At 36.0% G+C, this 121,902-nt stretch overlaps 11 protein-coding genes across 15 annotated transcripts; 8 read left to right on the top strand and 3 right to left on the bottom strand.

The window, feature by feature from the left end:
* The first annotated feature begins 6,650 nt into the window (after nt 1-6,650).
* On the top strand, nt 6,651-7,983 carry LOC133331897 (cyclic AMP response element-binding protein A-like). The gene is made up of 3 exons (XM_061540288.1): nt 6,651-6,875; nt 7,530-7,808; nt 7,949-7,983. The coding sequence occupies exons 1-3, from the start codon at nt 6,695-6,697 to the stop codon at nt 7,981-7,983; spliced, it is 495 nt and encodes a 164-aa protein (XP_061396272.1). The 5' UTR covers nt 6,651-6,694.
* On the top strand, nt 7,951-9,258 carry LOC133331846 (cyclic AMP response element-binding protein A-like). Its single transcript, XM_061540229.1, has 4 exons — nt 7,951-8,242; nt 8,312-8,773; nt 8,840-8,983; nt 9,055-9,258. The coding sequence occupies exons 1-4, from the start codon at nt 7,997-7,999 to the stop codon at nt 9,247-9,249; spliced, it is 1,047 nt and encodes a 348-aa protein (XP_061396213.1). The 5' UTR covers nt 7,951-7,996; the 3' UTR covers nt 9,250-9,258.
* A 5,625-nt stretch (nt 9,259-14,883) lies between these two features.
* On the top strand, nt 14,884-17,237 carry LOC133331862 (BAG family molecular chaperone regulator 2). 3 transcript variants are annotated; one of them, XM_061540249.1, is made up of 4 exons: nt 14,884-15,011; nt 16,107-16,127; nt 16,214-16,356; nt 16,857-17,237. In XM_061540249.1, the coding sequence occupies exons 1-4, from the start codon at nt 14,998-15,000 to the stop codon at nt 17,231-17,233; spliced, it is 555 nt and encodes a 184-aa protein (XP_061396233.1). In that variant the 5' UTR covers nt 14,884-14,997; the 3' UTR covers nt 17,234-17,237. The 3 variants fall into 3 exon arrangements, with proteins under 3 accessions (XP_061396233.1, XP_061396231.1, XP_061396232.1); XM_061540247.1 differs by lacking the exon at nt 14,884-15,011 and adding an exon at nt 15,342-15,627; XM_061540248.1 differs by lacking the exons at nt 14,884-15,011; nt 16,107-16,127 and adding an exon at nt 15,342-15,627.
* A 427-nt stretch (nt 17,238-17,664) lies between these two features.
* LOC133331896 (uncharacterized) lies at nt 17,665-19,051 on the bottom strand. Its single transcript, XM_061540287.1, has 2 exons — nt 18,635-19,051; nt 17,665-18,288 (listed from the first exon to the last, which is right to left on the bottom strand). The coding sequence occupies exons 1-2, from the start codon at nt 19,049-19,051 to the stop codon at nt 17,665-17,667; spliced, it is 1,041 nt and encodes a 346-aa protein (XP_061396271.1).
* Nucleotides 19,052-19,791: 740 nt separating this feature from the next.
* On the top strand, nt 19,792-20,235 carry LOC133331895 (protein midgut expression 1). The gene is made up of 2 exons (XM_061540286.1): nt 19,792-19,958; nt 20,034-20,235. Exons 1-2 carry the CDS (start codon nt 19,906-19,908, stop codon nt 20,233-20,235), a joined length of 255 nt encoding a protein of 84 aa, XP_061396270.1. The 5' UTR covers nt 19,792-19,905.
* A 5,738-nt stretch (nt 20,236-25,973) lies between these two features.
* Nucleotides 25,974-27,296, top strand: LOC133331850 (peptide methionine sulfoxide reductase). Of its 2 annotated transcripts, none has more exons than XM_061540233.1 (4): nt 25,974-26,089; nt 26,159-26,340; nt 26,497-26,757; nt 26,816-27,296. In XM_061540233.1, the coding sequence occupies exons 1-4, from the start codon at nt 25,997-25,999 to the stop codon at nt 27,048-27,050; spliced, it is 771 nt and encodes a 256-aa protein (XP_061396217.1). In that variant the 5' UTR covers nt 25,974-25,996; the 3' UTR covers nt 27,051-27,296. The 2 variants fall into 2 exon arrangements, with proteins under 2 accessions (XP_061396217.1, XP_061396216.1); XM_061540232.1 differs by having other exon boundaries at nt 26,159-26,352.
* A 345-nt stretch (nt 27,297-27,641) lies between these two features.
* On the bottom strand, nt 27,642-28,440 carry LOC133331894 (gonadal protein gdl). The gene is made up of 2 exons (XM_061540285.1): nt 28,316-28,440; nt 27,642-28,080 (listed from the first exon to the last, which is right to left on the bottom strand). Exons 1-2 carry the CDS (start codon nt 28,438-28,440, stop codon nt 27,642-27,644), a joined length of 564 nt encoding a protein of 187 aa, XP_061396269.1.
* Nucleotides 28,441-29,337: 897 nt separating this feature from the next.
* LOC133331856 (uncharacterized) lies at nt 29,338-30,934 on the top strand. Its single transcript, XM_061540240.1, has 5 exons — nt 29,338-29,421; nt 29,734-29,818; nt 30,394-30,503; nt 30,570-30,662; nt 30,721-30,934. The coding sequence occupies exons 1-5, from the start codon at nt 29,370-29,372 to the stop codon at nt 30,876-30,878; spliced, it is 498 nt and encodes a 165-aa protein (XP_061396224.1). The 5' UTR covers nt 29,338-29,369; the 3' UTR covers nt 30,879-30,934.
* Nucleotides 30,935-34,039: 3,105 nt separating this feature from the next.
* LOC133331893 (cyclic AMP response element-binding protein A-like) lies at nt 34,040-54,593 on the bottom strand. The gene is made up of 5 exons (XM_061540284.1): nt 54,522-54,593; nt 36,594-36,807; nt 35,227-35,939; nt 34,696-35,157; nt 34,040-34,174 (listed from the first exon to the last, which is right to left on the bottom strand). Exons 1-5 carry the CDS (start codon nt 54,576-54,578, stop codon nt 34,040-34,042), a joined length of 1,581 nt encoding a protein of 526 aa, XP_061396268.1. The 5' UTR covers nt 54,579-54,593.
* Nucleotides 54,594-66,530: 11,937 nt separating this feature from the next.
* LOC133331892 (trichohyalin) lies at nt 66,531-69,387 on the top strand. Its single transcript, XM_061540283.1, has 2 exons — nt 66,531-69,250; nt 69,324-69,387. Exons 1-2 carry the CDS (start codon nt 66,531-66,533, stop codon nt 69,385-69,387), a joined length of 2,784 nt encoding a protein of 927 aa, XP_061396267.1.
* Nucleotides 69,388-89,200: 19,813 nt separating this feature from the next.
* LOC133331854 (uncharacterized) lies at nt 89,201-100,787 on the top strand. Of its 2 annotated transcripts, none has more exons than XM_061540238.1 (3): nt 89,201-90,527; nt 100,361-100,528; nt 100,657-100,787. In XM_061540238.1, the coding sequence occupies exons 1-3, from the start codon at nt 89,225-89,227 to the stop codon at nt 100,776-100,778; spliced, it is 1,593 nt and encodes a 530-aa protein (XP_061396222.1). In that variant the 5' UTR covers nt 89,201-89,224; the 3' UTR covers nt 100,779-100,787. The 2 variants fall into 2 exon arrangements, with proteins under 2 accessions (XP_061396222.1, XP_061396221.1); XM_061540237.1 differs by having other exon boundaries at nt 100,298-100,528.
* Nucleotides 100,788-121,902: the final 21,115 nt, after the last annotated feature.

Here is a 121,902-nt window from a genome sequence, read left to right as displayed (position 1 = left end):
CGCAGGATACAATGGGAGTTTGGTGCACTATTTACCTAACATCGGACAAAATATATATGGGAGCTATATCAAAATCTGAACCTAATTCCACGAATCTTAACACTCATCGTTTTAGATTTAATTCAGTACGCTATGCCAAAATTCGTGCAAAACGAAGGATATATAGGGACGTTGGTGCACCATTTACATATAATCGGACGAAAATATATATGGGAGCTATATCTAAATCTGAACCGATTTTCCCGAAACTCACCACTTATCATTCTATACTCAATTCAGAACGCTATGCCTATTTTCGTGCAAATCGAATTATATATAGGGACTTTGATGCACCATTTACATAAAATCGGACGAAAATATATATGGGAGCCATATCTAAATCTGAATCGGACGAAAATATATATGGAAGATATATCTAAATCTAAAACGAATCGTTCTATATTCATTACGCTATGCCAAATTTTGTGCAAATCGATATATATAGGGACTTTGGTGCACTATTTACCTAAAATCGGACGAAAATATATATGGGAGCGATATCTCAATCTGAACCGATTTTCCCGAACACAACTCTTCTAGACTTAATTCAGTACGCTATGCCAAATTTCGTGCAAATCGAATTATATAGGATATGCATTTACATAAAATCGGACGAAAATATATATGGGAGCTATATCTAAATCTGAACCGATTTTCATGAAATTCAACACAACTCTTAGACTTAATTCAGTACGCTATGCAAAATTTCGTGCAAAACGAAGGATATATAGGGACTTTGGTGCACAATTTACCTAAAATCGGACGAAAATATATATGGGAGCTATATTTAAATCTGAACCGATTTTCACGAATCTTTACACTCATCGTTCTAGACTTAATTCAGTACGTTATGCCAAATTTCGTCCAAATCGAAAGTTATATAGGGACTTTGGTGCACCATTTACACAAAATCGGACGGAAAGATATATGGGAGCTATAACGAAATCTGAGGCGGGTTTTCCCGAAACTTACCACTCATCATTCTATACTAAATTCAGTGCGCTATGCCAAATTTCGTACAAATCGCAGGATACAATGGGAGTTTGGTGCACTATTTACCTAACATCGGACGAAAATATATATGGGAGCTATATCAAAATCTGAACCTAATTCCACGAATCTTAACACTCATCGTTTTAGATTTAATTCAGTACGCTATGCCAAAATTCGTGCAAAACGAAGGATATATAGGGACGTTGGTGCACCATTTACATATAATCGGACGAAAAAATATATGGGAGCTATATCTAAATCTGAACCGATTTTCCCGAAACTCACCACTTATCATTCTATACTCAATTCAGAACGCTATGCCTATTTTCGTGCAAATCGAATTATATATAGGGACTTTGATGCACCATTTACATAAAATCGGACGAAAATATATATGGGAGCCATATCTAAATCTGAACCGATTTTCACGAAATTCAACACAACTCGTTCTAGACTTAATTCAGTACGCTATGCAAAATCGTGTGCAAATCGAAATATAATATAGGGACTTTGGTGCACTATTTACCTAAAATCGGACGAAAATATATATGGAAGATATATCTAAATCTGAACCGATTTTCACGAAATTTAACACAAATCGTTCTAGACTTAATTCAGTACGCTATGCCAAATTTTGTGCAAATCGAAGGATATATACGGACTTTGGTGCACTATTTACCTAAAATCGGACAAAAATATATATGGGAGCTATATCTAAATCTGAACCGATTTTTCCCAATTTCAATATGGTTCGTCTTTGGACCAAATAAATAAGCGGGAGTTTGGTGCACTATTTACCTAACATCGGACGAAAATATATATGGGAGCTATATCAAAATCTGAACCTAATTCCACGAATCTTAACACTCATCGTTTTAGATTTAATTCAGTACGCTATGCCAAATTTCGTGCAAAACGAATGATATATAGGGACTTTGGTGCACCATTTACATATATATGGGAGCTATATGAAATCTGAACCTAATTCCAAGAATCTTAACACTAATCATTTTAGATTTAATTCAGTACGCTATGCCAAATTTCGTGCAAAACGAATGATATATAGGGACTTTGGTGCATCATTTACATAAAATCGGACGAAAATATATATGGGAGCTATATCTAAATCTGAACCGATTTTCCCGAAACTCACCACTTATCATTCTATACTCAATTCAGAACGCTATGCCAAATTTCGTGCAAATCGAATTATATAGGGACTTTGATGCACCATTTACATAAAATCGGACGAAAATATATATGGGAGCTATATCTAAATCTGAACCGATTTTCATGAAATTCAACACAACTCGTTCTAGACTTAATTCAGTACGCTATGCAAAATTGTGTGCAAATCGAAGGATATATAGGGACTTTGGTGCACTATTTACCTAAAATCGGACGATAATATATATGGGAGCTGTAACTAAATCTGAACCGATTTTTTCCAATTTCAATAGGGTTCGTCTTTGGACCAAATAAATAAGCTGTGCCAATTTTCATCCAGTTCGAATCAATAATACTACCTGTACTTTGTTTACAATTTAACATGGACAGACAGACGGACGGGCGGACATGCATAAATCGGCTTAAAAAGTGATTCTATGCATATTCTCAAAAGGAACTATGTGTCTTTCTCATTTCCTTTTGCTTGTTACAAACATATGCACAAAGACATAATACCCTATACCACAGTGTGGTGAAGGGTATAAAAACAATAAAAGGTTCATTAAAAATTGGTTCAAAATGGAAACAACATAAAAAGCAAGTTTGTTATTTGACGATTGTGAAGTAAATGAATGAAGTGTGGATATATTGGTTTTACCTCTTGATAATGCTACACACATACAAGTTGTTTTCGGTATTTAGGACCATTAAACCGGATCACGATTTGCTATAACAAACATTTTCAATTACGTGTAAATGTACGCAATGACAGGACAGCTTTTTCAGAGAAGCCCTCAAAAAATTCATATCAATATGCGTTCAAAAAACGATACCAAGTAATGAATTCTATAATATTACGTGTCAGATTGAATAGATCGCCTCGTTGATTACTATTCACAAGGGAAATATATCTAAAGATTTTCCGTTTCCAATGTCCATATCTGTCATATAGGTCATATTTTTCACTTTTCGTTTTGTATCGACCATTGGCCAAATAAATACATTTTGTTTTCAGCAAATATATCCGCTGGTCTGAGTATTCCATATTGCGTAAGCCGGTCTAATGTAAGCGACGCAAATAATAAGAAAACCAAAAACGAGCAGTTAACTTTCTTCTTAAAAACGACAAAAGTAGTGCGTCAGATTTAAAAATAAACGACTTTCTGCCGTCGACGACCACGACGACGAAAGAATCCAAAAACAGACTAGAACCAGAATTAGTGTCAGCAGCATAATCAGTGTGTCTGTCTGTCTGTTCGGGAACAATACGTCTTTGATGGTCATTAATGTGAGTTAGCAATTCTCGAGGCGATGAGTTGTTGTTTGGTTTACGCTTAACAGAATTCAACACAGAATGTGTGATCGGCATACGTACGCTTCTGTTTGGCTCGGTTTTCGAAATATCACTGTGGACAACCTGGTTCTGGGTACCTTTCTCTCCATTTTATTTTTTTTTTTCATACTCTTAAAAGTCTCGTCGACTGGCGAGTGTGTGTGCAACCCGAATAACTGTGTATCGTCCGTGTACACACCTTCATTCTTTTCAGTACCCCCCTATAATGAACGACCCTATTTTAAATTTTATGCTGCTTTCTGAGCTTTCGTTCTTTGGTATGATTGTTGTTGTGGTTCGATGTTATTGTTGTTTTAACTTCTTACAAGAATTGCTAATTCTTAACAATATTTCAACACGGAGAAAGGTTGTTGAACTGGTAGTGTGTTCAGTCACGCTTCGTTGCTATCAAACCATAAGAAATGCTCGTCCACCAGGCTGGCTTAATACACTTAAAGAAATAATTAGGTAAAAATGAAAGTAAAGAATATAAAAATGAGGAGCTTATTTACAGATGTTGTTCTATTAACTCGGAATATAGGATTGGGTCTAAACATTCGCATTTGTTCGCTCGCTACGATTGGAAGTGTGCACTTCCTGTTGTGTATATTGTCTACGAGCATTGACATTTATTACGCCTGTCAGAATGTCGATCTTTGGACATCGTAACACACATCAATAATGACAAGATGTTAGGAAAGTAGTTAGGCAGATTGTTGTTTGGCTACTTGCTAGCCTTTGCTTGACTAGTTGCTCAATGAACAAGTTCTTCTTTCTTGGCCATGGTCGTGCCGTACAGGCCATTGTAGATAAACAAACGCCGAAAGAGCCGTTTGCTGCGATTGTTCATGTGTGAAGTTTCGACCACATGAAAATACACAAGTCTCGCTTTGAAATGCCAGAAACATTACGCATTTCTTTTTCGCCATTCATTTATTTATGATCTGGTATGCACGAGTGTTTGCGTGTGTGTGATAATGTCGCTGAATACAAACAAAACTATTTACAGTTATTTATTTTGTTGGTCAAGTGTTTGTATTTGTTAACATTAGGTTAGAATTGTTTGTACCATGCTTCGTGACTTGGGAGCGCATACACACGAGAGATACTTGCAAGTGTATGTATGCATAAAGAGTGAGAGAAAAAATGTGATCGGTGCTGTCAGGGATAGAATCTATTATGAATGATATTTTTATCCAGCTATGCACTAACACGTACGCTAGAGTGTTCATATATATACGTGAGTGCTGCTGTTCACGAAATTAGATAGTATAGAGGAGCGTGAAGATCGAATGAACAGAGCTACAATTTGTACAGTTCTCGGTAATGACTTCAAATCGAACAAAATTCTAATGAACTGCAAAATAAATACAATATTACGAAGCTATATACATTTACAGTCACGATCTGCCTATCAGCAAAACAAAATGTCATTGTTTTTTAAACAAATTATTGTAATTATAGATATAAACAAGTTCATCGCAAACTCCGCACACAAAGTGACTTGAAATCTATTTAATGGTCGTTGCGTTGTTTTGCCTTTTTGTCCGAAAAACATCGAAAGTGAAAGAAAAGTGGTTAACTTCATGAGCATCTCATAGCTCTATCTAAAATGTTCCACTGAGTGGAAGGCTTTTTCCATATCTTTCCACTGAATCCGATCAGTACTGCTTCGGAACGTGATATATTAACAGTTATATTAATAGATTAAAAAAATGTATTAATAAATGTACATATTTACTTTAAATTGATAATTTTAATCTGTGTAGAGCTGATTGTGATAGCCACAATCGGTGACATATAGTTCGGACCCAATTATCACCCATGCCATTGTCAGACGGTGCTTATGCAACCCCAATTTACTACATTTATTTTTATCATAGACGAAAACGACCAACATCACTATATAATAGGACATATACTTTTTTAGGACAACCGATTTTTGCGGCCGTGTCGTGTGCCTTCTCTATCTTTGGTTAAACATTAGGGTGGGTGTGTTATAAACGTGTTACAAAATATCAAAAATATTCATTTTCTTTCTACAAATCCAATTTTGTTTACATTTAATGTGACCGTGATTTATTTTTAAGACAATTTGGCAAGTGAACACCATACACCCGAATATATCAATTTACTTTCCAAATCAAAAGTTTCAAAATTTCCCAAAAGATAATTCAATCACACAGAAAATGAAAATAAGAACCACTTCAAGTGTTATCGTATCAAACTAAAGAATAGAAAAGTCACCAAAACAAAAAAGAATATTTAATAATAATAATAATCAGTAAATCAATACGTACATACAAAACGATATCTGTGGCATTGCATTTATGTATGTACGTGAAAAAAATATCAACAGCAAATTCGACTATAAATTATAAATATAGTAATTGTATTCAATTCGTTAGCACCAAATATTGTTAAAAAAAAATTTGATATACTTGAACTTTCACTGCAACTCATTGCCCATTAAGATCTTCACAATGGTCAGATCACATCATGTATGAATATTTGCGATCAAAAGCCGCCCACGGCCAATGTCAAGGACTCCGCAAGGTTCTAGTTGAAATCTTGAAGGCGAAGTAGAGTTGTATAGAATATCTTCGTTGTTAATATTGTGACTATGTTGACGACACCGACACATTAACTCAGCATTTCCATCGGAAGGTGTAAAATGATGGTGGTACTTACTGCATTGAATGAAACCCCGGCCAATTATGAAGATAAGATATGAAGAAACCGACATACCTATTACTGTGTAGTCAGTCTATGTGTATGTTTCTAAACACCAGGCATTGCGGCTAAAAAAAAACTCCTACACACTTAACATTGAATAGAGATAGACAGATGTACACAGAAAATCATTTTCTTATATCAATGTCTGATTTAAATGGAAACATTTTGAGAAATATTGGATTCGGAAAAGTCCGCAATGTTGTTCAGAGTCTTTTAATAATTAATTTGTACTTACATAAACATTTCATATTTTAAATTTCTGTCTTTGTAGAATAAATATATTCACAAATGTACACGCATATATGTATACCTATAAATGCATGTACATAAATGTGTATGTTTGAAAATACATATTCGTTTTTTTGATCCAATGCATTCTGTTATCAATTCTAGACGGACTCTCTGAAGTTGTCCACGGACAGTGACATGAACGATTGGTTTCTGGAGCGCGACGTTAAAGATGCCGCTGTCATACTTAACGACAAATTAATTTCCGATGCCCTTCTAAATGGAACGATACCGATCAAATCTGAACATTCCTACAGCCTTAACAGCGATGGCGACTCTCTACCCGATTCGCCCCACAGTCTCCACACAAAAATGGATGGTAAGTTTATAGCGGTCATAGTGGCCAACATTTAACAACAGTACCAATATGTGTTTCCCCATTCACACTCCAAATAATGGATAAAGCGAACAGTAGCTGGTACATGAAACATATAATATTTGTACCCCTTCCATTCCACCTGAGGCTAGCACAACGGCTTTCGCATTGTTGCTGACTCTTCTTCCACCGTTTAATTGTTTTGTGGTTCATTTATTAAAATTTGTTTTTATTCAAAATACTCAGTTGCGATTGTTTGGAACAATGCTGGAAACAGAAGTTGTTAACAGCTAGGTAAATACGGCATGAATTCAATATTAACACAAGTGCGGCCAAAATAGAATGACGCGTGTTTGAATTCAAAAACAAAACAACAAAAACACAAAATATATTGAGAAACGACAACAGTGTATCACAATCTCAATGTGGGAACCCAAACAATGAATTTATCGCATTCTAGGTATACATAGATGCCTGGCCCAAATTAAACAAAGTAATTGATTTGTTATGTTTTGTCGCTGAGACCTTGATTAGTATTCCATTTGATGCCTTTTTAATTTAATCGTTCGTCATAAGCAGCATTTTATCTAGCCCTAAGCTGACCCTTTTCATCCATGTTTCATAACTGACCCCTACATATTGTATTTTTCATCGCAGATATGGAAGATGAATGCTACCCGGCCATTTCATTGAAAACAGCCACATCGAACGTCAGGGGTGTAAGCAGCACGGCAACTATTGATCCAAAATGCTTAAACATTTCATCCAGCTCCTCAATGATCACTGGTAATAATATGGAAACTGGTTCATTAACCTTAAATGCCGTGGTTTCTGCAGGTTCAACATCTAGCGCAAACATATGCAGTCAGTCAAATCCCATACTGACCACCAGCAGCTGCAACACAAGCCATATATCGAGCATGTACAGTAATATATGTAAGATTTCTGCTAGCACACCCATTACACTCAGCCTGCGAAACCTTGAAAGCGCCCAGAATCTGAACAATTCAATGAATGCCGCCATCTCCTCGGATAATCACAAATTAATGGTCAAACAACCCGCCACACCTTTACAGACAAAACAACAACAACAATATCTACCTCAAGATGAGCTAAATGCAGTCATGGATAATGATTGTGTATCCAGTACATCATCGCGGGATGGAAGTCAGTCACCAGATATATGCTCCGACATTGAGATCGATGAATCCTGCATTAAAAACGAGCCCATGTCTCCCGACTCCAGTTGTCCTGGTAGTCCGGAGGCGAGTGACATAGCCAACTGTAGCAATACGAATGGCGGCACCTTAAGTCTAACCATGGCCAATATGGCTGCCTTCACAAATTCAGATCTCGTTTTTGAGCACAAGGTGGGTTTGTTGGCATCACAATGACCATACGAACAGTAAATGATAATGTCATTTTTATTCTATTTTCAGGATGGTTGTTTGCAACTTACGCCGTCTTCCCAAAACTTGCTCAAGACACAGCAAATTGTCATCAGTCCCTCACAAAATGTTATAATACCTAAATTTACCATAAAATCTGAGGGGACAGCATCCAGCAGCGGTACTTTCATTACGTCTCCCTCGATTGCCAAGTCATATGGTCTGCCCTTGACCCCACCGTCGTCCCTCTCCAGTGATGGTTCGGAGGGTAATCTCACACCTGAACACATGCTTTCACCTCAGTCACCCACCTCATCAGCTACAGCGAAGATAGCGGCTTCGGTTAGTCAACCGACAAGTGGCATTTTAACTGTTACGTCTATACGACGAAATACCAATAGCTCTGCCTCGTCCACTACCTCCAATTCCAGTTCCAATGTAAGCATGGGTCGACACACAAGTGGAGGTACTACCCGCCAACCAATACACACACCACTGATAAGCTCGCAACCGGTAAGATTGCCCCGACTCAATTGTCAGCTTCAGCTATTCTTACATTCACCTCTTCATATTTTGCAGAAGGGTTCTACAGGAACTCTCTTGTTAACCGAAGAGGAAAAGCGTACCTTGTTGGCGGAAGGCTATCCAATACCACAGAAGCTACCACTAACCAAAGCCGAAGAAAAGTCTCTGAAGAAAATTCGACGTAAAATAAAAAATAAGGTGGGTTCACTCACAATCGTCTCCTTTCAAGGATAATTGTTAAACTAAATTCTATTCTTGTATGCTTACAGATCTCCGCTCAGGAGAGCAGGCGCAAAAAGAAGGAATATATGGACCAGTTAGAACGTAAAGTAGAGATTTTAGTAAACGAAAACTCCGACTACAAAAAGCGTGTCAAATCCCTGGAAGATTCGAATGCCGGCCTTCTTAATCAATTGCACAAACTGCAGGCTATTGTAAACAAGCATAACCTCAAAAAGTCTTAAAGACTTCCATCCAAAAGCGTTAACTAGGAATCCCAAGAAATGTTAACAAAACATGGCAACCCCTTTGCATGCCCCATCTAACCTTTAGAGCAGCTATGCTCTAACGACATTCCTACATTTTATTTTTATGAACGAAAAACACCAGCTAAGCGTTCGACTGCTGAAAGTCCTCTGTAATTTATTATTTTATCCCTTTTTATCCATATGGATTTAATTTATTTTAGCTTGTTGAATGATCCCTATGATGAGTGTTAAAGATTAGTTTAACTGCCTCGCTATATGCCAATTACCATGTCTAGAAAATAAGTCCAGATAACATGTCGTGCACCCAGGAAGACGACGATGGGTTTAACTTTGTGAAGTCTTGAAAGAGAATTGACGTTATGTTTTAATAATGTTCTTCTTAGTTTAATTTTGTATTTACATGGGAAGGGAATGAATAATTTCAGTTGCGTTATTGTCAGAGAAATGTCATGGGAAATTAATGAAAACAAAAAGAGTATGTCATTAAAACAGCCACGCTCACCCATATACGCTATCGCAACTGAGCGTCGATGGTTAAGAACGCATTATTTTTTCTCTTTTCGTCCGTCGTTTTTAATGATGAAATCTCAGTTGCGCTCGCACACACTTATTCTCAATTTTGTTGTGAACAACACTGCATTTGTTTAAAATTCCATTCCATTGGTTTAAAAATAAAAAAGACTTACTCATGCAATTTATTTGTGCAAGACATACTTTTTATTATTCGGTGAACTTATAATTCCCTTCCTATTTACATTCCCCCTGCAAATCTATTTATGCAAATTATCATAGTGAAACAAGAAGTCTTGTCCGAGCCAATATAATTTTATTTTGTACATAACTCTGAAGCCTTTTACTTAATAATGTTATTTTCTTAGTGCAGAACAGTTCATATATATTGCTATGAATTCGACTTGAGACTGTTTACAAATTGTAAAGCCTTGGCCAATGCGCCTCGCCATCTTACAAGATCGCAATACTTTTTGATTGGGCGAGTTGGAGTTTCTAGAGATATGACTCGAAGAGTTAACATGCCTATGAGGCTTAAAAGCTTTATTATTTTTTGTTGATAGGAAATTGTAATATAAATATTGGGATGTTTTTGTTTGTGTCTGCATTGGCGTCTTTGCAGTTGTTTTTATGTCTCAAATGATCGCCCAGCCCCACACACACACATTAGCTTTAAGTGAACTATGCTATCCTAATGAATGTTGTCTTTTACGTTTTATACCAGATATTTATAAATGATTTATTTTCGTCTTTACTATTTAAGCGTACATTTAAATACTACCTATAAGTCGTGACATGTTGATTTAGATAACCTAAGAATTTATTACATTTAATTGCAAAGAATCGAAAAAATGTTTTAGTCAAATTATAGTTGCTTTTTTTAATCGGCAACGATGATATTGTATTGTTCCGTTTAGCATTGGTAGTGTAGGGTGTGTGAGCCAATCGCTGTTCCCTTTATCGGTGGACACTTTCATTGGTGTCCAATGGTTGTATGCCGGCAATGTGCATTTGTTTTTAGTTTCAGCTTAGCCGAAGTCATTGTTTTAAGTCATGTTTTGTTTTTGAATTTAGAAGAATTTATATTAAATTTTTAATGTTTGTACTGCTTTAGCAAATTTAATTAGTTAGGTCCAGTCATTGTGCATAATCACTGGGCCGACCAACCCTCTCACTCTTCCGTCTTATTTGTGTAATATGGTCAGACCACATCCTAAATAAATTAGTAATACTAATATTTTAGTTAGAAAATACGTTTGATATTTGTTTTTCCACTTAAATTATTTGTGTGTTTATAAAACCCTACGTGCAATTTTAGATGAAATTTATCTTGATCTATATACCTATTCAAAAATCAGCAACAACGTTTGCAACTACACGTATTTTTCTTGTTTTTTACAAAACGAGGCGCAATATTTTTTATAAAAATTTTTAATATTATTTTAATGTAGAAAGGCATGCGTATATTTATGTATGTACACAAACACGTATATTTATTTTTATCTATGATCACCATGTTACATATATACGATAATAATACATTTTTTTTAAATATATTTACAAAAAAATGTATAGTAAATATAATGGATTTTTGATCTGCGAAGAGCATACATAATAAATAAATAGAAATCATATAAATGAAGAACGCCTAAAGATATATATACAACAATAAGTATAAAATAAAGTGCAATTGAAATAATTCCATATTTTACAGCAAACTCGCTTAATTTGTTTCTTTTCATGTTCCCTATAAGTATTATTGAAATTTGCTATTGTCGCTAAAAAATGAATGTTTTGGTGCAGACATTGTTCCTTAACGTGAAAGAAATGATGTATGCACAACCACAGGTAGGGAAAAACAAATATGTAACGACGTTGTTAAGTTCAGTCCTACCGGTCATTGTATTATACTCTCCACCATGTAAACATTGAAAATATCTTTAAGAACTCGGGATCTTTATATGGAGACAATGCCATTGTTATTTATACTCTTAGAAATTTAATAACAGAATTTAGAGCCACTAAGGTAAGTAAAGACCTCTGTATTTATATATTTACAACCATTGACCGATATTGAACATTCTCTAGGGAAAAGTATTTGCTTCACAAAAACCGGGAATGCCAAATTAAAGCCTATTCGGGTTATGCGTCTAAAATCTTAAAAATACTGAAAATTGGGCGGTACCGATAAATGAGAGCCATACCAAAGCATAGTCCTATAATTATAGTCGAAACGTCTGATAAGAACTATCGAGGGTTTGCAAGTACCTAGAATAGGTGCCGAAACCAGGAAAAATCCCATCAAGAATAGAATAAATCCCAATAGAAGGAGACGTTCGCAGCAGGAATGGGCTGAATATATAACACAATAAACCACTTGGGGTGTATTGAAAAAGGTTATGTCGCATAATATATAATATGTTTGGACAAATTAACCAACTAACAATTTCTGCACATTGGGTCAAAAGAGAGTTGCGTCAAGATTCATTGCTATAAAATAATAAATATAATTGGTCTGTTCCAGAACGTTAGAGAATTCACAATTTTTTAATACGATTAGAAGTTTACCTTTATGATATCGAAGAAATGGTAAAAATGAGTAGACTGTTGCAGTACGCAAACAGACCAAATATTAGTGAAGAGTCTCCCAGTTACAAATAACTAAGGTAAGTAAATACCTCTGTATTAATATATTTACAACCACTGACCAATATTGAACATTCTCTAGGGAAAAGTATTTGCTTCACAAAAACCGGGAATGCCAAATTACAGCCTATTCGGGTTGTAAATGCGTCTAAAATCTTAAAAATATTAGTGAAGAGTCTCCCAGTTACAAATAACAAATAAGTAATTTTTGAATGACTCCTAGCGAATCTCATCGAATAAAGGACATTTTAAAGAAAATAGTTTTTAAAGAACTTAATAGAGAAAATATGTTTTTGACAGGTCGATTACAGGTTAATCTATAATTTTCATTGAACAATTCCGATCGGATGGTGATGTCAGTAGTTATGATATTATTGAAATATCGAATAAAAATTTACTCAATATCGACCGTAATATGTTGCCCCCAGATTTATAAAAGAACATTTTTACTGCTCTTCGCGGTAATGTCGGTGACATCATGATATAAAGGCATCATGATGGTGATAGCAGTAGTTATGATATTATCGAAATGTCGGACAAAAACTTACTCAATATCGACCTTCATATGTTGCTCCAGATTTAAAAAAGAACATTTTTACGGCTCTTCGCGGTAATGTCGGTGACATCATTTTGGTGATGGCAGTAGGTATGATATTATCGAAATGTCGAATAAAAACTTACTCAATATCGACCGCCAATTCCGATCGGATGGCAGTAGTTATGATATTATCGAAATGTCGAATAAAAACTTACTCAATATCGACCGTCATATGTTGCCCCCAGATTTATAAATAAATATAAATATAACAAATATTTCCCTAGTTATTTTTATACTGTCGTCAACAGAATCTTTCACGACAAATTTGGCGTATTATAACGACATTCATAATACCGATTTCTCGTATAAATACGACAGTGCCAAATTTTCAACACAACTGCGCCAACCGTAATTGAGGTGAATATATTTAAAAAATGTATAGTAAACCCAATGGATTTTTCATATGCATATGCATACATAATAAGTAAATAGAAATAATATAAATGAAGAACGCCTAAAAATATATATACATAATAAAGTGCAATTGAAATAATTCCATATTTTACAGCAAACTCGATTAATTGTTTTCTTCTCGTGTTCCGTTTAATTATTATTGAAATTTGCTATTGTCGGTAAAAAAATTAATGTGTTGGCGCAGACATTGTTCCTTATCGAGAAAGAAATGATGTATGTACAGCCACAGGTAGGGAAAATCAAACAAATAACGACGTGGTTAAGTTCGGTCCCGCCGAATAAAAAAATTAGTAGATTCTTGCACTACAGGAACAATGATCGCAATACGCGTTTTTTCTTATTGCGTTTAAGGGCTAACCAGTTGAACATTTTTTGTTATCGCGCTAACGCATGCAAAAAGTTAAAATATATTTAACTTCGAAGCGCAACGCACATTAACATCAAGCGTTGGTGTTATCGCTCCCTTGTAATTCTTTTATTTTCGATAACAATTAACGCTATGTATGGCCCAACGGATCCATTCTGCGTATGCCTGAAGATCTCTCTACAATTGTTACCTAAAAAAAAGACGCACCTTTGGTCTGTTCCGATACTGCAAGAATCTACTACTTTTTACTATGTAACAAATGTTCTTTTATGATATCGACAAAAAAATAAAATAGTAGATTCTTGCAGTACGGGAACAGACCCCTAATGTTTACTTTGACGAGACTTTTGAAAAAATGGCAGATTATATCGATAGTATTAACTTTAATCGAATTGTTAATGTCGATACATGTCCACAAAATAAATAAATCGCCTCAAAAATATCGAGAGAATGACATACCTACGAGAGCCGTAGAGAGTATATGAAAAATTTTCGTTTGTCGACAAATTAAGGAACATATTACCGCTAAATAGCTATAAAAAGTATACATAGTACATTTTTCCAACAAATTTACCGTAGAAATTGTTGAGAGCTTGTTACAAATTTCCAATATTTCATCTTGACAAAAGCCAAAGGCCAGTTTCGGCAAAAGAATAACAAAACATCTTTTAACAACATGTATGTATGTATTTGTGTATTCTGCAATTCTGTCTCGTCCCACAGTGACGTCTCTGTGTGAGGTGCTTTGTTTATGTTCAAGAGCCATTATTTCGAGAAAGTGCGTGCATAGTTATTCATTCTAGAAGGAACAAAACATTGCCCTGTGTGCTGAATATATTTCGACAGTTCTAAGTTTGAAACACTGGCTTTACTGCAAACTGAACATAAAAATTAAAGCAATCTTTTGTAGTTCTGAAGGAAATTGAGGCTCCTTGAAATGTTCTAGATTAGCCATGAAATGTTTGATAACATTTTCAGTAAGTTAAAACGTCGTCGTTTGGACGAAAATGTCGGTGCCAATCCACAACAAGGTGGTACGGGAACAGGTGCTGGCAGCTTTGGAGCAAATGTCACAACAAATTTCAATAATATTTGGGATCATTTGTTCGGAGATAATGATGCATCCTCTGCCACTAATAATGCTCAGAACATAAACAATAGCAGTAGCGGCGCAGCAGACGACACAAGCATGGCCGTCGATAGGTAACAGCGAACACTTATATTAACATATTGTCTCTGATCTTTTCAGTGTAGGAAACAAAAGTATTATTGACAGTGAGCAAAGAGTTTCGGAAACGATAGGTGAATCAAACACTCATACGGACAATTTAAATTTTACGTGGTATCGGTGAGAAATATATTCATTTAATCGGATCTCTGCACAAAACGTACAACTGGGCATTTGGACTAAAGGCCGCCTACTCAGCTTTGGTTTGTCGTAGAAAACAGTAACGTGAAACAGCAACAGTACGCTACCGCTGAGGACAGAAGCAAGAAGTGTGTTAAACATATTTTCCATACATTTTGAAACCTTTCATTCGGTGCTCTAAAGAAGAAATCGACCAATGGAAATTGACCCAACTCCTGTTCCACCACCTCAGGAGTATTGCGATAATCCTTCCGTGCCTTATCAGTCAGAGTCATCGATGAACTTTGACTATTTGCACGGCTTGCACGGAGACACGGCCATGGACGCCAGCAATAGCGGTTCATCGTCTTCAGCCCATGTAGAATCACCACGCCATTTTGCTGGAATTGGCAACTCCTCCTCAAACAATTATGGTGGTGGCCATGTCGACTACAGCAAAGCAATTGACAGGTGGTTACTTTAAATGTATTATCCCAAAGTTTTTCAATATAGCAGCAGCAACAGAAAGAGTAATTCAGTTGCCTTGCGTTTGTTTTTGTTCCATATGAAAAAAGCCGAAACAAGTTTTTTGTGTGTAACATTTTTTAAGTTACTACTAAGCAATATGAATATGTCGCGAATCATTAGCAACACCCACGACATTATACCATATTTGTAGAACACATTTTATTTGTTTCCATTTTTAGATTGATTTTTCAAAGGTCTCATTCCAAGGAACAGTCTTGAAGCTGCACACAAAAATTAATTATGAATTTTTTTGGAAATATTAAACATGTTTTCGAATTTAATCATTTAACCTAATTGGAATACGCATCAAATAACTCATTACGTTGTTTTTTTCTTTTTTATGTTATGATGCCTACAAAAATATACCTACTATCCACTGCAATATAAAATATATGCACAAACGAAACGTATTTGTGTGGCAGACCTTTCAATTTAAATGAAAGGTAAATCAAATGTATACACCACTATTCAAATAATAAGTACCAACATAATTTCAAGCCATTAACGTGTTACTCTTTTATCTTTCTAGATTTGTCACTGTATTGGACCAGCTGGATTCTCGAGTGGAGAAGTTTCGCAAGGATGCTTTGGGTCTACAAGAAAAACGCGACTTCTTGCTCATGTCTATAGATCTTATTAAAAGCAATGACCTAATGCAAAATCTCACGGAATGTAAGTTTGAACATATCGTGTATAGATATATAACAAATAACATTTTGTAATACGTATTATGTCAAATGGAGGAAATTATGTAGTAATTATTTATCAAACTATTTCAAAATGTATCATTTTATTTAATTTATTAATTCACTTCAACAAAATAGGCTATACTATAAATTTCCTCTTCGCTGATCACTATGGTCATAACTTTGCTATTTTTGTCGTTAAAATCAGTCGAAATTGTCAGTTTTACTAGAGAAAAGTTTGTATTTATATCGAAGTTGTTGTGAAAAGACATCTTCATAGTAAATGCGGACATATGAAGGTTCGACATTTGTCATCACTCCAGAAACAGTAACAGATTAGATTTTGTGTTAGTTATGGGTATTTGTCCACAACCAACGATTGCTTTCGCGTTAATCGAATGTATTGGGACATCCTTCTAAAGTGTGTTGATGGTTCTGAACATTTTTTAATTTCTATTCGGTATTTCGTACTATTTTTCTTTACAGCGGAGCGTGAAGAAATCGGATGTTACATTCAACGCGTCAACGCTCGTCTTTCCACAGTTGAACTAAATGTTCGTACAGTACGCGACCAGTCTCAGGAGGATTCCCTTAGTCAGATTAATGCCCTAATCGATATGATGATAACATTAGGTGATCCAGCCTTATCACGTCAAAAGTGCCAGATGTATTTGAATGCTTGTTGCAGTGCCAGCGAGACCGGAAACATGTCATCGTACGCTGCAACAGACATGGATGCCGGTCCTGTCGACAAAAAGTTTGAAAGTGTACTGCTAGGATGTACTTTAGATGACCAGAAAAATATTAAGAAACGTTTGCAGGCATTAATGGGTTATCTCAACAAACAGATCGTTCACCATTGAAAATTTCTGATTCTGCGTCAGTCATAATTTTTATTATAGTTTCTTACTTTTTTACAATATATGTAATATGCCATAGAAACGTAAAGCCCATATATAGAATTGTTTTAATATGATATTGTCATTTGGTATTCGTGAACCAAAAACAGCATGAAAATACGTTGAGCCTATGGAAAATTATGTGTGCTTTCTATAGCCTGTAAGATCTTAATTTATAGTTTAAAACTTCATTTTTAGTTAATGTATTTAATAAATTTTTGTTAACATACTTCTATTTATTTATATTCTCTGAACTAACATGGATTGTATTTGAAATACGACATTAATAAATAAATGGATATGACATCAAGGAACTTATGTTGGTATCATTCAATAACCGGATATGCATTGATGATTGGGACGCAGCCACCGATCAGACAGAAGCCATACAGAACTTATGTTGGTATCATTGAATAACCCGATATGCATTGATCATGGGGACGCAGCCACCGATCAGACAATAGCCATACAGAGTCCTCGCTGCCGAAGAAAATCTGTTGGATATTTTTGGACGTCATGTAAATGATTTCACTGTTTTCGGCGGTGATGTCATGTGTGTGTTCGCAACGAACAACAGCCCCAAATTTCGAAACTACATAAAACAACACCCCATTAGAGTCCATCATTAGGCCACGAGTGGGTCCCAATAAAGAGCCCATTAAAATCATTTCTATAGCGTCACAATTTGCCTGTGTAGAATTGTGAAATATATTTGGCCCCCTATACAACTTTCCATCCTCGTCTGATAGCCACATTTCACCACGATTACCGAATGTTAAGTCTCGCGGTTTGATTGGTAAAAAATCATTTATCGTTGAGTACTTCTTGCTTGAGAGTAGAACATTGTGCCATTTTTGCTCCAGAATGTCGTAAGTCAGTAGGCGAGAATCATAGGAAACAATGAAGTAAATAAACTTTTCACTGTCACATGGTGAAACGCGAGGACCCAGACCTATGTCCAGTATTTTGGAACTGTCAACGTCTGTTCTCAAAAATTGACTGCAGTCTATACGCGAAACCTGTAAAAAATTTCAATAATCGAATAATGAATCAATTAGCAGAACTAGTTTGTGTGTCGCTTAGGGTTATGACTTTTCTCTCAAAAATGATTTCCAGTAGTAGGAATGAATTAACTTTAAGCAATTAATGACTATTTAGTATTATTCCATTTAATTATTTAAAACCGCCAAGTTAAATGCACCTTGATTATCCGATAACTTATAAATACAGTGAGACATTAGAAATGTATGATAATTTTTCAAGTAACAGTTACTAAGTAACTTATTTTCAACAACATCCAGTAAAAACCTAAAGCATAGGGATACTAGATTGTAAAAAATCATAACCCTTGTATTTCTACGTTACCTCAATATTGTTACGAATCAAATCGAAAACCAACAGTTTTGGATTGCATCTATGCCTATCAGTGCTACTATTTCCAGGCCAACCAATATCCATTACCCACAGACGAGATAAAGAATCCACCTGTGACCATACTGCCTGTTGTATTCGTCCACACTCTGAATGAACACCGTTGGCATGAGCCTGCTGATTCGGGTACAGAATGGGCTTCAGAGATGGCAGATATTTGTCAGGCCATTGTGTTTCAACAAGGGTTGGAAATTTCTCATTTTTCACCGATATGCTAAGAAAAACACGATCAAAGTGGGTTGACAAATGCAAAATGCGATACGTTTCATTTAAGCCGCACTGAGCCAACAACCATGACTTGCAAAAACAAAAAATAGAGCAGAAGCACAAAGCCCCAAATAGTGAGACCATTGTGTTATGAAGACGATTAAGAACTGTTTTCATTGCAAACTACACATATACGTGTACGTACGAATATGGGTTTCAACCGAAATAGTAATATTTTATTTTGATGATCATGCCAAATTAATATACGTAAAGAAGAGACAACACAAAGGTGAAGATTTTCTTTCGCCCGTATATGCAATGAAGCGCTGACGTGGTGCATTTCTTTAACAATGATCAATGAAGCTAAATAGGACATGTTGTCTAAATAATGGTGTAGGGAATATATGTTCGAATACGTCCGTTGTTTTACGTTGGTTCCTAAGTTACTAAAGAATAACACTTTAAAAGCACTCAATTTCTTAGCACATATTTGTGAGTTTTTGCGAAAATGTGCAATCAATATATACATACATAATCTTTTAGCGTTGGGAAAATATATCGGCACAAACATTTTCTAGGTTGTAAAGATTCATTAGAGTATTTTCATTTGCAGCAGTAGAGGAGAATACATTTGGATTATGTATTTTATTCATTGGTAACGTTATTTTATTGAATTCTCAACTCTCTTTGCCAAATATAAACAACGCCGTTCATTGCGAACTAAATACGATAAGAGCCAAGTTGGTGTTGGTATACCGACCAATCTACAATTTAACGTTTTTCGCCCTTCCCGCCACCCATTTTCATAGGTGATTTCCCCCCATCTGGCCCACTTCCAATCCGAAGCAGTTGACAAACTTTTATCAGTATTGGTTACAATTTCAATACTGATAATGAGGATTAAAAGGCCACAAGTGTTTTGACAGTCAGTTGTATTTTAATTGGAGACGGGAAAAGAAGTAACTCAAGAAACAGTAATCAATCAGAAACTTTGAAAAATGTGTAAAGCTTGTTGGGAAATAATCAAATGCCCTGGAAAGGTTATATGCTGGTAAGAATGCAAAAACTGAAATTTCGACAAAATTAATGCGGGTACTGATCCTTTTGGTTTTCCTATAATTTCCAGCTGCTGCGAGTGTGCATGTAACATGTTGATGGGTTTCATTTGTTCCGGAATTGTTCTGCTAGTTGTCATCGGCCTTATTGTTTACTTTACCGTGTTCTACCACAAGGATAGCGGAAGTTCGGACGAGGCTAAGCAAATGACAGAAAAACTTATCCAACAAACACCCCAGAACTTCAGAGATTTCTTCAAGCCGCTAAATTAACATACCCTAGTTAATAATGAAAAAATGTACATACGCATATTTATAATTGAGTATGCGTTTTGCGCACATATTTACGTTTAATGGTTAGTAAAATTCGAGAAGTGTTATGAGTAATTGTTGTATGGATGATAAATAATATTTTGAGGCATGAAATAATCTAATCGCTGTGTACTTCCCAAACCAAAATAATATCTGTTACCTTATCGGCGAACCTGATTGTTTTCAATAACAATAAACTATTCTTGGAATCACAACGAAAACTGTTTTTTTTATAGGACCTGTATGAAACGATGCACTTAGACCAGCAGTCAGGTAGCTCACTTCGATGCATATTCTGATAAGTAAGCAGCTGCTACTCCGTAAGGAACCGTAGCAGCAGCAGGATGTGCACATACAAGTATATATTTGTGTAGATGCATACATACCGCATACATATACATGTGCATGCGTACATATTGTTTAATTTTGTGAACAACCCCATCAGGAAAAAAAAACAATGTTGTTGATCTTGAGTTTCCCAAAATATGAGAGGATCACTCTTAGGTGTTTTCTCTTTCACACTCGTTAAAACTTAGATCAACCAAACATAAGAATGCAGGCAATTACTCAGTTTATATACTAGCCAGTAACCAAAGCGAAGGTAGGTAGAGAGTAGATGGCAATTCTAAGGGAGCAAAATTGTCAGTTGATATTCATTGTTTGACAAGCTAAGATCTTCGCATCCGCGTCTGTAATCCGTAATCACTTAATTACTCATTAAACAAAGAATGTCTGTGTGTGAACATCTGGAGGCCAGTGGATTTTACCACACTGCATTGGATTCTTTAATGGATAGTTTATTTATAAGTTCAACACCAAATCTGGAACCTCAACGCCATTGCCATTCCCGAATTAAAAACCCACAAATCAACCTTACCTCAAATGACGATCAACACTTTTTTTCATTATGCTGTTCAACGAAACAGAATACAGGCACGGCATCGAACGAAAATTCCATATCAAAAAAACAACCTTCTTCGCAAACACCAAAAGAATCAACTCCCAAGCGGGCTGTAATAAGTGCAAGAAAGCAAAAATTATTCGATGAGCCTGAAAATCAATCTGAAGAATTCCGACCCAAAACTAGAACTACTAGCTGTGGAAGGGAAGTGTCGCCACAAACAAAGCTTCTACGCAAGGCTGTGATGCGAATGGAATGCCTACAACGACGACAAGAAAGGATCGAACTCAGCAAAAAACCAGTACGCACCTCCTTACGCGTTTAGGAATCGTCGTGATTTCATTAAGTAGCATGAATTCCATCAAACTAATGTAAATCTTGCCGTGTGCAATCATTTCGAGTGCTCTATTATAAATACGATTCGATTTGCTTTATTAGGTGAATAATATAAATTAAATTATGATTGTGCTTTACTAATTTTAAGTCCTCTTAGTATTAGTCTAACAAAGAAACTTCGCAACAATATGCCTTGATTGAAATAAAGTACGAACAAAAATATTGATAATTTAAAAGTGTATAATTTGAAATTCTTATTCGGATATAAGGAGGTACGGTATAATAACAGTCAAGGGAACATACGCAAGCACTCAATTTATTTATGTATGATATGTACATCCAAACATGTATGTTCATACGCCTGTCAACTTTGCTATATAAAATTGTTAATTTTGGATGTATATATTTTCCAAAATTGTAGGCAATTCATTGACTGGCAACCCTTATAATTTTGGATCTTGTCGACGCTAAACGGCACCAAATTAAGCTTTTGCCAGATATTAGGTATGTTCGTTTACCCAATCATTGGCAACACATTTCAACTTGATGTGCACACAAAGCGTTAAAATGAAGTACACTTGACTGTTCCTTGGAGAAAATGTTTCTATTTTTTATATTTTTACAACTTTCAGCGTAACACTTTACATTATTCCATGAATAACTAATACACATAATTTATTAGCATTATATTTTTCTTTCGGATTTCACGACAAAACTTTAGTTGAAGCATACATTTTGCAGATCATTTACTTTGGAATCACTTTCTGAGCCGATTCACACAATTTCTTGGAGGAATTAAACTTAGAAGAACTAAAAAAGAAATGTATGTAGTTGAGTGGTACAACACACACAGGTTCTGGATCTCCCTTCTCCTCCCTAAAATAGGAAAACAAAATAACATTCTGAGTTTACGAAAATTATAAACGTTGAGAACTTCGACCAATGAATTCATACCCTTCTTCCAAACCCCTCCACCATTAACCTTGTATTCAGACATTTTGTATGAAGATCTGCTACTCATCTTTTCATTATTTAAAGAAGAACAAATTAAAGAAGATAAAACATCATAGTGCAGTAACGAAGCAACATAGAATATATGAATTAGGGTACAACATAGAAAAGAATTGGCATCTTAAGGAAATAGAGTTCAATAGCTTTCCCCACAAGGACAATTCCGATTAGACGAAAAATCTATGGTGATAATTCGCCTCTTATACAATCGAAATGAAACATGTGACTACAAATAGAAATATTTATCTTGAAAATGGGAAATGTACCTATAATTCGACTTCTTAATAAAATTGCCGAAGAATAAAGTGGCTTGTGTGGTTACAGTCAGTGTTTTTACCTCATTTTTATAATGTATTATAGGGTTAACAACAAATAACCCATTATCTCACAAGCAAAGTATTTTTTGAATGAATACATACTTTAATTTAAAGATAACATATTTGCAATATTCGTCTTTCTAAGCGTAATAGATTTTGGGAATATGTTGACTAGGGCAACTCACGTAGTAGATAAATGCGAACGATAATATTATAAATAGACCGTCTGCGATTTTATTGGAATATCAAATTCAAAATAGATAACTGTTCCAACAATTTGCCCTATCGAAATGCATGCCATGTTCCCTTCGTGTACTCTGTGAAGCAGTTTTCTTCAATGAGTTTATTCCAGCGTAAATTTCATCAGCCATTATCTCTTCTACGACAATTTGTTTTTAATTTTTGCAGTTTTGTCAAATCATTGATTCTAGTTACCTAAACAATAATTTGCGCAAATATCCCAATGATTGGGCTCAATTTAATACATCAATGTCATAGATTCCCGCCTCAAAACACTGATAAACGCAATAAGAATCCAACTATAGCACAACGACTAAATTTTGAACGCCATTTTTGCTGATCAACGGGATTTTTTACTCAATTAGTGGGGTCACATACATATATATATTTACGCTACATACTATATAATAGATCTGTTATATGAGGCTTTACTATTAGGATCCATTAAATATAATCAAAGAGGAAATACAACATCGCTCGGGGCATTGTCACCTTTGTTACGATTCGCACAGATCTGAATACCTACCAATGAAAACACACATTCGTATACACACATAAATACTCATTCAACTTTGAAAAAAAAAAACAAGACGAAATACTTAATATTTGCTGTGTACAACAAATGTGTGTAGCGTCCACAGCTGATCATATCTATCGTATTCATGGTCCACTCGCTCGCCATAACAACAATCCGTGTTTACATACAATTTCGTATAACAAATTTTTTTTAAAAAAAATTGTAGCTCCGAAGGCACTTTTCGGAATCGGTCGAAAGTTGGCATACCATTAGAGGATATCCTATTCTCGATGTATACAAAATTTGGAGGGAATATCCCCTATAGATTCTGAGAATTTCGGCATTTTCTGCCTGTCCCTCAATTCTAAACCGATTTTTGTAATTCAAACGAAATCCGATTCTGTGCACCTCGAGCAATCGATTGGTCAAGATGTCACCTGAAACCGACGTCATTTTCATATAGAATTATTTTTGACAAAAATCTTTTAAATTTGCATTGTTTATAAACAATCAAATTGAAAACATTAACAAAACCAAGCGTTCCGAATTGTTAATTGAGAAGAGCCGTATCAGCACATGCTGGTTAAGCAACTTTCTCTCTCACTAAATTATCTCTTTCTCGCCTTAAACAGATCGACACAAACAAACTAACATGCATACATATTTGAAATACACAACAATTGCAGATACAAAGCTTTTGTTCTCTCAACGAACCTCTAAGTATTTAATTTTGACAGTGTCATTGATAATGCTTGGAAATAGTTTCAGTGGGAAAGAAACGAAAACTACGAATATCCTACAGAAATATATATATATCGATACTTATGGATATATAGGTGTATTGTTCGTAGCGCATTCGATTTTCCTAATCACTATTTAAATTTAGAGGAATATCATTAAACTATACAATGATAAGATTTGCAAAAACTATATTGTATGCACGGACTGACATATATACCCGTATGTTTGTATGCACATCAGGACGTATTGAACATATTAGCAAATATTAAAAAGTAGTATAAAAGTTCCAATCGTTTACGCACTTATTGTACCTAGAGAATACTTTTTCGTCACACTTTTTTCAATAGGGTATCATTTCTTTCCCTAAAATAACTCATCCAGATTTTAACTATTACATATTGTGAAATTATTATTTTTATTGTAATCAGACTGTTTGACAATCAGAACGGCGAACTGTTAGTAAGACCTGCACAAGAAAAACAAATCTTCGATACGACCTATTCTAGCAACAACGTAATCTTGTCTGCTCCACTAGAGGTCTTCCTCTCTCAATCGACGCTTAAGTTGATTAAGAGCACTTACATTATAATCGAAACACTAGACGGCGAGTATAAATGCCGGTGATTAAGAAATTTGTCCAACAGTTTAATTGAAAACTTAAAGCTGAACAGATTAAAGTTCTTTGAGTGAATTTTGTGTGAAAATGTCGATCGCTATTAATCCAGAAGACATCAACGCACCAACCCTTAAGGATGTGGTAAGAACACATACAAAAATCCTATCCAATATAATTCCGCACTAAATTAGTAAATGAAATTCCAATACTAGTCAATTGCCACTTCCTGTTGTCTGAAGGCCATTTGGAAAAGTTTACTAACCCCTATTCCCAACTAATATTCAAACTTAAACAGTCAACATGTTCTACGCAGACTTGCTGGCAACAAGCGGCCAACAGCCAGAAAGCTTTTATTTTACCTAACAGCACTTTATTCAATTAAGTGTTGTGGGGGAATCAGCATATGCCAGTTTGTGGCCGATGGTCCCTCTATTCGCAAGTGTTCTTTGATGAAATAAGTTTGTCATTTTCAAGTTAAGACTACCTAGTGTCAAATTAACTAATTAGAAAATGCTCCGAAATCTACTAAGTATTATTCGGTTCGATGGTAAACAGTTTAAGGTACAAATGTTATTACAAATATTTGCTAATATAGAATATAGATACTGAAAATATTCCATTACTTCTCGTTTCGAATATTTTTTGATTTGGCCCTAAATCAAATCGAAATAAAAAACAGGAATACTTCAAAGAAACGTCTATCGAAAGTGACCTTGGCCTTTAAGATGCATGTGTGAACAAGTAAGAGATTCTACGCTGCAGTCACTCTCTGTAATAAAAGAGATTGTTATTTCTCTGTGTAAATGCAAACACGTGTTTCCCGGCTGGTTTGTTTGCTGGCTCTTCGACAGCCATTGTCGATGTGTGTTTCTTGTTTGATTTGTATGTATGTAGGTAGGCATACGTGCATTGAACCTGGTTTACCAATAATCAAAATGTTGTAATGACACTGCAATCACAGTATAGTTATTCAGTATTTAAAGAGCTGTCGTCACAGGCTGTCAATTCTCTCAGACAAAATGAGATTTATTCTGTTCCTGACTATGGTTGTTTACGTTATTAACCGTTCGAATGGCATTTTCAACGAATTTAAGAACTGCAATACAAGTTCTTTGAGTGGTGTTATAAAATTATTTGTAATTTATTGTCGTTTTAATGGACAAAACAAGAAGTGAGTTAATCGATGCTTATTATTAATATTCCAGAGTATTGTGCGCAATGAACAAAAAGAGTTAAACCTCAGCCCGGTACATTCCCTTGGTGTGCCATTCAAAACGGCCACATTTGGCATGGGATGTTTTTGGGGCGCAGAATCGTTATATGGAGCCACAAGAGGAGTATTGCGCACAACTGTAGGCTATGCCGGCGGCACCAAGGAAGGACCAACGTACCGTAATTTGTAAGTTTATGTGAAAGAACAAATTGTAATTAATCTTCGTTTTTCCTCCCCTTCCTCATTTCCCGCTCTGATCTGTTGCTTTCTCAACCTATTCTGCTTTACTAACAACCTTTCAATGCATTGTAACACGATATCATTATTTAGGGGTGACCATACTGAAGTTTTGGAAATTGACTACGACCCAAACGTCATTTCCTTCAAAGATCTCCTTCATTTATTCTGGAACAACCACGAATACGGCCTAACCACCCCCATTAAAAGACAATATATGTCACTGATCTTATACCACGACGAAGAGCAGAAGACAATTGCTGAACAATCTAAACAGGAAGAACAGATTAAACGGGCTCCAGAGGTTATAACTACGGAAATTCGGGCTAAAACCAATTTCTATCCTGCTGAAGAGTAGGTTTTGATACTAATATTTTAAATAGGTTGTATTGCATAACATTTTCTTTTGCAGTTATCACCAGAAATATCGCCTGCAAGGTCATCGTGATTTATGTGACACTCTAAATTTAAATTCAAAACTTTTACAAACCTCCTATGTTGCTACTAAACTCAACGGTTATTTGGCAGGCGTGGGCGGCTTTGAACAATTCAAATCAGAAGTGGATTCCATGGGGCTGACGCCGACCCAAAAGGAATACTGCAATTACTATGTGGAAAAGAACGAAGGCCAAGGACTCTATTGCTGACAGAATGCCTGCCGGAACGGTACTTGTGGGAAGCTAGATATTAAGTTAAGAAAGTATACGTCCTAAAATTGTATTACAGGCTCCAAACCCTACCTATATATAAGCTTCAATGTAAAGTGAATGTAGATTAGATATAAGTTCAAGATCATACCATGTATTTTCTTTTGTTCTCCAATTATATTTTGTGATTATAGTATTATTATGATTAATACTGTATATTGTGTATGCTATTAAAGGTATATAAAACCCCGAGACAAATATGGTTTTACATCAATTTATGGTTATTAGATACACACGCTGGGACTAAATGGTTTATTGCTTAATTGACAATGCATTATACGATCTGAATTGGAATGTTCTCTATCAGTGACCATAAAATTGTCGGGTACAAATAAAACAAACATTCACTTGTAATGAAAGAGAATACTTTCGACCAAGTTCAAATAAACCTGAGACAATAATGTGAGCGGATATCGGCTTTGCGAATTGTCTGTATAACAATATAATGTAATAACTAATTCAAACATCTTGAAGTGAACCTAATTCCCATCTCCCAATAATAAAAACAAAGCGTTTATATTTGTGTATAAATCATTTATTTGGCTCAAATTTGATTCTTGATAAACGCAGTATAAAATCTAATAGGAACATTTGAATTTTGATTTCTTTTGGATTATCGGTCACGTAAAATCCGGCTACACCAGCCTTGTGAAGCGTCAATTGTTGATCTTTAACTTTTTGATCTAGTAAGGCAATCAGCTTCATATCGGTCTCCTTCATTTTTTTCGTGTGTTTTATTTTCATCAATTGGAGAATGTGTTGAAGTTCCTCTTGGTCACTGATTTTCGATATCCATTCCTGAACTTCGATTTCGTATTCATTTTGAACTTGTTCTCGTAATTGGTACAAATGTTTCTCAGTCACGTGTTGTATCTCCATTAATCCTTTTACGATTTCAAATATGGTATCGTTTAGCAGCGAGTTGGCCAATTCCGTGAGTAATTCATATGAAATCCTCGATTGATATATTCTGTAAAAAATAAAAAAGTCATATATTAAAACCAGCAAACAGTTGATGCCTAACTTTTATTATGTGATTCAGTACCAATGGTACATTGGCGAAAAGATTAAGACATACAAATAAAACCACAAGTATTCAATGTCTATGCAAAATGCAATTTAACCAAATTTATTCTACAATTCTTTCTAGCGACATTCCCTGCCATCGACATGTTTCATTGTCATTCCTTACTTCACTTGCTTACTCTGGCAATTGGTTCTGCATTGACTTCAATTTGTCCACAAGGAAATATAATTTTCTTTGCAGAAATTCTGGCGAGAGTTCATCAGGAATCGTTTCCGCACCACCCGATGATGCTATGCTTTCCATTTCGCTGTTTTCCTAGTCCAAAATGTTGTGTACAAGCTGTTTGCCTTTTCTTTGCTCGTTCAATTTGATTCACCAAATGAAATGTATTGGATCACGCTATCCACGGTAAAATGATTACTCGTCACTCTAATCTCTCTAATAAGAAGAGCATTTGTGTTATGCCACGGCAAATGGAGTAATTGTTCATGGTAGTATTGCGCCAAAAGAATTCTCTTCATTTTGCTTTGTTTACTAGTTCAATTTGATTCACCGAATGAACTGTATGGATCACACTATCCACTATAAAATGATTACACGTCGCGCCATTCATTATATAATGCAATTTACTTGTGCCATACCTCGGCAGATGGCATGATTGTACTTGTATCGTGCTAAAAGAATTCACCACACAACTCAGACAGTTAAATTGCATAATGACTGCAACACAAGTGTATAAAGCACAAATACGAATTAATAATTTGTAAAATATATTCCAACATAAATACTAACAAATGCATTGTTCCATTAAGTGAATTTTATATACATTTATTCCATCTCAAGTGCTATAATACACAATTAAAATCGCTTTTATAATAGGTCGTCTAATGTCAAAACAAGGCGGCATGCTGATAGTAAACAAACAGCTGACGCATTTTCTTCTATCTTTAGAATAACAGGGTGAAAATTTTCTCGAAGAACGAACAGCTGATGGAAATTTTTTGCTTCTTCTCATTAGTCAATTTTCCTTGAAACGATTGCACGTTACTTTTATTACAAATCTATTTTGATCGTGAAAAGACTTGCATCTTTACGTGTAAGAGTGTTTACTGTTTAACTAATATTCTTAATAATTTATTCCACTTGTATAAATCGCTTCGAATATATCAAATATAAACAAACAAAAACACAACACACACATAAACTACCATCCAAGTTCCTATAGCTAGAAAATGTATACAATCTCCAAAGGTCCCAGCAAAATTGTGGCCAAAACTCGTAGAGGTACGTGCATTACTCTTTTCCTGCCAAATCAAATTCAGACACCAATGCTTGTAATTTCATTTCGCTTCATAACATTGATTCGGCCCTTTTTCAATTGTTATGTCACACATCAAAATCTGAGTGCGAAACATCTCAAATTGTTATTCAAACATGACAACTGCAAGAGTATGCAGAGAGTGTAAGAGAACCGACCGATACTAAATAAGCCGGTTTGTTTACAATACAATTCAACGCTTCCTCTAAAACTTTCACCCCCCATTCCTAAATTCCAAATAATTCACTTACATATATTTTCTTACGATTTCTTCCCAGGAATATCACAAAACTTTGAAAAATTCGAAACCATTAAAGAGAGTGGACGACGCAACAATGATGCCACCAGTCCAGACAATTTAAGGTACGTAACCTGAATCCACTTCTTCCCACTTCCCACAAACAACATTGCAGCCGACGATTTCCACAGACAAAAACATTTCTTCCTAATTACCTAATCAAACAAATGACGCCTTCGACATTCATGCTGCTACACTGAAAATCAAATCATTCGATACTGATGACCACGTGCTTATGTCCAAATCTTCAACTTCTTCACCACAAAAACTATTTTCCCAATTTCCTTTTCCCACACAACAGTCGAGTGCAGTGTATGTGTGTCTGTGTTGTCAGTGTCGATCTCTATACACACTCGTCATTTCCCTTCATTCACCATCATACTATTTACTATATATGCTCCGCCACATCAACCTTCCTCTCTAATACCTCTATGTTTTTCTTCCACTCTAACAAACAGATAACAAATCGTTTTTTCTTTTCTAATCGAATGCCCTTCAAATCTTCCTGCCAATCAATCATTTTCTTCAATAATCACTAAACCAATTTCTTTTCTATTTCAAATTCCATTCTCATGCCAACAAACGCCGCCTACCTTGACACGATTCCTTACTAATCACTTCTCTTTTCTTTTTATTCCAGTGTACCAAAGCCTGTATTTCAAACAAACAAACTTTACACCCATCCAAAAACTGTGGAGGACGAAGTATTGACACCACATCACGAGGAGATCATCAAATATATAAATGACTGTAAGTACGTCTTCAAATTCATATTCAAAATTGATATTCATCTCCTCTTTTCTTCCTCTTCTTCAGCATGGAACATTGTAGTCGCACAAAACCCTTATGACAGATCTCCCAAAAATACAAACCCACTTCCAACTGATGCTAACAACAACAATACTACTGGTACCTTACATCATTCACTTTTTTTAAATATTAAAATAATTTCTTCTACTCCATTTAGCTGCTTCACTTATTAAATCATCTACAACTCCATCCCAAACTGCTTCCTCACTGTATTGTGTTGAACCTCCGAGTCCTGTTCTAAGTGACTTCAAACCATTCGATCTGGAATCATGGTGGGGTCGTCGTTTGTTCAATAACATCACCAAAAGCCTTTGAATTGTGTGATATTTCTCTTTCATTTATAATTATAAGTTCTAAATTTAATTTTATTTATAAGAGAGACAGAGGCCCCGCTACAATTCTTTTAAATCTAATTATTTCCTACTAAAATATTAATCTGCCTAATTGACTAATAATCTATTCTTCTCTAAAATCATTATCTCTCTATTTTTCTACTTATCTATCTTCTTACCTTCTCTCTGTAATTCATTTCACAAATATAATACTAATCAAATTTTCCAATATAATACTAATACACCACAACCCCTATATACCTCTTCATTTTTATTTCCTGCATATCACATCTAACTACACTTCGAAGAGGGCTCATGTCTAAATATAATTATAGTCAAACTATTGTAAAAAATCAACAAAATAAAACAACTAAAAACCTCCAATTCTTTCACGCCATCTTTTTTGATTTATCAACATTACACATATACCCTACAGAGACAAACTATTCTAAATCAACCAAAAACAAAATTAACCACCAAAACTCCAATTTCTAAAATTACATTTTCTATATTACTTCACGCGCAATCGACAACAACTTTTCAATATTCTTTGCTCTTCAAAATCCCATACATACCTCCACTCTTCAACGACGTACCCGTCGTCTAAATCGCTAGTCCGCATTATTCCCTACTTTCTCCACTTTGGCCACGGCGACGAGTCAGTGTACGTGAAGTCCGTGTCAACTTACTCTGTGTGTTTCGACAGATGTGACATGCTCAACCACCAGCGATGATGTACTGTTTCTTGCACCGCCTCTATATATACGTGAAGGCCATGGAATGCAAATTGATTAGACGTCAACATATTCTCCGCTAACATTCCGCCGTGTGAATTTATGGAACGCCACTGCATTCTTCAAAAACGACGTTTGCCTATGGATGCTAAAGATTGCGATAAGTAAATGTTATGAATAGTTAACTGTATTGAAAGCCTTCTGATGACTTACTGTTCTGAGCGTCTGGCTATGTGCCAAAAATTCTAATGCTCGTGTACCGCGCCGCCGTACCATTGGCCAGGTTGCTGTATGAAAACACTTTGTATTACTGCAAGGCGTCATCGCTCTACTGTCCCTTCTGCCGCCTTGTGTTGTGTGCTTGGGAAAGCTTCTGCTGTATTACTCTTGGTGAAAGGTTGCGTCGGCTTGCTGATGTGTGACGGCTCACTCGCTGATATCTCCCATCAATTTCAAAGAACTTTGTCATTTTTAACAGCAATTCTTCAACAATATGAATACACACCTTCGCGGCAAATTTGAGAATGCTCATACAAAAAGAAATGAAAAATGCCATATGACATTTTGATTCCTAGAACCAACATATTTTCACGTTGGCCACACTTCTTTCTTTGATTCGATGCGATTTATTGTCTAACATCAAAATATCAAACATTTTCTACTACCGACCGTACAACATTTCACATTCCACAAAATGATAAACATCATTTCAATTTATTTCTTTCATACAATGCGATTTATTGTCCAACATCGAAATGTCAAACATATTGTACTGCCGATCGTACAACATTTCACTTTATGAACAGTTAGGTGTAATGACGCCGTCAATAGCAAAAATGTTTATTTTCGATCTAACAATCCACTTGATTATCTGTCATTTTTTCTAAAAAGAAGAAGCAAAAACCAACGCCAAAAAAAAAACACAACAATACGCGCCAATGACAAAGGTCGATTTTCGATCTAAGAATCCACTTGATTATTTCGTCATTTTCTCAACAAAAAACGAAGAAGAAGCAAACACCAATGCCAAAAACACAACTATACGCGCCAATGAGCGCAACATACAAATTCTAAAGAACTCAACTGCGCTTTGGCTCAAAATTACTCTTCGGACTCTGAATGCAGCTGCGACGACGAGAAGGAGTTTACGTCCACAAAGCCACTGAGCGAAGAAACACCCCCAGCGAATGTTGATTTTCCCGTGCCCACCGAAAATCTTAAGAATATTATTGACAAGACACCAGTGTATATTCTAAGAAAATGGCCGCCATTTCGAAGAGACTCTGCGAAGTAAATCAACCAAACGCTTCACATTTTTGTTGCCTGACAATGAATATTCACCATACTATATGTATAAAATAACGCCCGACGTAAACGCTGCTTCTAAGGAAACAAAACAACGCAAAGCCAACCAACTTGCAGAAGCGTTGATGAACAAAAAGGGACTGATGCGCGACAAAGGCTCGAACAGTAAGTAGTACACATACATTATCAAGTACTCATGACTACCTTACCCGCCAACTTCAATTATATTTCAGATCCCGTATGCTTTTCTATAAAACCTAAACAACATGTACCAAACACCACTCGTCAGCCTCCGGATTTACCGCATTATACAACTGAAGACGAACAAAACCTAAATACCCAGACTACTACCGCACCAAATATACCTCCAAATAGCAAACCCAACCGACACGTCCCTCTACACGTACAAAAACCTATCTTTCAACTGGAATCTCACCTAATACCACATAATCTACAATTACCTGCATCTGCGTTAGCCTTTCGAACTTCTAGTATTTTACCCGTGAATAATTTACTTCCCATTACAACAACTCCTGCAATCAATCACCCCATTGAAGTCGACAATTCCTTCTGCAACACTGCTGGTGTCATCAAATGTATCGTGTCAGCGTAGTGTGTGAATCGAAATATGATTTGGTCAACTAGGCAGCCAGCGATGGTTTAGTGTTGCACCGCCTGTATATAGCTGAGGTGATGGTGAAGGTAGTGGAGTGGAATGGAAGGGTTGTGTTGTGTTGCTGTTGTCAATAGTTGAGTGTGTTACAAGTAAAGGAAGGACGGAAGGAACAACTTGTGTACGACCGTATGGGTGTTGATGAAATTGTGTGACGGCACACTGTTGTGTAGTACTTAATGTGATCGAAGCATGTGAAGGGCTACCGTCGAGAAAGGTTGCGTCGCGTCGCGTCGGCTTACTGATCTGTGAAGGCTTGCGGTTGGGAAACCTTGCACCGGGTTACTGTTGCCGAAGACTTGCTACGGCTTGCTGTTCCGTAAAGCTTGGCTACGCATACTGCTATGCAACGGCTTACTGTTCCGGAAAGGCTGCGACGGCTTACTGTTCCGGAAAGCTTCCGTCGGCTTACTGTTCCGGAAAGGCGTCGGCTTACTGTTCCAGCTTGCGACGGCTTACTGTTTCCCGACGGCTTACTGTTCCGGAAAGCTTGCGACGGCTTACTGTGTGGGTGCGGCTTACTGTTCCGGAAAGCTTGGGACGGCTTACTATTCCGGAAAGCTTGGGCTGCCATACTGAAATGGGACGGCTTACTGTTCGAAAAGCTTGGGAAAGCAGGTAAAATTCTACCTGAGGACCTTTTTTTTTTTTTTTTTTTTTTTTTTTTTTTTTTTTTTTTTTTGCTCCTCAAAATTTTTATTGCTGCATTCGATTCTAAACGCTATGAAACGTGTAAAAAACAAGGTCTTTTTTCTCTCAGACCACCGGAAGTGGGTGATATCCCCCCATCAATTTCAATGAACTTTGTCATCATCAACGAAGAATTTTTCAACCAAGAAGAAAAAAATTTCTGACATATTGAAAATGAAAAAAAAATTTTAACAAACTGAAAATGAAAAAAAAAATTCCTACGAATGGAAAATGAAAAAAAATTTTAGTGACAAATGGAAAATGAAAGAAAATTTAGTGACGAATGGAAAATGAAAAAAAAATTAGTGACAAGTTGAAACTGAAATCAATGTATACTGAATATGAAGAGGTGAATGTAAGAATAGCTGAAGCTGACAATTGAGTCGGGGCAATCTTACCGGTTGCGAGCTTATCAGTGGTGTGTGTATTGGTTGGCGGGTAGTACCTCCACTTGTGTGTCGACCCATGCTTACATTGGAACTGGAATTGGAGGTAGTGGACGAGGCAGAGCTATTGGTATTTCGTCGTATAGACGTAACAGTTAAAATGCCACTTGTCGGTTGACTAACCGAAGCCGCTATCTTCGCTGTAGCTGATGAGGTGGGTGACTGAGGTGAAAGCATGTGTTCAGGTGTGAGATTACCCTCCGAACCATCACTGGAGAGGGACGACGGTGGGGTCAAGGGCAGACCATATGACTTGGCAATCGAGGGAGACGTAATGAAAGTACCGCTGCTGGATGCTGTCCCCTCAGATTTTATGGTAAATTTAGGTATTATAACATTTTGTGAGGGACTGATGACAATTTGCTGTGTCTTGAGCAAGTTTTGGGAAGACGGCGTAAGTTGCAAACAACCATCCTGAAAATAGAATAAAAATGACATTATCATTTACTGTTCGTATGGTCATTGTGATGCCAACAAACCCACCTTGTGCTCAAAAACGAGATCTGAATTTGTGAAGGCAGCCATATTGGCCATGGTTAGACTTAAGGTGCCGCCATTCGTATTGCTACAGTTGGCTATGTCACTCGCCTCCGGACTACCAGGACAACTGGAGTCGGGAGACATGGGCTCGTTTTTAATGCAGGATTCATCGATCTCAATGTCGGAGCATATATCTGGTGACTGACTTCCATCCCGCGATGATGTACTGGATGCACAATCATTATCCATGACTGCATTTAGCTCATCTTGAGGTAGATATTGTTGTTGTTGTTTTGTCTGTAAAGGTGTGGCGGGTTGTTTGACCATTAATTTGTGATTATCCGAGGAGATGGCGGCATTCATTGAATTGTTCAGATTCTGGGCGCTTTCAAGGTTTCGCAGGCTGAGTGTAATGGGTGTGCTAGCAGAAATCTTACATATATTACTGTACATGCTCGATATATGGCTTGTGTTGCAGCTGCTGGTGGTCAGTATGGGATTTGACTGACTGCATATGTTTGCGCTAGATGTTGAACCTGCAGAAACCACGGCATTTAAGGTTAATGAACCAGTTTCCATATTATTACCAGTGATCATTGAGGAGCTGGATGAAATGTTTAAGCATTTTGGATCAATAGTTGCCGTGCTGCTTACACCCCTGACGTTCGATGTGGCTGTTTTCAATGAAATGGCCGGGTAGCATTCATCTTCCATATCTGCGATGAAAAATACAATATGTAGGGGTCAGTTATGAAACATGGATGAAAAGGGTCAGCTTAGGGCTAGATAAAATGCTGCTTATGACGAACGATTAAATTAAAAAGGCATCAAATGGAATACTAATCAAGGTCTCAGCGACAAAACATAACAAATCAATTACTTTGTTTAATTTGGGCCAGGCATCTATGTATACCTAGAATGCGATAAATTCATTGTTTGGGTTCCCACATTGAGATTGTGATACACTGTTGTCGTTTCCCAATATATTTTGTATTTTTGTTGTTTTGTTTTTGAATTCAAACACGCGTCATTCTATTTTGGCCGCACTTGTGTTAATATTGAATTCATGCCGTATTTACCTAGCTGTTAACAACTTCTGTTTCCAGCATTGTTCCAAACAATCGCAACTGAGTATTTTGAATAAAAACAAATTTTAATAAATGAACCACAAAACAATTAAACGGTGGAAGAAGAGTCAGCAACAATGCGAAAGCCGTTGTGCTAGCCTCAGGTGGAATGGAAGGGGTACAAATATTATATGTTTCATGTACCAGCTACTGTTCGCTTTATCCATTATTTGGAGTGTGAATGGGGAAACACATATTGGTACTGTTGTTAAATGTTGGCCACTATGACCGCTATAAACTTACCATCCATTTTTGTGTGCAGACTGTGGGGCGAATCGGGTAGAGAGTCGCCATCGCTGTTAAGGCTGTAGGAATGTTCAGATTTGATCGGTATCGTTCCATTTAGAAGGGCATCGGAAATTAATTTGTCGTTAAGTATGACAGCGGCATCTTTAACGTCGCGCTCCAGAAACCAATCGTTCATGTCACTGTCCGTGGACAACTTCAGAGAGTCCGTCTAGAATTGATAACAGAATGCATTGGATCAAAAAAACGAATATGTATTTTCAAACATACACATTTATGTACATGCATTTATAGGTATACATATATGCGTGTACATTTGTGAATATATTTATTCTACAAAGACAGAAATTTAAAATATGAAATGTTTATGTAAGTACAAATTAATTATTAAAAGACTCTGAACAACATTGCGGACTTTTCCGAATCCAATATTTCTCAAAATGTTTCCATTTAAATCAGACATTGATATAAGAAAATGATTTTCTGTGTACATCTGTCTATCTCTATTCAATGTTAAGTGTGTAGGAGTTTTTTTTTAGCCGCAATGCCTGGTGTTTAGAAACATACACATAGACTGACTACACAGTAATAGGTATGTCGGTTTCTTCATATCTTATCTTCATAATTGGCCGGGGTTTCATTCAATGCAGTAAGTACCACCATCATTTTACACCTTCCGATGGAAATGCTGAGTTAATGTGTCGGTGTCGTCAACATAGTCACAATATTAACAACGAGTATATCAAATTTTTTTTTAACAATATTTGGTGCTAACGAATTGAATACAATTACTATATTTATAATTTATAGTCGAATTTGCTGTTGATATTTTTTTCACGTACATACATAAATGCAATGCCACAGATATCGTTTTGTATGTACGTATTGATTTACTGATTATTATTATTATTAAATATTCTTTTTTGTTTTGGTGACTTTTCTATTCTTTAGTTTGATACGATAACACTTGAAGTGGTTCTTATTTTCATTTTCTGTGTGATTGAATTATCTTTTGGGAAATTTTGAAACTTTTGATTTGGAAAGTAAATTGATATATTCGGGTGTATGGTGTTCACTTGCCAAATTGTCTTAAAAATAAATCACGGTCACATTAAATGTAAACAAAATTGGATTTGTAGAAAGAAAATGAATATTTTTGATATTTTGTAACACGTTTATAACACACCCACCCTAATGTTTAACCAAAGATAGAGAAGGCACACGACACGGCCGCAAAAATCGGTTGTCCTAAAAAAGTATATGTCCTATTATATAGTGAGTGTTGGTCGTTTTCGTCTATGATAAAAATAAATGTAGTAAATTGGGGTTGCATAAGCACCGTCTGACAATGGCATGGGTGATAATTGGGTCCGAACTATATGTCACCGATTGTGGCTATCACAATCAGCTCTACACAGATTAAAATTATCAATTTAAAGTAAATATGTACATTTATTAATACATTTTTTTAATCTATTAATATAACTGTTAATATATCACGTTCCGAAGCAGTACTGATCGGATTCAGTGGAAAGATATGGAAAAAGCCTTCCACTCAGTGGAACATTTTAGATAGAGCTATGAGATGCTCATGAAGTTAACCACTTTTCTTTCACTTTCGATGTTTTTCGGACAAAAAGGCAAAACAACGCAACGACCATTAAATAGATTTCAAGTCACTTTGTGTGCGGAGTTTGCGATGAACTTGTTTATATCTATAATTACAATAATTTGTTTAAAAAACAATGACATTTTGTTTTGCTGATAGGCAGATCGTGACTGTAAATGTATATAGCTTCGTAATATTGTATTTATTTTGCAGTTCATTAGAATTTTGTTCGATTTGAAGTCATTACCGAGAACTGTACAAATTGTAGCTCTGTTCATTCGATCTTCACGCTCCTCTATACTATCTAATTTCGTGAACAGCAGCACTCACGTATATATATGAACACTCTAGCGTACGTGTTAGTGCATAGCTGGATAAAAATATCATTCATAATAGATTCTATCCCTGACAGCACCGATCACATTTTTTCTCTCACTCTTTATGCATACATACACTTGCAAGTATCTCTCGTGTGTATGCGCTCCCAAGTCACGAAGCATGGTACAAACAATTCTAACCTAATGTTAACAAATACAAACACTTGACCAACAAAATAAATAACTGTAAATAGTTTTGTTTGTATTCAGCGACATTATCACACACACGCAAACACTCGTGCATACCAGATCATAAATAAATGAATGGCGAAAAAGAAATGCGTAATGTTTCTGGCATTTCAAAGCGAGACTTGTGTATTTTCATGTGGTCGAAACTTCACACATGAACAATCGCAGCAAACGGCTCTTTCGGCGTTTGTTTATCTACAATGGCCTGTACGGCACGACCATGGCCAAGAAAGAAGAACTTGTTCATTGAGCAACTAGTCAAGCAAAGGCTAGCAAGTAGCCAAACAACAATCTGCCTAACTACTTTCCTAACATCTTGTCATTATTGATGTGTGTTACGATGTCCAAAGATCGACATTCTGACAGGCGTAATAAATGTCAATGCTCGTAGACAATATACACAACAGGAAGTGCACACTTCCAATCGTAGCGAGCGAACAAATGCGAATGTTTAGACCCAATCCTATATTCCGAGTTAATAGAACAACATCTGTAAATAAGCTCCTCATTTTTATATTCTTTACTTTCATTTTTACCTAATTATTTCTTTAAGTGTATTAAGCCAGCCTGGTGGACGAGCATTTCTTATGGTTTGATAGCAACGAAGCGTGACTGAACACACTACCAGTTCAACAACCTTTCTCCGTGTTGAAATATTGTTAAGAATTAGCAATTCTTGTAAGAAGTTAAAACAACAATAACATCGAACCACAACAACAATCATACCAAAGAACGAAAGCTCAGAAAGCAGCATAAAATTTAAAATAGGGTCGTTCATTATAGGGGGGTACTGAAAAGAATGAAGGTGTGTACACGGACGATACACAGTTATTCGGGTTGCACACACACTCGCCAGTCGACGAGACTTTTAAGAGTATGAAAAAAAAATAAAATGGAGAGAAAGGTACCCAGAACCAGGTTGTCCACAGTGATATTTCGAAAACCGAGCCAAACAGAAGCGTACGTATGCCGATCACACATTCTGTGTTGAATTCTGTTAAGCGTAAACCAAACAACAACTCATCGCCTCGAGAATTGCTAACTCACATTAATGACCATCAAAGACGTATTGTTCCCGAACAGACAGACAGACACACTGATTATGCTGCTGACACTAATTCTGGTTCTAGTCTGTTTTTGGATTCTTTCGTCGTCGTGGTCGTCGACGGCAGAAAGTCGTTTATTTTTAAATCTGACGCACTACTTTTGTCGTTTTTAAGAAGAAAGTTAACTGCTCGTTTTTGGTTTTCTTATTATTTGCGTCGCTTACATTAGACCGGCTTACGCAATATGGAATACTCAGACCAGCGGATATATTTGCTGAAAACAAAATGTATTTATTTGGCCAATGGTCGATACAAAACGAAAAGTGAAAAATATGACCTATATGACAGATATGGACATTGGAAACGGAAAATCTTTAGATATATTTCCCTTGTGAATAGTAATCAACGAGGCGATCTATTCAATCTGACACGTAATATTATAGAATTCATTACTTGGTATCGTTTTTTGAACGCATATTGATATGAATTTTTTGAGGGCTTCTCTGAAAAAGCTGTCCTGTCATTGCGTACATTTACACGTAATTGAAAATGTTTGTTATAGCAAATCGTGATCCGGTTTAATGGTCCTAAATACCGAAAACAACTTGTATGTGTGTAGCATTATCAAGAGGTAAAACCAATATATCCACACTTCATTCATTTACTTCACAATCGTCAAATAACAAACTTGCTTTTTATGTTGTTTCCATTTTGAACCAATTTTTAATGAACCTTTTATTGTTTTTATACCCTTCACCACACTGTGGTACAGGGTATTATGTCTTTGTGCATATGTTTGTAACAAGCAAAGGGAAATGAGATAGACACATAGTTCCTTTTGAGAATATGCATAGAATGACTTTTTAAGCCGATTTATGCATGTCCGCCCGTCCGTCTGTCTGTCCATGTTAAATTGTAAACAAAGTACAGGTAGTATTATTGATTCGAACTGGATGAAAATTGGCACAGCTTATTTATTTGGTCCAAAGACGAACCCTATTGAAATTGGAAAAAAATCGGTTCAGATTTAGTTACAGCTCCCATATATATTATCGTCCGATTTTAGGTAAATAGTGCACCAAAGTCCCTATATATCCTTCGATTTGCACACAATTTTGCATAGCGTACTGAATTAAGTCTAGAACGAGTTGTGTTTAATTTCATGAAAATCGGTTCAGATTTAGATATAGCTCCCATATATATTTTCGTCCGATTTTATGTAAATGGTGCATCAAAGTCCCTATATAATTCGATTTGCACGAAATTTGGCATAGCGTTCTGAATTGAGTATAGAATGATAAGTGGTGAGTTTCGGGAAAATCGGTTCAGATTTAGATATAGCTCCCATATATATTTTCGTCCGATTTTATGTAAATGGTGCACCAAAGTCCCTATATATCATTCGTTTTGCACGAAATTTGGCATAGCGTACTGAATTAAATCTAAAACGATGAGTGTTAAGATTCGTGGAATTAGGTTCAGATTTTGATATAGCTCCCATATATATTTTCGTCCGATGTTAGGTAAATAGTGCACCAAACTCCCGCTTATTTATTTGGTCCAAAGACGAACCATATTGAAATTGGGAAAATTTGGTTCAGATTTAGATATAGCTCCCATATATATTTTTGTCCGATTTTAGGTAAATAGTGCACCAAAGTCCCTATATATCCTTCGATTTGCATAAAATTTGGCATAGCGTACTGAATTAAGTCTAGAACGATTTGTGTTAAATTTCGTGAAAATCGGTTCAGATTTAGATATATCTTCCATATATATTTTCGTCCGATTTTAGGTAAATAGTGCACCAAAGTCCCTATATTATATTTCGATTTGCACACGATTTTGCATATCGTACTGAATTAAGTCTAGAACGAGTTGTGTTGAATTTCGTGAAAATCGGTTCAGATTTAGATATGGCTCCCATATATATTTTCGTCCGATTTTATGTAAATGGTGCATCAAAGTCCCTATATATAATTCGATTTGCACGAAAATAGGCATAGCGTTCTGAATTAAGTATAGAATGATAAGTGGTGAGTTTCGGGAAAATCGGTTCAGATTTAGATATAGCTCCCATATATTTTTTCGTCCGATTATATGTAAATGGTGCACCAACGTCCCTATATATCCTTCGTTTTGCACGAATTTTGGCATAGCGTACTGAATTAAATCTAAAACGATGAGTGTTAAGATTCGTGGAATTAGGTTCAGATTTTGATATAGCTCCCATATATATTTTCGTCCGATGTTAGGTAAATAGTGCACCAAACTCCCATTGTATCCTGCGATTTGTACGAAATTTGGCATAGCGCACTGAATTTAGTATAGAATGATGAGTGGTAAGTTTCGGGAAAACCCGGCTCAGATTTCGTTATAGCTCCCATATATCTTTCCGTCCGATTTTGTGTAAATGGTGCACCAAAGTCCCTATATAACTTTCGATTTGGACGAAATTTGGCATAACGTACTGAATTAAGTCTAGAACGATGAGTGTAAAGATTCGTGAAAATCGGTTCAGATTTAAATATAGCTCCCATATATATTTTCGTCCGATTTTAGGTAAATTGTGCACCAAAGTCCCTATATATCCTTCGTTTTGCACGAAATTTTGCATAGCGTACTGAATTAAGTCTAAGAGTTGTGTTGAATTTCATGAAAATCGGTTCAGATTTAGATATAGCTCCCATATATATTTTCGTCCGATTTTATGTAAATGGTGCATCAAAGTCCCTATATAATTCGATTTGCACGAAATTTGGCATAGCGTTCTGAATTGAGTATAGAATGATAAGTGGTGAGTTTCGGGAAAATCGGTTCAGATTTAGATATAGCTCCCATATATATTTTCGTCCGATTTTAGGTAAATAGTGCACCAAAGTCCCTATATATCCTTCGATTTGCACAAAATTTGGCATAGCGTAATGAATTAAGTCTAGAACGATTTGTGTTAAATTTCGTGAAAATCGGTTCAGATTTAGATATATCTTCCATATATATTTTCGTCCGATTTTAGGTAAATAGTGCACCAAAGTCCCTATATTATATTTCGATTTGCACACGATTTTGCATAGCGTACTGAATTAAGTCTAGAACGAGTTGTGTTGAATTTCGTGAAAATCGGTTCAGATTTAGATATGGCTCCCATATATATTTTCGTCCGATTTTATGTAAATGGTGCATCAAAGTCCCTATATATAATTCGATTTGCACGAAAATAGGCATAGCGTTCTGAATTGAGTATAGAATGATAAGTGGTGAGTTTCGGGAAAATCGGTTCAGATTTAGATATAGCTCCCATATATATTTTCGTCCGATTATATGTAAATGGTGCACCAACGTCCCTATATATCCTTCGTTTTGCACGAATTTTGGCATAGCGTACTGAATTAAATCTAAAACGATGAGTGTTAAGATTCGTGGAATTAGGTTCAGATTTTGATATAGCTCCCATATATATTTTCGTCCGATGTTAGGTTAATAGTGCACCAAACTCCCATTGTATCCTGCGATTTGTACGAAATTTGGCATAGCGCACTGAATTTAGTATAGAATGATGAGTGGTAAGTTTCGGGAAAACCCGGCTCAGATTTCGTTATAGCTCCCATATATCTTTCCGTCCGATTTTGTGTAAATGGTGCACCAAAGTCCCTATATAACTTTCGATTTGGACGAAATTTGGCATAACGTACTGAATTAAGTCTAGAACGATGAGTGTAAAGATTCGTGAAAATCGGTTCAGATTTAAATATAGCTCCCATATATATTTTCGTCCGATTTTAGGTAAATTGTGCACCAAAGTCCCTATATATCCTTCGTTTTGCACGAAATTTTGCATAGCGTACTGAATTAAGTCTAAGAGTTGTGTTGAATTTCATGAAAATCGGTTCAGATTTAGATATAGCTCCCATATATATTTTCGTCCGATTTTATGTAAATGGTGCATCAAAGTCCCTATATAATTCGATTTGCACGAAATTTGGCATAGCGTTCTGAATTGAGTATAGAATGATAAGTGGTGAGTTTCGGGAAAATCGGTTCAGATTTAGATATAGCTCCCATATATATTTTCGTCCGATTTTAGGTAAATAGTGCACCAAAGTCCCTATATTTCCTTCGATTTGCACAAAATTTGGCATAGCGTAATGAATTAAGTCTAGAACGATTTGTGTTAAATTTCGTGAAAATCGGTTCAGATTTAGATATATCTTCCATATATATTTTCGTCCGATTTTAGGTAAATAGTGCACCAAAGTCCCTATATTATATTTCGATTTGCACACGATTTTGCATAGCGTACTGAATTAAGTCTAGAACGAGTTGTGTTGAATTTCGTGAAAATCGGTTCAGATTTAGATATGGCTCCCATATATATTTTCGTCCGATTTTATGTAAATGGTGCATCAAAGTCCCTATATATAATTCGATTTGCACGAAAATAGGCATAGCGTTCTGAATTGAGTATAGAATGATAAGTGGTGAGTTTCGGGAAAATCGGTTCAGATTTAGATATAGCTCCCATATATATTTTCGTCCGATTATATGTAAATGGTGCACCAACGTCCCTATATATCCTTCGTTTTGCACGAATTTTGGCATAGCGTACTGAATTAAATCTAAAACGATGAGTGTTAAGATTCGTGGAATTAGGTTCAGATTTTGATATAGCTCCCATATATATTTTCGTCCGATGTTAGGTAAATAGTGCACCAAACTCCCATTGTATCCTGCGATTTGTACGAAATTTGGCATAGCGCACTGAATTTAGTATAGAATGATGAGTGGTAAGTTTCGGGAAAACCCGGCTCAGATTTTGTTATAGCTCCCATATATCTTTCCGTCCGATTTTGTGTAAACGGTGCACCAAAGTCCCTATATAACTTTCGATTTGGACGAAATTTGGTATAACGTACTGAATTAAGTCTAGAACGATGAGTGTAAAGATTCGTGAAAATCGGTTCAGATTTGGATATGGCTCCCATATATATTTTCGTCCGATTTTATGTAAATGGTGCACCAACGTTTCTATATATCCTTAGAAATTTGGCATAGCGTACTGAATTAAATCTAGAAATATGTGCGTTAAATTTATTGAAAATCGGTTCAGATTTAAATATAGCTCCCATATGTTTTCGTCCGATTTTAGGTAAATAGTGCACCAAAGTCCCTATATAACATTCGATTAGGACGAAATTTGGCATAACGTACTGAATTAAGTTTAGGACGATGAGTGTTAAGATTCGTGAAAATCGGTTCAGATTTGGATATGGCTCCCATATATATTTTCGTCCGATTTTATGTAAATGGTGCAGCAAAGTCCCTTTATATTCTTCGATTGGCACGAAATTTGGCACAGCGTACTGAATTGAGTCTAGAATGATTAGTGGTAAGTTTCGGGAAAATCGGTTTCGATTTAGATATAGCTCACATATATATTTTCGTCCAATTTGATGTAAATGGTGCGCCAAAGTCCCTATATAACTTTCGATTTGCACGAAATTTGGCATAGCGTGCCGAATAAAGTTTAGAACGATGAGTGTTAAGATTCGTGGAATTAGGTTCAGATTTTGATATAGCTCCCATATATATTTTCGTCCGATTTTAGGTAAATAGTGCATCAAAGTCCCGTTATTTCCTGCGATTTGCACGAAATTTGGCATAGCGCACTGAATTGAGTATAGAATAATGAGCGGTAAGTTTCTGGAAAAACCGGTTCAAATTTCGATATTGCTCCCGTATATATTTTCGTCCGATTTTATGCAAATGGTGCGCCAAAGTCCCTATATAATTTTCGATTTGCACGAAAGTTGGCATAGCGTACTGAATAAAGTTTAGAACGATGAGTGTTAAATTTCGTAAAAATCGGTTCAGATTTAGATATAGCTCCCATATATATTTTCGTCCGATTTTATGTAAATGGTGCAACAAAGTGCCTATATATCCTTCGATTTGCACGAAATTTGGCATAGCGTACTGAATAAAGTTTAGAAGGATGTGTGTTAAATTTCGTAAATATCGGTTCAGATTTAGATAAAGCTTTCATATATATTTTCGTCCCATTTAATGTAAATTTTTCACGCAGCCATGGCTTTCATATGTATTTCGAACGGGTGTCTGATTGAGTATGTTCCTTCGAGGGAACATTGATATGTAATTGTAAGGATACATATGTACAATATCACCAAAGTGGTGAAGGGCATCATATAGTCGGCCCAGTCCGACTTTACTACTTTCCTTACTTTGATTTTTGCAAGAAGCCCAATAAAAGCCCTTGAGAAAGTATTGTCGAAATATGGCATGGAGTTTAAGGTGAGAGTCCCTTTTATACATCATTTGATGAACATGTTTATGCGAAATTAAGCTTTAGGCTTTGCGTACCTTTCACATTTCGAAGTCGCCTGGCCGAATCCCTTCTTGTTTCTCTCGGACAGCCGAACGACCATTGCCGGCAGTCATACTATTCAAGTTGTTCAGCCACTGCTTGGTATGCATTGCTGAGAGACAGGCGAAAAACCCTGTCACTTTTTACACAATTCAATTTGTATGTAGTCGGTACGCTTGAGCTGCCATAACATTTGTGTCGTTTTCTTGCTTAACGAACTTGATGATGTATTTCTTGAGTAAAGTCTCAGACGGTAGAGGGAGCAAGCCAACGTTATTGGTAGTGATGGTGGTGCTTTGACTGTCAGTGGTTGTTGTGAAGTGAAAGGTGTTCGCTCCCACAATTCAAAGTTCAGAGTGTTGCTTCATATTACCTACCACAGACGATCAATTCAATCCGGCCAAATAATGGTAGAGCATAGCGTTTTTACGATTCAGCAACAGTGGTAACAATATAACAGCAGAGGCAAACAATCAAGCTCACTCCAACATTTTAACAATTGGAAACAGCAGCCAACCACATCAATTGCATGCTTCGTTGTCGGTTGGAGCTGCTGACGCCGACGCTAGTGCTGCAACGAACAACAACAGTTCCAGGGACAGACAGACAGATCGTTCGCCTGTGTACTGTCTGTTGTCGTTGTTGTATAAAAAGAAAGTTGTTATTAAATAAACGAAAGGAATTGTTGCCAAGTTGAGTACCAATTGTCAGTTTTTTTCTGCCGTTGCTACAATTACAAATCTCCCCACCGTCACTCTCTTTGGGGGGTGTTAGGTTGGACCTTTTCAATCTCTGTCTCTCTCTCCCTCTCCCTCTTCCTTACTCACTCTTTAGATTGAAGGCTTCTATTGTTGTTTGTTGTAGTGGCAACAGCTACAATTGATAACAACATACAATGAAATGTTGTTAAAAAAGTAAAGCTTACATTTATTGAAGTTGAATACCAATACCCCCATCACCACCGCCAACAACAAAAACAACTGCCTGCCCTCACAAATAGTCCCACATTTTTTCAAGTGGTAACTCATGGTCGACTACAGTGGGGTAAACAAACGAAGTACGGTGTGATCAAATGCACATTTGCAAAAAAGCTGTTTCTACTCATTCTTGTAACGATACGTCACCACCTGAATCAGTCGAACCCAGGAGATCTTATACGTGCGTCAAGAAATTTGGACTGAATTGGCGGAAATAAAGTTATGCATTTTTGGTGTTGATTTGTTTTCTCTGGTCTTTCATTGTGCCTCATTATGTCTGTGTTACCGACAGCCACCCCCGACAATAGTTAATGGTTAATCTCAGTGCGAGAACTACCCACGCACGGGTAGGATATATTTGTTGCATCTATCTTGACGTCTGGTTCGTACGTCACGAGTGAACAGTAATATTGTCATCGTACTTTCTTTGTCCCCTCCTCCCATGCTTTTGCCATGAACAATGACGTGAACGAGTTTTGGGCTATTCTTATTTTGTTAGGCTAAAAATAGCACAACACCACTCCGCTCCACATGCCGTTCATATTTGTGTTGTGTTTTCCTGTTCCATTTGCAAATGCCAATCTTTATGAAAGTATGTACATATACACTTATGCACTGTGTACGTATTTGCTGGATGGGTACGTGTAGGCGTTGTTTTCGCTTTATCGCCTTGCTACAACGACGCCAACAATTTCCAGCCAGCCAACCATAACAAAGTAAGCTACAGGAAGCCTTCTTATCCAAATGAAAGATTGGTGAACTGAGAGCGGTGACATACACCCACGATCTATGCTGGGACGAGGGTTTGTTGGAGGAATGGCGAATAGTCCCACTTAGAGCTCTGTCCTGTTGATGTGCGAATTCAATCATTGCCCTCGCCAAACCAACGAGTCCACCACACCTCTATGTTAGACAAATGCCTGTTCATAGTTTGCCAAGAGGGCGAGCGGCGATTCAATGTGCAACGGAGCTTAGTCTGCTTAAGCTTAGTTTGGTTTTGACTTCTTGGATCTGATGCTGCAACGGAGCTTAGTCTGCTTAAGCTTAGTTTGGTTTTGACTTCTTGGATCTGATGCTGTCTACTTGCTGGTGCAAGTTGCCTATTGCTGCTTTGTTGCTAGCTTGTTTCTTCCATGTTTTCGATTATCATCTCTCTATGTCTCTATGTATGTGTGTGCGCGAATGAATGACTACTTGGTAAGCTTCGATGAGTAGTTTGGCATGTTTTTGGTGGTGCTGGTGGTGGTGTGCACACGGACAAACGGTTTGGCAAACTATTTTACCTTGTAACCATTAAGGTTTTCTTCAGAAAATCTATTGAATGTTGCTAATGTTGAATGCCGTTGTTTCTTTTCGAATCCATTCGTTTCTTGTTTTTTTTTCTATACGTTTGGAGATGTGAATAAAAATATGATAGTCATATATGCATGCCTAGATAGGTGGTTTTTGGTTTTCAGCTTGTTATACACAACCGTTGCCGCACAGCACAACAACAGATACGCAGCTTCAGAGACACTTGACGACGTCGACGATACAATTTGTTAGGGATTTAGCTAAAACTGACGGATTTTAGGTGACTGGCTGGCATTGCAGTCACGCCAAGAGACCGAACTGTTAATATTGTTTAGACTTTAGTGTTGTTGTCTTTTGGCCGTTGACGTCGAGCAGCACGACAGAGGCCGGGGAGGAGGCTATTTTTCTTGAATTGGACATTCATATTGACGTCAGTTAGCAACCGCTTGTTAAAGAAACGCAGAAACTGGTATTTGCACATTGAAACACACAGCCACATGCACTCGAAATCGCAACAAACTTGTTTAGCTGCCATTGGTGATTGTAGCGGTTAAGAATGTGCTCCGAAACCGGCAAATGTGGTTAAACTAGCAACAAGTACGAAGTGAACCAAAGCATGAGGTATTTATATGCCATTTCAGCAATTCACAGCCAATCACCCGCGACGCAGTTACCGCTATTGCCAGGGATGGTAAAATGCATTTGAACGGATCCGGTTTTTATTAAGCGAATTAGTCAAGACTTTTGTGTCCTCTATTTTTTATGTGTCAATGCTAGTTGTTATGCAAATTCAATGACATGTCATCCTGAACGTATAATTGCTATTCTCTATGCACACATTGCGCATACGCTGGAGTTTGCGGATCTCGAAAGGAAATCTGTAATTTGATAGGGAAATAATATCGGGCAAATGTTGCGATATATCCTAAAAAATAGGATTCTATGAAAAGCATTGAGTGAACTTCTTGTTTTTATTCTATTCATGAGGAAGGTGTCGTTAATACAGCTGTCAAATATATGCGAACTGCCATTGTTTGAAGTCAGAGCAGCAGTGGACACTTTCAGTTCTATTTTGAACATAAGCAGCTCCCAGCACTGGTGTCTAGGGGTGTTTCGTCGTTTTGTACGTACATCATATGGAAAATAAAGAGTATCTTTGTTCTAAGCCAGCGCTCTCTGTTCGATAGCTTAAGAGCTGATTGTCATCAATTGGCTATGGCGTGTTTGACACTATTATTGTTGTTTCCACATACCTCAGAGCGTCCAATGGGCTGTGCGCAGCTCGTAATGCGCACCACGTGGGTGCCTGCTAAAAACGTACTGTTGCTTGTTTGTTATTTTTTTCTCCTAGCATGTAATGACGAACTCATATTTTCACATTTCCTTGATAACAGATGTGACACAAATCCATGGCACATTCTTGCCACCCCCACCCAATAACTTTCACTCTTGCAGCAACAGCTTCACAGGAACAGACACGAAACCTGGTTAGCTAACATATGTTTGCAATTTTTTCACGTTTTCCTTTGACAAAACGCGTACGAATTCACTTTTATTTCAAGTCTGCCCTGATGGCATTGATATTCGAGTGAGAGTCAAATTAGCATGGCCAATTTGGTACATATGTCTGTGTGGACGTCCGTCCATGCATGTGATTGCCTAAAAGAGCGAATTGATTGCATTTTATAAATCTGGCGGTGTGCTGCTGTTCTTCCTTAGAAACAACTTGTAGTCGTCATTTCGATCGCTAAATATATCGAAACATCCACTCTAGTGACTCGGTTTAGTTCGATTTAAATCAAAAGTAATTGGTCATCCAATGCCGATGGCATTTTAAATGCCAGAGTTAAATGTTGTTGGTATCTATTCATTGGTTCGCTGAAAGCCACCAAAGTGAAATGAAATGATTCAGATAGAGTTGTTGGTGGTTCGCATGAGAGCTAATGAATGCGACCATAAACGTGTTGTCTGCATGTTAAGTTGGTTTATTTTTCGATGTAAGACCGCCCGCCTCCCTGCCCCTTTCACATCTATTGTATGAACTGGTAATTTTGTCATTTTGGTAACATGTAATGGCGTTGAAATTAAAATCGACGAAAAAATATCACCAATTCATTCAATTGTTGTCTCCCAAAAATTAAATGGAATGTGGTCTTAGGAAAGTACTGCCTCCTATCCAACATATATGAATATGGACATTACTAAATAATATTGAGAGCATTTTATGTTGTTTTATTAATACCTGTTTGCCTCTAGTATCAACCATTTGACAGATGTTTAACATTTTTAGTAGCCTAAACAGTCCGTCGTAAAAATAATGTCTATGTTCTTAAAAAGAATCGTAGTCGTCATTTCCGAGCCACGACTGATGTGGCTCAAGCACGACCATATTACAAGCCTGTTCGATCATGTATGCCTTTCATCGAATTCGATCTTGTTTCTCAATGGTAAAATCTGTTTCAGTCGATGCATATTAAAACCAGCGTTGAAATTCAAATAAGTGTATCATAATATTTCATAATAACATTTATCCGCTTTGACAGTCATCAAACAAAACTGGCCCACAAAGTGACAGACATAATTTGAGAGAGAAGTTTTTGTTATTAACAATTTTAACAACAACAACAACAACAACGAAAGACCAAAAGCTCTAAGTTTATTCATTTTTATAATCTTTTGAGTTTTTTGTTGTTGTCCGCTTGTACGTATGTATGTATATACCTATAGTGTATTGATCTTTGCTTACGACAGTGTTTTATAGGAACTGCTGACAATCGTATACCATAAATGCGGATATTCATGCACACTACGAAATACACACATACATAACCACGTGAATATAATAATAAAAAGAGAAAGGTTGCAGGGAAAATGGTGGATGTAATGCCCTACTCCGACACCCCCATTGATTTTGTTACTATATTTTCATGTTTTGAACAAATCCCAGTGTGCTTCAATTTCACTCTTCGATGACAGTTGAATTCCTTTGAATAAATGGACTCTGTGTGGTGTTCAAGAACTTGTTGGTAGTTTCTGAATATCAACACTTTTAATTATTGTCGAATTGTGCATTTCTTTCTTGAATTATATCTGAAAGCAAAAACAACTCTGTTGGAATTTGCTCAATATCGAGCGTTTTTTGCTCTGTGACTGACCTTCGTAAGACTAGATTTTGAATCATTTTAGGTAAACGTGCCAATATTGCAATTTAAAAGTCATTCTTGTTTTATCGCTCAAGCGTAAGCATTTACCGGGTTCTTTGGAAGGTTATTTCTGTAACATTTTCGTTTTGTTAACTTTCTTCAAAGTAGTAATTACTTTTGCATTGAAAAATTTATTGTACAGGGGTACAATGAATTTACAAATTCAGCAGAACATTAGCTTTTTAAGACTTATTTATTGTAACTTTGGCGTGGCGTAAACAACTACTAGTCTATTTTAACCCTTTCAGTGTCACAAAAATTTTTTGTCGGAATAAAAATCTAAAATTTTGTACTTAAAATCATATGAAGGCACAGAGTCAATTCTTATTTTAACGGATTTTGTGTGTCTTTCAGCAAAAACAAAGACATCAATTGTAACGCAAAGGAAGAGAGTAATTTTAAATGTCGCGAATGATGCGATAACATATAATGCCCATGTTAACTCCGATTACATATCGCAATGGATCAATACGGATAAAACTAATAATGAGAAGCGACTGCAAACGCAATTGATTGTATTAGGTATTTTACAATCAGTTTATGTTCACATGTGCTTCCATCGCACTACACCAACAACAAAATTCAGCACATTCAAAACTAACATAATTAATTTTAAAATGCATATATTTATATACATATATATGAAGTCGGATTTATTTTTTTTTACTTATACAGCTACGATTGGAGTTCTAAATCGTAGCTGTATTTTTGGAAGAAATCATTTCTGCCACTGTGCAATACAACTAAATAGTATTTTTTTAAGAGAAAGACTTAATCGAAAAGTGTTGTTTTTCGAAGAAATGTCTTCTTATCAACACACCATGCCCATGCAACAAACTCGGACGAAATTCATTACAAAATATCTTGATAACGAACCTAGATTTGTTGCTGGCGAACGAACGAGCACAGTTGGGTTTTTTCGAACGTTCAACAAAATGATAATTTACTTATAAATTAAAAAATCTACAGATAACAGACATTCCCCATGCTTCGGTTCGGCATGAGCTTGTGTGTTTACCAAAATGAACATTTTAAATCAATTTCAAGTACATTAGTTTTAAACTTGAAAATATCTAAACATACGTATATCTGGGGAACGTGTATTTCCATAAAACGACATTCACAGAACAGGGAATTTTACCACAGCTCTTGGTAACCCCAGAGGGATACTCCTACAAAGCGGTGTTGGTACGTATTCTGCTAAAACACGTTATCGCGATTATTCGCTTTTCCTTCTGTTTCCAATGAGAATTTTGTGTTGAGGCATCAGTAAAAAAAAATTAATGAAATGTTATCTTAAGGTCATTCAATTTTGATATGCTGTGTGACCACCACTGATCTTATGAAATGAAATTCAGCAATTTCAGCCAGCCAGCCTCTTGTTTGGCATTCGAAATGAAAACTGCATTTCAGAAGATTTCTGAACTCAAGCTTATCTCTTATTAGAAATTGAGTAATCTGAGCCATTATTCGAAGTGACGACATTCATAAGTTGACACATGCAATAAAATAAGCGATGAAAAAATAAGAATGAAAGTCATTACACACATAGAATGTTTTATCATTGAAATAAAAATTTCCTAAACACTACGTGCAAGAAAAATTTGAACAAAAATAGTAATTCGGTCGATTAATCGATGCGATGTAGTTAGTTTCAGCTTTTTAGAGTCCTAAGTTATATTTACCGATAAAAAGCAAAACCATATTGACCCATATTATCCGGGTTCGAAAGACAACATCATAAGCTAGGTCACATTGAACATTTATTAACGTTTCTCTTTGACTTATTGCCTAGCAAAATGCAGCAGCATTTTCTTCGGACGTCCGAAGATCTAGTTGCTTGTTTCTTTATTGAAAGATCATTTAAAGTTGTTAAAAAGTTGTGTTTTATTGTCGATACATCGTCACGCCTATTAAAAACATTTTTTGTTCTTACATAGAATCATTTTAGTTAATACATATGAAAATTTCGTCTCAATTTTTTTTAGTAAAATTTGAATTCGAAATAGTTTTTTTATCTAAGAACGTGGACCTAATAAAACGTATAATATATAATATATATTTATCAATCACTTGTCAAACAAACACATTTTGAGGTGTGATTGAAACAATCCGTCCATTTCCCTGTGTTAAAGGATGCACACTCGAATATTACCACAATGTAATCATTAAGCAAACAGCAAACCCAGAAACAGAATCAGGCATCCGAACAAGAATCACACCCCCACACTCATTGGTGCCAATAACACATGGAGGAGGTTGTCAAATAAAAAAAAAAAAACTAAACAAAAATATAACAATCTCTAACATTTCCTTTTGGCGATAAGGAAATAGTGTTCGGTGTTAATTTGTTGTTGGTCGTCGCACAACACAGAATACAATAACTGTAAATTGAGTTTGAATTTTGAAAAGAACAACAACACGAACACAATTTGGAATGTCGGGTTGATGTCTTTATTTTTGGTTATCACATCCGAGGACCGTCAACTTTTGCCGCTGTCGCAGATACTACATCGTGCCGACAACATTTCTAAATAATTTCCAAGAAAAGGAACAACAGTGGGGTGTGCTGCCTCTCCAAAGGTACCCCGTCTTTACTTTTTATTAATTATCAATATTAGCTACTTGCTCTAGATCGTATATGAGTGCGTATGTGTGCATTACTGTGTAAATCATTTCATTAATTATAAATTAATGATTGCTGATGACTGTCATCAGTAGGGACACTAGTGGAGAGCTGGTATTAATTTCTCATAAATTATATTGGGCGTAGAAGTGTAATACTTATGGACACACGTCTACGCCCAACAATGTTCTTATAAGTAAGTTCTCTTTTCATATGTACTTACTGGATCTAAATCAGAATCCCATATATCCTTAAGATCGCCATCGTAAAATGTTTCCATGGTGAAAGGAATTTTGACGAAATTTACAGTAGAGACGTACGGGAAAAGGGGGAATTTTTGGGCGCCGTAAGCGGTGGCTGGAGTGTGATCCAGAGGCTGGGTTCCACGCTAGACCGTCACTCACACTTGTATTTGGCACTGTAGGTGTGTACGTGTGTGCACTTGCATGTAATTCAAGTGAGTACTGTTATTGCTGCTCTCTATGCTTCAATTAAATTCATGTTTTGCCGTTACTCTTCTTGTTGTGGTTGTTGTTGTTTATTCAATTATTTTTGTTGGTGGTATTTGCGTTTTTGCCTAGTAAAAATGCAACCGATACGAACTCATTCGTTGATACAATGTATAAGTTGTGTTGTTTTTGTTGTTGTTTAGTATAACCCAGTTTTAGTTGGAATACATTTATCTTTTATATAATTTTTTATTTGTATGAATCAGATCACTAATGGTTCTGTGTGTCTGGATGGATGCGTTGTTTTGTTTACGAATTGGCTCTCATGGCTCTCTGACATCAATTCTTTCGTTGGGGCTTTGAGAAGAATGCACCACTGGAATGTAATGTTTGCGCAGACGGGGGGTTGCAGATGGGATGTGTTTGAAACCTGTTGATTCTTTGGTTGCCTTGAATTATCTCCTCACTGCTCGTAAGTCGTACTGTTGGCTGCAGCTGGCCGAAAAGGGTCTCTGTTTACGGCTTCTGTTAGGTGGAGGTTTTTGGTTCTGTTTTGGTGACACTTGGAGCGTCTGCAAATGTGTGCGTGGTTGCTTGCGGCTGCTGTCATTCAAAAATTCACTTGTTGATATGGCTTAATTTAATATGAAACGTTCTTGCTCTTTTTATTTTTTTTCTAATATGCTTTGTGTTTCCGCTTCTCTTTCCCTGCAGGGCTTGTTATTTATTTTTTTTTTTTTTTTGACAAAAATAAAATATATTTGTATAATAACTTAATCGTCACTACTTGTTAATGTATAGAGGCGGAGAGACGGTGGTTGAGGAAGGGAAGGGATGTGTTTTTAATTATATTTCACTTGAATGTATTATGCATTTGATGTCGTCGGGGTGGGAGGGATCCGTTTGGTCTATCGGTCACACTACTTCCGTTTTCAGTTATGGACTTTTACACTACTTGAGCATTAGTTAATGGAATTACTTCATTCTTTTGGATAATTTGCTGATGTATTCGTTTGGTTTGGAACTTTTTGCCGATGGGGGAATGCGAAAAGATAACACTTGAACTAGTATTTTTTCTGTTGCCGTTGTTGTTACTATATTTTCGTTTGAGCGTGTTGTTTTCCGGGGAATTTTTAAAGTAATTATTAGTTATTATAAACTGTATTTGTTGTTGTATGTTTTTTATTTAATTAATGGTACACTGTTGCTTGTTGTGTGAATGGTAGAATGTCCGAAGTACGACTGCCACCAGAAACACCACTAAACTAAATGTCGGTGAAATTATTTTGAATGCAAAGACAAGCGCTATGTGAGAGTATCTCTGGTTTTGGGTGTATGTGTATATGTGTTGCTTGTTACTTGTTCTGTTGTGTGGAGGTTTCCCACACTGTGAACTACCTAAATTTTATCGAGAAAGAGACGGACACTTCTCTTCGAATGAAATATTCCTCCCTTTTTGGTTCTCTTAATTTATTACGAGTATCTGTGTGAGACAGTTTGTGTGGGTATGTGTGTGTGTTTTACTACAATATTATTTCAATACTTCTTCCCAGACCGAACAACATTATACGGGTTTCTTTCATTATCGGTAACTTTTTGTTGCTCCTCTGTCCGTAATGGTGGTGAGTGATAAAGTCGATGGTTGATTGTTCGTCGATTCCTGTTGCGTTTTAACCGGTCCTATAAAATATGCCGGTTGTCACATTATACCATTATCCAACTCTGTGTGGCTAACATGCTGCCAGACGCTCTTTCATTGTTGCTCTTGCGAGTCAACCCTGGTTACTTACACATACTGCAAGTGTGTGTGTGTGAGCATGGATGGTTGATATGCTCCGAGACTATGAATTTTAATATCAATTCATTAAAAATGCGGCAGTAGTCACCATACAGCCCAAGATGCCTAAAAACAAGTTTCTCTGGTTTAAGCCAGAAACGGAATTTGTATTAGTTTTTGGGATTCAACCTGTTTCACTGCACATTCCCAAACAACCCCAGTAGACAATCATTTTATATAAACCGTAGAAAACCAATACTTTAGTATTTCAAAAATAAAAATCACCTAAAGGTTTCGGTGTGTACATCTACTTTGCACCAAGTACGATCCGTTGTTAGGATATCAGGTGTTGTGACATTTCTTACGCGAATATATCAATATCCCAACTTGGTTTCCTTAGATAGATATTGATTATGGGTAAGGAGATGACGAGTAAAAATGTTTAATTTTTCTTTGATGAACTTGATGGCGGGAGAATATTGAGTATGGATTACTTATAAGTCCTAACAATTTCCAGGAAACTCCCAGACTTACGAGACTCTAATAATATTATTCGATTTTATAAAGTCCTGGAAAAATTGTATTCCGACTCTCGATAGTCGGCATTTACCTAACATTGATTAATAGTTTTTGTGGTGTTATGGGTAAGGAGATGACGAGTAAAAATCTTGGATTTTTCTTTGATGAACTTGATGGCGAGAGAATATTGAGTATGGATTACTTATAAGTCCTAAAAATTTCCAGGAAACGATCCGTTGTTAGGATATCAGGTGTTGTGACATTTCTTACGCGAATATATCAATATCCCAACTTGGTTTCCTTAGATAGATATTGATTATGGGTAAGGAGATGACGAGTAAAAATGTTGGATTTTTCTTTGATGAACTTGATGGCGGGAGAATATTGAGTAAGGATTACTTATAAGTCCTAACAATTTCCAGGAAACTCCCAGGCTTACGAGACTCTAATAATATTATTCGATTTTATAAAGTCCTGGAAAAATTGTATTCCGACTCTCGATAGTTGGCATTTACCTAACATTGATTAATAATTTTTCTGGTGTTATGGGTAAGGAGATGACGAGTAAAAATCTTGGATTTTTCTTTGATGAACTTGATGGCGAGAGAATATTGAGTATGGATTACTTATAAGTCCTAAAAATTTCCAGGAAACTCCCAGGCTTACGAGACTCTAATAATATTATTCGATTTTATAAAGTCCTGGAAAAATTGTATTCCGACTCTCGATAGTCGGCATTTACCTAACATTGATTAATAGTTGTTGTGGTGTTAACACTTACGTCAGTACGGTTTGTTGTTTGATTTTTGTGGAAGAAGTGAATGTACCTTTAAAGCTAAAAATTGATGCTGAAAAAAGTCCTAAAAATTTCCAGGAAACTCCCAGGCTTACGAGACTCTAATAATATTATTCGATTTTATAAAGTCCTGGAAAAATTGTATTCCGACTCTCGATAGTCGGCATTTACCTAACATTGATTAATAGTTGTTGTGGTGTTAACACTTACGTCAGTACGGTTTGTTGTTTGATTTTTGTGGAAGAAGTGAATGTACCTTTAAAGCTAAAAATTGATGCTGAAAAAAGTTTGACGAGAACCGGTTTTTGAGAGGTGGCTGCGGCGCAATGATAATGATGATGGCTTGTGTAACACGCCACAATCCATATATGGAGAAAATACGAAAAGTGTTTACAGCAGAAATATTTTCGAAATGAGCGTAAAAGTGAGCAAGATGTGAACTTGTGTTGGGTTATGTGCCAGCTATCGCTTCTGAGCCACTGGGAAGAAACGTTTTACTAGCAGACTATCAAATCGAAACAAACGGTGGTAGACTTCGCATATTCGTCAATAGCCTGCAGATGCAGACATAAAAATTCCCGAATGGTGTTGGAAAACCCCAACTTAGTTTCCAATGACTTGATTGGTCGATGAGCTTGTCTACGAATATATACATACATATGTGTCTATGTAACAATGGTGAACATGGTCAGTAATATACATATAGGTTTTTGAATGAATTTATTAACTTTTTCACTTCTTTAACATAAACATAATCTAATATCGCATGGAAAACAAATGATTGAAAAATAAAAAGGAAATGGACCTATTTTAAATCCAGATAGAGCAAACCCCCGCAAGCGTGCTCTCTTTCAAACTAGTTCGTGTGTAAAAGAGCGTATAAACGGATCTTCGCCCGTGTCTGCTTTGAAGTATACTGAAGCTCACCAATGGTGCATAATTTGATTGTATATTGTCCATTTTATTACACTTTCCAGAGAATGATATCTATAAAACAACAATCTACACTGCCAGGCAAAACTAAGCAAATCCTGATATGCGCCTAAAGAGTGGAATGATTCCGTTTGAAAGTAACAAAAAGCGACGCACATTTTTACCATTACTGTATGTACGAATGGTGTACATACATATTTTGTTCAAGCAATCTCGGAGATTTCAGCAGTAAATACTTGTTTATTGCCGATCATTGACTCTTCATGTTTCTCTTGCGAGCGGCGTTCTCTTTAATACACTCGTACAAACAAAATAATAAAAAAGGCAAGATTGATTTTTTTCAACGGTGTCCTACATTTGAAAAGGTACTTTATCACACACACATATGCACGTGTGAGGATGACAACTGGGATTTGTATTGACCTGGGTAGCGATCAAGGGAAGAGTGCGCTGCAAGTGTAGATGACTTTCATATCAAATTGTATAAGCGAATAACAACAACAAAAGAAAACGGGTTCAGATATTTTCGGTTCTATAAATGAAACACATTTAAAAAGACATGGGTACAACACACACACATACATGTGAGTATAATCATGGCCCTAAGAAGTCAGAAATAATTTCTTGTCATTCCACGCTGACTTTCTCTCAGCCTCGCCACAATGCATACTGAGTGAGCCAGTGCACTTGTCCCTCGTTCGTACGTTCGCTGACCCGTCCATTCGTACAGCAGGTGTTCACAGGGCGAGGGGGTGAAGTTTGTTGGATTTGAAAACATGGTGAAGCATGCAATTATTAGGCGTACTGCTGCTGCTACCGAACTGCGGCTACTGATATATCTGTTGTACATTCCGACATACATGTTAATTATAATTTTAGCTTGAAATGGGGATTCTCCACAGCTATTATCTCATGAACGGGAATTCACCATTTTGGCTGTCGTGGGCTAGATTTGTCATTCAAAAATATGTATTCAATTATTAAGAATATTATTTAGAGTGAGGTGGTGCGATGTTCGTGGCAATGTGGCAATGTTGAAACAAAAAAATCTTGTTCAGCTTTGTTTGATGTATAAAAACCAAGTCCATAATAGTATGGATGTGTTTGAAAGAATATATAGCGCCAATTGCTTCCATGGTTAACTTCTATACATAACTCCTAACGTGACAGTTTTAATCGACCTGTAACAAATCACCAACATCAATTAGTCGTTGATTTTCATTTTGTTATTGTTTGAAAGATGCGTGAGAGTTTTAAACAAGCATTTCAACATTATAACAATTTCCCTAAGTTTTCCACGTTCATTAGTTTTCAGACTTAAACTCGACCATAGTAACGTAGTGTCCTAACTCAGGACATACCACGGATTTGTTGTTCTGATAGTATATTCCACGGCTTATTTATAAAGTCCACCAGGAGGCGAATCCATACATTATCATAAAATCGTAATTATAAACATTTTCACTTTTAATTTTGTTTTTTGCTTAAGTTTATCTTCAGCCAATTCATTTAACAGCGAACGAAGACTTATTAATTTTTTCGTTGAAAAAGGACTAATATTCCTATATATCAAAATCTGTTGATATTTTATTTTGAATTGATTGATATGATACATGTTTGAAAACAATTTCATTTTATCTGAAAGGTCTATTTGATTGTGTCAAATACTCGTTGTATGTTCAAGATAAATTACCCTCATTAATGTCTACAGACCTATTGCTATGGGAAGGGAGGGAAGCAGCAGGACACAGACACACATTCTACCAAGACATATTTCCTTCTATTGTTGAGTACCAATTGTCAAATGCTAGGTGGGTAACACACGATCAAAAAATACCCCACAGGCTTCTCAGGGTGGGACGAACTAACTACTGTCCAGGTCAAGCAGTACCCCTACGATCAGGAAAATGGCACCGCTTAAAATTGACCAATTTTATTGGTGGACAAAGGCTAATGATCTATTTTAGCCGAAAGTATTTAAGCAGTAACGGCAATTACATCGAACAGCGAACAATACACAAAAGCAACTTTCTTTTATGTAATAGTTCATTATAACGCAGCACAGTATTCATAATTCGCTCTTACCATTAGCTCATTATAATTCGCCCAATATATATATATATATATTTATAAATACATATATGTGTGACGGACTTGTGGCCGACAACAGGTTTTCGGTTTCGTTTGCTTTTGTGGAAGAATTGTTAAACATTTGTTTCAAATCGATCGTTGCTTTGTTGTTTGTGCAGCAGTAAGATTAAATGATGAGTATACATTTGTTAATATGTATATATGTTCAGATGTCTCGAATATGAAAAGTTAAATTTAACAATAAAGGAATTCGTAGCGATGAATGGATGTTTGTTTCGATCGTTCACCGGCCCAATGGAACTATTAAATTTTTCACTGCTACTTCTAAAAGCAAGAGATGGAGATGGATGGAAGTCTAAGAGGATACCCCTGGAAAACTCAGTTGTAAGTCAGTACAAATAATGTTTATTTTATCTGTTATTTTATTTCTTGTAAAGACATGTTTGCACTTGAAATAAACCCTACTTTGTCTTCCACCAAACAATACAATCATATTGTTCGATGTTTTCTTTTGTCAGCATATTGTTATTTCAAGTGTTTTTCACCTCAATTCGTGGGTAAAGAAATGTGCGCAAAATGAGTTTCAGGGGAAAATACTAGTGGAACTCTGGCACAATGATAAAGAAGCAAAGTACGTTGATATACCGTGAAAACGGTGTGTTCCCAGAAATCCGGAAAACAAATGGACCGTTCAACTCGTTCAAAAGAAGGTCGTACGGGATGAATACACCTCGTGGTAATTTGTATCGCATAATAGAATGTAATTCGTGGACCATTCCTGGTTCAACTAAGTATATTTTCTAGTGGTTACATTTAGCTGAGTAGTAAGAGTTAGCAGAATTGTCATCCTTGGTCGCGAATTTTGTCATTTGAATTTCTAAAAGTTCCCCATGAAGAAATTCTCCTGTCTGTGTGTACCTCTCCATTAGATGTTACATTTCATACCTCCAAAAGACATAAAACTCAACAATTAAAAAAAATATATGGAGTATTCGTGGACTAAATAGGGCAAACGGACTAAATCTGTAGTGGTTGTTTTTTGTTCGTCAGACGTTGCATTTCATACCTCATAAGACATAAAACTCAACAGTTCTAAAAATTTATGGAGTATTCGTGGACTAAATAGGGCAAACGGACTAAATCTGTAGTGGTTGTTTCTGAGTGCTGTGTTTGATTGTTGGAGATTAGAAGTTTTTTGGGGTGTTGGTCCTTCCGATCAATGACGTACATAATCAAATCGAAACAGAGCGATGACTTGGGTAACAATCACGAATTGGTAGTAGTAGCACGAACAGTGGGAGTGAGTACCAGTAAACCACTCACTGATACAGATACAAGCAGTCGTGCACACGCTTATCACTTTTATTTTATGCGCGTTGTTGTCGCTGTCTGCACTCGCATTCATTTGCTATTGCTTTGGTTTTGTTTTAAATTTAATTTTTACGATTACCTTTACGTATTCGTTGGTCTTCTTCTTCGCGGCGTGAGTGTGGCTGTAAAATTGACAGAAACTTTAATTATTCCACGTCCTAGTTTTAATGAGCCCATTCGTACTTCTACCATTGCAGCCAGGCAATGCTGTTATTGCTGCTGTTGGTAACAAAAACTGCCAGCCTAGACAAAGTCGCAGCAGTGGCAACAAAAAATACAACAGTAACAGAAACACAAATGTCGCTCGTAAAAATAATTCAAACTAAAGAAAGTCATGCTCAAAATTAATTTAGAGATAATGGGTAAGTCACACTGCTACATACTCAGATCTCCATATATCGTATATGAGGAGAATATCGAGCACGCAGACATATCAGAATGACCATTCTATCGGCATACTTTGAGGGTTCACTGTGCGTAGTACTCGCGTTAAGTGATTTGTGCGCAGACGCATGTAAATACACAGCTTGTTGTAGGCCAACGAGAACGGCAACCTATTCACACTGTTAGTGTCATTGTTGTCAAGCTTTCTTGGCACTTTCAATGATTCTACAAATTATGACTTGATTCTCTTGGGTCTATACTTGAAAGTGGACGATTTTTAGTGAAGCGATTTTTACTTAAAATCGAATGCCTTTTAGGCGTATCATAAATGTGTGGTAACTCGTTTCAAACATTATTGCCCAAAGTGGAAGAAAAGAGAATGACTAATCGAATCGAAGTTGTTTCACTATTTACTTGGTTGGTTGATTTCATTGCCGCAGGGCATTCTTGGCATGAACGTTAATACGTACGTATGTATGCGATCGTGTCGCTCATTATGTTTTCAGTATATACCTATGTATGTATATGCACAAATATGTTGTTTATAAGACGTGAAAATAACCAACAATGCCGTGGGCTTCACTCTATACCGGAGGTTCTATGCGTATGCAAATGGTGGGTAGTCATATTCAAAATATCCGTTTGAGTTTGTACACCACTTCTCTCTCCCTCTATATATATATGGGTCCCCAACTTGGTTTGGTCCGGCATTGGTTTACTGTGAAATTAATAAATTGATTATGAAAAGTTTTATTGTTAGCATTTGCGGTCATTTCGATATCCAATTTGTTATATTCGAACTACACTATAAAGTAATGGAAAACTGAACACTGATGTAAATCTATAATTACTTTGGTATGTGGACAACTGATGGTCTGTTGTAAGCACGTGCACACTTTCATTGTGGATCATTTCGATCGAAACCAGTAAGAGCTTTTAAACCACAGTTAGTCCCGCAGGTATAAACCAATTAAGAAGCATATTCAATAAGCCACATACCTTTACTAAAACATACAACCACACTCACATAATGATTTGTATACCGAAAATGCCTTTCGATCGGCAACAACAACTTCACTATTTGGTAGAAGTATAAGAATTCATTGACCCTGCGGTTGTAGCCGAGTCAGTGAAAAGGGGAGGGGTATTCAGAGACAAAATAAAACACCAAAAACGTACATAGATCGTTTATTTTAGTTATAGTCGACTTGATTTTACCCTGTCAAAATAATAATTTTAATAGAAAATAATTTATCAATGAATGACCAATGAGTGATAATAGCTGCAATTGAAATTATAGTAAGATCGTCCAGTAGCGTCGAACGCATGGAGAGCGGTCAAAAGGGGAAATATGAATGCATTATTCTTGTTGTCATGACGGAAAGCAATCAGTAAGTAATTGCTTTTGATCTGGATAACTTCGTTTGAATTGTGGTTAACCAAGCACTAGGTATGTGCGGAAATACGTTGGCTAATCTAAGTAACTATAATCACTGCAAAAAATGCAACCTTTCGCCTTTGCTTTAAGTGATGTTACGAGGTACGTTCGTTGTCAATTTTGGCCAGAACTGTTAACATAGCGGTGTCGAATTCCCGTTCCATTCCTATTTTCCTCCCAGAGTAATACTAATTAATGGACTTTGACCGTACTGCAAAATTCACCTAGTTTTTACTACGATAACATATTTTTCCTTTATGATATCGACAGAAATTTTACAGTACGCGAATTCATAGAGAATTAAACTTAAGTTTAACGAAATTTCTTTTTTGACGAGGAAAAAACTAACTGTTTCGCCTTTAAATAAAAAACAAAACAAAAACACAACACAATTTTTAATTTTGTAGGTTAATTTACTTGAAAATGTTCTTTAAAATTTTGAAATAGTCCAAATTTGCTTCACACAGACCATGACATAATTATGCCATGACAAAGACGATACAAATTAAATTGATTTGAATGTTGACAAAATATTAATACTTTCGTTTTGACGAGGAAAAAACTAACTGTTTCGCCTTTAAATAAAAAACAAAACAAAAATACAACACAAGGCCTATATAAGGTCGGCCAGTTAGCGAATTCACAGAGAAAACTTAAGTTTAACGTCACTTTTTTGCCGATGCGAAAATTAATTTTTTCGCCTTTAAATAAAAAACACAACCAAATTTATAATTTATAGGATTCATTAAACTCGTGAAATAGTCCAAATGTGTTTCACAAAGACGATATAAATTGAATTTTAATTGAATGTTGACAAAATTTTAATATTTTCGTTTTGACGTCTAACATAATTTTGTATGTATGTATAGGTTTCAAAATATCATTTGACAACAAACTTTATACTCATCTGTGCTTACTGGCCGACCTTATATAGGCCTTGACACAACACAATTTTTAATTTTGTAAGATAATTTACTTGAAATTGTTCTTTAAAATTTTGAAATAGTCCAAATGTGCTTCACACAGACCATGACATAATTATGCCATGACAAAGACGATACAAATTAAATTGATTTGAATGTTGACAAAATATTAATATTTTCGTTTTGACGTCTAAAATAATTTTGTATGTATATATAGGTTTCAAAATAAGATTTGACAGCAATCTTAATACTCAGCAGTCCTTATTTATGGTCATGGGTCATGGTATAACCAAGGTGTATTTAATAAGGTGTGTGCATCAGATACAACATCAAATATTTTACAAAAACAACATTGTTGTTATAGAAATTAAATTGTCATGCTGACAATAAGTTTTTGACAAAAATAAACAAAAACAATTATTAATTTATTTTTGCCAATAACTATTCTTTGAGGAATAATTAATGAATTTGTGTTATTCGCGGTTTTAGGTCAGTGAAAAATAAAGTTTAACACCTGGTCGCGATTAATTTTAAGTTTCCCACAATGACCCCTTGGCTCCTTGTGATGTTGTTTACATTGTGAATTACAATCTATTTTGTCTATGGAGTGGCTTCAAATCTTGCCTTCTTAAAGAAAATTGAAGGACATAAATGCCCGGCCAAAGACTAAATCATGGAAATTGTGTTGACCGTATAAAATCTTTCCATAGGCGTATTTAACCTCCGCCGAGAATTGTGACAAGCACCAAGGGGCCGATTTCAATATAGGCAAACTTAATCTCCTCGATTTTATGAGTAGCTGGGATTTCTGCACAAATTTCCATACATAACATAAAATATGTGGACCAATCGGCGAACGGGGTTATAACTGAGCCTAGGTTTCCTTTCTGTCCTTTCTGGATGTACTTTTCTTGAATTATTATTATTTAAAAAGGCTAAATTTAAACACCATTTTTGAAATCGAAATATAATATTGAAAATGTTTTTGACAATTTAATTTACAAACAATAAAGAAAAAAGTTTGAAACCATATGATTGTCACTTACACCTTATTAAATATACCTTGGGTGTAACTGTATAAGTTATCATCAAGTGTTGTTGTACAACAAATGATACGCACATCAATTTCGAGCGTTGGAGTTATTGTTGTCTTGAGTTTGTTTTATTTTCTACAACGCGACGGATGGTTTAACGAACCCATTCTGCTTACGCTTTATATATCGAAGTCTTTTTTATTAATCGACAAGTCGAAAATCGACTTACATATCTCTATTTTGTACGGAGAATCCATCAGCTGATTGATATTCTTCCATGCCTCATTCGTGTTTATTAACCATTCCCTTGTATCTTTCTATTCATAGCACTGCAACTCACTAACTCGACAATTGGGATAACTTGTTTTGTTGTGATTGTTAAGAAGAAAAAGGCATAAACATGTTTAATAATTGGACTAGTTCATTATTGTGTTATTTGCTGTGAATTAAATCAAACGAAAAACATTTTTAAAATAGATTTTGAGAAAGTCATAATGGAAAAAGTTTAACGCCAACTATGGACAAGCCAATTGCCCAAAACCTGGACTTTCTCAAATGCAGGCAGATATTGAAAGGAGATACGCAATTTTCTAGTCAACATGCTCACCAAAATTTTCCCCTGGCGAGCTGTGATTCTGGTCTATATATATGCAGTTCTAACAACAGTGATACTGCATTAGAATCTGACACGGATTCGAGTAATTTTAGCTCAAAACCAAGCCAAGATGTGTCCTTGCACACTGCACTTCAGGATGTCACCAAACTTCGAAGTGAATTGGAGAGGTTAACAAAGTCCGAACAATGGTATAAGCAGGAACTTCGAAACCAGAAGAAAACCAGATTGGAAGATTTGGAGAGACTATATAGTCGAGAACGCAAATATATGGAGGAAAATCAAAGGCTGCAAAAGGAATGTGTCCGTCTTTATGACAAATGCAGTGAACTGGAACGGGAAGCCGAAGGACAACAGCTTGGAACAGACAACAGCGGCTTTGAGCTATCGAAACACGGCGCGTATGTAACTGATGGTAGCACAAATGCTTTCGAATTGCAACAACAATTATCTATTATAAATGACCAACAACAATTAATCAGCGTGCTTAGAGCACAAAAGAAAGGACTTCTAAGAGATCTCAAATCGCTGACGGAGGAAAAAGACGAACAAATTATGAAATTTCAGAAATCTTTAGCTGACCTGGAGTTCGACAACAAACATATTACAAAGAATTACGAAGAATTTTCAAAGGAACGTTCCCTCCTGGCTAGCAGGTTGATTGAGTCTGAGGGAAAGCTTTCGCTGGCCTTAAATGAAAAACTCTGCTTACAAAAGAGCCTGGTTTCACTGGAGGAACAATTAGAAGTACAACAAAAGCTTGTTGAATTCAAAGAAAACGAAATAACGCGGCTCCAGATTGAATTTAGAGATAAAATTAGTAGCGAATATGATTTAGATGAAGTACACAGATTGAGTTTGAAATATAATGAAGACATAAATATAAAGTCATTGCAAATAATCGAATTGAAAAATAGACTTAGTAGCTTGGAAGTCGAACTTGAATCTCTACAGGAATTGCAGGCACAACACGAGGAACAACAAAGACACATTGAACAATTACAGTTTTCCCTTGAGTCGTGCCGGCTGGAGTTGCAAGAAATTAGGAAGTCCGAAATACTTCATAATAAACTAATAAATGAGCTGAAAGAGGAAAATGAGCTGCTGGTGCTGGAAAAAGAAGACATCGATAGAAAGGCTTTGCAGCAAAAGCAACAATTTGAGGATATTTGTCAGGAGTTGAGAAGCGCTAGAGATGAGTATGCTGCCATTCAAAAGCTATACCAAGACACAAAATTCAAACTGGAGATTTGCGAACTTGAGCGAAACAAATTTAATTTTCATGGTGAGAATGATCAAAGAGAGATCAAAGAGTTGAGACAAAAACTTACGGAATATTTGCAGCAAACATCGGATTTAGTAGAAAAATTGCAAGACCTTGAAAACAAGCTAAAGCAAACTGTGGAAGAAAACGTTCAAATGAAAAATGAATTTGGAAAACTCCAAAAAGAGCTGGAATATCTAATTCCCAAATCTGCTGACAATGCAGATAATCAAACAAAATATTATGACTATTGCAACGACTTCTTAAGACTTTCAAGAGAATTTAAGCGATTACAATGTGTTCTAGATCCAAATAAAGAATCCAATCCAATTGATGAATGTCTGGTTTCTCCACAAGAAGTTGAAATATTTGAAGAAGATGTCGCATTAAGAAATCAATATGCGAACAAAGAAGATAATATGGAGGACTTGAAGATTTCTTTAAACATTAAAAGGCAATTGGTGGACAATCGAACGACAGATCGAAAACAGAAGCAAACATTCAAGGGATTATTAAACGAAAATGCGGATCTAAGGAAACGAATCGTAGAAATAGAAAATGAAGCCAGCTCGCTAAAACTTAAACATGATATCTGTGACGTGGCCCAAAAATGTCAGAACATGCAAATTCGGTTAGCAGAACAAGAACAAAAAGTAGAAGACTTACAAAAGCGACTACTTATCAATGATTCTCAGCTTTACAAATCGGAAAAGCAATTGAAGATACAACAAGAAGAGACAACCTCAATAATGGATTTATTTAGGGACAATCAATTACTGAAGGCTGATATTGATAGGGAACTCTGTAAAAAGGCCAAACTGAAGGAACAATTAGAAACGTCAAATAAACATCTGGAAACCATGAAACAAAAACTCGAAGAATTTACATCATTAAAAAAAGGAAAAGTGCACAAGGCTGTACAGTGCGATATGGGAGCACAAGATGAAGTTTGCCTAGAATTGAAATATCTGAAGCAGCAAATTTTGGATTTACAGAGAAAACAAGAGCAGCAGTTTTTTAACGAAACGCTCAAGTCAGAAGAACGAACTCAACTTTTGCAACAATTGTCAGATTTACAAGACTCAAAAATGGAATACCTACGAGATAACCAAAAGGGGTGGCAAGATATGCTGCAAGCCCTTAAGCATGTTCAGTTTATGGAGGAACAAACGCGTAAAGAACTCGAATTGAAGAGAATGGAGTTGGAAGAATTAAATGAAGTGTTTGCCGAACAAAATGACGAACTTAAGAAATTGGAAGAAGTAACAGCTGTACTCGAACTTCAAAGGCAACAGGAAAAAGATCAAATAACTAGAACATTCCAAGAAGAACTATTTGCGATGAAGAAACAGTTGCTCCAGTACCAACATGAAATTAAAAAACTGCAGGAAATTAATAAAATTCTACAGGAACAAAATATCAAAATCCAGCAGGACTCTGAAGAAGATTATGCCAGTGCAGTTGCTAACTACAAGAAAGAGGCGGCATCATCACTGAACACTAAAATTGAAAATGCAATTCAGGAAAGGAATCCATCTTTACAACGGGTTCGAGATCTAGAAACCGAACTACACGATATAAAAAAGAATCGATGTGAAGCAGTCTTTCTTCCTCAACTTACAATCTGTAATATTGCCAGTAATCCCGAAAGAAAACCACAATCTTCATCAAATGACAAGATAAAAAGTGAACAAGATCAACTGCGTATTTTAACAAAAGTGATTGAAGCTGAATTTGCCAGAAAAATGGAAAGATATGATGAACACATTCACTCTTTATTAACAAATGTCAGTGCGCTCAAAAAGTCGCTTCGGGCAAATGAGCATAAAACAGCAATATTAAGCGAAGAACGCTCTCAAGCAATGAAGGACCTGAAAGATCTGCAAAGCACCAAACGAAATCTGGAAGAACTACACTTGAAATACCAGAAAAGTCAAAACACGATCAAGGTACGTTATTTTCTATTAGTATATGTTTCTTTATTCATAATTACAACAATAACAGGAACTTAGAAGGGAATTGTCATTTGAAAGACAAAAATTTGAATCTTCCGACATTGGCAAATCAACGCAGAATGAAGCACCCTCTTACGAAGTGGCTAATTTGATTGATGACTATAAAAAGGTATAATTTAATCTCTTATTTTGGATATTTGGCGGATTACTGTCACATATTTCTTATTATTCTAGTTAATACAACAATCTGCTTCGGTTACAAAGAGACCCGCCACAAGCGTAATACTTGATTTGATACAACGTAGTAATCAGTGCGTGCCAAATTGCAAACAAATCGAATCAAGTATTGATGATTTACGTAGCGACTTGCAGACATTTTTGACTACCTACGCTCAAAAAATACCCTCTTCGTTTGTTAATACTACTTCGTTAAATGTTCCTCCCTCTCTTATGGATGAACTTAAAGCTGCCTCCCACAGTTTCTAAGCGTAAAATTGTATATTACCCTAAAATATTTTTTCAGTGCCAATATTTTTTAATTCGATGTAATTTGTTTGTATCCTCATATAATAGGGAGATAAACGTCCTTAACGAAAAAAATAATAGTTTTATGCTTGTCCTTGTAGGTGATATAATCACGTTCGTCCGGATGTCTGTGTTTCATTAAACGTCATTATGTTATTTTATTTCTTTTATACAAGTAGTAAACACATACAAACATAAATTTCAAGTTATCTGTCGGCGAAACATATTGTCTCTTACTTGTCTTTAATTATATATACTTGGTGTGGGTAGACTTTTGATCATCATACATAAAGAACCAACAGCTCAAAAACCTACTTTAAAATAACAATAAAGATGTCCCCAAGGTTATATATTGCAATTTTTAAAATCTCTCTTTTTTGTTTTACTTATATACAATTAAAAGAGGCTTTTAAAACATAGTCCGATCTGATCCCCCCATTCTAAAAATATGCTAAGGGTTAGGGTTTTCTACTGCATTCATATTTTTTATAGCGCTGCTTCGGAAGTCATTCAAATCATCTGGTGATATAGTTCCTTGGGCATTTTCATGGCCGCCAAAACCATATCCCGTTGAATAAACGGATTCGGCGCCACTGTAAGATTCTATATCGATTTCAATTTTCCTTGAATATGCCATTTTGTTTGTAGAAACGACGCCTAATATTTTGGCTTTATTTTCATCAAAACAAGTGTAAATGGAGTTTAGGAGATCATTGTTGTCAGAGTCTGTATGACGTTGTACTCTGCATCCAAAGGTGTTTGAAGGGCATTTAATGCTTCCGCAAACCCATTGCTCTGAAATATTAGTGTCTTTTAATTAAAATGTTGTAAAATATTACGCTGCAATTACCATGTAGATATTTTCAATATATGACAATGTGTCAGTTTTTGAACCAAAAGCTGCACTCGATAGTAGTAAATTGAAGAAACAAAAATAAAGTCCGATACACCACATAGCGTCGCTTGTTTGATTAAAACCTCAATACTCAAATATTGTTTTATTAAAAGTACGTTGAACATACAATGGTGTTTATTATTTATTTTTTATTTTATTTATTTTTATTTTCAAATTCATTTATGATACAAAGCCTTAAGGCCATTAATACGTATCAGCTGACAAATATACATAGCCTGAGATACATTATATATTAAACCTAAATAAATATAACTAATTTTACTTTGATAAAAATAGAATGAAGGCTCCCCAGCCATAAAAACAAATATAGATTTTAACATATATCCAATAAGCAGCACATGTATAAGAATATCCACACATTATTGTAGGGAATTGTCAAAATGACATAGAACTTTTAAACGGAAAACATTGTTACTATGTGAAAAAACACGTAATTCAAGTGGAAGGGTATTCCAACATCTCGCAACTCTAACCAAAAAAGATCTTGCGAAGATATTTTTATAGATTCTAGGAATACAGACCTGTGGGTTTCTAGAAGAAATTGAAAAAGAAAATAAAATTCTCAAGGATACGGGGGAATCATTTTTAATTATTTTATAAAAAAGGAATAAGCAACGATATTTAACAAACATGTCAAAGGAACACCCTAGAAACTGCTTAACATATCGTGACACATGACTATCTCGCCTGAGATTATAGACAAACCGCGTTATAGAATTTACAATCCGTTTTACTCTTTCCATATTAAAAGCAATTGTCCCAGAATATACTTCAAGTCCATATAAAACCTGAGACATTAAAAGGGAATTAGCTAGAATTTGCTTTATCCGATGATTTAAGTACAAATTAGACGAATAAATCCTACGTAATGTGCCCCATACTTTACCGGTCAATGCATCAATATGGGATTTAAAGGATAGTTCACAATCAACTATAACACCTAGACATCTATGGTGGTGTACAAAATCAATTCTTTCTTGACCTATATAAATATTTAGAGGATATGCTCGGTCATTTTTCCTAAAATACAAAGCTTTAGTTTTTAACGGGTTTACATTCAGAACATTTCTGTTTGCCCAATCAACAAAGCGATCTAGATTCAAGTTTATGTCCCTTTCAAAAGTGTTAGGAGATTTAGGACTACCATTAAAAAGCAGGAAAATATCATCAGCGAATAAATATGTCGTACAGCTTGAAGTGTTTATGTGAAGAGCAAGGTCATTCACATATAAAATAAAAAGCAGTGGTCCAAGTACAGATCCTTGGGGTACACCAGAAAATAATGAACAAGAATTAGATTTGGCACTATTTAGAACAACAAACTGACTCCGATCTCTCAAATAAGACAATATTAGCTTGCAGGCTGATTTAGAAAAGTCAAAGTTATTCTTAAGTTTCCATACGAGCTTATCATGATCAATAGAATTGAATGCTTTAGACAATCTAATGATACCAAAACACTTAATTTGTCCTCATTAATGAATTCACGGATAGAATCAGTCATTTTAAGAAGCAAATGAGTGGTGTTTTAACCCTGACGGAAAGCATATTGAGAATCACAAATTCTAGATGAACAAATATCAAATATTTTTACAGAATATAATTCGCTGTATGCATTTCCATCTCTTGTTGTTTAAGCATGCAATAAACAGTATAATTTATCGTATGAATCAGTGGTTTTTTGTCCTCTGTTATTTGGCAAAGTTATCTGGGATCTACACGAACTGTTCGCCCCATTTGTGTTCGTATAAGTACACCTACCAAACGACTTAATCGATTTTGATGTTTTATATTTAGCTGCGTTATTTATTTTTATATATTGAAAAAATTCCCTTTTTTGAAAAATTTGTATACGGCACTATGGTAAATACGAATTAAATTTACAAAGACCTGGGGGGTTACTCTGTATTGCGATGCGTAAGAAAAATTGTATCGCATCGCATAATTGGTACTCTCTAATTCGTTTTCGTATCTCCTTTCGCATCTACTTTACGCAAATGTGGCATCACCGAACTCTGTAATACGAAAACGTATGTCAAATTCGTTCGTTAAACGCAAATATCTTGCGTTAACAAAATAGCAAACGCAAAGGAAGCGAAACCTGTATGTAAGCAAAATTAAAGATTTTATTTATATATAAATTAATTATTTTAGGGATAATACAAAAAATATTTGCAGACTGAGCAGCGTTAGTTGATTTTATGGAGCATAACAGCGATTTGGCAAAGGGACAGTTGCAGAGTTCAAATGCTAAACAACGCGCAAACAATTTGTGGACAAAACCGGCTGATGACCTCAATTCAAATGGACATCCTGTAAGGGATGTCGCTGGTTGGAAAAAAGTAATACATTATATTTTTATATAAAATATGAAACTATGCATATTTACAGGTTGGTATTGATAACCACCTTGTCCAAGCAATTTTAAAGCAGCGGCCACTTTTATTGGAGCTGGAATTGCTGTGAATGCATTTGGAATGACGAGCGTTTAATAAATACGCATCTTTATTGAAACGAAAATTTTGTATATAAATCTATAAAAATTAAATATTTGAAAACGTCTGTCACATAATTCGTACTTCTATTTTCATACCCGTGGTCACTTAGGGAGAGTATATTTGTCTTAAAATTATTTTTTTAATTCGTTCATCATTTTGGTTTTTTTAAAAAACACTCGTACCACACAAAAATATGTTTTTATTTCCAATTTTTTGACGTTTCCTTTTGCCATTCTTCGTTATTGTTTACTTTGTGGTGACAGTGTTGCCCAATTTTCGATTTAGTTTGCGAATGCGTTTGCGTGAGCGATACAGAGTACCAAATTGAACTCTTAACGCATTTAGCTATCGCATCGCACTTGCTTTCGCAACGCAATACAGAGTAACCCCCCTGAAAGATCTGCAAAGCACCAAACGAAATCTGGAAGAACTACACTTGAAATACCAGAAAAGTCAAAACACGATCAAGGTACGTTATTTTCTATTAGTATATGTTTCTTTATTCATAATTACAACAATAACAGGAACTTAGAAGGGAATTGTCATTTGAAAGACAAAAATTTGAATCTTCCGACATTGGCAAATCAACGCAGAATGAAGCACCCTCTTACGAAGTGGCTAATTTGATTGATGACTATAAAAGGGTATAATTTAATCTCTTATTTTGGATATTTGGCGGATTACTGTCACATATTTCTTATTATTCTAGTTAATACAACAATCTGCTTCGGTTACAAAGAGACCCGCCACAAGCGTAATACTTGATTTGATACAACGTAGTAATCAGTGCGTGCCAAATTGCAAACAAATCGAATCAAGTATTGATGATTTACGTAGCGACTTGCAGACATTTTTGACTAACTACGCTCAAAAAATACCTTCTTCGTTTGTTAATACTACTTCGTTAAATGTTCCTCCCTCTCTTGTGAATGAACTTAAAGCTGCCTCCCACAGTTTCTAAGCGTACAATTGTATATTACCCTAAAATATTTTTAAAATCTCTCTTTTTTGAAAGACGAGATTGGTCCTGAATCTGAACAAAATATTGGACTCCAGATCAAGGTTTTTTGTTATAAAAACAATTTAATGTACAAAATTTAATTTATTTGCTTATATATGTATATTGTTAAGCAAAACAATTTTTGCCGGGCCATCTACACTTCTGATCTCAATATTTAAGCGAATGTTGTAAAACGATTTAATACATATTTGGAAGACTTCATTGTATTGTATATATATATATATATATGTATATATATCTTAATATATAAAGAGCTTAGTGTTAAGTGGATGAGTGACTGACAGATCGTCGCCCAGACGAAACGGCTGAAGCTAGAAGCTTGAAAATTTGAGTACTAAAATGTACTAAATGTGGTACCCTTTGTATTAGGCAAACAAGAAGAGCTAGAATTCTGAAATTTGGAATGCGGGTCTCTGATGGAAATTTAGAACGAAAGAAATGCATCCTATAAGTGTACGAAAAGTACTAAACTGTACTAAATTTAGTTCTAAACGGGTTGATGTTGGTGTGTAGGCTTGGTCTTTTGAAATTCGAACTAGAAGGGTACGAAGAAAAGTACTAAATGTGGTACCCTTTGTATTAGGCAAACAAGAAGAGCTAGAATTCTGAAATTTGGAATGCGGGTCTTTGATGGAAATTTAGAAAGATGTACAAAAGGTTTTTTGGAAATTCATCCTATAAGTGTACGAAAAGTACTAAACTTTACTAAATTTAGTTCTAAACGGCTGAAGCTAGAAGCTTGAAATTTTGAGTGTGGGTTAATGTTGGTGTGTAGGCTTGGTCTTTTGAATTTCGAACTAGAAGGGTACGAAGAAAAGAACTAAAATGTACTAAATGTGGTACCCTTTGTATTAGGCAAACAAGAAGAGCTAGAATTCTGAAATTTGGAATGCGGGTCTCTGATGGAAATTTAGCATGATGTACAAAAGGTTTTTTGGAAATTCGTCCTATAAGTGTACGAAAAGTACTAAACTTTACTAAATTTAGTTCCTATATATATATATATATATATATAGCTAGAATCGTGAAATTTTGTATGGAATACAGGTTGGGAAGTAGTGTTGATTTATGGAAATGGTTTTAGAAATTCGTATGTGTGTGAAAAGTACTAAATTGTACTATTTGCATTTAATTGAGTGTATAAAGATGGAATTTTAAAAATATGAATTAGGATTGGTACAATTTGAATTTGGGTGAATAGAGAGAGCTGGAAATCTAAAATTTTATATAATGGTTGCTGTTGGAGTGTAGAATCAAGGTATGGAAGAATAGTTCTTATGTATGTTAAATGGTACTATATTTGGTACAACTTGATTATATGTAAGCTGGACTCCAGAATTTTGGAATAAAAATTACTGTTAAGGTGTAGGATTGAGGTAGTTTTGGAAATTCGTACTTATGGGTACAAAAAGTACTCAATTTGGTACAAGTTTATATGTAGGTAAACAGAAATTGGGAATTAAAATGACTGTTGAAAAAATGCTATATTTTGTTTCAAAAAATTCTAGAAAGTGCTAAAAAATTTTAAAAAGTGCCAAATAAAAGTGCTAAAAAAATTATTTATTTATTTTTATTTATTTATACAAATAAAAGTGCTAAAAAAATTATAGAAAGAGCTATGACGATTTAGCCATGTCCATCTGTCTGATTAAATGACGATATAGCTCGCAATACAGAGCTTTGAAATGTTCCACATACATTGCAATTTCACACTGCGCGTTTTTTGAGGCTGAGGCTACATATGAAGAAAATTATCAATCTAAGTCAAGGTTTGCATATATCACTCATATTAAAATATGGACCTACGTGTATTTTCAGCATTTTGAAGGTTTTACCCGCATTTTCATGGCATAAATTATATGAAATTATTTTCTTTCGAAATGTTCGCGTATCAAGTGTTCAGCAAAAATTTCTAAATCATTTATATTTATAAATATTTGCCTCTTAAACTTATATATATATATATATATATATTTATAAATATTTGCCTCTTAAACTTATATATATATATATATATACATTGTAACAATCATGTTTAAATCTTGAAAATATATTTTTTATAATTTATTCAAAAAATGGCAATCGACATACATACATAAGGTAGTGGTGTATTTTTTCCTTTTTGACAAAAGTTACCATACCTTGTATAATTGTACCATGGGTAGAACATATTTATTAGTACAATTTTCTCCATATAAAATGTGTGTCCTATTTGCGTACTTTTAAGGTTTTAGTGCCCATTTTCGGAACTATGAATACACACCACATGGTGCGGGGTACTTAAAGGTTGGCTGGGCCAGTAATAGATCCATTTTTTTGTGCCAAATGAGTTTGAAAAGTGCAAAATCTAGCACTAAAAGTGCTAAATCGGCAACACTGGTTGGAGTGTACGATTGACATGTGTATTAAACTTTGTACAATTTAGATTTTGTTGAACGAATAGAAATTGAAGACGAAGTAGCGGGCACTTCGCTAATATATATATATATATGTATATACATATAATATTTAAAAAAGAAATTTTCGTTTGACAGTAAATGTACGTATGGGGTTGTATTTTTGTCGCCTTCTAGATGACCTGATATTTGGGCCATGCCTTGGATGATGGCAGAACAGAAGAAATCGGCGGTTGAAATGAACACTTACTAATATTTTACACAATTTTAAGTTTATTTAATTAAAGTTTAATTAAGTTTATTTATTTAAAAAATTTAATTTTTTCTTCAAGAATATCAATCAATCAAATAATTTATGTACGAAGAAACAACTTTTACTAGTACTTTTGATTTTCGTTTTAAACACAAAATATATTGACGCCTCCGAAGAATAGTATGCTAAGTCTGAAAAGTCAGTTTTTCAGGAGAAGCTCTCAAAGTTTACGGGCGTTATCTCGGGAGCGGTGTGAGGTAGAAGATTAAATGTTTTACTGATTTTAACGAAATTTAAATATAATTTTGGTAGCACTTCTAAATTTAAAATTTTTCTAGCAGATTATAGCTAAAAACGACTTAGAATACTTTAGCAAGGATAAACATTTCACAATAAGTCGGCTAAGTCGACTTAGCATGTTTTGTTACGGACCTTTTTACTCTGATTAGTCGTCTAATTATACATAGCATGTTCTGGTTTGGAACAAAATTCTGATACATTTTATTGTCATTATACTTAGACCAACTAAGATTATAATATACACTACGTGTCACAACTATAGACGCGCCTTTAATTCAATTGGTATATTAGTTGACAAATAAAATGGACCCATTAAGTTATTGTACACAGTAAAATGACCAAAAACACATATTATTCAACAAAAATAATTGATTATTTTTTATGGTTTCGCCTAATTCTGCAAACTTAAATTTATTGATGCTGCACAACTTTTTCAAAATTAGATATAATTATTATTAAAACCTTAAATAAAATAACATAACATTAATCAATAATGGGTAGGGCCTCCCTTATTTTGAATAAGATCAAAAATTCTATCCATCATACTCTCTATCAATTTTTTTGCAAATCATCAAAGATCCAAAATTCTATCCATCATACTCTCTATCAATTTGTTTTGCAAATCATCGTCGATTGACCGCCATTTATTGATTATTACTTCTTTGAGGTTAAAACAGTCTGATATTGGCGGTTTTCCGCATAGTTCTCGATCACATTCTAGTCGGAAGAACATGCGGATTTGAATGAAATGGCGCGTTGTCCTGCTGAAAACGAGTCCTCCATCGTTGCTGCTTTCCCAAAATGGCAATAATATATCTTCAAAGACTTGAACGTACTCCATTGAACTCATCCGGCAACTAGAAAATGCCAAATCAAGCATTCCGTCGCTATAAAATTCTCCCATTAAAATTCTACCATTAAGGAACCGACACCGAAATTTCATTTTGATGGACGGACGGACATACATAAATCGACTCAGAACGTGATTTTATGCATATTCTCAAAAGGAACTATGGGTCTAACTCGTCTTATTTTGCCTGTTACAAACATATGCACAAAGATATAATATTTTATAAACGCGAGAACTAATGTATTCTTAAATTGCTTACCTTGATTTCCCTCTTTGTAACTTAGCATGGTCTCTGTAGTTATTACTTCTCCTTTTTAGAAGCGAAATCAGCGAACTCGTCATAAAAAAGTCCGTGCTGTAATATGCTAAGTCTACTTAGCATTCGAAATAATTCAAAAAGTTCCAAGCCGAAATATGCTAAGTGTACTTACCACATTATGGTATGGAAGTTTCTTAAATCTTACGTGCCATGCTGAGTACATTTTTGCTTATAACTTTGGTTTGGATTGGCCGATGATTACCAAAATTTCAGAGAATTTAAATTGAGGACCGTAGTATCTAAAAACGTGAAGAACTTTAAATCATGCTAAGTCGACTTAGCATACTATGGTTCGGAGGCGTCGATATGTATACACCTGTATAATTACTTTTGTGATTAAATGTACATATTCATCTAAAGGATTCATAATTGCATTTTATTTATCGATTTAGAGAAAAAATAAATGTAAATGAAATTTTTTATAATATTCAAAATTGTCATAGAAGTTTGTACAAATTGTCACCACATACAGAATAACTAATATTTCACATAGCAAATTTGTTCGAATTCGAACTTTGTCTAGGTTAATGCAGGATAACTTTAAAGGGAAGAGCGGACAAATTAACAGGGAATTTAAGAACAGAATAAGTCTGTATATCTTCGAAAACTATAATGAACATATTGATTTAAATTTGGAAATTTTACTGTTGATCATAATATTTGATTCAGAGTTGGACATATAAAAATCTGATATAATTATAAAACAGTAGAGAGTACTGAAATAAAACATGGAATATTTTGATTTTCAATTCCCATGCTTTGGAAACCATTTTATTTATTGTTTGTGCATATTAAAGGCTAGAAAAATGGGCCAGAACGCGTACTGGTTCAGTTGCTTAATATATTATAAATATGAACATAATAGAAACACTACATTAGCGACAGTTTTAACTCAATGTGTGTATTCTGCTGTACGTATACCATAATTGCCTACAGAGATTGAGATTGCCACATTTGCTGAAACTCAAAATGCGATGTGTATTATAAACATGTTCAAAAATATATATTTATTAAAATGTCGCACATGGAAATATATAATTTACCCCCTTTCGCATACTTAAATGGTCTACGCATTTTATACATTTGCTAGATTGCGTTTGGTAATGATCATCGTATTATCTGGTGGTAGTGAAATGTGGATGGCATTCATTACAAGTTTTAAGTTTTAAATAAAATTAATCGAACATGTGTGCTAGATTATAACTCATTTGACTCAGCCCCTTATTCAAATTCTCCAATCCTTTGTTAAGATTATTATTAAATTTCTCCATTTGAAGACCAAATTCTTTTGAGTCAAAATCGTTTGTATTTATGGAATTTATTGAACTGATTCCGCCGCTGCGATATCCTTCGACGTGTACTTTCACTTGACTGTTTGGATCAACATTTTGGGTAGTCGAGAATTTGGTTAATTGTTCGCCTGTCCTCGAATAGCATATATTTGTCCTTACTAAAAGTGAAGGGTTTTTGGGGTCATTCTCTTTAGTTACCAAGCATCGTTCAGCATCTTGAGGGCATTTTACCTTATCGCACTGAAATATATCTAGTTTACAAATGTTATTATATTTTTGGCTTTATAATAATGCTACTAAGTACACACAGTACCATTTTCAACTACAATGTACACATCGCCAATAACGGAAACTGATCGGGCGTAAACCGAACACAAACCACATACAAATATGGCGATAATTATTCTGTTTGTAGTCATCTTTCAATAAATTATACTTTAATGATGTGTACTGATCGAAGTTCTGCAACGTACTGAGCGCTGTTTGGCACTGAGAGTTTGCCGACTGCTTGCATATATTGAAATAAAACAAACGAATTGGTAACAATATGAGTTTGTCCCTGCTTTTTTTATTATTAAAACGCAAATATATTCTCTAGAATAATTTGCAAAACCCCAGTGAATTTCGCGGTCGTCAATATATTTACAGTCGAACCCGTTTATAATGGACATTAACTATAACATTGGGCACATCACAAAACTAATTCGTTTACTAAAAATAGCATAACATTGAAAACTTGTGATGTACTTGTGCTGTGTGTTTTTCCACATCAAATTATATTCCTTGTTTTTATTTTAGAAGATTTTAGGCATAAACACGTTAATATTTGAATGGACTTCAATTTAAGCTAGGAGAGTTTGTACATTCTGATACTTTCACGAACATCTTTTAAAAATCAACATTTAACAGTCTATACCTAATTTCAGTGTGTTCGTCTATGAATTTGATTAACAAATGTGAACAGAGAAAACATTAAGATGTCAGTTCGTAATATATATGGTCGACTGTATGCCAGCATATCTGTAAGTTGTTCGCCATTCTTCCTCACCTCTGTGCTTATCTATGACAATTTCCGTTGTATTTTGTTGGGGATTTTCAGACGCTTTTGGTTCTTCAATTATTTGATAAGAACCATCCGAATTGAATCACACATTGAAAATAAATTTACATTTTCAAAATACAGTAAAAATCGAGATTTTTGATTCAAATAAAGTCAATCAATCCGGATATTAGGATACGCAATGAGTTGTGAAATGTAGTCCGGATTAGCGAGTTACGAATTATAGAGTTTATACTGTATTTAAATTCTATTCATTGCAGGAGAAGTGCAAATTCCATATTTACTCATACTTACTAATACGATGACGATAAGTGCATTACTTCAAAATGTTTTTAAAACTTATGACAAAAATTTACCGATTGCATTTCTATATTTTTTATCTTTATCAACTGCTACAAAAATAAAATTGCATGGAAGCTCCGTATTCAAAAAGATACATTTGTTTTGACACGTTTCACAACAAAGTGAACTAGAATTTTCGATGACTTCACTTGAAAAGTCGAATTCTGTTTGCGCTAAGGCATTAGGTATGACATCGTACTTTTAGCTATGTAAAAATACACCCCGTTCTTTTCAATTTGTCTGTTAGCATTTTCCAACTGAAGAGGCTTTACTGCCCAATTCCAGGCATATTGATGCTGGTAGTCGCATTTGTGTATTTTACCATGTGAAGACCTTAAGTCCTTCCAGAGATTTGGACCTCAAAAGTCCCGTTGGCACCCTGGTATGTTTTACTAAGTCAATATTGGTATCAATTTAAATCGTTTGAAGTCCTGATTATAAAAAAAAACCGACAGACGGCCGGGTAACCACAAACACCCATATTGTTTTTAGAATTGTAAAATGGTACCGCGAAATTTGGAGACCCATATCTCATATCCATCAGTTTCACAATGCTAATGTGTATCGTCTTCTGTAGTTATTTATAGGACAACAGAAATTCGTTGTTCAAACTTTCAAAACGCCTAGCCAGCAAATTGAATACCAAACACTTCTTGAGAAATTTTTGTAATTGAAATTTTGGCTAACGAATAATCGGGGTTACGAATTATCAGGAGTTTACTGTATTTGGAAATTGAGTTACTAGGAGCATATCGATTTCTTCAGGCAAAAAGGCAGTATAAGGCGAAGTAGGCTTATCAGATACCTACACACTTAATAAAAATAATACACAATTAGTGAAAAATATTGAAGGTTGTGTTGGGGATCACCGTCGAAGTTTTTTTATATTTTCATTTCAACAGTAAATACTCGGCTATTTACCCAAGTATTTACACGCGTTTTTAAAGTATTGTGAACTATCCATTTTAAATCGATTTGATAACAGAAACCTGAAAATAGGATGTAAGATGTTGTATTACCGATTCAATATAGTAAATACCCAAATAAATACCCGCAAAATTACCCACCCCTTGGGGATTTGCCCGGTAAAAACCATCATTAACCTGGCCACCAGAGTAGTTGGTGGATATTGGAATATAATAGTTTCTGTGTTACCCTGTTAAAGAAATGAATGAAATAGTAAAGCATACTTTTAGCGTTATTTTAATTTATGATAAGGGAATTCGCAAACCATAGCATGTATATATATGGGCAATATTGCCAATTTTTTAACATATCTGAAGCTGAGGTTCACCCCTTAATAACTTGGGAATTAGTTAATTATATGAAAAAAGTGAATAGTTTTGGGTTAGCTCATCGGATATTGAAAACTTTTCATGGTATTGACTTCCAAACTTTATTTGGGTGTAAGCTGTGTCTACTTTAATGTAAAAAATGTGTAAAAACAGGTTGAGGCGAACCAGTTCTCTTTATGTTCTCTGCCGATTTGTGACTAAGCTACTAATTTCACGGTCTTCGTGTCCAAGTAAATCTAGAAGCCAACAAAACGTTTTTTATGTATCATTTTTCAAAATTTTAACTGCATCTACCTTTAAATGATGCTGACATTTTGAAGCTCGATTTTGGGTGTTTTTTAATTTTACTTCTCGCTTTAATGCGCAAACAGGGATTTCTAAAAATCGATTATAAGATTATTGTAGTCTCGAATCTGAGTATATATGTAGTATGCACAGCATCAGAGTAATACTCATCCGAAGATGAAAATTTTGTGCTATCACATATTATAAAATCTTCGTGAAAATCCATCTACTAGAACGGCGGGAACTGACCATCCAAAAAACATGAAATTTGATAAAAAAAAAAATGTTTTTGAAAATATCGCGGATTTGATTGCATTTTCTGTGGATCATTTCCACTTCAATAAATGACCTAGTACGGATTTTGATCTTTTTCGAAAACAGAACTTTAAAAACTTCAGCCGAAAGAGAGATGTACCCAAATAGTGTGAGGTGGGTCATCCATGGTTCTTAATGAAGCGCATTGAAATCGGTATAGATCGATGTATTTTTCAGGGTGCACACCGAAATCGGATGCGCGTTAATGGCATATGGACTTTTCGGAAATTATTCGCGTTTTACGAGTTTTGGGTACTTCAATGCAACATGTAGTACATCTTACGATAAGATACATCACACATGATAAGATATATGTTCAGAACACTTTCTCTTAAACTCATTAATAGAAAAGTTAAACTCACGAAGGCTCAAAGACAGTATCTCCACAATCTCGGAAAAGTATGTAATTTACAATTGCAAAAGTTCAATATTGGCGACTAAATTCCATTACCCCTTTCTCCGCAGCATCTTTAAATATGCAGATATTTTGTGTGTGTGCATGATACCAAAGAAATTGCACTTGGTCTGGACATTTAGGGTTATATAGCTGTGGTTGTGTTCCCAAACGGAGTGTTTGACACTTGACCCCATTTTGATTCTTAACCAATCTTCTAACATAAAAAGGAAGAACACAGAGGGAGGCATAATCTTTCTGTTCAATCAACGCGTTGCTGTTGAACACATTTGGCTGAGGGCGAAAGCGAAAATATCCCACAGAGTTGAGAATAGGCACATTGGCATCAATATTGCCATCACTACACAAATCAACAAAAAAGAACACATTTTCTTGGAAAGTAAGGATTGGATGTCACTAACTGATGCGCATTTATGTAGAAAGTATGATGCAAAATCCGATAAGGCCAAATTTAAATTTTTAGAGCCGACTTCAATTAGCGGGGTTTCTAAGCTTTACCCTTACAGTGACCAACAATTATTTGAAGTCTGCTTGTAAAATCTAACGAGTTTATACGGCTTCTTCTCTGGGTGAAATTTCTTCAGAATACGAACAAATAAACGACCTTCATCAGCAATGTGAACTTGTACGAAACAGCGATAATCTATCAATCACCAAAGCATCGACATTTTCACAGAAAATACATAAAATATTTCAAAGAAAGTTGGGCAAAATGATGTGACCTTTATTATCATCATTAGTTAATACATGGCCTACGGAGTATTTGTCTGGTCCATTGCGAGTTAGCAGTCTGCCAAGAAACCAAACTAAATGCATAGTTAAGTTATCTAATTGCTCACCACTTTCTTTCCATTGATACTCAATTATCGGCTAAATGATCCATCTATTCGGTTTCATTTTCGACACAAGTGTTTTCTTAAAACCCATTGAACAGGGTCAACCGAATGAGCAACGGTCCCTCGGCAGATAGCGTCGGCTGAGCAGTGCCTTAATTTTGCTAATTATGACTCTGGGAGATTAAATTGAGCAAAACAAAAATGAAAGCTTCTTAAGACCATACAAATAATGATGACCGAATATCTCCGAAAAATAAAAATATTTCGATTTTGAAATTGCTCATCAAGTTTAGCAGTCATGGGATATCACCCACTGTGCTCATTTAAATCTGTTTCATTGCTCCCCCCCTACGCCGTGTTGTTTGCTTCAAACCATGGACACGCATAAGCCACTTCAAGTACAGAAACTATTTCAGATGTCGATATTATCGGTTTTGCCGGGCTTCGTTGTCTAAGGTTATTTACCTCTATACAATTTCGATACTGTACATTCTGGTAACCCTTTCAATCTCTGAATGTGTTTTCTCGGTCTGTGCTGTGTTATTGATGGAATTCGGTAAACTACTTGTGCTCTTTATTAGCTTATACCGCAAGTATGAAGGTACATGCGTTTGTGTTAATCCACAATCGTTCAATTCACACAAGACCAACATTTAAAAGCTGTTCAAGAATATCATTCATCTAGCCTACTTTTAAGTTTCAATATAAAAAACGGAAAGAGTAATTTAAAATAAATTCGAAGTTGCACTACATCTTACAATATTATATTCTAATCGGTTTGTTATTTTCAGAGGTTTCACTATTGCACACTCATATGTACATATTATGTTCTCGCCTAATAAAATTATGTAGAAGAGCTGAATGGGTAAACTAATAGTTTAGTTATATACGGAGTTCTCTGTATGAGTGACATACATATCTTTTATGCAGTCGTCTAATAAAATTCAACTAATTTTTAAGTTATATGCCGTTGATATTAGAAAAATATATCATAAGCAACTTCGCGTCAGCAAACTAAGTCTGATGAACCATTTTCAGAAGACACAAGTAGCAAGGGTGGGTGGAAAATAATAGTGAATCAAGTCTAAAATTTATCTGATTTCATGTGAAGCGATAAAATGGATTACAACGTCTATGAATATTAGATTTAGATAAGTTTTGTAGCGACTCAAGTGTGCAACTGGCGAATAACTAGAATTCACTATAGTTCTACGTCGTATTTAATTCCTTTAAGGGAACCCCACCCATTCCCGATTTTAATTTTTCAAGATTTTCAATGGGCTGGTAAATCAATACCAATGCTTGCAAAAGTTTGTAACTTTGCACATATATTTGAAGATTTAAAAGAGAAGAAAAATAATTTACAAAACAATTGTTGTTGTTTTTTGTAATTAAAGAAAAGTCCTTCTTTTTGATGGCGGGCATGATAACTCCTCACTGGAACATCGGTATCCGAAAATTCCATCCGAACGGTGTTAGAAAGAGTACATGTCTGGCTCTCGTATGAACTAGGATTATTGACTTCGCTCTAAAATTAACAAAATGGCGGACCTTTGAAAAAATATTTTTGAAAATTTGCCGATTTTTGACCAAAAACCAAGTTAAAAAATAAGGAAGATCTTCACCGATTGGCTTTATCGTTGTTCATACGATAGCTATACACTCACAGAGAAACGTGTAAAGATTTGGAAATCGATTGGGTTATTAGTTTGAAGTTGGGTTATTAGTAATTTACAAAACAATTGTTGTTGTTTTTTGTAATTAAAGAAAAGTCCTTCTTTCTGATGGCGGGCATGATAACTCCTCACTGGAACATCGGTATCCGAAAATTCCATCCGAACGGTGTTAGAAAGAGTACATGTCTGGCTCTCGTATGAACTAGGATTATTGACTTCGCTCTAAAATTAACAAAATGGCGGACCTTTGAAAAAATATTTTTGAAAATTTGCCGATTTTTGACCAAAAACCAAGTTAAAAAATAAGGAAGATCTTCACCGATTGGCTTTATCGTTGTTCATACGATAGCTATACACTCACAGAGAAACGTGTAAAGATTTGGAAATCGATTGGGTTATTAGTTTTTGAGTTATCGTGCCCGCCATTCGCAAAGGAGAAAAACGCGTTTAAAGTTTGAGAAGCCCTTTATCCGTCACTTGATGCTGACACAATAAATCGGTTATATTTTCAAGTGTTCTTGAGATTTTCTCTTGAAATTTTGTAGGGACATTCTTGGATTAGTGTAGACTCGAATTAAATCATAAAATATGTTGACCCCGAGAATGGGGGGAGGTCCCCTTAAACGAAAGAATTAGAAATCAATTAATAGGACTTAGTTTCTTCTTGTTGCTTATTACTTAAAAACTGAAAGAGTTTCATGGGTGTTTTAATCGTCCATAAGAATTTCGAAAAAGAATTCTAGATAATAATTAATATTAAACATTTTCATATTAATTTCTGTACACGATATTTTGAATGAGTACAATAGAGAGGGTCGCAGATAAACTCATTAAAAAAACCTTTTTAATTTTTCATAAAGTTCACGATAACAGAATTCTCCCAAAATGTGATAGTGATCGATGCTTGATGGCAACAGTCTTGCATTTGGTGTAACTACGACTGAAGTTGGAGAAGTTGCTAGATTATTGATCCGCACCCACATATTATGTTCGGCTAATTGAAATGTCCAAAAGAGACGATACACCTAAACGTTACTTACAATATACGTTGTTAATGAAATTAATAGTTTCTTCAATATGGCAACCAACTTAATGTACAACGGGCTTATTACAATTGACACAGACATAGCCACCTGAACAGCCATAGTTGACGGAACACGACAGACACACTCCAAGCAGTTAAATATACGAAGTAATCATTTAAATCACGAGGCACGTAGACAACTGTTATTGTTGTTTTTTGGGTTTTTTTTTTTTTTTTTGTTTTTCCTTTTTTACACAAATTTATGCATGGATGTTTGATTAAAAATATTGTGCCGGTTATTGACATTCTACTGTTGTATGATTAAGGCGACATGCGACAAGCCAAGTGGGGGTTTTTCACTGTGAAAAAGACTTTCGTCAGTATCCTTCTCAGGTGTACTTCTGAAGAAGTTTGTGCTTAAATTCAACGACATTGACCGTCACTGATAGCAGCCGATTTTTTAAATATCATTGGTGTCATTGTTTGGGCTCTATTTTATTCCTAACGCATACGCATTGGATATGAACAGGGCTGTGACGAGCAACAATGAACAACTGTGGTGGTTCATACTTTTGGGGTCGCTGTTGTTGTTGTGTGTAAGCAGATAATTCGACTGTTTCTTTGGTTGTATCCAACGTGTTGAACGAACAAACATCATGTTCCATGCCATACCAAAGATAAACTAATGTTCCTTAGTTGCGCCTTGGGTAGCACCAACAATACCTTCTTCTCGGCTAAACAGTCTCTGACGGTCGAGCAAAGCGATAAGATGTACGAAGTGTGCGCGTGAACCGCTACAACAAAATTAAACGGCGAGAGAAATACAGAGAGAATAACAATCGCGTGCCAATCGAAGTGTGGCAACGAACGAAGTCACAAAAGCGAAAACGAATCTGTGCGAAATCAACACTAAAAGAAAAACTAATGTAACCGATGCTGCAGACGGCAAACACGACGGCGAAGTGCAACAAGAGCTCTGAGAATTTTTGTTTAGGCCAAACGATTGTATTGCAGTGGATGTTTAGTCAGAGAGCTGCATCAACATCTGCAGCAGCAACGGCGACTTGCAAACTGTAGCACAACAATCTGGTTCGGTTCAGTGATTGAGTTCGCAGCATATATGTATGCAGTGCTAATGTGGATCAGTTAGGCATGGTCCGTCACGAAAGACGGTCGAGGGCCGCGACTGCACTAAGAATGTGTGTCAAACGGACAATAAAAACGACGCCGCCTCTACGAAAATCCTCCCACTACTATTGGTTAGCCGCATTCCTATGGGTGATCACCATTGGAGTGCATATTCCGCGTGTCGTCTCCGCCATGGATGCTGACGCGCTGATAGCGCAAGGTGCAGGGCCTAGATTCGGAGAGCGTTTAATGCCGCGTAAGAAAAACGTAAATGTGCACGCTAGTAGATCGGGCGTTAAAGTTTATGGTTACGGACACACGGTTCCAAGTATGGCCACGGATGCCAGTGTAAATAGTGTACTGAATAGAAGTAATTACATTGTAAGTGTTGAGAGTAACGACAGTAAAAGTAAACAAAAAAGTAAAGTGATATCGGGGGACCGGGATACCCACAATCTCGATGTATTTACGCTGGCTGTGGAAACGCTGGACGAACGAATTCACGAAGCCGTCACTGTTTCACCTAGATATCGCAAAGGAAAACAACTGAATCGCCGTGAAGATATCAATGTCGTAGATACAGCTAATAATGTTGCTGTGGCTAATGTCTCTAAGGCTGATCGTTTGGTGGAAATGTCCACTGAGTTCTTCCTGGTGCCAGCTGGCTCTACACACGGTACATTCAGTACACCAGCTCCGGGAAAGACCGGTCCTTCCAAGGGACGGGGGTTGACGAACTTCATACAACCATCAATATCAGCACCAACGGGCCCGCCACGTTCCGTACTGATAGTGGCACCGAAATCAACATATTCTACCAATAGCACCTCAACACCACCATCCATAATATCCACATATCCTACCTTCACGGGACTACGTAAAGAACCGTGGGTTGTTCCCGTCTTGGTTCTAGCGTCTCTAACAATGCTAATGATGGCGGCTTTTGAAATATTTGTGCTCTTTAAGGCTTGGAGGACGTCGCCATCGCGAAGACATTTGTTTTTGGGACAAATGTTATTGCTGGGTCTATTTGCATGCGCCGGTTTAGGAGCCATAATAACCGCCCAGCCATCTCTTCTCACTTGTGGGACAATACGGTTTGGAGTAGGCGTTTCATACGCCCTGGTGTTTGCTGCTCTGCTAGTTAAGTGCGTGTTTCTCATTAGTCTGAATGGCGGGGTATATTTGCCAGCGCCATATCAAGGTCTGCTGTTATTGTTTGCCGTTCTAATACAAGTGGCCATCGGAGCTCAGTGGCTAATAACAACGCCTCCGGAGTTATTTACCCTGTCGGTGCCGCTGGGCGCTAATAACATTCTGGCCAATTCGATGCCCGCACAGGGTGAGCGCTCTTCGCTGTCGTCAATATTCCAACATAGCAGTAACGACATATTCGCCCGCATAACAGCAACTGGCACCGTACTCATACCTTTATGCAAAACACAATTCTCCGAATTCCTCTTCTCGCTTATCTACATAATATTTCTGATTGTGTTTGTTGCCGTTTTGGCAATCAAATCACGAGGAATAAGGGACAACTACCGCGAAGCCACTTACATTGGTTTGGCAATTGGAGGTGCGATACCCATTTGGCTGGGTTGGATGTTGTGCGGCTTGGCTGTAGCCGAACGGCACAAGGACGCGTGTATTGCTTTCGGGCTGGTTGCCACATCGGCAACGGTGTTTCTGGTAATGTTTATGCCCAAAGGAAGGCAGTTGGCCGCCATGGGGAAAGAGGGACTATACGTAGAAGATCGAGAAGAACAATTCAGTTCGCTGAGTCGAGGCGGATCTGGTTATTCTCCTTCGTTTTTCCACTTCAAGCCAATCAAGTACGGCGTAATGAGCGGCGGAGCCGGTGCATTTCAGAATTCTGCATCGAATTCGGGAAATGGAGCTAATATGAAACATTCGCCAAATGCTCTAAACGCAGGAGGTAAGTTTCTTTTTTTTATAGGTCTATTTACATTCACTTCCAACTCACTTATTCCGAAACATGTTTTCATAAATAACACAATTCCCGAATACATTTCAAAACAGTGAAAAAGTTGAGCTAGTTTCATTTTCCCAAGAGAAAGACTATTAGAATTGCACCGGACATTGTCTACGACCACTTTAAGGATTTCGATTATAATTCCATCATTGTTCTTTTTTTCGTACTTGTTAGATGAGTAAATGTAGTAGAAAGCGAACGCATTAGAGTGACTCCATAACTCGAATGGTAAAAAATAATGCGATTGTCTCATAAAAACAAAGACTATTAGAATTGCACCGGACATTGTCTACGACCACTTTAAGGATTTCGATTATAATTCCATCATTGTTCTTTTTTTCGTACTTGTTAGATGAGTAAATGTAGTAGAAAGCGAACGCATTAGAGTGACTCCATAACTCGAATGGTAAAAAATAATGCGATTGTCTCATAAAAACAATATGTAAACATGTTATTATGTTCGTTTTCTACTCACAAATGCGTTGATATGCGGATTTGCTTTTTGGTTTTGTTTCGTTTGTTAATAAAATTGCATCTAAAAAACTTTGCGTTATAACGAATTCATTCATCATGCGTTATATCGAGCGTTGACTGTATATCACATATTTACTAAACGCAAGTGACAGTCGATTTTCAGCTTAGATTTTTCTCTTGCTTGTTTCAACATGCGGATGCAATGGGAGTTATTGTGTGCGTGTGTGTGTGTTCACTGCCACCACCTTAACCTCTGTTATTCTGACCATTGTTTGGCGGAGTTGCTCACACTTTTGTTTTTCACCGAAGTATTTACAACGCCGGTAAACAGCCAACACAGACGCTAACACGTCGTTGTAGAAGTGTTAAAATCGCTCGTTTCGTCTATTATGAGTTTTAGCTGCTATTAACAGTGTTGTCTTTGTTGTTGCTATGAAAATACAATAGCACCGTTTGCGTTGTCTTTTTTCCATTAAAAATTTCAAAATTTATTACTACAGGTCGTTATGTTTTGTTACGATATTTCGATTTGGCAAATACTAATGTTTTTAGTTATTATTAAATTAAATTCAAAAATTATATAAGAGGGCATCATGGGCATTTAAACGCTTTCACTATCGAACATTGAAACCCATTGCAAACGCTGGCTTGGCTTTTAAGTTTGATTTGTATTTTGTGATTTTGCCAGGTAGCGGATCAGTTGGGTATAGCAACGAAGTGCTGATCAGTTAATACATACAAGTAATTTCCCTTGCATTTTGCGTAACGTGTGAAAAGTGAAAAGCAAATTCAAAACAGCAGTGCATCTTCCATTCACCCTCCCCCCGGCCCACATACCCGCTCAATGTTCGATTATACAACAACAATAATAATTACGATGGTAGTGGTAGTGATAATAATACGAATTGAAAAAGAAACATGGTTCGTGGTATTTATGCGCATGACAAGACCTCCCGCGCCTGTGCGGCTAGGCTGGCTAACAGACAACAGCTAAACAAGGAAGTGAAGTGGCGAGTACTTAAGTAGTAGCAACTGTTTAACATGTATTACGGTAACAGACAAACTACTTGCCGCATCGCGGTTCTGTCAAATTGCAGTGCAGTGCAATACAACGCCAACAACCAAGGCATGACATATAACTGGAGTCGAAGAAAGCATAATCATGGCCATTGTATGGGGTTAGGCAATAATACCTGATAACATATTTCAAGTCATTTCAATTAAATTTACAGAGGATTGGAATCAAAACTAAAAACAAAAATTCGTACCCACAACAAAAGACTGAAGAAACAACGTTGATCTGAAGTGTTCCCGCTAAGTGCCTCGTGGACAATAGATTGACGAATGAATGTTGGGAGCGTACATTGCCAATTACTGGTCACCTAGGAATAGGCATATGCAAATTGTAATTGGTTGTCTTTACAAGACTCGATTACCTCAGTTTTTGATGTGACCTTCTCTGAAAAGCATCTACATTGTTCCAAGTTCCAGCATTTGTAACGAGATTAATAGCAACGTTAGGCCAAGTCTGCCCACTCACTGACAATATTGGCTTTGTAGTATTATCAGATTTTTTTGGCATCTGGATCAGCCACCGGTTTACCTAAACGCAAATAACGTATTTACGGCCAGAATAACTAGTGGAAGAATGTTGACAGAAAAGGTCAATCATCACCACATCAACTATATTCACCACATCCACTATTTGCTTTTAGTATCCAATGCCAATTGTGGTATTGAATAGTGTAAACAGTTTCGGACTATTTCAGTTGTACAACAAAATGGCCCTATGCAACAAATTATAGAGTTAAGAGGAACTGCGTTGTGGGAAAACTATGAAGTTTTTTACGACTGAAAAAAAACAGTCGTTTGAGTAAAAAAATGCTCATAGTTGGTAGTTGAAAACTACAGTTAAATATTTCATACTATACGCCTATGATTTCATGAATAATCATTGTACTTACTGTGTCTCTGCTCTGTGTTCTTGCTCGCTCCGGCCAGCCAGCCAGTCAGCTAATACGTAGAGCTAGCTAGCTCATGCTCTGTGAAATTTCAACTCGTTAAACATTTTCCAAATGATTGTCTAGATATTGTTTTTGCTGTGTCTGCTGTTAGCTGACTGCTTCGTTTCCCCATTTTCATCATCGCCCGAAATAAGAGCATAGTTGGGGAGCTCTAGTTGTCTTTTGTGTTCTCCAAACAAACTGAAAACGATGTTTAATGAAATATTCGTTCATTAAATCCGTTGTTAAATAGTGCATTTTGTGGGAATGAATTTAATTATGAGAGTGTGTGCCGCGCCGCCTTTTTTAACTGTCTTCGATTGTTCATTTTGTTTTTCATGTTTCACTGCTGAGTTGTCTCCAGTGGCCGTCTGATGTGGAAAGTAGCTCTAGAAAAAGGAAAAGTGTTTTATTTATTATATACATATATATTTACAAATATATATATATATATATATGTATTTAGAACAAAGAGAGTGTATTCTTCTATATACTTTAAGGTGTGAACACACTATTTAATGATGCATCATTTGCTGCCCCCATTGTTATTTAAAGTGACCAAAGCATGGTATCCATTTCTATTAGAAAGCTTCCACGATTTACAGTTAAGTAGTCCCCCCCTATGTTTTGTATTGATTTCTCTTTCCAGTTTTAGTTTCAGAAACAATGGGAGTCGTTTGTCATTCAGTCTCCAATTTTAAGTATGATTTGTCAAAAAACTAAATCTAAATTTCATTGAATTTGTTCTGGCTATGCATTCATAATGTTTGCAGTAAATAAAAAAGAGCATTGTTGTTTTATGTTGGCAGCGGCTGAGACACGATGAAATAAAGAATAGACGATGATTGAAAGAAATGTAGCTTCCATTCAAGACAATTTCAGTTGTGTATGTATAATCTGCGGGGGCCTAGCGATTTAATTTATTGATAAAAAAGGAGCGGTTCTTTACGACAAACTTCTCGTCAAGAAATAGTATGTTAGGGATGTCGGCATCGATGATTTTTTAATATTTAAAATAAAACGTTCCGATACAGACATAAATCATTTGGATACGTTTTATATTGTACAACAGTGGTCGACATTCGTTATAGTGCATATGATACTTTTAAGATTTTACTATGAAAACACATTATTGGCTCAAGTAGTTGTAATTGTTGTAACATGCATATGAATCACATACGCAATTTTACTTATGCAATCCCTAAACATTTAACCTTGAGTGTCATCCTTTGATCTTTGGCTACATACGTTGCTACTGTTGCCGATCGCGTAGACTGGAACTAGAAAACAAACTGTGTGGTTTAAGGGAATAGGTGTATACATCGGTAAATCTGGCATTAGTGACACTACTTTTCGATATAACTCCTCTCAATACATTGATTATCAACACAGTTGGTTATCCTTGTTGTCACAAACTGTATACTCTAGTAGCCTTTGATATTACATTTAATATATTTTAAACATGTCACATATCAAATGTTAACACCAACAACAACATTACTAACACCTAATATATCAAAAAGAATAAAAAGGTCGACCATTAAAAAAAACCCCAGAATCTAAAAATAAAACGGTGTTACGGATGTCAACAAAAAAAGTTGTATATTCCAGTGTCATGCGATGCTCACAATGGCGGCTGTTTCAGGACGGGGTATATTTTATAGACGAGTGCATCCACTGTCGTCATCACCACCGTCATCGGCCACATTATGATAATAATTCGGCTCTATCTGATGGTTGTATTCCCAAACTACGATGCCGCCATCGTTGTAAATAACCTTGAACTTTAATGATACGAGACAAGAGGCCACTTGTTACTGCATTGGCAAACGTCCGGTCAGTGACTACGAAAGGCAGTCTGTCAGCAAGCCGGGCAGCCAGCCAGATAGCCGTCTCCCCAGGTAACAGAGACTGCGTGCAAAAAGAATGAAAAACACGTCAGTCAATTTTAAACATTGACGAGGTTTCCTTGTCTTACAGTTGCGTTTGTACTGATGCGGTGATGATGTAGTTTTCATTAAGAAATGTCTTGGCATCTCTTATGAACAAGCAAAGAACCGAAGAAACAAAAATAGCACTAGCTTGACAAAAAGTACAAGCTAAACCACTTAAATGCAGAAGTACAAGGTAGTCTACAAGAAAGCGTAGTTGAACAGATCTGGCCAAATATATTTATGATATGTTATGATGAAATATTGTTAGATAACAAATTAGCAACAAAAATACTCAGTGACATTGCGGACTAAAATTAATGGTAGCTGACATTGAACATTTTTTGAAATTTAAAAACACGTAAACATGTATGAATGACATTATCGAAGTAATTCACAATTTCTGACCCGACATCAGCTTAGCTGACATTGAACATTTTTTGAAATTTAAAAACTCGTAAACATGTATGAATGACATTATCGAAGCAATTCACAATTTCTGACCCGACATCAGCTTCAATTTTCCCAATTATAGAAAATTATTATTAATAATAATATTGAATGTTTAAAATAAAGTGCTTGCTGAATTTGTGTTAATGTAAAACAAATGCGTAGCTTCCACAATAATTGAATTTTTCTTATACATAGGACGCGCAACCAGTCAAGGTCCCAATTATGAGCGTGTCGAACTCGTTCACTCGTTTAGCCTAGTGCCGTGCGATATTTAGATATGTATCATATATTTGATTATACATATTTTATATTTCAACTCTCATCATATCTACCCATATTTGGCAATCACAATATGAACTTCTATACAAATTACTTCTTTACCGCGCCCCATTTTCTGAACGAAGCTATGCACACCAAATCATTCCTTCAATAACCTACTAAGCAAAGTTGCCGCTCCATTATCTAATCATCAGAAGCCAATAACTCAATTTGTAGCAGTACACATATATTTTGTTTTTTTGCTCAGCTTTCCCGCGAAAACCTGTCTTCTAAAACTATGATGGCTCTTGAAGCAAAGATTTGTGTTTTTTACAATTTCCCTGTATTCCGTTAGACTTTCTGTCTCTCTCGCTCTCTATCTGCGTTTTACCCGAATGATCACTGTCCCCGGCCTTTTCGATTCTTCGGAACGGTTCAACGAAAAATATATACATGCCGGTTACTAGCTTATGTAGCCTTCAGGTTGCGTAGTTGTCCATTCATTAAATTTCCAATATGCGACCAATTTTTTACTGAATGTGCAATGTGTGATAAAGCACTGAGGAGACCCCCTCTGTTCATACATAAACAAAATATACACTTTTGTCCGAGTGTATATACTCTGTTACTTAGTTAGAGTAAGTAACTATATGAGTAATATTCACACTCCGCAACATTATTCTTTACCGGCTAAATAGCTCTCTTGGCCGGTAGTCTAACTTTCAGGGTATCTATGTATGTTAGACGATTCGGGCGTAGAGTATATTTGATGTTACATTGTCGGCTCGACAACTGCAGACAGCTGGTCCAACCTGTTACTTGGAGTTGGCTGCCGAACTGTTAGGTTGTCTAATTCTCCGCCACGACTAAAAACTGCCTAGTTCGAATGGAGTCATTTAGCTTTGAATTTAACAGAATCTAATCATTTGTTTTCAATTTCATTGAAATTGTTTGTAGCCAAACACCAAAGTCATTGCTAAATGCAGCCGCATACCACTCAAAACTCGTTAATAGCCAAGGATTGCATTACACTTGGTTTATGTGAGTGAACAGGTGAGTTAGCGAGTCGGTTGCATGATTTTCGTAATAACCATGCACATGGTCCTTGTCAGCCGACCAACACTAGTAGCAAACAGTTGTAACAACCTTGTCGTTGTTCTTCACTAACTTGCCATCGAGTGATTTTTAAAGTAAAGATCTCGTGCAAAATGTGGTCACCTTTGTCCACACTAATTGATTCCATTCTTAACGTTATGAAAAGGCTCTGAAATCCATATGGACATTCATCGCATTTGTAGGTAAAACTGGGAAAAAATTAATATGGGGGGTGTCCCGGGCCGATCCCTGCGTACGTCCATATATATGTATATATATATATATATATATGTAGCTAGAAATGTAGAGTAGTATACCACATTAGCTGCTATCGCCTAACCGCCCATGTTATTAACAAAGTAGGTATTGAATAAATGAGCATATAGCATATATATATATATATATATCCTAAATAGGATATGAACAAAATTTGACGTCACTACATCATTACATTCGGGAGATACAGTGCCGTCTTTCTGAAAAATAAAAGTTCAATATCAAGAAAAGCAAATGCAATTCGACGAAAATTTGTTTTTAATTCTGTTCTTTTTTTAAAAATAATCAAAAGTAATTTGGAGGGTACAACATTTCTGAGAAGAAGAATATTTTTGCCAACATTTCAAGATGCTAGTAAATTCATTTTTACGCCGATTAAGATTTTACTAGATAAAATTGGATGAACAATACCAAAGTTGGGATTATTTTAAAAAGTTGCGGCATATGAAAAAAATTAATTTTTCGCAAGGAGAAAAAAATTTGGTTATTCAAAAAATTCCCTATCAGTAAAAATCTTAAAATGGCGCCCGCTTGCACAGTTTTTAACTAACTGGAATCAATAAGAATTCATTCGACGCGAAATTAAATGTGCTGTTATTTGAATGTGTTACAAGAATAGGTCTTTGAACAAACAATGGCGCAAAAATTGTCTCAAAGTTGGAGGATTTTAAAAAAAGATGACGTTAAAGTTGCGACAATTTTTGTCGATTTGTACCATAGTGTAATAAATATTTATAAATAATTTATAATATCGCTTTCTTCTGCAGTTTGCCGTTTGGGCTGACAAAATATAATTTATATATATATATACATATTGAACAAACAATGGCGCAAAAATTGTCTCAAAGTTGGAGGATTTTAAAAAAAGATGACGTTAAAGTTGCGACAATTTTTGTCGATTTGTACCATAGTGTAATAAATATTTATAAATAATTTATAATATCGCTTTCTTCTGCAGTTTGCCGTTTGGGCTGACAAAATATAATTTATATATTTATATATATTGAACCCGGGGTTAATTTTTCCGTTCGGAACAAATCTTTAGTCACGCTTAGCATTTGACGTTTTGTATCGTTCTGTGTTTAGCATAACGTCCTACATTTGGATCCAAGGCATTAGTTCAAACTACACAAGGCGCCGTTGTGGTGGTTACTTTGACAATGACCCCAAAGCATTGCCAATTAGTTCGTTTTCGGATTTATTCGGTTACCTTTGCATTAGTTAAATCATAGAAATGTTGGTTAAATGACTCGGACATAGCGTGGAACATGCCGCACTTTTCGTTGGAATTGAAACTATTGTTCACACAGGCACAAACTAATCTCAACGTTCCACTGACTACGACAACAACGGCGGACGACAAAAGGCAAAGGAGTAACACGAAAACATGTTAATCCAATGACAATCTGCTTGTAAACATCAGTCAACTGTTAGACGCCAGGCCAGCACATTCGCTTTGCCTCTAGGGTATTTTTCTCCATCACGTTAAAAGTCATGTCCCAGGGAAAGAGCGTGCTTAAATCTGGCATCAAATTGCTTGTTTTTTATTCCTTCAGCTGTGTCACTCAGTCACTTGGCCTCTGGTTGGTTGGCTCGGAGAGGCAGTTGGATGGCTCTTTGCTAAAGTTGGTTTGATAGTCACCGAACCTCACGCGAATCGTAAACATTGCATAAACACAAAGTTCTGATCTTGTTCTTGTCCACCCACTTTATGTTGCGTTAAATGCGCTGTCATTGGAGTTTCGTTGTTTACCTGCCTCTTTTTATGCGGCTACACAATATTTCGAAGAGTCAATGGTAAAAGGATTCGATGTATATATGGAACGTGTTTAAAACAAAAAACTTAATTCAGACAGAGATATACAGAAATCCATGAAAGAATGTGAAACTCAAAACACCCCTGTGACAGAATGTAATCGAACTACATTATGCACATCATAGTTTAATAAAAACGTCCTGCTTTGCGAATGTATCAACAATTCGAGATGGCCTAGACGTAGGGTGATGTTAGAGTGTTGTTCGTAGCAGAAAGAACATCCCTAACATTTTCAATTGACTCACATCTTACTTCGGTCCTTTTCGTTGCGCATCCATAAAAAAATAACAGTTATTCGATTACTGCCAAAAGTAGCAGACGCACGGCCTATGATGACGACATTTGCGTATGACGAGGTAAACAATCGTTCACTTTCGGTTTGAAATTGTGTTGACATTCCTTGTGATGGAATTTGATATACTTAGAAAAAAATATGGCTCCGAATGATCACGTCGGTTGGTGGTGTTTTCTGAAATTGAGAACAAACCATCGATTTTATGACCATTTTACTTTTTTCTTGTATGCTAAGTCGTACCTCGTTTATTATTATTATTTTTTTTTGTTCTTTGCGGACTCGCCAATATTTTGGTATCGAATGGCATTCTAACAAAAGTTTTAAATTTCAGCTATTCACATTATGTGGAGATTGTTTTGGATGTTGTATTTTGTGGCTTGTGATATATACCGCAGGACCCTCGTATGTTTTTCGGAGAAATGTTTTTGTGTAGACACTAGCTGCCGTTATTATGAAATCATCTGCGTTCATCGGGCGGTGGTAAGCATTTTAATAGGAATACAAGTCTGTTTGGCTGAGTTCCTAACGTGGTACATACATATCCGTCCAGAGGATGTTATTTGTAGTACATTCATGAAAAAGTCGAAAATTTATTTAGACAGTAGCTTGCTAGTCTCACTTGATTCACTGTTTTGAAAAAGTTCATCCCGTTCGCAATGCTCATCAATTTATATGTAAATAACACACCTTTTTGTAATTACAATATGTTCACAAATGTTTATTTTTTGTGTTTTTGTTTATTTAAAATTGCTATTTTTAATGCAACTGCATCACGGCACATACACCCATTCACATACGATCCATCCTACACCACTACGGCATCAATATGGACATACATTAACATCATGTTCTCGACATTCATTACAATTGATAAATTACCGTCGGATTGATACGCGACGAACACGTGTCTCTTACTCACTGCATGTAAATGCCATACAATTGCTTTCGAACACATGAATTTGAAATGCTTTACGGCAAATGCTGGACATGTCTGCAAACCTTACTTTTTACGCACACTTGCACCTCACACTTGCACCTCACACTCAAACACACATACACACATTGCATAATCACCACATGTACGCATGCATTACAAAAATTCCAAATCAAAGATCGCGTTGCATTGGTCACCGCTGCACCACCGAGCTACACACGCATGTATCACTATTTTCCAGCACACTTGACAACGCATCCGTTTTGTTTCTACCCACAACCCCCACCACCGCCACCTCTGGCACCCGCCGGAATGACACAATTGCCAGCCCCGCCAACACTGAAACACCTGGGAAATTCCTTGAGTTCCATAACACAAGCACATATAGCACAAACTCTAAGATATCCAGGTAAGAATTGAGTGAGACTAGTCTGTCAATTAAATAGGCGGTCCGGTCCTACTCTCGACAGAAACGTGAACACACATACTTTACGGAATGAACATTTTATATAAATACGGCATTTCTTTTTAACGCAGGTCTGTTTATACGTCCGGACGACACGAATCTCTATACCACGCTGGAGCCGACCTTAAGCAGCAATCCCAATGTCTACTTCCAACGCGGAGGTGCAGCTGTCCACCCGGGCATGATGTATTAATTGCAGCTGACAAAATCACATCCTCTGATGACGACAATACAGCCTAGTAACCATCACAAACCAACCGCTTTTTAACGCAGGTCTGTTTATACGTCCGGACGACACGAATCTCTATACCACGCTGGAGCCGACCTTAAGCAGCAATCCCAATGTCTACTTCCAACGCGGAGGTGCAGCTGTCCACCCGGGCATGATGTATTAATTGCAGCTGACAAAATCACATCCTCTGATGACGACAATACAGCCTAGTAACCATCACAAACCAACCGCTTCGACAATATTGCGCGGTAACTCAGCGTGCACTCAGTGTAATGTTTAATTGAAACAACCCTAGCTTTAAGTCATAGTTTTAGTTTCCAATTCTCAAGACTTGCTTAGATTTGTAGGGAAATATGAAAAAAGAAACACTCATAGTTCGTAAGCTACACTGATTGTAGAATCGCAAACAATCGCAAACTAGTTCACATGGAACCGAGTAAACGAGACGCAAACAGAAATACTACATTATTTACTGGTACGTTAATAATTGCAAGTGTTTGCCACTGAAAACCAAGACTTTGGCGCATTCCTCCGAGTCACATTAGAAGTGCGTGCAGTCATGTGGCGTAATGTTCATTAGTCTATATAATATATACTCAGTTCAGTTCAGTTCGGTACGCCCACACGCACTCACGTATACATGTATATGCAACGGAACATGCTAGTATTTTTTCGCCAACGTATTGTATGTACATATTTACAATAAGAACGAACTCTACATACCATACAAGTATTTTTATTTTACTCTTTAATCATTTACCGATTAGTTGTGTAGGGAATGCATTGTACTCAACTTTAGTCCTATCAATCAAATTGATTTTTATATAGAATGGAGATACTCTGTCGCACACCCACACATCCATGCTTAGTTATTAAATAATTAATTACCTGTGTACCTACTGCTTAAGTATTAGACAAATAAGATATCCTTGTAAATACAAACATAAATATTAAAATGATGACTAGAATTGATGACAGACATGTCGACAAAATACTCAATACAAACGCAAATGAAATAAAATTAATGAAACAAGTTTACAAAAAAAAAAAAAAAATGTAAAATTTAAATGCCATTCATTGCCTTTGCTGGAATCTGCCATGAACAAATGTGTGTACATTGGAACCACAATATGCCATTCAGATGTGAATATAAGAGTAAGTATAAGGAAAAGTACATGTGTAGGGTAAATGTAAATAATATGCATATGCAAAGTAAGGTTTGTCTGAGAACGTTTTCGCGAAATCGGACGTCTAGCCCAGAGGACCCAATCAAACATACCAACACACATCATCCTCATGTTCAAAATCAAAAATCCGACTTACAATATTTTTTATTTACTTTTTATAGTTGTGTCTTTGCCTTCGATATTTGTAGAAATTCGACGTAAGTATAGATTTTTTAAATTTACATTATCGTAAAACTTTTTATTGCCTTCCACTAATTGCAACGAAAAAAAAAAGAATTCTAAAAGATCACCAACAAGCGAAAAAAGGAAAACAATATTATGCAGAGCATAAACCTAAACAGTAAGAAAAATTGTACAGTCGGACGAGGGCGTAAACAACTACCACTGGACCTGAATTTGATCAAAGCTAAAATGCAAGAGCCTAAGAGCCCGATAATAACAAGCAAAAATACAAATATGCAGTATGCCTCTGTATAAAATTAAATATATTTCCCAAATATCACAATTGTTCGAATCCATGTAAAGGCCAAAAGTCCCATTTTCTCCTGGCGAAAACATACATGCCACAAACACTAACAAATTCCAACATTGGTGTTGCGAAACACAAACATTAACAAATATTTTAGTGTTACTGTACCGGACTACAACGATAATCGTAGTGTTGCACACACTTGGGTAGGGTATAAATAGATCCCATCAAATTACCACAATTTCATTTCGTCTGGGATGTCATTGAAACTTTTAAAAAATCTTGTAAAAATGTCTCCGCCATGCAACGGCCACAGCTGTATACTGTATACTGTGGCTAGCGAAGGACAAGCACATTTTATCCAATCCAAGTACCCAACATAATTTTATCGCTTTCCTGTCAAATGGAAATCATAAAAGTCAAATTTACCATTATGACTGCAAAGGCCAGATAAGAAAAACCCAGACGCGAGATGGCACGAGAACATAAAATGAAATTGCACTTAAAACTTTACGTTCGAGTGTTGCTGTTATTTTTGTCTATTTGAGTTTACAGCCAGGGAGGCGAGCAATGGAAGCGAGGAGGAGAGAAAACGTGACTAAAACTGAATGCGATCTTCAAAGAAGAATATTAAACTGTGAAATATCGTGTAACTGAGACCGGCTGTACGCGAGTGCCAACAAAAAAGAAATCAAAAGCTATCGGATTCCATCAAAATACCATTTAAATTTGCGGGGAGAGAAACACGTATTAATCTAATCACAAAGTGAGTATGCAATATAAGACGACCCCACATCTTCTCGGATGATGCCCCATAGTAGTTGATGTTGTTGCAGATATGTGTCCAGGTACAGATAGATCCGTTTTCCCAGGACATCTCTAGTATAATCTGGAAACGATCAATAGAAAATGCTCGAGGATTTCACGACACCGCCTGGTTACTATTGGAGCAAAATTACCGTTTTTAAATCAATAATATATGTTTAATTTTGTCAGAAATTGTCTACACCGTGACTGACAGCAAGTCAGGGCGTCGAAGAGGGGAAATCGAAACAAAGCATGTGCGACAACCCAACACAGCATTTGAGTTATGCAACAAGCGCCTCTTAATAATACCAACACCGCAAACAAACCACTACCAGTCTCGATGTACTGGCTGATAACTTGCCATATATGGAGATGGAGAGGACAATAATCATCTGGCATGGTTTGTCGATACTGTTGATGATGTCGGTGACAATGTCCGCAATCATCCAAAAGGCACTGAAGTTGGAATGGACAATTGTGGCATTCCCAGAAGGTTGGAGCAAGTATCTCTCTTCCCACCCTGCGACGTCCATCCATTTGTCCATCTATCGCACATGTGCGAATGAGCACCGATCGATAGAATACACCAGTACTTAAAAATGCATTAATTAAGTGTGGCTGGGAAATGCTTGCACTGAGCGAGCACATTCTCAACCTCCATGAAGAAGAGATGAGGCTGAAATCTTTGCGACGCAATAGCGCATGCAACTATTCGCATTGTTCGTACCTATATTTGGCTTCAGTTATTGGGTAAATTGACACTCAATTAGAGTCGCTTAGCTATCACAAGTCAATCAGTGTTAGAATGCATGAAACAGTCTCAGGCAGAAATACCTAGCATTGCTTCCAGCAAGGATGGGTGGACGGAGGGTGGACGGAGGGTGGCTTGGGATGTTCTGAGGTCTTGTCGCCGAGAGCCTTTTGTAATTTTGATTCGATTTCGTGGCGGCAAACCTTCATTCTTTGGCTTAAGAGTTGTCATGTCATTCTTCTCGGCGTCATTTATTTTGCCAATGACAGCTCAGCGTGAAATGTTTGTTACTTAGCTGTGATCCAGAGCGACATACATACACAGAATATATGTGGATGGATGTGTGTCGTTGCCAAAGATCATACTCGGTTACATGTATTGTTATTCTGGCGTCTTTAGATCTACAAGTCACATTATCCGTGGAGCTGGGGTCCAGATAGCTATCCCTAGTTTTCGTCGTACCTGAATATAATTGTCTTTTGTCTTTGGAGTACGGATGTGTGTGTGCGTTATAGTATATGTCTTTTTGTTTGTCTCTTTATTCGTTTGAATGTCCATCTTTCAAACTCAGACCATTTGACATGTTCCGCTGTCATACACTTTTTCTTCCCAAGTGATCAATTACCTTTTGAGTTATCGTCCAAAGGCGTTATAGGCATGCACACGCACGGATCCACGTAGACTGTCACACATGCATCCATCCATCCATCCATCCATCTGGCTGAGTGTCTGTGTATCTGACTGATGTAATTCACGTACGAAAGACAATAAACCAACCCCACCTTAATGGCTAGACGTTTATCTTCCACACTTACTAATGAACGTTGCACTCAAATCGGTCCCAGACTATAAGGATAGGTGTGTGTATCATTACAAGCACTTATGCGAATGCGACTACATTAAATACGCATACATTTCCGTAGTAGTGCAAATGAGTAGAAGTTATTTTCGCATATGAAGATTCAAAGTACATACATATGTATGTATATATATATATATGTATATATATCGGTGCCAATTTAAATATCAGACTTTAAATATCTGAATATCAAAAAAGCAACTATGCACGTGTGGCCTCTTCTGCCAAAAATAGAATAAATAAACGCAACAAGTGTTTGTGTTTATTTGTCATTTTTTCAACACAAAACTAAAAACGCGAAAAATTAATGAGAGTTTGTTCCTCCATAACAAAGTAATTGCTTCCAGACGAACATGTCAAAAACATAATTTTCATTTCAATTAAATTTGAATATTTTTCAATGTATTTTAAATTTATTTGACATAGTATTCAAAACAATACACACACATACACAAAATATGTACATTGATTTGATGGAACAAGCCACCTTGAGAAAAAATTGTAATCAGTTGGTAGCTGTGCCCTACCTTGTAACAATTATACCATGCGTCGACGTACGAATTTTCAAAGTTTTGTTGAAAAAAGAAACAAAACATAAAGAAATATAATTTTTTTCAGTAAGAATATGAATATTTGAACACATTTTATAATTTCTTAATTTTATTTTCGCGTATTTATGTAATACGGCCGTACAAAAAATTTGGCCATAGTGGGGAAGTTGAATAGTTTTGTACGCTTCGTTGAATTTTTGGTAACGTTGTAACACAAAACATTTTTTTTACAGTATACTTAAGAGATTTGAATAAAAGAAATTTTTAAAAATATTCGAAATGAATCAAGGGTTAATCAAAGCACTATTCACTTCAGATGTGTGACGGCACTGTATATTGTGATGATCACATAATTCAAACAGCTCCTGCAGCAAACGTTTTTTATCATCCCTCGATTCATTTGGAGATTTTTTTATTTCAAACGATGTTTTGTGTGAAGGTAGGCAGTTACTGAATGGAAATTGAGCACCGATGAAACTACTTACAGACAACAACAATGCAACAAATCTGTTGCTAGAACTATTAGGTATCAGTATGTAATTCTTAAAATAAGTAAATATTTGAAATAGAACTTAAAAGGTGAGAATTACACTAAATGAACGATACGATTTTGAAAAGCTTTATTGAAGATGGCCGGTATATTTTTGCAGTATGTGAGGAAATTGATTGTTTGAGTAGTACAAAATATATTGTGTCAAAAAATATATCAATCGCAAGAGAATAATTGTGGCTGATATATGCAGGCGGCGATTTAAAATTGTCGTAGAAGCCTTAATAGCCTCGGCATAATTTAGTACTACTAATAAAGTGTCAAATATGTTGCGGTATCCCTACACAGCAAAGTACGTATATCAGACATGCGACACTGCCATGCGTCAACGGCTACTGGCGCTGTGGTTGGCGATCAAGATTAGTTTTAACAGCTCCAGTACAATTTCTGCAAGAATTATAGCATTTTTCGGAAAAAGTGAACTTTGCGATAAATAAACCCTTACGATTTATGTTCGTAAACCTTCACATTTTGAGGCATAGAGCTGAGACACCCAAACATCTGTGAACGCAGGAACATGGTGACTGTTATTTATGGAAGTGCTTTTGAAAAGTAGACAAATTTACTTTTGCTTTTGCACAATAGCACTGCTGCGCATGCCTTCGACTATGTGGGTATATGAGTCGATGTTATGGAGAGGCTTTTTGAAACCAAATTTGATCGCCTTCGTTAGTTGAACAGAACTCCAAAAAATGAACGTTTGCTCTCGCTGTCTGAACAAAATATCCTACAAGAGTGAATGATATAGACTTCGTTAGCAAATTGGCACCTACTTGCCAAATTTGACAATTTGCTTTGAAAAATAATGTACAGTTGGCAAGACATACATTCTGTTGTATTGTGCGTTGCAACGTGCATATGTACGTGCGTATAAAAGTATGCGAACATGAGATAAGAATAACAATTTGCTGCGACTTTTAAAGTTATTACCATTAAGAAACGCGTTAGGAAGATACAGTTAGGACTTCACCGGTGAATTGTTCCGGTTTTGCATACAGCCTCGTTCCACCCGCTTTCTAACAGGGCGTCGTTAGATATTACACAGTCACGCACACCACAGGCAGAATTTATGCACACAGTTATCAGACGCTGGCCGGCTAGCTGTGTCTTCTGTAAATGATGTACCACTAATTGTCAACTGGTTCTGCAAACTCTGGAACAAGAGCAAAGAGTTGCTGGACCAGTGTCATTGACAAAAAACAACACAAACTCCATCAACTGGCACACAGAACCAGCATCTCGCATTATGAAAGCAAATCCTCAATGTATGACTGGGTGTCTGTAGGTTGGAATACAAACAACCAGCTTGCATAAATAATGGCGGATGCGTAAACGCATTTTTACGAAAATTGCCGTTAGGGCAATGCTGCCTGCCCGACATAGGCCCCTCAGAATTCTGCTCACCCAAGAAGCCAGTTTTAACTGCTCCTGGTCAGCCAGCTCTTGGAATGTATTGAACACCACGGAAGTGCTGCATATTCTGTGATGATCGTTCAAATACGGGTTCATTTGATTTCGAAAAAAACTACTTATAATTATCCTAATTATGAGTACACACGTAACAAGTTCAGTGTGTTTGAGCATGGGAGGGGCACCTTTGAACATGCCCAGTAAACTCAAGTAAAAAACGGAGTTGTTAGCTTTTGGCTTCGATTAAATTTAATCTAAATTTCAAATGGGTTAATAAGTCTACGAAATTGACTGTATATTTCACCACATAGCATGAAATTAAATTATGTTTCTATGTTTTCTTATTTAAAAAATATATATAAATTAAAAAAAATTATGGCGCTTGAAAGCAAAAAGTGTTCTAAATTATTAAAAGGATGAATCTGCAGCATAAATACATTTATTCCAGGGAGTGTGTTCCCACAGGATTTTTGAACCATTCCATTGAAGAACCATTGAACGGAATAATTAAACCGGTATCGCATTTGAACACATGCGTTTTTAAGGTTGTGTGGAAATCGTGGTACAATTATGTGCTCAATTGCAATATACAGTAGAATTCCGGTTATCGATCATGCGATACCTTATATAACGATGGCACTTACATCATTTGTACTCAATATAACTATCTGACACAAAAACGAAAGATCTAGATTTTCATTGCACTATTAGTTTGGCGAAAAACGCAAAGAAACAAATAAAATTCGTTACAACTCCAGTTTTTTGGTAGTTTTTTCGGATTTCTTTCGAACTAATTTTGCTTGTCATTTCATGCTTTTGGAAAATGTTACCAGAAAAAAAATTAAAAGTGTGCTCCTGGGGAAAACGTTCGTAGGAAAGAATATCTGTGCTTCGATTACTAAAACTACACAATAAAAATAGCCAGCTGAGGAGACTTGTGTCACAAGAAACGCAGCCAACTCTTAAAAAATATTATGAGACGAAGGTATTATTGGAACCAGAAATGGAGTTCAAATGCTAACGGTTCTAGCAAATCTATGCCAATGCAATGAGATTAATTTGAAAAATAGAATAGTTTTCGTAATGAAATGTCCCTTGAAGATTACTACTTTTAAGCCTCGCTTTGGTCTGCAGTTGTCAGTAAGGAAAAATTGTCATTTGATGTAACGATATTTTCGATTTAACGACGAGGGCTGACAATAAATAAATCGTTATATCGAGATTCTACTGTATTATAAATGTCAACAACTCGTTCGAATTGCAGACATTTCTTAGTAGTGGAATGAATTAGAAGTTAAATTATATTACCAACTCGAATTTGGGAAATTAACGCCCTACATGGTATTGTCGAGCCTTGGCGGAATTACAGGAATTTTATTGTCATATTACAATTAAAATATGTCGACTTAAATCCTCTGATGACGCAACTTACTTCAAATGACAACGACGAAAACAGTCGGTTTCATGGTCATAGTCATTCATTTGGCGACAACTAATTACATTGAAAAAGTCGTAAAAACAAATCAGATACAAAAGGAGCAAGCTCCACCTTTACATGCGGTACTGACATCCGCAGTAGAACTTTTATGTTTCATATTTGGCTATCACCATCAGATACTATTCACATTTGTTGTGTACTAAAAGGCGTTTCAAATATGTAATTGGTAATTAATTTGTACTACACAATACTAAATATCGTACCTTAGAGGTAGTATCGATTGACTAGGGAGTTTAAATAATCTGCATACTAACTAGAAGATCAGGCTAGTTAAATTACTACTGGATACCGCATGTTAAACGTAAAAACTAAATGTCATATGCATATTAATAGATTGTGGTACGGTGGTTAAGTACAAAAATATTGAAATGTCAAATAAAGAACTCCAAAAGAATAGTAAAAAGTTCGCAAGAAAACTTGTAATGGAATACGTAACTTATGAACCAATCTTGATACCAAAATGTTGATACCTTATTCAAGGGTTTCAAGCAGCTACAGTTTCTATGTTAATGGTGAAGAGATACGAGAAGTGGATACCCTAAAATATTTAGGTATACATTTCCAAAACAATCTTTCATGGGCTTATCACAGTTAAAATTGCGGCAGCTATTGGTTTCATGTACAAATTTAAAAATAAATTTAACACGAAAACGAACTTTTTGATTTATCAGACACTTATTCAAAGCCATTTCAATTATCTTCCTGTCATATAAGGCTTCGGGAAGTCCACAGAACTGAAATTGCTTCAGAAATTCCAAAATAAAGCATTACCAACTTTTTAAGGATATGCTTCCACAAATACTGCCAATACATGGTTGTTACAAACTACAAGTGTTTTGTTATGGGTGAAACAAATATTTCATGGTATTCCCTACTGAATTTTAGAAAGAAGTCATAATCTTTCATTCACTTTTCGCGTTTTTAGTTGTGTGTTGAAAAATGTCAAATAAACTCAACCACTTGCTGCGTATTTTCCCAATAAACCATTTCATTAACCCATCCTATGTGAATAAGCTTACAGTTGGCAATTTTCTACAACCTTTTATAAGAATACTTGGTTGATTGGTTAAAGTGGAAAATGTAATTACTTTTATAACCATGTGTTGAAAACGGTTAAAGTAGTAATTGTATTTGCAATAACACTTGCAAAACATTCACCAGAATAATATATTCGCAAATGCCATTATAAATGACTTATGTTCGCAATATTTATATAATTATTTTCAGAATAACACTTTCAAAGGGTGCTTTAATAAAAATGTTTAGCATTGCAACAGTATTTGCAATAACACTTGCTATACTTTTCGTTCCAATAACAATTTGACAAATGTGATTACATATGACTTATGCTTGCTATTTTTAATATGCTATATATGTTAACAGTGTTCGCAAAAACTCCAACTCTCTCTCTCTCACTCTCTCTAAAAATTGCTGGCGCAAAAGATGTGTTGGAAAGGGAAAAGAGTAAGCGGAGCCTCAGTACATCAAAATCCATAAGAAGTACTTTTACACCTAAATATCATTGACATTTTAACTTAATTTTCAAATTTTATAGATGCTGCAATTTTTAAAACTAAAACTTTTTTCTTTTAAACTTAATTTATAATTCGACTTCTATGCTTGTTGCATACTATAAACCAGCAATATTAAAGCAAGCGTTATATTTGGTTTATGCAACAATTGTTAACAAGCCTTTTATAATAGTAACCACAAGCTTATTCTAATATTAAACATCCTCGCTTGTTTCAGACTACCGACTAGCAATATTATCACAAGGGTTAAAATTTCTTTATTCTATAATTATTATAATGGCTTTCGCAATAGTAATTATAACAGTTTTCTAAGCTTAAGACTTATGATAGTAAGGTTGTTACAAACTTATTTGAAAACGTTTTGGTTTGTTGGGTTATTTGATGTTTGGCAGAAGAAGCCACCACCTACATAGTTGCTTTTTTGTTATTCAACTCATGCTTCCCTACCATGGTTACACATTTTACATAGTTGATATTTTACATCTGAACTAATCATTTCCCCTGTTCCTCCTTTTAAAATTCATAATAAACATTTGGTCCAGTTGATTGGCCACCCAACATATCACAGACATTTTAATAGTTTTTTTCTTTTTGTCAATAACACGACATTGACAGATTTGTTCGTCTCCACATATAGAATGTAGAGGGCAGAGGAGGGTGATTAGTTTCCCAAACGAAATTCAATGTGAAATAAAGAAAAATGAACTATTGAAACCGAAGGTAATTTGTTGCGTGCTACACAGTAATTTGTCGCAATTTTTCACAACAGAATATTCTGCCGGCTGACGCCCATTTCAGAATGTGTAGTGGTTGTAGTCAGGGACGTACGAAGGGGCCCCGCCTAAATTATTTTTGTTTCTTTAAAAAGTTTAGTTTTTCAATAGAAATATTTTATTTCCATTTGAATTCGTATAAATTGTCATATATATTGAATATTTTTACATGTATATGTGTGATATGATATTTTAATTAAATTAATTAAAAAAATGTTAAATAGAAAATGTTGGTACAGATGCAAAGTACACGCCCTGTAAAGGTGAGAAGGTGATTATTTTTGTACGGAGCGCAATAAATTAGGTACGACCCTTAATTTATACTTCTGTTTTGATAAGTTAAAAGCTATACGACAAAATAGTAACGAGAAGTTCCACAAATATGCATGGAAACAAAAATTATTGCCGACAAATTTGGGGTAGGAGTTTCTTAGATGCATAAATCTGAAGTGAACAATAAAATTATATTTTCTAAAAATAGAAGACTTGATTTGTAATACAGATTATTTATTTACAATACAATACATTTAATATATACGCAGCAATACATGCAATGAATATATAGAATTATCATTATTTATATTTTCAAACAAACATATACGAATTCAACATGTTTTCAAATGATCTATTTTAAAATAAAACATTGTTTTATATTATAATCATCTACTCATATTATATTTACGGAAGGTTTTTACTTTTTTCATTTTGCACCAGCGGCCCCCCGAAATGAAATCCTGCGTACGTCCTCGGTTGTAGTGGTGGTAACACACCGTTGGGTGGACGCTTGTGATGGCCTCACCACAGTCAAGCATCGACCTGTAGAAGGCATACTCAGCCTATGAATAACAACGAATGTATAGATTCCGCAATACTTGGAGGTTTTCCTGAACCTAAACGTTTGTTTGTGTGACTTTCTGAAACGACTAAATTGAATTCAATTTATAAATGTCGAGCGTTAAATGCATTCTTGTATGTGATGTATGATGATGCACCCTTCCATTTGCAGAAACAGATAACAATGAGAATACCAATCCTGAATCCCTGGCGTTCAGAAACGACAACGGCGGATGATTTTTACATCTGTTTTTATCTTTGCAACAATGGGACCTTTGGGAAAACGAACTGTGCGATTGTGGGGCATTCAATTCGTTATGAGCAGTTGCGTTACAGCGCTACACTCAGCGTAGAGCCAGTTCGGGCTAGCTAACATAAAAACAACCTTGAAGATATAACATTAGACTTTTGTCTATATGAACATACGCACACGCTACATAGTGATAACAATATAAATAATTAGGAACAAGAAAAGACGACTCGTAGCAAACTAACCAGTTGTCAAAAATCATGTAGTGCCACCGCCGGCTCATTTTCGTCTTGTAAATAACTTATGCTGTTATTTTCAATAAAAACCCCCTAGTAATTAATGTAAAATTGTGTTCTGCCCAGTATACACCGAAAATTCGTATTGATGGCCAATAGTCCAGCAATTGACCGTGATCAACATGCAATTGTCCAGCACTGTTTCTTACGACAGCTCTGCTTATGACTAACATCGTTCGGAATATCCGAGTACTCCTGTACCACACCAATGAAGCTTTAGCTTTTGTTCTAGTGCCAAGATGCAAAATCGTTGCAAACAATCGAACAACAACAACAATGGTTTGCGTTGTATGCTTAACCCTTTGCTGTGTGCATGACGGCTTGGCTAGAGATATGGTATTGTGAACATCATGGCTTTCTTTTCACTTTTGTTACCATGGTATTCAGTGAATTTTCTCTGAGTGTCTTGAGCGGAATTTTCTTTTATATGAAGCATTATACCAGCATTGCTTTTGACTTTGCACGTACCAACTATAAACTCCGTGTCAGTTGGATATGGCCTTTCTAGCGTCGTCTATCTCAGGTCAATCCAATTAGATGCGCTGTAGTGTTTGTGATTTTTGAGGTGGTTTTTACAGCCGGACCGGACTGGCCAAGCGACTGGCGAGCTGACTATATGCCATCCTTTGTGCTGGCTGTATCATTGCAGCCAATTAAGAGTGCACATCGAGAGTTTAAGGTCTTCTAAATTTTTTCGCCTTTTGCTTGCCATATTTGGCCAATGACACATACTACAAACGTTGTCTCAGTCAGGTCGTTTGTGTGTTCGGTGTAGGCGGGGGCTGTTCAATTTCGATAAGGGGAATTGCACCAACGCGGCAAGCTGCAGATTTCGGTTGTATTTTTGTTCGTTTGACTGGCATACACAAAAGCAAGCTGAATGATTAATGACCATAGAGGGCTATTGGCAACAAATGCGACTACCAACACAACCACATTGCCCATTCTGTAGATCGAATAAAGCAACCAACCAACAATGGCAAACCAAATTTTTATTTTCTCAATTTCCGTGTTGATTTTCACACCTGAAAATTGTTTATTCTTGATCTCCTTTGGTGTCCATTTCAATTAGAACGATAGACGGCGTTCCTGGTTCTTTATCTGTAGTTGAGCTTGCTTCTGACATTCCCGCCAGCGGAGGCAACTGGGCTGTACCAAAAACCAGACATACTTTTCAATACATGGCCGAATTTGTCGAACCATGCCACTGACGCCGCTATTGTCGCCCAACACATCATTTCAGTCTATTTTAAATTTGGTTTTCACGCTGCCCCATACAAGCCAAACAAGAAAAACAGGTAAGATTTTTTGTATTTGGGTCGTTAAGGTTCAGCAACAGCGAAAACACAGTCATTCTTTAACGACAGTAGGGCTGCGACTAAGACACCGCCGCACGGTGGTTCAGCATTCCTGGCCGAACACCCAATTTCTTATTATCCCTGCCTCCTAATTTATTTATCCAGTTCGGCTGTTGAAACGATTAAATTTAGGGCATTCTAAACGATTAAAAAGTGACTATAGCGATTCCACTATTTTAATTGTCTACGTGTATGATATTAAATGGATTAGAACTAATGATGAACGCTAGGACTATGCATCGTAAATGTATCGCAGAAAGAAACCTGAGAGTGACTTGTTCCAAACCACACTTACTTTTGTGCCAGTTCCGAATATGGGCTGGTAATCGGAGATCGTCCGTCGGAAATAGCGACATAAATGGCATACTCTTCGGACGTATAATACATACGTCAGAAACGTACGAGTTATTTCCATGAATGGAGAGGGAAATTACATACATACATATGTTCAAAATTCGTCACACTGACCATCCCTGCTGCAAGTAGACCAACCAAAACAAGGAACAGGAAACACAAATGATGGGAATATAGCGACATAGTTATTTTCAGATCAAATATAAAATATCGATGGAGAAATATATATGCTGTGTACAGATGTCATAAAGCAGCATTTAGTGCACATAGGAAAAATGATCAGCAGCTCAGTCTGCTCAAAAATTTACAAAATTTTAGGCAGAAAAAAAATCAAAACCACTGTGCGAAGTCGACTTATGTTTCTATTAATTTGCCTGCAGTGGACTAAGTGGTGTTTATCTATATATTGATGAATGCGGAGCAGGAAATGACAAAAGTGTAGGATACAATTATAAGAGGTTATTGCCACCACCTATTATACGGATGGCAAGAAGCGAAGAGTACGCCACAGCTAAAACATAATTTTTGATATTGCCCCAAGGACCTTAGTGGTCGATAATGAACGTAGACATAAAATCATAAACACTTTGCCTTTCAATGTCTCATCTTATTACTCCTGCAATTATTTTGTCGCATCCAGTAGATGAGTCGACATGGCAACAGCAGGGCATATATTGAACAGACAAACAGATTTAAGCAGACACCGAATTTCCTGCACACCAACCGGTTTATTGAACAATTCGAAAGTGATTTTCAACAGCGCTTGCAGGCGGCGACAAAGCGCTTGGCAGACCGCCACATACGATTGGTGTATGAGCGTGTATGTGCAGCATTCCACATACTTAGTGACGTTGCAGCCAGATTTGAACAAAAGATAAGTACAAATGCTGCAGATACTTATTCGCTCCTGGATGCCATCGCTTTTGGCAAGTTTCACCCCTATTCCCAAATGCTTAACACAGCTGGTAAACGATAAACTTGCTATCATCATTCGGTGGACCCAAGTGAATCATAGAGCTGAAGACTCAGCACCACACATTCAGTCCACAGACAAACAGCCCTAACCAATGCCAAAACCTACACAAGCGGTAGAGGTCTCGTTAGAGTTATAGATTTTCCACATCAGATTATAGCTTCAAGTTAAGGATAGCCGCAGTTATTTAGCAGGGCTTATTCTCGTCTAGCGGCTATACCCGGACCCTTTAAACCAAAGACTAATGATTATAATCTTGTGTCAGGATTATATTGTGACTAGCTTACCTAGTCGTATAATGAGCTTATTTTTACGCTTATCTGGCACAGAAGAAAAAGTTTAGTATTTTTAATGAAGTTGAAAAGAAAAAACAAAAAAAAAAAACAAGAAACACACGTAGGCAGCAGCAACAACAATAGCCGAAACTAGCGAACATGAATACACCGATGCACAGCACCATCACAATCGCTATTCGAAAATTTTATTTTCCAATTTAAACGTTCGAGTGTTTGTGCACTTTTCTTTGAAGAAAGTGTGCAGAAAACAATAGCATATTGTGCCGAGCTAAAACAACGCCATGAAGCGCAAAAAGAAGTAAAAACGCAAATCGGCTTAAGCAGCAACCAGCAACAATGCAAGTAATTTACTGAGGCAATGGAGCAGCACATCATAATTACCAACAAAAGGTCTATCCATCAAGAGCCTAACAGCCGTTAATGCGCATGGACGGAGCTTCGATATTAACAAGGCGTTTTCCAAGAGTAACGTTAACGTAGTGACTTGCACGAAAGAAAGTGAAAATATTCAGCGTTTGCTGCATTTGAATGCCGTTAGAAATGAGATACATTAAAAAATATATTCATATATGAACAACGAAGGGGTTAACGAAGAGGCGATGAATTATATGCCATCTTTAAACTTCTTTTATCACACACAAACAAGACCTTCCTCACAGGAAGACATCCTCTAACACTTCCAATCACTGGCAAAACAAGACGAATTTTTTAGTTGGCAAACTACCACAATGATAGCTAGCACAATAACCTCCAGTTAACATTCCTCCGCCATATCATCCGGTTCACCATAATTTGCATAATAATTATCACATTTTGTATCGACGAAGACTGGCACAAAGTTGTTTGTTCTGTGCGACTGCGGCTCTGAATAGCTCCGAACGTCGTCGAAACACATCGTCAGATGGGAAGTTCTGACGCTAGTTCAGCCACTGTTTTAAAATTAGCCAAGACAGTGTAGTAGAGAGCATAACACAAAGTTCAATTGTTGTTAAAATTATACCACGAATGAGCTAAGAATTTCCCAATATTAGCTAAAACATGGCCATATACGAATATTCCCTCCAAAAGTTCCTTTTATGTTGAACTAACCGAGCTTCCTGTAGATCATACCTCCGTCAAGTCTCCCCGACTCCTCTGGGGTGATTGTATTTCTGTAGTGACACTCACAATTATCCTTGAATGATAAATGAACTGCAGACAATGGCCACTGGCTTATAATGTCATAAAGCAAAAGAGTTCATTCTAAACATTGGCACTTTCAGGCGATAAAGTACGATCAGCAAGATTTCCCACTACGGAATCAATCCCAGTCAAGTAATAATAAAAATTTTGCCGGCTAAACACGATGCCAGCACAACATTCAAGACTGTAGACAAGTCCCTCCTCATAGAGCGGATGGATGTAGAAATATGTGGGCACAATTGTCCCAACCAGAATTTACGAAGCACTGCAACAGCAGATTACCTTGCATTCGTTTAACATAAATTAAATTATAAAATATTTTATTAGCTCTGTTAGATGACTGTCTGGCTAGTTGGTTGAAAGGCTGTGCTGGAACAAATCGTACAGATTAGGGCATATTTGTTGTCAGCGACCTAGAGGGTGGACATGCGTTCATTTAGTTGATTGCACATTACAATTAAATGGGAATCTGAAAAGAGCACTTGATCGTGTAGCTTGGGTAAAAATAGGAGGAAATGCACGAAAGTGGTGGTCGAAGAAAACGTTGCAAACGTCATACGACTTAAGGTTTTAAATATCATAAACAGAATATTTATTCAGTAAGACATATGTACGTAAGGATGGGTATGTCAACATAACTTATCAAAGTCAACAAATTGCCTAACAAACCTCGTACTTAGCGACGCCTTACAGCAGACTCTGAAGTATCCGTATATGCTTGTCAATTCATTTGTGTTTACGACAGACCACATCTGATTCGGATGTTTCCAACCGAGTTCCCACAGCAGTGTTTGATGTGTTCAGCTGCGTTTGTACTCTTTGGCACGCCCCCTGATAATGTGAATCTGTCAAAGATTACTAGCCAGATACAGTACCAAATATCCTAGGGCTGGCAAATGTCTGCACATGTGTATAATGCATAATAAAATTATAGCAATTCAATTATAAATGCGATCTGCCTCCTTTGCATCGCTTTTGGGAAAACAATCTAGTCAATTCTGGAGTTTAGGAACTTGTGGCGACACTGCATTTCGTTTCCTGCCCTTGTACAGCCACCAATTAAACAATAATCTTTAGCTTTTTACGAATCCTACGTACCAACCAGCTATTGCCACTATTCCTTAATTAAAAGCAGCCCCTTCGTCCGTTGTCATTGTATGGTCTTCTGGTTGTTAGTGCCTCGGACTGTTCGAACATTCGTGCAGCCGACCGACGACGCTATTCATGAAGTTCATTGTTCTGTTGTTGTTGCAGACAAATCTCATGTTTTACTTTTGTATGATTGACAATTAGAGAAAAAGATGGCATAACAAGCAGAAATGCAAATTTCCACAAGAAGCAAACAATATGAGTACAATTTAGAAGTCCTGTGTGTTCGCAGTCATTCCTGAGCCAGCACTCCGTCGAGACAATCGTGATCTGTTGTATCATTTTGAAGAGTTCTTCTAGGAGATAACTTAAAAAGGCAATGCCAGTTGAACGGACATCCAAACGAAAACAACGCAGAATGCCTGCATGGATATTTTGATGAGCCGTTCTGGGGGGAGGGTAGCCTCCACCAAGAATAGCTATTATAGCCAGCCTTCTGTAGATGTATTGCCAGCAACACAATTTGCATGTCTTCCTTGTTAATGGCAACGAAGCACCAACAAATAACAAAATAGCCAAACCACAAACAATCAAGACGTACGTCCGCCTGTCTGGGTTCTCTGAACAGCCAGCCATAACCAAATGAGTAATGTGAAATACACAGCATCAATGGAACAAACAAGTGTCTTCGCCGTCGTCTTGCCAGCGACTGGTACCCTGGTGTAGTTGACGTTGTAGAAGTAGTTTTTTTCCAATGGCCATCTCATAATGTATGTAATTCCAAAATGACAAAAAATGATGCCTTTTCTGTGAAGCAGCTAGACATTTGTTCCTAAATCAATTAAGTTGTGTAAACAAAGGACCAGCTTATATACATTCATACATTTTACATAGGAGTCGATATTGTGAGTGTGGCTCAAGTCTTCGGTTTCCGTTGCGAGTAGATCTATAAAATTAGTAAAAATACGGCGACCACGACAAACTGCGCGATCAGGAAGAAGTGCGTACACACTCCTCTGAGGTCTGTTTTTCTATCAGTAGCCATTGTAAATGCAATTTTTTAGTAAAATTTACCATGCCATAAACATGTTCTACGTTATTGACACATTCGCAATATCCACCTATACAAACAACAGCCGTTTTGCATAGCACACCAAAATTGTGGACTATATTCGCACCAGCGAAAAGCGCCTGCATTTCGTTTCAGAATAGTTTTCTCGATTAACAAGATTACAAACATAGAACATCAATAAACTGTCAGCAGTACAATAAAAGTAAAAACTTGGCCAAAAAGAACAGCACCATCTTCCAATTCAACACAAAGCGGTAGCAAAACAGACAGGCACCCATAAAACATTATAAGCAACCATTGCGAGCAGAAGCCAGCATCCCAACGAAACATTTGAAACATTTCAAATTGAGCTGGACACGCCATTGAAGCGCCATCAATTACACATCGAGGGAAACTGACAACGTATTTAAAAAAAAAAGTTCGGAACACAATTAAGTATCGATACATGATGGATTCATGGTCCAAATATCAGGTCATCCAGCAGGCGAATTCCTACAAAAATACAACCGTACATCTACATTTATTAACAAACGTTATTGTTTTGGCGAAAATTTATTTTAGAATATTTCGTTTATTTGATATATTTTTTCAATGCGAACAACAAAATTAGCACCCCGCACTGATTTTTTGTTAACAATTTATTTATTTTTCACACAATTTGATACAATTTTCTTGCACTTTTAGGGTCGTACCTAAATTCATGCGTATGCGTACGATTTTATTCACCTCAAAAGTTAAATACATGTATTTATATAAATGTTACCCAAATACGCATTGCGTATAAAGTAAGTAAGGTTGAAAAATATCAACATTGACAAAGCGTATTTTGAATTTTTTGTTTTTTGAAAATAGAATTCCAGTCATTGAAAATTTTATTTTTTATAAATGTAAACATTTGTCGGTTAATTAACGAAATGTTTTCATCCATTTTTCGCCGTTTTCAATTGGCACATAAGTAAATAAGGCCCTTGCGTATTTGGGTAATACGGACGTTCAACAAACCCTATAAAGATGAGAAGGTGGGAATTTTAGTACGCAACGCACTGAATTTAGGTATGACCTTACAAATTTGTTTTTGAAATTAAAAAATGTTTTACATAATTTTGATAGCCAACTACGTTTTTTATTAGAAATGAAATATTTTGACAAAAAATGTAGATAGCAGCTGGCCTTACTGAATGACCTTTTATATAGACCTTGGTTGGATTCATGGCATAATAATTAAACAAGGTAGTCTGGTGCATATCAAGGTTTATTCAAGGTTTTGGTGCATGTCATATGTTTCCAATTTCTTCATAAATTTATTTTTGACAACATTCAACTTTTGAAACTTTACGTGTTTAGTGGCAAAAATTGCTAAATTGTTTATATGTATTAACATTTTGTAGTTTCATGTCTCTAAAACCTATAAATATAAGTTGTATTACATCCTGAGAACATTGTGAAGCTCTAGAAAATAGTAATTTTCGATTTGTTGAAAATGTGCCAAATGACATACATACATACAATATTATAGAATTTATTTTTTATTTTATTTGAAATTGATAGATGAGTTTTATATTAGCAAGGGTTGTCATTATCAATTTCTCAAATGAGACTACCTTCCATAACTATACCATGGTTTACATGCTTAAAATTTTCTATACTTGTTAACACACTTCCTGTATATATATACTCTAGAAATTCCCCATATACTCGTCTCCTAACGTTTGACGACAAGCAGTTATTCATCTCCGCCTGATTATGCGTAACTTCGAGCTGTTCTTAAATTCCTGGCAGTGACTGCATCGACAACAGCAAGCCTTTACATGCATTATTCATGTTATTGAACCCTGTTGTAGCTATATTCCACCAACAATGAAGTAACGCCGCAACAGATGAGAAGACAGACAATTTAAAGCCGAACCCAACAAAAAATGAAAACTACTCAAGTTATGACTTGCATAACCAAACTAAGCGGGCAGAACACTTTGCGCAGAATTCAAAAGAAAAGTATACTAAATGCGAGGAAATACAAACTCATACGAACATAATTGGCCACGTGTGTATGTTATGTTGTTTTATGATACCATCAATTCCATGCGTGAGTATGCGAACGTAATTTTACGAGTCATAATAGGATTTGCAATGCAAATTCGATGTACAACAACTGCAAAGAGATCAAGAAAAAAAGCCAATCCAATGCCCAATACACAAAAAATAGTGCTTTATAACCTAAGACATCAGAAGCACCTCACGCTTTCCTCCTCCATTATACGTATACGAATACGTACAGCCTTGCCAAATTCCTATCAGAAACGACACTGGATATTGCTAAAATATGTCACAAAGAAAAACCGATCTGCAATGCTGACATCACTAGCTACGCGGTCAGTTACACGACTTTCGGAGGCAAAATAAAACTTTAAATGTTAAATAAATCAAACACAATTATATTTTTTACAATTTACCTTTAATCATGGTACAATAATACAAGGTAGGGCAGCTTGAGATGAATAACAAAAAAGCAACTACGCACGTGTGGCCTCTTCTGCCAAAAATAAAATAAATTTACGCAACAAGTGTTTGTGTTTATTTGACATTTCTTCAACACAAAACAAAAAACGCGAAAAATTAATGAAAGGTTATGATTTCTTCCAAAATTCCGTAGGGAATACCATCAAATGTTTGTTTCATCCATAACAAAGTAATTACTTCCAGAAGAACGTGTAAAAAACTTTATTTTCATTTTATTAAATTTGAATATATTTCAATTTATTTGACATTATATTCAAAACAATACACACACATACACAAAATATGTATTTTGATTTGATTGAACAAGCCACCTTGAGAAAAAATTGTAATCAGTTGGTAGCTGTGCCCTACCTTGTAATTATTATACCATGCCTTTAATACTTTTTGTAGTACTTGAGGAATTCTATCAGTGGTAAAAACCACGCGAAAAAAGCCAATCCAATGCCCAATACGCAAAAAATAGTGCTTTTAACCTAA

The sequence above is a fragment of the Musca vetustissima genome, unplaced genomic scaffold (assembly GCF_032173495.1).
Source record: "Musca vetustissima isolate MV318-11 ecotype Yass unplaced genomic scaffold, APGP_CSIRO_Mvet_v1 utg24363, whole genome shotgun sequence".
NCBI classification, from domain to species: Eukaryota; Metazoa; Arthropoda; class Insecta; order Diptera; family Muscidae; genus Musca; species Musca vetustissima.
The sequence above is the reverse complement of the archived record's forward strand: the minus strand, read 5'-3'. Positions and strand labels throughout refer to the sequence as shown.

Coding starts and splice junctions, on each gene's coding strand:
- LOC133331897 (XM_061540288.1), top strand. CDS start 6,695: ATGAACGATTGGTTTCTGGAGCGCGACGTTAAAGATGCCGCTGTCATA. Junction 6,876..7,529: donor TCTCCACACAAAAATGGATG/GTAAGTTTATAG, acceptor TTTTCATCGCAG/ATATGGAAGATGAATGCTAC. Junction 7,809..7,948: donor GAGCATGTACAGTAATATAT/GTAAGATTTCTG, acceptor ACACCTTTACAG/ACAAAACAACAACAACAATA.
- LOC133331846 (XM_061540229.1), top strand. CDS start 7,997: ATGGATAATGATTGTGTATCCAGTACATCATCGCGGGATGGAAGTCAG. Junction 8,774..8,839: donor CACTGATAAGCTCGCAACCG/GTAAGATTGCCC, acceptor CATATTTTGCAG/AAGGGTTCTACAGGAACTCT. Junction 8,984..9,054: donor GACGTAAAATAAAAAATAAG/GTGGGTTCACTC, acceptor GTATGCTTACAG/ATCTCCGCTCAGGAGAGCAG.
- LOC133331862 (XM_061540247.1), top strand. CDS start 15,374: ATGGAAATTGACCCAACTCCTGTTCCACCACCTCAGGAGTATTGCGAT. Junction 15,628..16,106: donor TACAGCAAAGCAATTGACAG/GTGGTTACTTTA, acceptor TTTGTGTGGCAG/ACCTTTCAATTTAAATGAAA. Junction 16,357..16,856: donor AATGCAAAATCTCACGGAAT/GTAAGTTTGAAC, acceptor TTTTCTTTACAG/CGGAGCGTGAAGAAATCGGA.
- LOC133331896 (XM_061540287.1), bottom strand. CDS start 19,051: ATGGTCTCACTATTTGGGGCTTTGTGCTTCTGCTCTATTTTTTGTTTT. Junction 18,289..18,634: donor TGATTCGTAACAATATTGAG/GTAACGTAGAAA, acceptor AATTTTTTACAG/GTTTCGCGTATAGACTGCAG.
- LOC133331895 (XM_061540286.1), top strand. CDS start 19,906: ATGTGTAAAGCTTGTTGGGAAATAATCAAATGCCCTGGAAAGGTTATA. Junction 19,959..20,033: donor CCTGGAAAGGTTATATGCTG/GTAAGAATGCAA, acceptor TATAATTTCCAG/CTGCTGCGAGTGTGCATGTA.
- LOC133331850 (XM_061540232.1), top strand. CDS start 25,997: ATGGTTGTTTACGTTATTAACCGTTCGAATGGCATTTTCAACGAATTT. Junction 26,353..26,496: donor GGACCAACGTACCGTAATTT/GTAAGTTTATGT, acceptor ATCATTATTTAG/GGGTGACCATACTGAAGTTT. Junction 26,758..26,815: donor AATTTCTATCCTGCTGAAGA/GTAGGTTTTGAT, acceptor TTTCTTTTGCAG/TTATCACCAGAAATATCGCC.
- LOC133331894 (XM_061540285.1), bottom strand. CDS start 28,440: ATGGAAAGCATAGCATCATCGGGTGGTGCGGAAACGATTCCTGATGAA. Junction 28,081..28,315: donor ATGCAGAACCAATTGCCAGA/GTAAGCAAGTGA, acceptor TATTTTTTACAG/AATATATCAATCGAGGATTT.
- LOC133331856 (XM_061540240.1), top strand. CDS start 29,370: ATGTATACAATCTCCAAAGGTCCCAGCAAAATTGTGGCCAAAACTCGT. Junction 29,422..29,733: donor TGTGGCCAAAACTCGTAGAG/GTACGTGCATTA, acceptor ATTTCTTCCCAG/GAATATCACAAAACTTTGAA. Junction 30,504..30,569: donor CATCAAATATATAAATGACT/GTAAGTACGTCT, acceptor CCTCTTCTTCAG/CATGGAACATTGTAGTCGCA.
- LOC133331893 (XM_061540284.1), bottom strand. CDS start 54,578: ATGGAAACATTTTACGATGGCGATCTTAAGGATATATGGGATTCTGAT. Junction 35,940..36,593: donor TCTGCACACAAAAATGGATG/GTAAGTTTATAG, acceptor TTTTCATCGCAG/ATATGGAAGATGAATGCTAC. Junction 34,175..34,695: donor CACTGATAAGCTCGCAACCG/GTAAGATTGCCC, acceptor TCAGTATGGCAG/CCCAAGCTTTCCGGAATAGT.
- LOC133331892 (XM_061540283.1), top strand. CDS start 66,531: ATGGACAAGCCAATTGCCCAAAACCTGGACTTTCTCAAATGCAGGCAG. Junction 69,251..69,323: donor ATGAAGAAACAGTTGCTCCA/GTACCAACATGA, acceptor AAAATCCAGCAG/GACTCTGAAGAAGATTATGC.
- LOC133331854 (XM_061540237.1), top strand. CDS start 89,225: ATGTCCACTGAGTTCTTCCTGGTGCCAGCTGGCTCTACACACGGTACA. Junction 90,528..100,297: donor AAATGCTCTAAACGCAGGAG/GTAAGTTTCTTT, acceptor TCCAAATCAAAG/ATCGCGTTGCATTGGTCACC. Junction 100,529..100,656: donor ACAAACTCTAAGATATCCAG/GTAAGAATTGAG, acceptor TTTTTAACGCAG/GTCTGTTTATACGTCCGGAC.